The following is a 139,932-nucleotide window of genomic DNA, read 5'->3' on the forward strand; positions in this document are numbered from 1 at the left end:
GCTTCCTTCAAGAAATGCCACCTTCCACTGAAGCACTATGTCCATCTCTTGACAAAGGAAGGGAGACAGCTGCATCAGATGGGGCTGTTCCCCACTTGGGCGGTGGCATCAGAGGTAATATTTGTGAAATTTATGGAGCAGGAAAATGGCCAGGTTACAGTGGCATGATGAGAGCACTTCCACCTCCAAACAGCCACCCTTTTCCTAATCTGCAGGGCTGGATATAGTGGGGGATCTCAGGGTGTGTTACAGTTTGGGCATGGCCTGTCAGCTGATGCCAAATAACTTCCTACAGAGGCTGGGCAGAAGCTGCAGCCAGGCCAGGCTGGGAAACAGCCCTGCAGGGCGTGAAAGCAGCAGTGGGGCAGCGAGGCTGCCATGGATCCCTTCCCACTGTGCCGGGCACGACGTGTCCAGATGTGCTGCCAAAGCCCCCGGCTGCTGACTCCCAGGGGAAGCATGAGGGAAATGCACCCACCTTCTCTTGTCTGCAGGGGTTCCTTCAGCTCTTGCCTCATCTGTTTGGATGGTTCCAGGGATATCTTATCTGTTGTATCTTGGATTTTCCCTGTTGGAGTACCTTAGAGAAAAATATTTCCATTTCTCAGGAATGGATCCCAGAAAAGCAGGGTTCAGCCTGTGGGGTCAGCAGGGACACACTACTCACCCCTGAGATGGGAGCTGGGCTTGAGTGCAGCATCCAAGGTAGCAGCTGGAGAAGCTGGAGAAGTCTTCCCTGTAGACATCTCTGTAACACAACAGCCACAGAAGCTTCTGTCACCTGGTGCCTGCCCGCTTGTCTACAATTCTTCCTTGGTGGCACACTGAGAACATACCTGCAGGAGGCTCCAAGGGCTTCAAAACTTTCTTCATCCAAGCTGATGGAGAAGCCTTCCCAGCACCCTCATCTACAATGCAGCACAGATGAGAACATTTTCCAGTGTGTGCTGGGATCTCTTTCTGCCACAGGGAACTGGGCACTGCCAGGGAGTCGGCTAAGGCCATGGGAGCCAGATGTGAATAGACATGGCCAAAGCTGCCCAGGGGCCTGGGGAGCTCTGGGCTGGCTCCTGGTCACTCTCCACACTCTTTCCCTGCCCTCAGCAACATCCCTGGGAGGGGTGGCTGCAGCAGTGCAGGGATCTGGAACTCTCCCCCTCACACACAGAAGAAATCCTCCCTAAAGCATGGGGGAAAACTGCAGCAGGCAGTGCCACAGCTATCCATCCTGCCCTCCCTCTGTCCCTCCTGCCCTCCTTCTGTGGGGAAACCCCCCAGATCCCAAGGGCAAACAGCCAGGCCCTCTCAGGACACACTGGAGCCTTGCTCTCCCCCTCTGTCCTTTCCCCACAGTGGGCATCCCGTGCAGTGACTCCCAGGTTTCAGGACATGTCTCCCATGGAGGGACCCCAGCAGGACTGCTCAGTGCCCTGAGCCTGCTCGGGATAATTCCCCTGGGCTGTGCTGCTCTAGTCCAGGCTGTGCCCGCACTGCCAAACAGCAGAGAGGGCAGCTCAAGCCTCAGCAGGGCTCAGGCCCAGAGGCACAGCAATTACCTCCTGTGCCTGTGCCTGGACTGGCCTCCCTTCCTGGAGCTGAGGCTGGCATGCAACCACTGCTTCCTCCGGGAAATGCTTCTTTCTCCGCAGGCTCTCCTTTCATTTCTGGAGAATGGAAAAGAGACAGCTGCATCAGATGAAAACATTCCTGACTGGGAATGGGGAAGGGGACAATTTCAGGAGGCATCACTTGTGAAAGGAATGCATAAGGATCAGAAAACACCCAGGATTTTGGGACAACCCAAGGCTGCTTCCTTCCCCAAACAGCCCCAACATCTGCTCTGCCTGGACACCAGGAAATTGCAGGGCATCTGAGGGTGGGCATGGCCTGTGGTGCATTTGGGGCTGTCTGCTAGCTGATGCCAAATGCCTTCCTGCAGAGGCTGGGCAGAAGCTGCAGCCAGGCCAGGCTGGGAAACAGCCCTGCAGGGCGTGAAAGCAGCAGCGGGGCAGCAAGGCTGCCATGGATCCCTTCCTGCTGTGCCGGGCACGACGTGTCCAGATGTGCAGCCAAAGCCCCCGGCTGCTGAGTCCCAGGAGCAGCATGAGGGAAATGCACCCACCTTGTCTTCTCTGCAGACATTCCTTCAGCATTTGCCACATGATTTCTAATGGGTCCTGGAATTTCCTGCCTGCCATGTCTTTGGTCTCTCCTGTCAGAGGACCTTAAGAGAAAGTAGTTCCATTTCCCAGGAATGGACCCCACAAAAGCAGGGCTCAGCCTGAGGGGTCAGCAGGGACACACTACTCACCCCTGCCATGGGAGCTGGCCTTTTGTGCAGCATCCAAGGTAGGAGTTGGTGAGGTCGTCCCTGCAGACACGCCTGTAACACAACAGCCACAGAAGCTTCTGTCACCTGGTTCTTACCAGTCAGTCAAACATTACGCCTTGGTGGGACAGTGAGAACACACCGGCAGAATGCTCAGAGGGCTTCACAACTTCAGAGCGCCAGGCTAATGGAGAATCCTTCCTGAAATAAATGGGCAGGAGATCTTTCTCCTTTTTAATGCCTTTATTAAGAAGAATCAGCTCAGGTGGGAAGAAATCGACGGGTTGCGCCCTCGCCGCCGCTGCTCCCAGGCGTGGCACGAAGCAGGAGGACGATGCAGTTTTGTCCGCTGGCCTGCAGACAGAACTGGGGACTCTGTCCTCACGGGAGAGTCGTTGAGTCCTTAGTTTGTTGGTTTAGAAACCCGGGGGGTCTCTTTAATCAGTTTCTTTTCAGGTCAGGGCGAGAAACAAAAAGATTCAAGCAGGTACGGGACAATGCTCCCATCCTCAGACGTCACTCTAAGTCACTTATTGGCTCGTGATTTTAGGGGTTTTTCTTATAAAAACTGTAAAACTGTAACAATCCAGGGTGCACTGCGTTTCTCATTTGCATGTTGTCTCTGGTGTCACTGTTCATCTCTTTACCCTGGAGGGTTTCCCTTGGTATCTTCTTGGCATGCAGCCAGCATCAGGGAAACAATCAGTTAATCACCCACCATCAACGAGTGATTAAGGGCTTTTCTTCGCAGGGAACCTAAAGGAGTCTGACTCGGTCTGGCTTGGTTTTTTTTTTTAACTCTGAAACTTAAAAAAAATACAACTTTCTATTCATAACAGTTCCCCCCTATTTTTCTTTGATCAAGCTTAAGCTTGCATCAACTTATAATTTTTGGCTCATTAACATAGAATTTCCTATATTTTTTGTATTGATCATACATTTCCTTAGCACTTGGGTGATCATATTTACTAAGCTTCATTACCTTTTTTGGTTTTTTTCAGGTTAATTTCTTTAGAGATTCTTAGGTTATTCTGTACAGCAGATGTCACTATTTTTGTTAAACATGGAAATAAGAACAGACTAACAAGTGTACCCACAGTGAAGGTTATAGTTTTCCAACTTTTTTTGAAAATCCATAGATTATCCCACCAACTGGAATCAAGTGTAAGAGTTTTTTGATTTTGTAAATATGCTAGTCCTTTTATTTCGTTTAAAGTATTTCTAATGACTGCCACAATTAATTTGATTTGATAAACTACTGTTTTGGTTTGGTTGAGTTGGTCATTAATATGATTAAGAGCCAATGCGGTCTGATTAGATATTACTTCCAATTCTGATTGTAGTTTCAAAATTTTGTTTAACATATATTGTTCCTTCAGTTTTGTTTTTCTCAAATCCTCATATATAGGAACTCTTAAACTTGATCCAGATTCTTTGTGTATTATAAAGACAGTTTGTTTTATAATTCTAATGATGCCACCACTAGACCAGTTTCTTGGCAATTCAGTGGATGTTGTGGTACCATTGACCCAAAACAGGTGTTTAGGGGTTTCCTGAAAGAGATTAATTTTTGTCGTGCCCTCCCAATATTTAGAAATACTTTTTCCTTTTACCAGATTTACCAGGTTTGCTTCAGTAGCATCACGTTCAAAGCACCACCAGGTTTCTCCTACAGGGTGCTCTCCCAGGAGTGGCTGCCTAAAGGTGGCGGTGTTCCGGGTCATCCAATACATTTTCTTATTCTCTTGATAAAAGATCAATTGGGAGAGGTTAACACAATTGTTGTGGACTCTCAGCAAGGAGCTTACTTCTTTCTCATAGAAAGGTTGGTAGTACTCATTGCACAGCTCTCCTGGGCTCTCCAGAGCACCACCAGCAATCAGAGCCAGCACTACTACCCTTCCCAAGAGTCCGGTATGGGTCATCTTGCACAGCCTGCCCACCCGGCCTTGCCTCTTGAGGATTTTACTGAGAAGAAGTCTCTAAGTTCTTTAGAGTCTCTTGCTCCTCTGGTTAAACTTCTCTTGATCTGTCCCTGCTAATTTGGTCCCTCCTAGGGGAGCACTCTGGAGAAGATTAACCTGGGGTCTTTGGTACCAAGTTGGGACGACTTAACCAGAATTACTTATTAACAATTTTTAACTTTTACAAATTTCTTAAAACACTTCAAGACATGTTATGATTCTAAACTTTTTTCTTACACAGTTCATCAGTCTTTTTGAATGTCAATTTTAAGTCATTTGGTCCTTTTATAATAGTATACTCAGCTGAATTAACTCCTGATGCAGTTGAATCTTGTCCTGAGTTAGAGTGTGAGGGTGGTGTGGAATCTGGTCCAATACCAGAAGGAGACACTGACGAATCTTGTCCAATGCCTGGGGGTGAGAGTGGTGTGGAATCTGGTCCAATACCAGACACTGAAGAATTTTGTCCAATGCTCGGGGGTGGGACTGGTCCTTTAATTCTCGTAATATGAGTCCAACTTTTTTCTCTGGTTCGCACGGCCGAATTAGCGATGAGGAGTACCTGAAAGGGGCCTTCAAATTTCTCCTTCCAGGTAGTCTCCTGTGCTATAGAATTACATAGAATGACAGTCCAAAAATCATTTTATAAGGTGAAATCCTTATATCAGACCGGGGTCTTGTTTTGATGCGCAAGAGCGCTAGGGGTAAACACTTTAGCCAATTCATTTTTGAGAATTTTGTTCATTTGTTCCACCCTCCCAGAACTCTGGGGGTGCCACAGAGTATGCAATCTCTACTTTATTCCTGAAGCTTCAATTATAATTTGCAATGTTTGGGCCACAAATTTGGACCTCAGTCTGAGTCTAAGGTATTCACTATTTCATTCTGGTTCACCTTTTTGGCAAGTTAAACACTTTTTTATAATTGTTTTTGCTAGATTATATACACCTATGCACAGGTTATTTCTTAGGAAATAATCACATAGTCCTTGGACTCCCCAGTGGGTTAATTTCTGTAGTTCTGTTAGCACTATCCCAGCAAGTGCTTTTGTTTAGCAACACCCGTCCATCAGATATTAACCACTCCCCCATATCCCTTGATGTAACTTTAAATTTCACAAAATATGAGTTCTTTTTTTCTTTTTCCCTACTCGGGTGTGGTTTCTGCTTAAAAAAACCCACTTTTACCAGATCTTCTGGTCTTAAAGCTGCTTCCTTTGCTATCTTGATCAGCTAGCAAAGGTTTTACAACTTTAGGCTAAACAGTCTTGGGGGGGGGGGGTCCAGTTGCTCCACAGTAATAGCAGCAGATTTCACTCAAAGGGACTCGAGGCCTCTCTATGCCTCTTGTCCCTGACAGTACTGGCCTATCCTTGCCTGCTCCTGGTGGTGTACTCCCCCACTCTTTTGTGGCCTTGTGCTGTAGGAAAGGGTTGTTTGCTCCCACACTTTCTCTGGCTATAGCAAGCATGATCTTGGCTTTGGCTATTGCTTTTTCTTCTTCTCTATTTTCTCGGGCCGTCAGATAGTTACTCAGCTGCTGACACATCCACTTGTCTTTCATCCCACCCCATGGCCATCCTCCTTGCACCTCTAATTCTGGCCACACTTCTGAACAGTAATGTACCATCTTAACTTTATCTAATCCTTCTGTGCCTTCTATAAAGTCCCATTTCTCTAATAGTTCACCTAGGGGACTGTGGGGAGGTATATTCTTCAATCTTTGGCCACTTTTCTTACTACCGCACCCTCCCATTATTTTCTGCCAAATCACAAGATGTCTTTTTCTCTAAATGAAATATATCTTATTTAAGAAGTCTCGACCTCCTGCCAAAACTCCAATTTCACTGACCCTTTTCGTCAGGACTTTGTTAAGACCTTGGCTTTCTTGCCAAGACTCAACAAACAACCAAAATACAAAAAAACATCCTCGAGGTCTTGACCTCTGAGGTTCGCCTGACCTCCTTCGTCAGGACTTAGAGAGACCTTGGCCTTCCCTTGCCAAGGCTCAAACAGTCAAACCTCGAAACCCTGGCTTCTGAGGCGCCCTTTGTCTGGGCCAAACTGCCTGATACCCTAACTTCTTTCGTTAGGACCTGTATCAGGGCCTTTGGGGTGCGTGCCACTCACACAGCTATTTCCTCCGCACGCCCGGAGGGGTGCGTGCCACTCACACAGCTATTTCCTCCGCACGCCCGGAGGGGTGCGTGCCACTCACACAGCTATTTCCTCCGCACGCCCGGAGGGGGGTCCTGTGGGGTGCGTGCCACTCACACAGTTATTTCCTCCGCACGCCCGGAGGGGTGCGTGCCACTCACACAGCTATTTCCTCCGCACGCCCGGAGGGGGGTCCTCTTTACCCCTTTGGAGGCGCCTCAATCACCAGTTCCACTCGCTTCCCCCTGTTCCCGGCCGGCCCCCTCGCGGGGGTGCGGAACCGCGGTACTGAGGGGTCCTCACTCGCTTCGAGGGGCTGAGCTGCCGGCCCTCGTCTCACGCACACACACTCGCTCGCCTCCCTCTCCCGCCGCCGGATACTCTCACCTATCCGACGCTGCTCCGTGTCACTGTCCCAAGCCGATCTTCTCTGGTCCTGATAGCCAGCTGTCCTGCAGGTCCAGGGTGGGCGGCCGTCCCAGTCCTGGTGTCCTCTTCAGGCGTGGCTATCCCGGACGAGTCCCCAAGCTGAAATAAATGGGCAGGAGATCTTTCTCCTTTTTAATGCCTTTATTAAGAAGAATCAGCTCAGGTGGGAAGAAATCGACGGGTTGCGCCCTCGCCGCCGCTGCTCCCAGGCGTGGCACGAAGCAGGAGGACGATGCAGTTTTGTCCGCTGGTCTGCAGACAGAACTGGGGACTCTGTCCTCACGGGAGAGTCGTTGAGTCCTTAGTTTGTTGGTTTAGAAACCCGGGGGGTCTCTTTAATCAGTTTCTTTTCAGGTCAGGGCGAGAAACAAAAAGATTCAAGCAGGTACGGGACAATGCTCCCATCCTCAGACGTCACTCTAAGTCACTTATTGGCTCGTGATTTTAGGGGTTTTTCTTATAAAAACTGTAAAACTGTAACAATCCAGGGTGCACTGCGTTTCTCATTTGCATGTTGTCTCTGGTGTCACTGTTCATCTCTTTACCCTGGAGGGTTTCCCTTGGTATCTTCTTGGCATGCAGCCAGCATCAGGGAAACAATCAGTTAATCACCCACCATCAACGAGTGATTAAGGGCTTTTCTTCGCAGGGAACCTAAAGGAGTCTGACTCGGTCTGGCTTGGTTTTTTTTTTTAACTCTGAAACTTAAAAAAAATACAACTTTCTATTCATAACACTTCCCAGCATCCCAGTCTGGAAGCAAACCAAGATGAGAACTGTTTCCATTGTGTGCCAGGGCTGGCTCTGGCCCTGGGCTGGCGGCAGGGCTCCCGCTCGGGGCTGCTCCTGTGCCTTGGGCCTCTGGGCACTCAGGGCCAGCTCCGCAGCAGCTGCAGCGCCAGGGACGTTGCTGCACCAGTCCCGTTTCCCCGGGGCTCTGAACCAGCTCCAGAGGCCTGGAAGCCGAGGCGCCTCCAGCTTTGGCTGCTGCCGGGCCGGGCAAGGGCAGGCCCTGGGGGAAGAGCTGCTGCCACACAGCCCCGGCCAGGCCTGAGCCCGGCACAGCAATTACCTGCTGTGCCTGTGCCCGTGTCTGCCATCGCCTTCCTTCCTGCAGCAGGGGCTGGCACCGAAGATGGAGTGCTTCCTTCAGGAAATGCCACCTTCCACTGAAGTACTATGTCCATCTCTTGACAAAGGAAGGGAGACAGCTGCATCAGATGGGGCTGTTCCCCACTTGGGCGGTGGCATCAGAGGTAATATTTGTGAAATTTATGGAGCAGGAAAATGGCCAGGTTACAGTGGCATGATGAGAGCACTTCCACCTCCAAACAGCCACCCTTTTCCTAATCTGCAGGGCTGGATATAGTGGGGGATCTCAGGGTGTGTTACAGTTTGGGCATGGCCTGTCAGCTGATGCCAAATAACTTCCTACAGAGGCTGGGCAGAAGCTGCAGCCAGGCCAGGCTGGGAAACAGCCCTGCAGGGCGTGAAAGCAGCAGCGGGGCAGCGAGGCTGCCATGGATCCCTTCCCACTGTGCCGGGCATGGCGTGTCCAGATGTGCAGCCAAAGCCCCCGGCTGCTGACTCCCAGGGGAAGCATGAGGGAAATGCACCCACCTTCTCTTGTCTGCAGGGGTTCCTTCAGCTCTTGCCTCATCTGTTTGGATGGTTCCAGGGATATCTTATCTGTTGTATCTTGGATTTTCCCTGTTGGAGTACCTTAGAGAAAAATATTTCCATTTCTCAGGAATGGATCCCAGAAAAGCAGGGTTCAGCCTGTGGGGTCAGCAGGGACACACTACTCACCCCTGAGATGGGTGCTGGGCTTGAGTGCAGCATCCAAGGTAGCAGCTGGAGAAGTCTTCCCTGTAGACACATCTGTAACACAACAGCCACAGAAGCTTCTGTCACCTGGTGCCTGCCCGCTTGTCTACAATTCTTCCTTGGTGGCACACTGAGAACATACCTGCAGGAGGCTCCAAGGGCTTCAAAACTTTCTTCACCCAAGCTGATGGAGAAGCCTTCCCAGCACCCTCATCTACAATGCAGCACAGATGAGAACATTTTCCAGTGTGTGCTGGGATCTCTTTCTGCCACAGGGAACTGGGCACTGCCAGGGAGTCGGCTAAGGCCATGGGAGCCAGATGTGAATAGACATGGCCAAAGCTGCCCAGGGGCCTGGGGAGCTCTGGGCTGGCTCCTGGTCACTCTCCACACTCTTTCCCTGCCCTCAGCAACATCCCTGGGAGGGGTGGCTGCAGCAGTGCAGGGACCTGGGACTCTCCCCCTCACACACAGAAGAAATCCTCCCTAAAGCATGGGGGAAAACTGCAGCAGGCAGTGCCACAGCTATCCATCCTGCCCTCCCTCTGTCCCTCCTGCCCTCCTTCTGTGGGGAAACCCCCCAGATCCCAAGGGCAAACAGCCAGGCCCTCCCAGGACACACTGGAGCCTTGCTCCCCCCCTCTGTCCTTTCCCCACCGTGGGCACCCCGTGCAGTCACTCCCAGGTTTCAGGACATGTCTCCCATGGAGGGACCCCAGCAGGACTGCTCAGTGCCCTGAGCCTGCTCGGGATAATTCCCCTGGGCTGTGCTGCTCTAGTCCAGGCTGTGCCCGCACTGCCAAGCAGCAGAGAGGGCAGCTCAAGCCTCAGCAGGGCTCAGGCCCAGAGGCACAGCAATTACCTCCTGTGCCTGTGCCTGGCATGGCCTCCCTTCCTGGAGCTGAGGCTGGCATGCAACCACTGCTTCCTCGGGGAAATGCTTCCTTCTGCACAGGCTCTCCTTTGATTTCTGGAGAAACGAAGAGGCACAGCTGGATCAGATGGAGCTGTTCCCCAGTGGGGAGGTGTAGGAGAGTGCCCCCCTAATGACAGAGTGGCAAAGCTAGCCTTTGTCCCCCAAAAAAGGAAAGAAGTCCAGAAGTTTCTCCCAAAGATCAGGTGACAAGCCACCTCAAAGGACCCCAGAGGCTTCACTAAAAACTCTGGGTCACCTAATTGGATAGTAGCCAAAAAGTCCCGCCTTACCCATCAGGTAGAAAAGGGGAGGACAAAAGAACCAACGGGCTTTTGTGAAGGTGTTTCTACCAGTGGCAGACTGCTGTACCTGGATCGGATTTTCTGTTTGTCATTTTGCCTTTTATTAAACCTTTTTTTTGCTAACACTGCAGCAGAAGCCATCCTGCTCATTATTTGCCTCCAAAGGTAATAGCTGAGCTATCCTTGGGTGTGCTGGGTTCCCTTTTTGAAGGTTTATAACACCCGGCCCGAGAAAAAAGAACCCAGCACGTGGCGCCCGGACAGTATTTCTCCTATTGAGGAAGATGGTCTAGGGATTTTTTGATTACCTCCATCAAAATAGGACATTTTTACTTGGTATTTGTGTTTTTGAGGGAGCAGGCCTGCACCTGAGTTTTTTGTCCCTTTAAAATAGAAAACCCAGAAGAAGGGATTTGAGATTGAGAGGGAATCTCGAATCAAAGCCTCATACTGGTGAAGAGGAGGCTGTAATCGGAGACGGGACTGGAGCAGCACCGCAGCCTCAGAGGACTCTGTCGCTCAGCTCAGCTGATTTGTCACTGTTGTGACCCAGGACCGGGGAAGAATTTCATACCAAGAAGGACAACTGGAAAACTCTGGTGAGTGCCACCATGGGAAATCGGTTGTCTTTAGCTGAGCAGCATTTTTTTTCATATTTCAATTATAAGTTAGAAATTCAAGATATTCAGTTTGACAACAAACAGCTTAAAAAGCTTGTAAAATGGGTCTTAACAGAGTTCCCAAACTCAGACATATCTCAGAAACTCGATCCAGACTTCTGGGATTCGGTCGGACTGAAATTACATAAGATGGAAAAGAATAAGAAGTCCAACTTAAAGCTGCGTCCAATATTCAGGACAGTGTTAAAATTTGTAACAATGGAAAGTGCAAAGCAAGCAAAGAATGCACACAAGCAAGCAAAGATCAGGGACAGGGCAGAATGCAGGCAGCAAAAGCAGGACCGGGAGGAGAGGAGAAAGAGGAGTTCTGAGGGGACCCAGAAGCCTTCCTTTATCCCAGTCGAGAACCAGAAACCCCGGAGGAGCGGCTGGGAGGTGGCCAGGCCAGCTGCCCTCCCCCTTCCCCACCCCCGTCCTGGGAGAGAGGGGAGCAGACCAGCCCTGGCCAGGCTCCTCTGCAAACCACATCTTTCACAATCCCTGCCATACCTAAGTCCTCTGTATTCCCTCTGAAAAGCTGCCTTTGGCGCTCGAAATCGGTGAATTTTGGCAGTACAATGGAAAAAAGCCGAGCCGATTGTGCCCACTCTGAGAACAGTGGAGCTCATGGCAGACGCCATGATGGCCCCGGCCCAGCCCCGCCCTTCGTGGGCGTGGCTCACCCTCCTCCTCGGGCTCCCAGCAGTCCCTGCGTGGCTCCTCCCTGAGCTCCTGCCCATCAGAGCAGGGACACGCCCCTTTTGTGGGCGGAGCCTGGGTGGTGTCCCCGCCCCTGCTCCCCGCCCACAGCCCGGGAGGGCACGCCCCCTCCCCGCCGAGCGTGGGAACTGGATGTGATGCCCGGAAGTCACCCTGTCCAAGATGGCGGCGCCCATATCCGACACCTTGCCGGAACAAAAAACAAATTATTCCTATGCTCCACAATGTAATTCCAAATAATCTAAGGAAGAGTTTAACACACAAGGAGTCACAGATACCTGGCAGAGGATAAGAAAGGATGCAGTTCAGGAAGGAGAGTGGGGAATTGCATCAAAGTTAAAAGTTTTTCCTGTGAGGTGCACAGCAGGTCCTGCACCGAGAGGGAGCTGGCAGCAGATCAGTTTTGCTGAGTTAAAAGAGATTTGCAAAGCCTCTCGTTTGTATGGTAGCGATTCTGCATATTTCAGAAGTCTTTTACAAGCCACCTTTACAGCAAATGTATTTACTCCACACAATTTAAAGCAGCTTTGCACATCTCTGCTGTCCCCAAGAGAATTTTCTCTGTGGGAACTGGCATGGAAACGTTTGTTAAATGACCTTTTAGGAGGTTATGCAGGAACTCCAGCCACTGCAAATTTGACTATAGATCAGCTCTCAGGTGAAGGAGCTCATACAGATCCTCAAACACAAGCCCGGACTCTCAATTAACAAGTATTACAGGATATCAAAGAAGCAGCAAAAACAGCTTTGTTACAGGTTCCTGATGGCAACAAACCAGAATTAGATTTCACAGAAATAAAACACAGAATAGATGAGCCTTATATTAAGTTTTTGGACTGTTTGAAAATGGCATTAGAAAAGCAAATTCCAATAGACGGAGCCAGACAAGAGTTATTAAAATGGCTCGCAATTTCTAATGCAAACCCGAGCTGCAAAAAAGTATTAGGTGCATTGCCACAGGGTCCTGAGCCCAGCCTGACCCAGCTCGTGGATGCTTGAACCGCCTGGGCACCCCTGAGCCTGCAGCAGCCATGCAGGCAGAGGTGCTGGCCAGTGCCATCACAGCAGCTCAGGAAAACACCCCAAAGCAGCAGGAAAAAGCAGCAGAAATGCAAACACAAGCCCTAGCAGAGGCTCTAAGAGCATTCAGAGGTGCAATTGAAAACCAGCAGACTCCAAGGGACACGTGCCATTCGTGTGGCCAGAGAGGTCATTTCAAAGGGGATGTCCTGGGGCCCGCAGAAGGCCACTGCCCAGAAACAGTGGATGCAGAGGTTTCTGTCACGTGCTAACAGCTGTCACCCAGCACAGGGCTGTCCGTGCCATCTGCCGGGAAACGTGCAGCCCGGCACGGGGCAGTGGCTGCCATGACACAGGAACCCTGCACCAGGGGCAGAGAGCACCACAGGCCACCACGGTCAGAGCTGCAGCACGTCTGTGCAGGACTGCCGACCACAATGTCCCCAGGTGCCAGACTGGAGCTGTCCCCAGCCCAGCCAGTGGTGCTGACCAATGCCATTGCTCACACAGTGCCCACAGGACAGCTGGGGCCTGAACCACAACCACGTCAGTTCCTCATCGTGGGAGTGAGCAGATCCCATGCAGAAGGTTTTTATGTCATTCCAGCTGTGCTCTCTGTCACCTGTTCACAGGAAATTACAGTGTTGGCTTTGTGTCCAGACCCTCCATGCTTTTTACCCAAAGGACTGACCACAGCACAAGCTTTCCTCCTACCAGAGTCCCAGAACAGCACAGCTGCCATGGCCTGGACCAGGCTCATCAGCCGCGGGCGGCCTCAGCTCACCTGTGTGCTGCAGCCCCTCGGGCAGCCATCACCCTCAGTGGCCTGACAGATCCCGGAGCAGACGGCATCTGGCACCGGAATGGCCACAGGACTGGGCCACGGTGCCTGCGCTGGCTCAGCTGGCAGCTATTGGTGGTCACTGTGAGAGCTCTCGAAGCTCCCACTCAGGCACATTTGAGGGGCCTGAAGGTCGTGTTGCCACCACAAGACCATTCGTTGTAGGAGCTGATTTTGTCCTTTGGGGCCGGGGCATTTTGTCGCAATGGGGTGTGAGGTTAGAAACTGGATTTTAACAAAAGCTGTTGATGGACATAACACTTTAAAACTGACATGGATATCTAATACACCCGTCTGGGTCAGCCAGTGGCCCTTACCCAAAGAGAAACTTGCTGCTTTAGAGCAGTTGGTACAGGAACAGTTAACCAAAGGTCACTTAACTCCAACTACTAGTCCCTGGAACACCCCAGGTTTTGTAATCAAAAAGCCAAACAGTGGGAAGTGGAGGTTGTTGCAGGATCTCAGAAAAGTTAATGAAGTGATTCAAGAAATGGGTTCTTTACAACCAGGTTTACCCTCTCCTGTTATGATTCCAAAAGATTGGAAGTTAAGTGTTATTGATTTAAAAGACTGTTTTTTCAATATTCCCTTGCATCCAGATGATGCACCAAGATTTGCATTTTCCATCCCATCCATAAATCAGCAAGCACCCTTGAAAAGATATCATTGGCTTTCTCTACCAGAAGGAATGAGAAATTCCCCGAGTATATGCCAGTGGTATGTTGCAAAAATACTTTCTTCAGTTCGTGCACAATATCCAAATTCTCTCATATTACATTACATGGAAGATATTTTAGTAGCAGCCAAGGACCAAACATCAATGCAAGAGACAACAGATCAGGTCATCTCAGCAGTGGAGAAAGCAGGACTCACTGTAGCGAAAGAAAAAATACAGACACTTCCTCCCTGGAAATATTTAGGATACAGGATGACAGAACAAACGGTAACCCCGCAGCCACTCCAGCTAAGGACAAATCCAAAGACACTGAATGAAGTGCAGCAGCTCGTAGGGACTCTGAACTGGCTTCGTCCACTACTAGGCCTTTCAAATCAGGACTTGGCTCCTCTGGCAGACTTGTTGAGAGGAGACACAGCCTTAAACTCACCGCGAGAATTCAACAAAGAAGCTCAAAATGCTTTGGACAAAGTGATGAGAGCCATCCAGTCACGTCAGGCTCATCGGTATAATCCTAACCTGTCTTTTTTGTTTGCAGTTCTAGGAGAGAGTCCACAGCTTCATGGTTTGATATTCCAGTGGGATCTAGAGAAGAAGGACCATCTGATAATCTTAGAGTGGGTTTTCCTGTCTCGTCAATTGGGTAAAACTGTAACAACTTGCCCTGAAATTATTTCACAATTGATTATCAAGGCTAGATCTCGAATGCTTTCACTTGCAGGAAAAGATTTTGGAGAAATCTTTCTGCCTGTCACATCCATCTATTTAGAATGGTTAATTCAAAATTCAGAAGTCATGCAATTTGCTTTGGAAAATTTTGCAGGAAAAATTTCAGTCAATTGTCCCAAACATGAGCTATTAAGTTCATCTTTAAAATTAATTCATAAGCCTTTAAGAAATAATGCACCCCTCGAGGCAATCACATTTTTTACAGACGGTTCTGGGAAGTCTAAAAGGTCTGTGATTGCTTGGCAAAATTCAGAGACAAAAAAATGGGAATCAGATACCGAGGAAGTAGATGGTTCTGCACAGATTACAGAGTTAGCAGCAGTTGTACGGGTCTTTTCAAAATTCACATTTCCTTTTAATTTAGTAACGGATTCAATTTACAGGTGTGGTGGTGGTGGTTGCAGGTGTGGTGGAAAGAGCAGAAGGATCTCTGCTGAAAGAAGTTTCTGATGATCAGTTATACGGTTTGCTTAAAAAGTTAATCCTACTTCTTTCCATTCAACAAGAACTTTACTTTGTAATGCACATTCGCTCACATTCTTCTCTTCCAGATTTTTTAGCAGAAGGCAATGCCATGGCTGATTTGTTAGCCGTGCCAATCCAGCACACACTTTTTAATGTTATTGAACTCTTCCTCTGTTGTTGTTGATTTAAGCTTCCACTCACCTTCCCTTCTTTTGGGTACCACTGTGCTTTTTCTTGATGTAATCCATTTAAAAATGTCTAGGGGACCTAAACTGATACTGTCCCATGGCCAAATTTCACTTAAGTGTGTCCCCCTGCACACTCAACAATGAGTCAAATTAAATTCTTTTGTACCATATTGATAAAAAAGATTCTTTCTCTATATTTGTCCCTCTCTATCCCTTTGTCTTTTCAATTGCACTTCTTTCTCTTTGAATGTATCACTTTCCTTGTGGTTTCACTTCCTTGTTCAAAGCATACCCATCTTTCTTTCACAGGGCACTCTCCTGACATCCTCTGGCTTGGGTTTGCAATATTTTTAGCCAGCCCATATAGTTTATTTTCTTCTTTACAGGTTGTTAACTGGGAGTGATCGATGCATTTGGGATTCATGTCTGTGTGTACTCTGATGAGTACACGTACTGTATCTCCTCTATACAAGGGATAGTAACACTTCTCACAAGTGTTTCCTCCACTTCCTCCAAAGTGGGTGAGTAGTAGCATTGCTACCAGTGGGAGTCTGGTACGGGCTGGCCTCCTCACCTCTCGAACCACAGGGGTTTTCTCGGTGCCCAGAGAGTATTTCCTGGAGGTAGTTCCCAATCCAGTCTTGCCTCCCACTTCTGGTTTTCCCTTCTTCTGGAGACATTCTGCCATGACCTTTATTGTACTGACTCCCTTTCTTCAATTTGGTCCCAATTAGGGTTGCAAGGAGAGTGCTCTATGGAACAGTACCAGAAACTGAGATCTTATTTTGATTGTCATTCTTAGCTGAACAAAACTTGACCTTGTACTATAACAAACATTAACAAGCTTTAAGGATTTAAGGATAACAATGTAGATGCTTCCCGTGGGGGGTTGTGTTCAGGGTTGCGCTTCTTTTGCTGTTTTCCTCAGGACCAATTTCAAGTCTTTATTGTCTCTGCTGCCTATAGTCCATTTGCTTGCCTCATTTGGGGGTTGTACTGGACCCTTCACTGGACTTGCATGTGTCCACCCCCGCTCCTTTGCTCTTCCTGCGGTGTTTGTTGTAAGCAGCACCTGGAAGGGGCCCTCAAAGCGAGCAGTGAGTGGAGAGGTTTTCCATGATTTAATCAATACCCGGTCTCCTGGGTTAATACTACGTATTTTACAGTTCAGTGGGGAAGTTTGGGGAAGGTGTCCCTTTTCCCTTAGTTCTTCCAGGGTTGCTGTTACTGTTTCTAAGTATTTTTGCATTGTCATGCCCCCTTCTAGATGTTCCCTGGTACTGTACAGGGTAAGCAAGAAAGGCAGCCCAAGCAGCATTTCATAAGGAGAGACCCCTAGATCTGTTCTGGCTCTTGTTCTTATTTGTAATAGGGCTAGATGTAAACATTTGACCCAGTTCTATTGGGTTTCTAAGACCAATTTTGTTAAGATATGCTTTAAGGTTTGATTCACCCTCTCGCCCTTCCCAGAACTCCGAGAGTGCCAAGGGGTGTGTAACTCCCACTTTATTCCCAGGGCCCTGATGACTTGTTGCAGAACACTGGATGTAAAGTGGGGGCCACAGTCCAAATCAATAAGATTTACTAGCCCATATCTCAGAAGAATTTCTTCCAAGAGAACTTTTGTCACAGTTTGAGTTTCTTGTGGGGAACACTTCAACCCAGTGGGTTAGGTGGTTAAGTATGACCAATAGGTGTTTATACCCTCGGGCTGGAGTAAATTCAGTAAAATCAACCTGAATACTCTGGAAAGGTCTTATGGCTAATTTCCTCCCTCCTGGAGTTGTTTTTCACATTACCTTTTTGTTGACTTTTTGGCAGGTTAGACATTCTCCTGTGATGGATCTGGCCATTTCATATATTCCTGTCCCCATGCAATATTTCAGGAAATGATCATATATTCATTGTGTTCCCCAGTGAGTTAATTGGTATATCTCTTCCATCACTTTCCTGGTTATTATTCAGTTGAATATTTATCATCCATCTGGGGTCCAGCACTTTCCATCCCCTGTTTTTACTGCTCCCATTTGCTCTATTTCTTTTAGCTCCTTGTCCTTGAAAACTGGAACCCCCTCTTCCTTTATTTTCCCCTGGTCTTTTTTTACCCTTAGGACTATGACTGAGTCCAGCATTTCAAAGGCTGCTTTTTTGGCTGCCCGGTCTGCTAATTTGTTTCCTTGGATTTCAGGGGTATCCCCTTTTTAGTAGCCTTTAATATGGACTGTGGCAATTTCTTTTGGTCCTCTGAGGGATTCAAGTGCTTCCCTATCAGACTTTCATGTGCCAGATTTTTCCCCTTTGAGTTAAGGTATGCCCTCTCTGGCCAGATTTTTCCAAAGGTATGAGCTATCCCAAAGGCATATTGAGAATCCATGTAGATTGTCCCTATATCATCTAATAAATCAAAACCTCTCTTTAGGGCATATACCTCGCAGTTTGTGCAGAGCAATTTGAGGGTAATTTCCCTTTTTCTTTGTTTTCCTCTGCTTCAATAATGGCGTATCCTGATGCCCATTTTCCCATTACTGTTTGGGAGGATCCATCTATATACTGGATCCTTCCATATGGTAAGGAGTCTTCTTCTAGCTCTTCTCTTACATTTGTTTGCATCTCAATGAGCTCTATACAATTATGATCTAAATTTTCCATTTTTGGCTCCCCGGTTAAGAATTGAGCAGGGTTTCAAGCTTTTGAGGTGACAGTCTCTAGATTCTTGACATTCATTAGGGTTATTTCATACCTCAGGATTCAGCTGTGTGTTAGCCACTGAGGAGTTTTTGGCTTAACACTGTCCTCAAATAATGGGATGTGTGTACTGAAATCCTTCCATTTAATGTAGGATTTGGAGTGTCTTCTAATAAGGTAGCTGTGGCTGCCACAGCTTGAATAGAGGCTGGCCACCCTCTTGCAACCACATCCAATAATTTTGACAGATAAGCCACCAGCTTCCTGCTTCCCCCCCAGCCTTGGGTTATCACTCCATATGCTATCCATTCATTAACATTAACAAACAGATCAAATGGTTTTCTTCAATTAGGCAGACTCAAAACTGGGGTTTTCGTCAATCGAGCCTTTAAGTCTTGGAACCGTTCGGTATCCTCCAGAGTCCAGACTACAGGTTCTGTGCTTGTTAATTTTTCATACAAAAATTTTACAGCTTGAGTATACTGATCAATCCATAATATACAAGAGCCCATTAGACCTATTATCTTTCTTAGTAAAAGTTAGTAATTTCTCCACCTTCACTTTGTGGGAAATTGTGGGGGCAAAAAAGTTCCAAGCAAAACAGGGCTCAGCTCAACTACAGCCCTCAGGTTTTGCATAGAGGATCTATTTAAAAAGCAGTGAAACATCATCCCAGCTGTAACTTTCTGTTGTTAAGGGATGCTTCAAAAAAAACATGCAGAGTGTACTTCAAAGTGGTCCTTAGATGAAAAATTACCCCATTTTGGAGCAAGCTTTAGATACTACAACGATGAATTTAATAACCTATCCTTTACTAGTCAAAACAAGAATTTGTTATCAAGATTCCTGCACAATTACCTTGGTTTACAAAATTCAAGATCCTTTATGCTTCCGTGCACCATCACTGACAACATCCAGACAATAAAAACCATGTTCCCAACTCCCCAGTGGCTGGTTTTTCATGTGAACCATAAATAAAGATTATTAAAAGGGAAAAAATCATTGAAGAGGATATATATTTAGAGAAACCTGCAGGAAAATAGGGGCAATATCAATTGTTTTGACTACAAAATCCACTAAATTATACACATTGTATACAAACATGGAGAGAGATATTAAATAAAAAGAAATTTTAATAAAAAGCACAGCTTATTGTTGGTTCTCTTTTTCCAAAGAAAGGTTCACTTCTTGAAAGCTGTGAGAGACATGTGATTTCTTACCCATTTATAGGGCTAGCTTTGAATTTTTATGTGTTAGACAGTAACTCTTCTGTAACTTTCACACACACGGAAAAAAATATATTTAGTTCCCCAAAACAACGACTTCAAACAAGTTTGCAACCACTCAATACATTCCACACAAAGTGCACACATGGTCAGACTTCCATTTCTCTACAGTTCTGGCCCAGATCAAAAAAAAAAGCAAAACATGCACTGAAATCTGTCAAAGTTTCATCCGAGTTGAAGTACAATTGTGCCGAGTTGCTGTCCGAGGTTTTTTCTCTACTCCCCCGGGCGGGGGAGGAGGCTGCACCGGCCGAGCTGTGGCACAGCAACTGACAGCCGGGGGGCACTGCCCAGATGCGCCGGGGGCGTCCGGGCAGCGCCTCAGCAGGAGGCAGCAGTGATCAGCAAGAAGGCGAAGTAGAAAAGAGGGACCCGAATCAGGGCAAAGTTCAGAGTGCTTTAATGTCTCCAGGGAACGCCAGCCGAGTCGGGACCACGAGGCAGGGGTACAGCCGATTAGAAAGGGACGGAACATAGAACATTTCAACCAATGAGAGAGAACTTGGGAGGGAACAAACTCGTGACAAATATGCCGGCTCGCCAATAGGGAATGCGACAGGGAGGGACCCTTGTTCCCGATCCAGTCACCCACCGAGGAGGGGAGAACTTTCTGGAAATAGGGAAGGGGACAGTGGCTGATGGACAGGAACTCAGGGAGGGATTGACAGAGGGTAACCAGGGGAACAGGGGTGGAGACAAAAAACTGACACTCTCAAAAGGAGGGGCTGACAGGGGGGGTGGGGGGGGGGAACCCTAGGACCGAACCGTTATAACTTTAGGGGGAAACGGAAGAAACCAAATGAACCCTGCACCACAACACAATTGCAATAGTCATCAGATATTTAAAGATATTTAAAAGTCATATGCAGTACACAGTTACTTCTTAATTATTTTGTGGAAGATTGCTGATATATTCACTTGATCTTATTTAAGTTAATCCAAATTCCAGTGCACTGATTGTATGCTATAATGTGTATCATTGAAAATATTTCTGAAAAACCTCTGAATTAAAAACAATTTCATCTGGTTTTAAAATGCTTTCACAAAAATGTACACCATGTCCTTGGCTAACAACAACAGTTAAAAGGCATAAAGAAACTGATAACTTTTTTATTATCTATGTGCCCATGAAACAAAAGTGCAGGACATCTGGAACAAGCTGGATACTATCTGAACCTGGGGTTTGGATAAACCCCTCATAGCAAGTGAAGGCACATGAAAACCATGGACCTAAAGACATACCATACTCTGAAATTTTCCAAAATTTTGACGTTGAGAGCTGCATTACAGCCACATACACTGCTTAAAATTCAACAGTCTATGATAAAAAGATGACTTTACACTAAGAAAATTTACTCTTCATGGTAAAACCACAAGTGTTTAATTCCTTAAAATTTACTCTTCATGACAAAACCACAAGTGTTTCATTGACCATATTCTTTGGCTGTGGGTACTTGTCCTTTACCTCTCCTAAAGTTTGTCCCAGCTACCTTCCACAAACTACTACCCCATCATCCCCACCACACAGAGGCAGCCCAGTTGCCCACTGCTAAATAGATATTTATACATAGACAACACGAGGAGAAAGGCCAGTCCACATGCTGTGGTTCTTGTTTCCATGTGAAGTTTAATATGATGATGGTTTCCATTTTTAGAGGGCAATTTTCTGAACTGATAGGCAGATCTGAATCATCTGTAAATAACAGTGTCTTCAGCTTGGCATCAGCTCTCTTCTCTGCAGCACTAACCTTTGTTCTTGTCCTAATGACTTCTCAGCCATAGTTTTCCCCAGACTCTAATAATGCTAAATTTAGATCACGACAGATATTTTTTATTATATTCTCTGGCATCTTTGCACTACAACCATTGCCTTACATTAGCTGCACTTTTTTAGCTCCACTGCTTTTACTCCCATAGCTCTTTTTCCAAGAGTGCTCTAACAACTAATTATGTGAGCTAACAGATAAGAAAAAAGTACTTATTTTTTTCAGACCCTCATGTGAATATAATCATATTGTTAAGTAGATTTTACCTACTTTCATCCACATATTTATTTTGAAAAGTAACTGAAATGGGATAGTTTAGTCTTCATTATCATACAGGATCAAAAACTTAAATACAGCAGATTTTTATTTTAGACTGGAAAATAAAATTTAAAAAAAGGCAAAAAACCCAGCAACAACAACCCAACATGGGAATAAGAAAACACTGGAAATCAAAAATACTCCATAGGCAAATGTAGTGAACCTTAGGAGTTTTTGACACATATTAAATTGTTAAAAAAAATTAAAAAAAGCTTGACCAAAACATTGTTTCCAATTTGTGGAATTAAGTCAGATGCAAAGAGCACTGAAGTCAAAGCTTCTTTTTGACATACTTCAAGGGGCTCTGAATTAGACTGTAAGTAATAACCTGCTTCAACTTTAGTTTCATGTTATTTTGTACATTTAAGCTATTCAACATCCACAATTCTTTGATAATGACAGTTACGCTTTCTTAGGAATGACTGATTTTTAGTCGACATCTGTGTTCCTTCCTAAACCTACCACAGTAAAAGAACTACTTTTCAGCTTGGTCTAACTGGACAATTTTTTTGAGAAAATTATGTAACACAGGCCCAGCATGGAATTCTTTTAACATGAGAGGCCTAAAAATAAGCAAAGTCTTCAGATTTTACAAGGTCCCCTGGGTGCTGTTGTGGGGGGAACAATCATCACTGATGACCTGTAGTAAGACCTGAGCCTACTCAAGCCCATAAACCTGTTGATGGACCTGTTCCCATTTCTCCTCTTCCCACCACAGCCATGCCTGACATGGACAAAGTCCCAGCCAGCACCCACAAGGACACCGTCCCCAAGTGAGGGGAGTGGGGCACGCAGAACTCACCGATTGTGAGGTCACGGGCACATCTCCAGGGAGGCCTGAGGTATAACCGTTGCTGTACATCAACATTGCACTCAGAGCTGAGGACAGGATCCCGAGAGGGAGCTTGCCCAAGGCTGCTGAGCGAGTTTTGGTGTCTCTGAGACATCTCTCTTCACTCAAGGAAGGATTGGAAGGCTTTGTCAGGAGGAGAAAGGCCGGCAGTGCTGTGGCACAGACCGTCCAGGCATTCCTCCGTACCCACAATGGTGCAGCAGAACACTGCTAAGAGGCGTCCCCCTGGCAAGGAGCGAGGTGAGAGCCAAGTCTCCCTCCCCACAGATGGCAGAGGGGGAGCGGCCAAGAGCAGCAGAAAGGGGAATCAGGAGATCCACAGAATCACCCCAGAGTAGAGGCCCTCCTCTCATGGGCCAGAGGAGCCAGGCTGGGCTGTGGGCACCGGCACTTCCCCTGCCCTTTAGCCAGCCAGCAGGGCCTTGGGGACAATGCTGCAGGGACATTTCCTGAGCTCTACAAGGTGCTCACTCCCCCTGCCCTCTCTCTCTCTCCCCAATGCACACCGTGTCACCGGGCAGAGGCAGACGCAGAGAGCGGCAGCTGCCTCTCCGGACATGCCAGGCCGGACCAGGCTCGTCGCCGTTCATGGAGACAGCAAGCACAAGACTCGGGCAGCCAGAAAGGAAAACGCATCCGGCTCAACCGCGTGCCACTGCTGCGTGCTGAGACCAGCAGCCCCAGCACCGCCCCTCAGGCGGTGTCAGGGCAGTCCCAGGCCGTGGGGCTGGTCACCAGCAGCAGCAGCAGCTTGCCCTGCCGAAAGCAGGGCCTGAAGCGAGGCCACCCACGGGGAGACACGGATCCTCAGGCACCCAAGAGCCCACTGGCAAAGCGCCGCAGGTTGGAGGATGGTCCAGCCCCTCAGGAGGTGTCAGGGTGGTCCCAGGCCGTGGGGCTGGTCACCAGCAGCAGCTTGCCCTGCCGAAAGCAGGGCCTGAAGCGAGGCCACCCACGGGGAGACACGGATCCTCAGGCACCCAAGAGCCCACTGGCAAAGCGCCGCAGGTTGGAGGATGGTCCAGCCCAGAGTGCTGGTACCACCAGCCAGGTGGCATTGAGGCTGTCCCAGGAATCTCAGTCATCCAGGAAACAAACAGCCCCATACATACCCCCCTGGATCTTGCCCCGCTCCCAATCCGGGCCAATTCGTGTGAGGCACGTCTTGCGGCGGCAGCGGCGAGATAAAAAGCCCTACAGTCGGCCTGAAAACCAGGGCAGGACCAGACGAGCACCCACCCCTGTTGTTTGGCCCCCTCATCCCTCAAAATAAAGTTTTCTGGTTTGTTTGTTTGAACTGGGAGATGCCACATTCTTTTTTCCAGTCGTCTGCAGCTGATCTCCAAATAGGGGCCCCAAGCTCAGTGGGACAAGTGTGTGCCTTCAAGGACTCACCTGTCCCATGGCAACACCCAGCGTCACCACGTTCCATGGCAACACCCAGTCTCACCATGTCCCCTGGTCTGGAGATACCAGCCCTGCTTCTGCCAGGGAAAAAACAGAACTGTGCAAAAGGAGCACGGGGATTTTGCAAGCATTCCTGGCTGAGGCAGCCTCCGTGGGAGGGCACAGCTCTGCCTGCTGCAGGTGCCCAGGAGGGAAAATCATGGATGCAGTAGGATTATTCCCCTCCCAACCCAGCCCAGGCACAGTTCAATCTACCACTGCTGCCACTGGGGTTGCACGTACCAGCCTGGAGAGTAACTGGAATAAGAGAGAGTAACTTCCCAGCATCAGTGCAGCTGATGCTGGGAAGGTAAAACTAAACCCAGTCCCGCCCCCAGTAAAAATACACTGCACCTGAAAAAAAATAGCCAGCACCCTCCTGTTCTCTGCAAATGGGACCAAAAATTTCAAAAGCATTAAAAAAATTAACCAGGCTTTGGAGCAGTTACAGGTCAGACTACATGAGGCTGGAAAAGATTGTACAGGTGACAGTTCTCAGAGGAAAATTAGCAGGAAATCCCTTCTTTCTGCTATTAAAATCTCAGGCTGTTGCCATGAGACACTCAAGCCACAAGAAAAGTACTTCAGCACCAGCATCCAACTGAGCACCTGTTTGATCCACTTCAGTGGAAAGCCATCACTTTGCCAGCAGAATTCCTCCTCTGGGTTACACACAACATATTTTTTTCTATCTGGGAGTGCCACTGGATTTTTTTACCTAGCATTTAATATTAAATTGTGGAAGTATTTTAAATTAAAAGGGAATGAAAAGATGGACCCACGAGATGGGACAGGAGGAAGCCGGGCAGCCCTTTAAAGAGGGAGATGCTAAGCTGTACATCCAGGAGAGCTCCTCTGAGCACAGAGCAGCCACAGAGCACACCTGACCACAACATTTCTAGTTCACCTGTGTCCTTATAAATGGGAAAAGACCAAAACAGTGGCAGGAAAGGAGGCAGAAGTCAACTGTGAAAGTTTCATTCACAACACATGATTCTCTGCAAGAAGCACTGGAGAAGTGCATGGGGTAAGAGTTCTGCAAGTGCCAGGCTCTTCTGCAGCAGAAAAGGTCTAAAAAAATCAAAATTCTAGCAAGCAAAATAAATCCATCCTTTAGGGCTTGTAAATACTCCGATGAATCTCAGTTACTTTGGGACAAAAACAAACACAGGGCAAACTTTCCCAAGTATGGTTTAATGACAAAATTCCCATTTGTCTGCTCCTGTTTGTCGGAGAAGACAAGGTTACAAGCTGCCCAGCTCAAGAAGGAAAGGAGGATCTACACTTCCCTGTCATATTTTCCTACTGACAAAGGATTTAAGACAGAGAATTTGGGTAAATGGAAGGATAAGACTGGAGTACGGATGAAGTTTCACATCTAAGATACTTCATTTGCTAAAATAGAAGCACTTTTGTTGTACATGGATCTCCTTGCTAAACCTTTTTGTCTTCAAACTCCCTTCCTCCATGGCAGAACTGAGCAAGCTCCATGTGTCAGAGCTTCGAGTTAAAAGCTCTGTGATGAGTTAGTTTTAATGGATCCATTTCCAGTCCGTGGGGTTGCTGTCATGAGGAGCTCAGGTGGCTTTTTGTTGAGATCAAAATCAATGAGCCATTTGTCCCAGCTCCACCTGTCCTGAGGCAGCACTGGCTCCACTGTGCCATTTCTAATGAAAATTGAACCTCCTAAAGAAGCCAGGCCAAAATCACAAGAGAGTAGTCACAAAAATTAATTTCAGCAGTTTACTGGGTATTGATCTAACAGTTACCACCTTCCCAAAGTCCAGGCAACAGTTAACAAGGCTCTTTGCTCTGTAAACGGCCTTTCAATTGGTAGTGTTTCATACCCATGCAGAAAAACAAAAAGCCACTTCCACTGTAGAAACATGAGCTGCAGCTATGCAGTAAGTTGTGCTCAGTAGCTGACCTGCTGCTTTAGTTTTGGGGCAGGAGATACTGCCATAAAATTTCACAAGGAAACTATCAAGTATCTAAACTATGCAGCATTATGTTATTTTCTACCTCCAGTATTGCCAGCACATAGCTTAAGGAAGACAGGTATTTACCAGCCACCATAGATGAAAAAATTAGAATGAAAAATGGCTTTTAAGGAAATCAGAGTGATGGCCACCAGTCATTTTCCAGCTTTGCAGGATTTTGGTTCACAGTCAATCTAAACAAGCCTGCATATGTCTAGCAAGAAGGAAATCACAGAAACATTTCATAGATTGTAGCAGTTTGTTTGGGGGGGGGGGGGGGTTCCCCGGGGAGTCCCCGGAGGGCCCCCTGGGCTGTGAGTTCGCTGGCAGCAGCAGGCACGCAAGGAGACTCCACACGGCTTCTGAGGGTGCTGATTAGATGAGGGTTTATTGGGGGTCCCAGCCCCGGGAGTAACATGGTTTCAGAGGGAGAAGGGGGAAAGGCAAAAGGAAGGGGGAGAGAGGGCGAGCCTAGGGGAGAGATGGGCCATGAGAGAATCTGGTCTTCCTCGCACAGCTTAAGAGGGAAATTCAAAGTGGGCACGAAATAAGATTTGGGCCAATGGGATTGCAGATTCATGGGACTTCAGGGGAGGAACACAGGTTGGAATAAATCATACATTTTTGAGGGGTACATTTTCAAGATAGAGCATACCATTTGAATGAAATGCAACACCACAATAGATTAATATGATAGATGATAGATAGATAGATAGATAGATAGATAGATAGATAGATAGATAGATTGACAAGGAAAATAGAGATATATGGATGCACTTGCCTGTATAACTTTGTATAGAAAAGGATGGGGAAGTGAGAGGTTATTCTTTTCCACACATGGGAAACTGTCTTTTTCCCAGAAAAATCAGCTTCCTTCTTCAGTGACCACCAGGGTATCTGAAGACCCCACCAAGAAGGCCCTGTGATGCCATTGGCCTGTGCATCCAGCAAGTCAAGAAAGTAAGGCCTGCCTCTTAATACTACAGTGGTGTTAAAGAGGTTTATTCTCGGTTTTTGGTACCAAGAGGAACAAACTGAAGCCACTTGCCATAAAATGCCTGCACAAGCACCAGTGCAAATCACAGCCAAAGGAAGGATGAAGCCAAGGTGTCCCACAACCACAGCCCAAGCGGCCAGAGATCCTCCTTCAACCCTGGCTGCATTGAAGCCCCACTGACTGCCAAGAAGAAAAGCACCCTACTGAGAGCAAGCAAACTTAACCCTCTGGCAGGACACAAATTCAGAGGGAAAAAAATTTTAAAATCCCCACACCACCAGACACACTTCCCAGTGAGAAGGGTTGGAACACTCTGCCCCTCAGCACTTCCCCGGCAGGCAGGTTCCCAAAGGTGCTGGGAGCTAAGCTGTGCCCTGCGAGGGAACAGAGCCAGCCTCCCTTCAGTGGGAGAAGGCGCGGCCTCAGCTGTAGCCCCGGGTGCCTGCGGTGGCCCAGGGCACGGCCATAGCTGTCAATGTGTTGGGCTGCAGCACAGGGCAGGCCGGAGCTCAGCAGCCTCAGCAGAGCCCAGGGCCGCGGCCCTTCCCTGCCGGGGCCCGAGCCTGGCCCGGCCCGGCCCGGCCTGAGCAGCCCGGACTGGCCCAGGGGATGGGCTGCGCCCACCCGCTGTGCCCACAGGCTGGGCCCAAGCCTTTGCAAGAGGCTTTCTCCCAGCTTGGCAAAACCTTGGCCAAGTGTCCCTGTGCTGTGCTGAGAAGAGTAAAAACCCTCTCAAATTTAACCCTGCTGCCCACCGCATGAGGGATCCCTGCACACCTTAGGAGAGGCCATCAATACTCCTTTGTGCCTCATGAGGGATCCCTGCACCCCTCAGCAGGGACACCAAAATATCCCTTTGAGCCTCTTCAGGTCCAGGCCCAGATGATGCCACGGAAGGAAATGTGCCCTCAGCCCAGGGACGCTCAGCATGGGCTCCCCCATCCCCTCGGGGCCCCGCCGCTGGGCACAGCAGCCCCTGCCTGGCTCCTGCCTGCCCACACCGTGGGCATCCACGGCTGCTCCTGGGCATGGAGCTCAGTCAGTGCTGGTGCCGGGTGGGCTTTGTTGGTGCTACCAACCGGACATAGCTGTGAAAACTCTAATTCTTTATTTAAACATAAAATGTGGGACAAGCCCTGCCCTGCCAGGCAAGGGCAGCCCACCTTCAGTCCTGGCTGGGGAACAGGACCAGGGGGCTCAGGGGCAGAGGGTCTCGTTGAGGAGGGGTGGGTTTTGGGACGGCCGCATGGCGGGGATGCAGCCACGGCAGGGCAGATAGGGGCAGAAGGGAAGAGCTGGGATAAACTGCCAGGTTGTCATTGCCTCTGTTTTTAGGTTTGTCTTCTGAAGATACACGCGAGCACCTGTGAATAGAGGTGGTGGCTGAGGCCCCAGCTGCCAGTGGCGCACAGGGACCCTCGTGCACAGCAGGGCCCAGAGCTGGCAAGGCTCCCCAGCACGGCTGGAGCTGCTGGCACAGCTGGGCCCAGCTGGACAGCTGCCCCTCAAGGCCCCGGCCAGCAGGGCACGGCTCTGGGCAGGGTCCCTGGCCAGGAGCGGGCCCCAGAGCGCCACTGCCTTTCAAGGGCAACCTCGGCCCTGCTCTTTCTCCTCCCCACCTCCCTCTGCCTCTGCCCCATGCCCCTGGGGCTGCTCTTGGCCAGGCAGCCTCAGTGGGAGCCAGATCTGGCTGCAGCCCCAGCGGGGCCCCCAGGACAAGGCCCAGCAATTGAGAGGCCAATGGAAGCACTGGGCAGCAGCAGAACCCTCAGGAGAGTTATTTGGACTATCATGGACTGGCCACAACTCCACTGCAGCCTCAATGGGAATGTTCCCTGTCCACGTTAGACTTTCAAAAGAAGCTGTTGGAGGGGGAGAGCACAAAACACTCACTGTTTTCTGTTCCAAGAATACCAGATTCCAATGCAGCACAATATGAAGACAAGCTCCAAATAAAGCACGCCTGCCAGAAACCCTAGCCAGCAGCCTGTTCCCAGACAGAAACCACTTCCGAGGCCATCCTGGGCATTGGGAACAGGTCTTGTGGTGCCAGCTGCATCTGTAGGAGCAATGGGAAGCGTGAGCCCGTGCTGTGCTGCACTGCTGAGCTGGCAGCACGGTGGATACGGGCAGGACGTTCTCTGTTTCCCCCAGAGCTGGGGCCTGCAGGCACCTTGCCGGCCCTTGGCACAGGCTGTGCCAGCCAACAAAGCCCAGCAGGCCGGGAGGAGAGCCCGGGGGCAGCGCAGCTGCTTGGGCAGTGGCTGCTGCCAGGGACACGGGCCAAAGCCATCCCTGAGCAGCCACTGCCAGCCCTGGCCCTCCCTGCCCCGTGACAGCTCCCCCAGCCCCAGGGGACAGGCTCAGGCCCTGTCAGGACCCAGCGCAGCCCCTGCCCAGTCAAGAGCCAGGGCTGGCTCTGGCCCTGGGCTGGCGGCAGGGCTCCCGCTCGGGGCTGCTCCTGTGCCTTGGGCCTCTGGGCACTCAGGGCCAGTTCCGCAGCAGCTGCAGCGCCAGGGACGTTGCTGCACCAGTCCCGTTTCCCCGGGGCTCTGAACCAGCTCCAGAGGCCTGGAAGCCGAGGCGCCTCCAGCTTTGGCTGCTGCCGGGCCGGGCAAGGGCAGGCCCTGGGGGAAGAGCTGCTGCCACACAGCCCCGGCCAGGGCTGAGCCCGGCACAGCAATTACCTGCTGTGCCTGTGCCCGTGTCTGGCATCGCCTTCCTTCCTGCAGCTAGCGCTGCCAGTGAGCCACTGCTTCTCCCTGAGTGTTCCTCCTCCTGCAGAGCCTTTTGGTCCATCACTTGAAAAAGGAAAAAAGGGTCAACTGGATCAAATGGAAACATTCCCCACTGGGGAAGTGGCATCTTCATCAGGAAATGCTTGTCAAAGTCACAGATAAAGACCAGGAAAAATCCCAGGTAATTTGGGCTAGGCCAGTGCACTCCCATGAGCAAACAGCTACACCGCCTGATTTCTCAGAGACTGGGAAATGGCAGGGGATCTCAGGCCCACAGTACAGTTGGGGCACCCTATCAGCTAATGCCAAATTCCATCCTGCAGAGGCTGGGGAGGAATTGCAGCCAGGCCAGAATGGGAAACAGCCCTGCAGGGTGTGAAAGCAGCAGCGGGGCAGCGAGGCTGCCATGGATCCCTTCCCGCTGTGCCGGGCACGGCGTGTCCAGATGTGCAGCCAAAGCCCCCGGCTGCTGAGTCCCAGGGGAAGCATGAGGGAAATGCACCCACCTTGTCCTCCGGGTGCTTCCTTCTGTGTTTGTCTCAGGAATTCATCTGCCTCATGAGACATTTTGGCTGCAGTATCTCGGGTCTTCCCTTTTGGAGGACCTTAAGAGAAAGAGTTCCATTTCCCAGGAATGGACCCCACAAAAGCAGGGCTCAGCCTGTGGTGTCAGCAGGGACACACTACTCACCCCTGCCATGGGAGCTGGGTTGGGGCCAAGCATCCAGCCCTGGAGCTGGAGAAGTCCTCCCTGCAGACACACCTGTAACTCAACAGCCACAGAAGCTTCTGCCATCTCTGCTGATCTGCACGGGCACCACTGAGCCGCAGCAGCGGTGAGGGGATCGTGCAGGGCGCGGGCACACACGTGCATGGTTCTGTGCTGGCACCTGCAGCGCTGCCTCCCTGGCCCAGCTTTGGGCTCTGAGCTGGCAGCTCTCCCAGGGGAAAGGCCTTGACCTACCCTCAGCATCTCCCAGAGCCTCAGTCCTGGATGTGGGGCCTTCACCAGCAGGTTCAGCTGCAAAGAAAGGCAGGACAGAAGAGCTCCTGTGGCACTGCAGGAGATCCTCAGGCTGCCCACAAGGCTCAGCCCCGGGGCACAGCCCTGGGCCCGGCCCCTTCCCTCCCTGCTCTTCTCTTTGACTGCACAGAGCACACGGAAGGACACACTGGCACAGCACACGGGAGGAGGACTGAAAGATCAATGCTACTTCGTCCCACTGACAGCGATCCTGAGGGATCCCTCAGGGATCCAGAAGGGAGAAGGGAAAGATTCTCAGAATCCTTCAGCCCTTACATAATGTTAAGGGAAATGGTTTATAAATGAGCTTTTTTATCATTGATCCTGATTATTCACTCAGGAAGGGCAGAATGAAAACTTGCCTCCAGCATCCTCCAGGAACTTCAAACCATCCTTCATCAGGACTTCCTGAAAACCCATGTCACGATTCCAGTCTAAAAGGGAGCAGAGATCAGAACCGTATCTGCGGCATGCTGGGATGCCCGAATGCTACATGGAAAAGGGCACTGGAAGGGGGTCATGTAAGGCTATGGGACCCAGATGGGAATGGACATGGCCAAAGCTGCACAGGGGCCTGGGGAGCTCTGGCCTGGCTCCTGATCACTCTCCACACTCTTTCCCTGCCCTCAGCAACATCCCTGGGAGGGGTGGCTGGAGTAGCCCAGGGCCCTGGGGCTCTCTCCCTCAAACTCACAGAATACCCTCCCTAAAGCCCTGGGGAAAACTGCAGCAGGCAGTGCCACAGCTGTCCCTCCCTCCTACACTCCCTCCTGCCCTCCTTCTGCTGGGACAGCTCCCAGATCCCAAGGGCAAACAGCCAGGCCCTCTCAGGACACACTGGAGCCTTGCTCTCCCCCTCTGTCCTTTCCCCATCGTGGGCACCCCGTGCAGTCACTGCCAGGTTTCAGGACATGTCTCCCATGGAGGGACCCCAGCAGGACTGCTCAGGACCCGAGAGCCTTGAGCCTGCTCGGGATAATTCCCCTGGGCTGTGCCGCTCTAGTCCAGGCTGTGCCCGCACTGCCAAGCAGCAGAGAGGGCAGCTCAAGCCTCAGCAGGGCTCAGGCCCAGAGGCACAGCAATTACCTCCTGTGCCTGTGCCTGGCATGGCCTCCCTTCCTGTAGCAGAGGCTGGCACGGAACCACTGCTTCCTCCGGGAAATGCTTCCTTCTGCACAGGCTCTCCGTTCATTTCTGGAGAATGGAAAAGAGACAGCTGGATCAGATGAAAACATTCCTGACTGGGAATGGGGAAGGGGACAATTTCAGGAGGCATCACTTGTGAAAGGAATGCATAAGGATCAGAAAACACCCAGGATTTTGGGACAACCCAAGGCTGCTTCCTTCCCCAAACAGCCCCAACATCTGATCTGCCTGGACACCAGGAAATTGCAGGGCATCTGAGGGTGGGCATGGCCTGTGGTGCAATTGGGGCTGTCTGCCAGCTGATGCCAAATGCCTTCCTGCAGAGGCTGGGCAGAAGCTGCAGCCAGGCCAGGCTGGGAAACAGCCCTGCAGGGCGTGAAAGCAGCAGCGGGGCAGCGAGGCTGCCATGGATCCCTTCCCGCTGTGCCGGGCACGGCGTGTCCAGATGTGCAGCCAAAGCCCCCGGCTGCTGAGTCCCAGGAGCAGCATGAGGGAAATGCACCCACCTTGTCTTCTCTGCAGACGTTCCTTCAGTATTTGCCACATGATTTCTAATGGGTCCTGGAATTTCCTGCCTGCCATGTCTTTGGTCTCTCCTGTCAGAGGACCTTAAGAGAAAGTAGTTCCATTTCCCAGGAATGGACCCCACAAAAGCAGGGCTCAGCCTGAGGGGTCAGCAGGGACACACTACTCACCCCTGCCATGGGAGCTGGCCTTTTGTGCAGCATCCAAGGTAGGAGTTGGTGAGGTCGTCCCTGCAGACACGCCTGTAACACAACAGCCACAGAAGCTTCTGTCACCTGGTTCTTACCAGTCAGTCAAACATTACGCCTTGGTGGGACAGTGAGAACATACCTGCAGAATGCTCAGAGGGCTTCACAACTTCAGAGCGCCAGGCTAATGGAGAATCCTTCCCAGCATCCCAGTCTGGAAGCAAACCAAGATGAGAACTGTTTCCATTGTGTGCCAGGGCTGGCTCTGGCCCTGGGCTGGCGGCAGGGCTCCCGCTCGGGGCTGCTCCTGTGCCTTGGGCCTCTGGGCACTCAGGGCCAGCTCCGCAGCAGCTGCAGTGCCAGGGACGTTGCTGCACCAGTCCCGTTTCCCCGGGGCTCTGAACCAGCTCCAGAGGCCTGGAAGCCGAGGCGCCTCCAGCTTTGGCTGCTGCCGGGCCGGGCAAGGGCAGGCCCTGGGGGAAGAGCTGCTGCCACACAGCCCCAGCCAGGGCTGAGCCCGGCACAGCAATTACCTGCTGTGCCTGTGCCTGTGTCTGGCATCGCCTTCCTTCCTGCAGCTAGCGCTGCCAGTGAGCCACTGCTTCTCCCTGAGTGTTCCTCCTCCTGCAGAGCCTTTTGGTCCATCACTTGAAAAAGGAAAAAAGGGTCAACTGGATCAAATGGAAACATTCCCCACTGGGGAAGTGGCATCTTCATCAGGAAATGCTTGTCAAAGTCACAGATAAAGACCAGGAAAAATCCCAGGTAATTTGGGCTAGGCCAGTGCACTCCCATGAGCAAACAGCTACACCGCCTGATTTCTCAGAGACTGGGAAATGGCAGGGGATCTCAGGCCCACAGTACAGTTGGGGCACCCTATCAGCTAATGCCAAATTCCATCCTGCAGAGGCTGGGGAGGAATTGCAGCCAGGCCAGAATGGGAAACAGCCCTGCAGGGTGTGAAAGCAGCAGCGGGGCAGCGAGGCTGCCATGGATCCCTTCCCACTGTGCCGGGCACGGCGTGTCCAGATGTGCAGCCAAAGCCCCCGGCTGCTGAGTCCCAGGGGAAGCATGAGGGAAATGCACCCACCTTGTCCTCCGGGTGCTTCCTTCTGTGTTTGTCTCAGGAATTCATCTGCCTCATGAGACATTTTGGCTGCAGTATCTCGGGTCTTCCCTTTTGGAGGACCTTAAGAGAAAGAGTTCCATTTCCCAGGAATGGACCCCACAAAAGCAGGGCTCAGCCTGTGGTGTCAGCAGGGACACACTACTCACCCCTGCCATGGGAGCTGGGTTGGGGCCAAGCATCCAGCCCTGGAGCTGGAGAAGTCCTCCCTGCAGACACACCTGTAACTCAACAGCCACAGAAGCTTCTGCCATCTCTGCTGATCTGCACGGGCACCACTGAGCCGCAGCAGCGGTGAGGGGATCGTGCAGGGCGCGGGCACACACGTGCATGGTTCTGTGCTGGCACCTGCAGCGCTGCCTCCCTGGCCCAGCTTTGGGCTCTGAGCTGGCAGCTCTCCCAGGGGAAAGGCCTTGACCTACCCTCAGCATCTCCCAGAGCCTCAGTCCTGGATGTGGGGCCTTCACCAGCAGGTTCAGCTGCAAAGAAAGGCAGGACAGAAGAGCTCCTGTGGCACTGCAGGAGATCCTCAGGCTGCCCACAAGGCTCAGCCCCGGGGCACAGCCCTGGGCCCGGCCCCTTCCCTCCCTGCTCTTCTCTTTGACTGCACAGAGCACACGGAAGGACACACTGGCACAGCACACGGGAGGAGGACTGAAAGATCAATGCTACTTCGTCCCACTGACAGCGATCCTGAGGGATCCCTCAGGGATCCAGAAGGGAGAAGGGAAAGATTCTCAGAATCCTTCAGCCCTTACATAATGTTAAGGGAAATGGTTTATAAATGAGCTTTTTTATCATTGATCCTGATTATTCACTCAGGAAGGGCAGAATGAAAACTTGCCTCCAGCATCCTCCAGGAACTTCAAACCATCCTTCATCAGGACTTCCTGAAAACCCATGTCACGATTCCAGTCTAAAAGGGAGCAGAGATCAGAACCGTATCTGCGGCATGCTGGGATGCCCGAATGCTACATGGAAAAGGGCACTGGAAGGGGGTCATGTAAGGCTATGGGACCCAGATGGGAATGGACATGGCCAAAGCTGCACAGGGGCCTGGGGAGCTCTGGCCTGGCTCCTGATCACTCTCCACACTCTTTCCCTGCCCTCAGCAACATCCCTGGGAGGGGTGGCTGGAGTAGCCCAGGGCCCTGGGGCTCTCTCCCTCAAACTCACAGAATACCCTCCCTAAAGCCCTGGGGAAAACTGCAGCAGGCAGTGCCACAGCTGTCCCTCCCTCCTACACTCCCTCCTGCCCTCCTTCTGCTGGGACAGCTCCCAGATCCCAAGGGCAAACAGCCAGGCCCTCTCAGGACACACTGGAGCCTTGCTCTCCCCCTCTGTCCTTTCCCCATCGTGGGCACCCCGTGCAGTCACTGCCAGGTTTCAGGACATGTCTCCCATGGAGGGACCCCAGCAGGACTGCTCAGGACCCGAGAGCCTTGAGCCTGCTCGGGATAATTCCCCTGGGCTGTGCTGCTCTAGTCCAGGCTGTGCCCGCACTGCCAAGCAGCAGAGAGGGCAGCTCAAGCCTCAGCAGGGCTCAGGCCCAGAGGCACAGCAATTACCTCCTGTGCCTGTGCCTGGCATGGCCTCCCTTCCTGTAGCAGAGGCTGGCACGGAACCACTGCTTCCTCCGGGAAATGCTTCCTTCTGCACAGGCTCTCCGTTCATTTCTGGAGAATGGAAAAGAGACAGCTGGATCAGATGAAAACATTCCTGACTGGGAATGGGGAAGGGGACAATTTCAGGAGGCATCACTTGTGAAAGGAATGCATAAGGATCAGAAAACACCCAGGATTTTGGGACAACCCAAGGCTGCTTCCTTCCCCAAACAGCCCCAACATCTGATCTGCCTGGACACCAGGAAATTGCAGGGCATCTGAGGGTGGGCATGGCCTGTGGTGCAATTGGGGCTGTCTGCCAGCTGATGCCAAATGCCTTCCTGCAGAGGCTGGGCAGAAGCTGCAGCCAGGCCAGGCTGGGAAACAGCCCTGCAGGGCGTGAAAGCAGCAGCGGGGCAGCGAGGCTGCCATGGATCCCTTCCTGCTGTGCCGGGCACGGCGTGTCCAGATGTGCAGCCAAAGCCCCCGGCTGCTGAGTCCCAGGAGCAGCATGAGGGAAATGCACCCACCTTGTCTTCTCTGCAGACGTTCCTTCAGTATTTGCCACATGATTTCTAATGGGTCCTGGAATTTCCTGCCTGCCATGTCTTTGGTCTCTCCTGTCAGAGGACCTTAAGAGAAAGTAGTTCCATTTCCCAGGAATGGACCCCACAAAAGCAGGGCTCAGCCTGAGGGGTCAGCAGGGACACACTACTCACCCCTGCCATGGGAGCTGGCCTTTTGTGCAGCATCCAAGGTAGGAGTTGGTGAGGTCGTCCCTGCAGACACGCCTGTAACACAACAGCCACAGAAGCTTCTGTCACCTGGTTCTTACCAGTCAGTCAAACATTACGCCTTGGTGGGACAGTGAGAACATACCTGCAGAATGCTCAGAGGGCTTCACAACTTCAGAGCGCCAGGCTAATGGAGAATCCTTCCCAGCATCCCAGTCTGGAAGCAAACCAAGATGAGAACTGTTTCCATTGTGTGCCAGGGCTGGCTCTGGCCCTGGGCTGGCGGCAGGGCTCCCGCTCGGGGCTGCTCCTGTGCCTTGGGCCTCTGGGCACTCAGGGCCAGCTCCGCAGCAGCTGCAGCGCCAGGGACGTTGCTGCACCAGTCCCGTTTCCCCGGGGCTCTGAACCAGCTCCAGAGGCCTGGAAGCCGAGGCGCCTCCAGCTTTGGCTGCTGCCGGGCCGGGCAAGGGCAGGCCCTGGGGGAAGAGCTGCTGCCACACAGCCCCGGCCAGGGCTGAGCCCAGCACAGCAATTACCTGCTGTGCCTGTGCCCGTGTCTGGCTTTGCCTTCCTTCCTGCAGCAGGGGCTGGCACCGAAGATGGAGTGCTTCCTTCAAGAAATACCACCTTCCACTGAAGCACTATGTCCATCTCTTGACAAAGGAAGGGAGACAGCTGCATCAGATGGAGCTGTTTCCCACTTGGGTGGTGGCATCAGAGGTAATATTTGTGAAATTTATGGAGCAGGAAAATGGCCAGGTTACAGTGGCATGATGAGAGCACTTCCACCTCCAAACAGCCACCCTTTTCCTAATCTGCAGGGCTGGATATAGTGGGGGATCTCAGGGTGTGTTACAGTTTGGGCATGGCCTGTCAGCTGATGCCAAATAACTTCCTACAGAGGCTGGGCTGTAGCTGCAGCCAGGCCAGGCTGGGAAACAGCCCTGCAGGGCGTGAAAGCAGCAGCGGGGCAGCGAGGCTGCCATGGATCCCTTCCTGCTGTGCCGGGCACGGCGTGTCCAGATGTGCAGCCAAAGCCCCCGGCTGCTGACTCCCAGGGGAAGCATGAGGGAAATGCACCCACCTTCTCTTGTCTGCAGGGGTTCCTTCAGCTCTTGCCTCATCTGTTTGGATGGTTCCAGGGATATCTTATCTGTTGTATCTTGGATTTTCCCTGTTGGAGTACCTTAGAGAAAAATATTTCCATTTGCCAGGAATGGATCCCAGAAAAGCAGGGTTCAGCCTGTGGGGTCAGCAGGGACACACTACTCACCCCTGAGATGGGAGCTGGGCTTGAGTGCAGCATCCAAGGTAGCAGCTGGAGAAGCTGGAGAAGTCCTCCCTGTAGACACATCTGTAACACCACAGCCACAGAAGCTTCTGTCACCTGGTGCCTGCCCGCTTGTCTACAATTCTTCCTTGGTGGCACACTGAGAACATACCTGCAGGAGGCTCCAAGGGCTTCAAAACTTTATTCATCCAAGCTGATGGAGAAGCCTTCCCAGCACCCTCATCTACAATGCAGCACAGATGAGAACATTTTCCAGTGTGTGCTGGGATCTCTTTCTGCCACAGGGAACTGGGCACTGCCAGGGAGTCGGCTAAGGCCATGGGAGCCAGATGTGAATAGACATGGCCAAAGCTGCCCAGGGGCCTGGGGAGCTCTGGGCTGGCTCCTGGTCACTCTCCACACTCTTTCCCTGCCCTCAGCAACATCCCTGGGAGGGGTGGCTGCAGCAGTGCAGGGACCTGGGACTCTCCCCCTCACACACAGAAGAAATCCTCCCTAAAGCATGGGGGAAAACTGCAGCAGGCAGTGCCACAGCTATCCATCCTGCCCTCCCTCTGTCCCTCCTGCCCTCCTTCTGTGGGGAAACCCCCCAGATCCCAAGGGCAAACAGCCAGGCCCTCTCAGGACACACTGGAGCCTTGCTCTCCCCCTCTGTCCTTTCCCCACCGTGGGCACCCCGTGCAGTCGCTGCCAAGTTTCAGGACATGTCTCCCATGGAGGGACCCCAGCAGGACTGCTCAGTGCCCTGCGCCTGCTCGGGATAATTCCCCTGGGCTGTGCTGCTCTAGTCCAGGCTGTGCCCGCACTGCCAAACAGCAGAGAGGGCAGCTCAAGCCTCAGCAGGGCTCAGGCCCAGAGGCACAGCAATTACCTCCTGTGCCTGTGCCTGGCATGGCCTCCCTTCCTGGAGCTGAGGCTGGCATGCAACCACTGCTTCCTCTGGGAAATGCTTCTTTCTCCGCAGGCTCTCCTTTCATTTCTGGAGAATGGAAAAGAGACAGCTGGATTAGATGAAAACATTCCTGACTGGGAATGGGGAAGGGGACAATTTCAGGAGGCATCACTTGTGAAAGGAATGCACAAGGATCAGAAAAAACCCAGGATTTTGGGACAACCCAAGGCTGCTTCCTTCCCCAAAGAGCCCCAACATCTGATCTGCCTGGACACCAGGAAATTGCAGGGCATCTGAGGGTGGGCATGGCCTGTGGTGCAATTGGGGCTGTCTGCCAGCTGATGCCAAATGCCTTCCTGCAGAGGCTGGGCAGAAGCTGCAGCCAGGCCAGGCTGGGAAACAGCCCTGCAGGGCATGAAAGCAGCAGCGGGGCAGCAAGGCTGCCATGGATCCCTTCCCGCAGTGCCGGGCACGGCGTGTCCAGATGTGCAGCCAAAGCCCCCGGCTGCTGAGTCCCAGGAGCAGCATGAGGGAAATGCACCCACCTTGACTTCTCTGCAGACGTTCCTTCAGCATTTGCCACATGATTTCTAATGGGTCCTGGAATTTCCTGCCTGCCATGTCTTTGGTCATTCCTGTCAGAGGACCTTAAGAGAAAGTAGTTCCATTTCCCAGGAATGGACCCCACAAAAGCAGGGCTCAGCCTGAGGGGTCAGCAGGGACACACTACTCACCCCTGCCATGGGAGCTGGCCTTTTGTGCAGCATCCAAGGTAGGAGTTGGTGAGGTCGTCCCTGCAGACACGCCTGTAACACAACAGCCACAGAAGCTTCTGTCACCTGGTTCTTACCAGTCAGTCAAACATTACGCCTTGGTGGGACAGTGAGAACATACCTGCAGAATGCTCAGAGGGCTTCACAACTTCAGAGCGCCAGGCTAATGGAGAATCCTTCCCAGCATCCCAGTCTGGAAGCAAACCAAGATGAGAACTGTTTCCATTGTGTGCCAGGGCTGGCTCTGGCCCTGGGCTGGCGGCAGGGCTCCCGCTCGGGGCTGCTCCTGTGCCTTGGGCCTCTGGGCACTCAGGGCCAGCTCCGCAGCAGCTGCAGCGCCAGGGACGTTGCTGCACCAGTCCCGTTTCCCCGGGGCTCTGAACCAGCTCCAGAGGCCTGGAAGCCGAGGCGCCTCCAGCTTTGGCTGCTGCCGGGCCGGGCAAGGGCAGGCCCTGGGGGAAGAGCTGCTGCCACACAGCCCCGGCCAGGGCTGAGCCCAGCACAGCAATTACCTGCTGTGCCTGTGCCCGTGTCTGGCTTTGCCTTCCTTCCTGCAGCAGGGGCTGGCACCGAAGATGGAGTGCTTCCTTCAAGAAATACCACCTTCCACTGAAGCACTATGTCCATCTCTTGACAAAGGAAGGGAGACAGCTGCATCAGATGGAGCTGTTTCCCACTTGGGTGGTGGCATCAGAGGTAATATTTGTGAAATTTATGGAGCAGGAAAATGGCCAGGTTACAGTGGCATGATGAGAGCACTTCCACCACCAAACAGCCACCCTTTTCCTAATCTGCAGGGCGGACATAGTGGGGGATCTCAGGGTGTGTTACAGCTTGGCCATGGCCTGTCAGCTGATGCCAAATAACTTCCGGCAGAGGCTGGGCAGAAGCTGCAGCCAGGCCAGGCTGGGAAACAGCCGTGCAGGGCGTGAAAGCAGCAGCGGGGCAGCGAGGCTGCCATGGATCCCTTCCTGCTGTGCCGGGCATGGCGTGTCCAGATGTGCAGCCAAAGCCCCCGGCTGCTGAGTCCCAGGAGCAGCATGAGGGAAATGCACCCACCTTGTCTTCTCTGCAGACGTTCCTTCAGCATTTGCCACATGATTTCTAATGGGTCCTGGAATTTCCTGCCTGCCATGTCTTTGGTCTCTCCTGTCAGAGGACCTTAAGAGAAAGTAGTTCCATTTCCCAGGAATGGACCCCACAAAAGCAGGGTGAAGGAGTGTAGGGGGATGCCCCCAATGAGAGAGGGACAAACTAGCCTTTGTCCCCCAAAAAAGGAAGGAGGCCGAGAAGTTTCTCCCAACGATCAGGTGAAAAGACACCTTATAGGACCCCAGAGACTTCACTAAAACCTTGGGGTCACCTAATTGGATGAGAGCCAAAAGATCCCGCCTGGGCCATCAGGTAGAAAAAGACAAGACAAAAGAACGACGAGGCTTTTGTGAAGGTGTTTTACCAGGAGCAGACCTCTGTACCTGGATCGGATTTTCTGTTTATTGTTTTTCCTTTTATTAAACAGTTTTGTTTCCAACACTGCAGCAGAAGCCATCCTGCTCATTATTTGCCTCCAAAGGTAATAGCTGAGCTATCCTTTGTGTATTAAGTTCTCTTTTAAAGGCTCATAAAACCCTGGCCCGACGAAACAAAACTTAATAACACATCACACACCAAGCCCCTTTTGGGAGACTAAAATACATCCCCGTCTCAATCCACACCGACAACGCCGCGGTTTCTGCCCCTGCCCATGCTGGTGAGAAATCAAAAGATGCTATAAAACGTTCCTTTTTAGCCTTTTCCACCTTCCCTGTTCCACAGGAAATTGAAACTGATCACGGTCCTGCTTATACCTCCCACTGATTCCAACCATTTTCTGACCAGTGGGCTACAAAACATGTCACAGCCATACCACACTCTGCCACAGGACAGTCCATAGTCCAGAGGGCCCACTCTTCCATCCAAAGGATCCTTGATCAACAGAGACAGGGAGTCCACATATTATCTCCCATTGGAGGCCAAGGCCCTCGATGTGCTCAACTTTTTGAACAACTCCCCCAGTCATCAGGCATTTTATATTTAATTGGCAGCCCAATAAAAAGAAAAGCCACCTGTCTTGATCAAAGACCCTGAATCCAAACAAATTATGGGCCCTTTCCCATTCATTACTTGGGAGGGAGGATATGCTTGTGTCTCTACAGCAGCAGGCCCAAGATGGATCCCAGCAAAAAACATCAAACCCTTCTGCCAATAGCCAGGCAAACACCAGAGCCACCATCAGAAGAACAGAATGAAAGCCTAAGAGAGACAGCAGCAGCCTGGAAAAGAAGAAGAAGAAGGACAGAAGAAGATCTCCTAAGCAGCGTGGACCACACAGACCAACACCAAGAGAGCTCAGACACCACTAACTGCGATATCCCGCTTAACAATTGGAAAACCTGTATTCTAGCCTTGATATTTGATTCTTCTAATAAGCTGACTTCAAACCCTTGCCTTACAGAAGAGAAAGTTTAGTGGGACCAGAATTTCAGTTTCACATTGCAATCTCCCTATCTCTTTACTTTCAGGCCACCCAAGCCTCCACCCACTACTAAATTAGCTAAAGTCAAAGGATGCTGTCCTTTCTTGCCACTGCAGCAGGAAGCTGGATGCTCCTAACTATGCCGCATGCCTTCGCATGGGTGGTTCCACAGCCAAGCCACAATTTCTTGCCCATGGCCACGCATGTCAACCTCTTCTCACATAGGGACTCAGTATACCAGAGCGTCCAGCTGCTCACAGATCAAATCAACAAGATCCAGACGAAAGGCAACAACGACTGGCTCACTGGACTTTTGAAAGACTGGGGCATGAAAGGCTGGCTTTCATCTTTAGTCAAGACTGGTTTTGTGGGCTTTGTTTCTTGTATTCATCGTCTTGGTTATTCTATCCAGATTTGCTCAACGCTTGCAAAAGTCCATGGCAGAAGCCTTCATTCTTGAAAACAAAAAGGGGGCAGTTGTGGAGGCCCAGGGGCCTCTCATTGCAACTGTAATACCTTAGGGCAAAGGGGACCAAGGTGAAACAGAGAAACCCCTCTGAATGCAAGGCTCTCACCCATGGCCACTTGCAGCCTCTTGCAATCCACAGGTTTTGTTGCTATCACCCACTTCAACTGCCATTTTTTCCTTAGATCTACTCTCCAGAGAATGTTCTCTTCTCTCTTCTCCCCTGCTGGTCCTGGCTTCACCCCTTCTCCCCCCCGAATGAAACCCTCAGACCCCAGCCTCATTTTCTCTCTGGCCCTGGACCCTCTTCATGGCAATGCACAGCGTTTGGAGTTCCACACAAAGACCCATCTCTGGCCTCATTCGTCAGCACTTGAAGCAAGTGTGCTCCGGCCTCTGGGAGTGCAGCTCGCTCACACGGGCTCACTGTGGACACGCCGCAATCACACAGTCATTGAGTGCACCAGAGAACCTGGCCTCTAATAAAAGGCATGAATGCCACAAATCACCCAACCCAATGCCTTGCATGTCTCTACTTTTTCCTTCTTCTCTCATCTCTCTTGTCACTTTCCCCATTTCCTCTCTCTGGCAGCTTGGCTTTTCTCTCTCCTGGCTGCAGCTTCAGCCACATGTGTGACACTGCAGGAACAGCCTGACCCACAGGGAAGTGGGAGAGGACTCTTTGTCAGCAACTGAAGTGACAGAACAAGGGGGAATGGGATGAAACTGCAAGAGCTGGAATCCATTCCATGATGGCAAGAAGTTCTTTCCTGTCAGGGTGCTTGTCCCTGACACCGGGACCAGCGCAGAGAGCCTGTGCATGCCCCATGCCCACCAACATCCAAGGCCAGCTTGGACAGGGGCCGCAGCAACCTGCTGTGCTGGGAGGCTGCTCAGCTTGGAACCAGATGATCTTTAGGGTCCCTTCCAAGCCAAACCATTCAAGGATTTCATCATTCCACCATGCCCACCTCCCAGTGTGGAGCGGCCCTGAGACTTCTGTGACATCACAGCTCCCACAGTGTTCCAGGTGGAACGTCCAGCACCTGGAAACCACCACAGCAGACACTCTGCCTGCTGCCAGCGCTCAGTTGGCGCTCGCTCTGCGCTCTGCCCGGCAGCACTCAGCTGTTGCTGCTGCTGCCTGGGCTTTTCCTGCTGCCTGCTCTGGAGCACCAATCCCAGCAGGATGAGCACTGCTGCTCCAGTGGAGGTACAGTGCCATTCCAGGGAGGAGGCAGCCTGCTTGAGCAGGCTGCAGCCACGTGGCAATGGATGGTGTGGGACAGGAACCCCACTGTGAGATTGTGCTGTCTCTTGCAGACTGCCAGAGACATTGTGGAGGAAATGGAAGTGGACATGGTGCAGGCTGAGGAAGAGATGATGGAAGTGGACGTGGAAGAGCAGGTTGAGGACATGGAAGTAGATGTGGAGGATGACATCGAGGAGATGGAAGTGGATGAGGAAGATGAGGAGGAGCCCATGGTCCTTGGATGAAGTTGGAGCCCCACAAGTAAGAAAGGCAGATGCTCCCCATGCCCTGCCCACAGACACAGTGGCTGCCCTGACGCCAGGCTGGGGCTGGGCTGGATGGCCCCGCTCAGGGACACGCTGCCCGCAGGGGGCCTGGATTGTGCTGCCACAAGCACCAGCCCTGGCCTGCCCTGCACTTGCCTGGGGCCACACCAGCCCTGCCAGCCCTCTCCCAGCCCCTGAGGCCCTGCTGTTAGCACAGCTGGGTTTAGTGCCAGCAGCAGAGTCCAGCTTGCTGCTTCCTTTCTTCCAGGACTGATGCCGATGATGGCCACCGATGTGACGCCTCTGTAAATATGTTTGAAACAGTAGAAGAATTCTGTAAATATGTTTGAAACGGTAGAAGAATTCTGTAAATATGTTCTGCGGTTAGAAGTTCTCTGTAATTATGTTTCGAAGATTGTTAGTCCATAGGATCTCATGTAAATATGTTCTGTAGATTGTTATTGTTGTTGTTATAAGGATTGTTGTAATGAAAGATGTTCTGTAAATACTCGTGTTTGCCGATCTTTGGCAAATAAATACTGCTTCTTTTTAAAACCTCACTTCTCTTTGTCATTCCTTTGGGTACAGGCAGCATTTGCACAGTTGGGACTTCCACTTGTTCCGGGATCCCGGGCTGGAGCTCCCTGGGGCTGCTGCCACGGCCACCCCGCGGCTGGGGGTCCCTGTGCACAGGGGGTCCCACTGACACCACTGCTGCCGCTGGGCACTGCTGCTGCTCCTGGGCTGGGGCACAGCGGTGTCCCCAAGAGCTGAGCTGTCACCAGCACAGAGGGGGCTCTCACTGCACTGGCCCCTGCAGCCATGCCACCAAAGCAAGGCAGGAAACTTTCAGCCACCCTTCCTGCTGCAGCCACAGCCACTCCTGGCTCCAGAGCCGCCATCAGCCCACAGGGATGCAAAATCCACCTGCCCGCTCTCAAGGCCTTGACAGCCTTGGCAACTGTGGCACCTGCATCTGGGCTGCTGCAGGGGCTGATGTTTAAGCCTTGCAGCCTCCAAAGGCTCCGGGCTCTGCTTCCCGGCCTGCTCTGCACTGCCCTGGCTCCGCATTGCTCAAGAGACAAAAGCCAAGCCAGGGGATCCTCACCCTGCCCAAATTGCTGAATTGACTGCAGTACTTAGGACCTTCTCCACTTTCAAAGAACCTCTTCATTTGATCACTGATTCGGCAGATGTCTATGGCCTAGTGCAGCGGGCCGAAAATTCCATTTTCAAAGACATTTCTAACCCCAACGAGAGCATTTGCTTTACCCTTTCATTTCTCTTTTGTCCCACAGACAACACCCACACTATATCACGCACACAAGGTCTCATACCACCCTTCCTGCATTTATAGTAGGCAATGCTAGAGCAGATGCCTCAGCAATGCTTCTCCAAACCTGCCTACGGAATGTTTCTGACCAGGCTAGGATCCGCCACCACTTCTACCATCAAAACATTCCTGCACCGCTCAGCATCTTTAAAATTACCCAAGATCAGGCAAGATCCATGGCAAACACCTGCCCAAATTGTCAGCAACGTGCCTTTGCTTCTGTCAGAGCTGCACTCAATCCAAGAGGACTAAAGACTATCCAGATCGGGCAATCACACATCACACACCAAGCCCCTTTTGGGAGACTAAAATACATCCCCGTCTCAATCCACACCGACAACGCCGCGGTTTCTGCCCCTGCCCATGCTGGTGAGAAATCAAAAGATGCTATAAAACATTCCTTTTTAGCCTTTTCCACCTTCCCTGTTCCACAGGAAATTGAAACTGATCATGGTCCTGCTTATACCTCCCACTGATTCCAACCATTTTCTGACCAGTGGGCTACAAAACATGTCACAGCCATACCACACTCTGCCACAGGACAGTCCATAGTCCAGAGGGCCCACTCTTCCATCCAAAGGATCCTTGATCAACAGAGACAGGGAGTCCACATATTATCTCCCATTGGAGGCCAAGGCCCTCGATGTGCTCAACTTTTTGAACAACTCCCCCAGTCATCAGGCATTTTATATTTAATTGGCAGCCCAATAAAAAGAAAAGCCACCTGTCTTGATCAAAGACCCTGAATCCAAACAAATTATGGGCCCTTTCCCATTCATTACTTGGGAGGGAGGATATGCTTGTGTCTCTACAGCAGCAGGCCCAAGATGGATCCCAGCAAAAAACATCAAACCCTTCTGCCAATAGCCAGGCAAACACCAGAGCCACCATCAGAAAAACAGAACAAAAGCCTAAGAGAGACAGCAGCAGCCTGGAAAAGAAGAAGAAGGACAGAAGAAGATCTCCTAAGCAGCGTGGACCACACAGACCAACACCAAGATAGTTCAGACACCACTAACTGCGATATACCGCTTAACAATTGGAAAAACTGTATTCTAGCCTTGATATTTGATTCTTCTAATAAGCTGACTTCAAACCCTTGCCTTACAGAAGAGAAAGTTTAGTGGGACCAGAATTTAAGGTTCACATTGCAATCTCCCTATCTCTTTACTTTCAGGCCACCCAAGCCTCCACCCACTACTAAATTAGCTAAAGTCAAAGGATGCTGTCTTTTGTTGCCACTGCAGCAGGAAGCTGGATGCTCCTAACTATGCCGCATGCCTTCGCATGGGTGGTTCCACAGCCAAGCCACAATTTCTTGCCCATGGCCACGCATGTCAACCTCTTCTCACATAGGGACTCAGTATACCAGAGCGGCCAGCTGCTCAAAGATCAAACAAACAAGATCCAGACGAAAGGCAACAACGACTGGCTCACTGGACTTTTGAAAGACTGGGGCATGAAAGGCTGGCTTTCATCTTTAGTCAAGACTGGTTTTGTGGGCTTTGTTTCTTGTGTTCATTGTCTTGGTTATTCTATCCAGATTTGCTCAACGCTTGCAAAAGTCCATGGCAGAAGCCTTCATTCTTGAAAACAAAAAGGGGGCAGTTGTGGAGGCCCAGGGGCCTCTCATTGCAACTGTAATACCTTAGGGCAAAGGGGACCAAGGTGAAACAGAGAAACCCCTCTGAATGCAAGGCTCTCACCCATGGCCACTTGCAGCCTCTTGCAATCCGCAGGTTTTGTTGCTATCACCCACGTCAACTGCCATTTTTTCCTTAGATCTACTCTCCAGAGAATGTTCTCCTCTCTCTTCTCCCCTGCTGGTCCTGGCTTCACCCCTTCTTCCCCCCGAATGAAACCCTCACACCCCAGCCTCATTTTCTCTCTGGCCCTGGACCCTCTTCATGGCAATGCACAGCGTTTGGAGTTCCACACAAAGACCCATCTCTGGCCTCATTCATCAGCACTTGAAGCAAGTGTGCTCCGGCGTCTGGGAGTGCAGCTCGCTCACACGGGCTCACTGTGGACACACCGCAATCACACAGTCATTGAGTGCACCAGAGAACCTGGCCTCTAATAAAAGGCATGAATGCCACAAATCACCCAACCCAATGCCTTGCATGTCTCTACTTTTTCCTTCTTCTCTCATCTCTCTTGTCACTTTCCCCATTTCCTCTCTCTGGCAGCTTGGCTTCTCTCTCTCCTGCCTGCAGCTTCAGCCACATGTGTGACACTGCAGGAACAGCCTGACCCACAGGGAAGTGGGAGAGGACTCTTTGTCAGCAACTGAAGTGACAGAACAAGGGGGAATGGGATGAAACTGCAAGAGCTGGAATCCATTCCATGATGGCAAGAAGTTCCTTCCTGTCAGGGTGCTTGTCCCTGACACCGGGACCAGCGCAGAGAGCCTGTGCATACCCCATGCCCACCAACATCCAAGGCCAGCTTGGACAGGGGCCGCAGCAACCTGCTGTGCTGGGAGGCTGCTCAGCTTGGAACCAGATGATCTTTAGGGTCCCTTCCAAGCCAAACCATTCAAGGATTTCATCATTCCACCATGCCCACCTCCCAGTGTGGAGCGGCCCTGAGACTTCTGTGACATCACAGCTCCCACAGTGTTCCAGGTGGAACGTCCAGCACCTGGAAACCACCACAGCAGACACTCTGCCTGCTGCCAGCGCTCAGTTGGCGCTCGCTCTGCGCTCTGCCCGGCAGCACTCAGCTGTTGCTGCTGCTGCCTGGGCTTTTCCTGCTGCCTGCTCTGGAGCACCAATCCCAGCAGGATGAGCACTGCTGCTCCAGTGGAGGTACAGTGCCATTCCAGGGAGGAGGCAGCCTGCTTGAGCAGGCTGCAGCCACGTGGCAATGGATGGTGTGGGACAGGAACCCCACTGTGAGATTGTGCTGTCTCTTGCAGACTGCCAGAGACATTGTGGAGGAAATGGAAGTGGACATGGTGCAGGCTGAGGAAGAGATGATGGAAGTGGACGTGGAAGAGCAGGTTGAGGACATGGAAGTAGATGTGGAGGATGACATCGAGGAGATGGAAGTGGATGAGGAAGATGAGGAGGAGCCCATGGTCCTTGGATGAAGTTGGAGCCCCACAAGTAAGAAAGGCAGATGCTCCCCATGCCCTGCCCACAGACACAGTGGCTGCCCTGACGCCAGGCTGGGGCTGGGCTGGATGGCCCCGCTCAGGGACACGCTGCCCGCAGGGGGCCTGGATTGTGCTGCCACAAGCACCAGCCCTGGCCTGCCCTGCACTTGCCTGGGGCCACACCAGCCCTGCCAGCCCTCTCCCAGCCCCTGAGGCCCTGCTGTTAGCACAGCTGGGTTTAGTGCCAGCAGCAGAGTCCAGCTTGCTGCTTCCTTTCTTCCAGGACTGATGCCGATGATGGCCACCGATGTGACGCCTCTGTAAATATGTTTGAAACAGTAGAAGAATTCTGTAAATATGTTTGAAACGGTAGAAGAATTCTGTAAATATGTTCTGCGGTTAGAAGTTCTCTGTAATTATGTTTCGAAGATTGTTAGTCCATAGGATCTCATGTAAATATGTTCTGTAGATTGTTATTGTTGTTGTTATAAGGATTGTTGTAATGAAAGATGTTCTGTAAATACTCGTGTTTGCCGATCTTTGGCAAATAAATACTGCTTCTTTTTAAAACCTCACTTCTCTTTGTCATTCCTTTGGGTACAGGCAGCATTTGCACAGTTGGGACTTCCACTTGTTCCGGGATCCCGGGCTGGAGCTCCCTGGGGCTGCTGCCACGGCCACCCCGCGGCTGGGGGTCCCTGTGCACAGGGGGTCCCACTGACACCACTGCTGCCGCTGGGCACTGCTGCTGCTCCTGGGCTGGGGCACAGCGGTGTCCCCAAGAGCTGAGCTGTCACCAGCACAGAGGGGGCTCTCACTGCACTGGCCCCTGCAGCCATGCCACCAAAGCAAGGCAGGAAACTTTCAGCCACCCTTCCTGCTGCAGCCACAGCCACTCCTGGCTCCAGAGCCGCCATCAGCCCACAGGGATGCAAAATCCACCTGCCCGCTCTCAAGGCCTTGACAGCCTTGGCAACTGTGGCACCTGCATCTGGGCTGCTGCAGGGGCTGATGTTTAAGCCTTGCAGCCTCCAAAGGCTCCGGGCTCTGCTTCCCGGCCTGCTCTGCACTGCCCTGGCTCCGCATTGCTCAAGAGACAAAAGCCAAGCCAGGGGATCCTCACCCTGCCCAAATTGCTGAATTGACTGCAGTACTTAGGACCTTCTCCACTTTCAAAGAACCTCTTCATTTGATCACTGATTCGGCAGATGTCTATGGCCTAGTGCAGCGGGCCGAAAATTCCATTTTCAAAGACATTTCTAACCCCAACGAGAGCATTTGCTTTACCCTTTCATTTCTCTTTTGTCCCACAGACAACACCCACACTATATCACGCACACAAGGTCTCATACCACCCTTCCTGCATTTATAGTAGGCAATGCTAGAGCAGATGCCTCAGCAATGCTTCTCCAAACCTGCCTACGGAATGTTTCTGACCAGGCTAGGATCCGCCACCACTTCTACCATCAAAACATTCCTGCACCGCTCAGCATCTTTAAAATTACCCAAGATCAGGCAAGATCCATGGCAAACACCTGCCCAAATTGTCAGCAACGTGCCTTTGCTTCTGTCAGAGCTGCACTCAATCCAAGAGGACTAAAGACTATCCAGATCGGGCAATCACACATCACACACCAAGCCCCTTTTGGGAGACTAAAATACATCCCCGTCTCAATCCACACCGACAACGCCGCGGTTTCTGCCCCTGCCCATGCTGGTGAGAAATCAAAAGATGCTATAAAACGTTCCTTTTTAGCCTTTTCCACCTTCCCTGTTCCACAGGAAATTGAAACTGATCATGGTCCTGCTTATACCTCCCACTGATTCCAACCATTTTCTGACCAGTGGGCTACAAAACATGTCACAGCCATACCACACTCTGCCACAGGACAGTCCATAGTCCAGAGGGCCCACTCTTCCATCCAAAGGATCCTTGATCAACAGAGACAGGGAGTCCACATATTATCTCCCATTGGAGGCCAAGGCCCTCGATGTGCTCAACTTTTTGAACAACTCCCCCAGTCATCAGGCATTTTATATTTAATTGGCAGCCCAATAAAAAGAAAAGCCACCTGTCTTGATCAAAGACCCTGAATCCAAACAAATTATGGGCCCTTTCCCATTCATTACTTGGGAGGGAGGATATGCTTGTGTCTCTACAGCAGCAGGCCCAAGATGGATCCCAGCAAAAAACATCAAACCCTTCTGCCAATAGCCAGGCAAACACCAGAGCCACCATCAGAAAAACAGAACAAAAGCCTAAGAGAGACAGCAGCAGCCTGGAAAAGAAGAAGAAGGACAGAAGAAGATCTCCTAAGCAGCGTGGACCACACAGACCAACACCAAGATAGTTCAGACACCACTAACTGCGATATACCGCTTAACAATTGGAAAAACTGTATTCTAGCCTTGATATTTGATTCTTCTAATAAGCTGACTTCAAATCCTTGCCTTACAGAAGAGAAAGTTTAGTGGGACCAGAATTTAAGGTTCACATTGCAATCTCCCTATCTCTTTACTTTCAGGCCACCCAAGCCTCCACCCACTACTAAATTAGCTAAAGTCAAAGGATGCTGTCTTTTGTTGCCACTGCAGCAGGAAGCTGGATGCTCCTAACTATGCCGCATGCCTTCGCATGGGTGGTTCCACAGCCAAGCCACAATTTCTTGCCCATGGCCACGCATGTCAACCTCTTCTCACATAGGGACTCAGTATACCAGAGCGGCCAGCTGCTCAAAGATCAAACAAACAAGATCCAGACGAAAGGCAACAACGACTGGCTCACTGGACTTTTGAAAGACTGGGGCATGAAAGGCTGGCTTTCATCTTTAGTCAAGACTGGTTTTGTGGGCTTTGTTTCTTGTGTTCATTGTCTTGGTTATTCTATCCAGATTTGCTCAACGCTTGCAAAAGTCCATGGCAGAAGCCTTCATTCTTGAAAACAAAAAGGGGGCAGTTGTGGAGGCCCAGGGGCCTCTCATTGCAACTGTAATACCTTAGGGCAAAGGGGACCAAGGTGAAACAGAGAAACCCCTCTGAATGCAAGGCTCTCACCCATGGCCACTTGCAGCCTCTTGCAATCCGCAGGTTTTGTTGCTATCACCCACGTCAACTGCCATTTTTTCCTTAGATCTACTCTCCAGAGAATGTTCTCCTCTCTCTTCTCCCCTGCTGGTCCTGGCTTCACCCCTTCTTCCCCCCGAATGAAACCCTCACACCCCAGCCTCATTTTCTCTCTGGCCCTGGACCCTCTTCATGGCAATGCACAGCGTTTGGAGTTCCACACAAAGACCCATCTCTGGCCTCATTCATCAGCACTTGAAGCAAGTGTGCTCCGGCGTCTGGGAGTGCAGCTCGCTCACACGGGCTCACTGTGGACACACCGCAATCACACAGTCATTGAGTGCACCAGAGAACCTGGCCTCTAATAAAAGGCATGAATGCCACAAATCACCCAACCCAATGCCTTGCATGTCTCTACTTTTTCCTTCTTCTCTCATCTCTCTTGTCACTTTCCCCATTTCCTCTCTCTGGCAGCTTGGCTTCTCTCTCTCCTGCCTGCAGCTTCAGCCACATGTGTGACACTGCAGGAACAGCCTGACCCACAGGGAAGTGGGAGAGGACTCTTTGTCAGCAACTGAAGTGACAGAACAAGGGGGAATGGGATGAAACTGCAAGAGCTGGAATCCATTCCATGATGGCAAGAAGTTCCTTCCTGTCAGGGTGCTTGTCCCTGACACCGGGACCAGCGCAGAGAGCCTGTGCATACCCCATGCCCACCAACATCCAAGGCCAGCTTGGACAGGGGCCGCAGCAACCTGCTGTGCTGGGAGGCTGCTCAGCTTGGAACCAGATGATCTTTAGGGTCCCTTCCAAGCCAAACCATTCAAGGATTTCATCATTCCACCATGCCCACCTCCCAGTGTGGAGCGGCCCTGAGACTTCTGTGACATCACAGCTCCCACAGTGTTCCAGGTGGAACGTCCAGCACCTGGAAACCACCACAGCAGACACTCTGCCTGCTGCCAGCGCTCAGTTGGCGCTCGCTCTGCGCTCTGCCCGGCAGCACTCAGCTGTTGCTGCTGCTGCCTGGGCTTTTCCTGCTGCCTGCTCTGGAGCACCAATCCCAGCAGGATGAGCACTGCTGCTCCAGTGGAGGTACAGTGCCATTCCAGGGAGGAGGCAGCCTGCTTGAGCAGGCTGCAGCCACGTGGCAATGGATGGTGTGGGACAGGAACCCCACTGTGAGATTGTGCTGTCTCTTGCAGACTGCCAGAGACATTGTGGAGGAAATGGAAGTGGACATGGTGCAGGCTGAGGAAGAGATGATGGAAGTGGACGTGGAAGAGCAGGTTGAGGACATGGAAGTAGATGTGGAGGATGACATCGAGGAGATGGAAGTGGATGAGGAAGATGAGGAGGAGCCCATGGTCCTTGGATGAAGTTGGAGCCCCACAAGTAAGAAAGGCAGATGCTCCCCATGCCCTGCCCACAGACACAGTGGCTGCCCTGACGCCAGGCTGGGGCTGGGCTGGATGGCCCCGCTCAGGGACACGCTGCCCGCAGGGGGCCTGGATTGTGCTGCCACAAGCACCAGCCCTGGCCTGCCCTGCACTTGCCTGGGGCCACACCAGCCCTGCCAGCCCTCTCCCAGCCCCTGAGGCCCTGCTGTTAGCACAGCTGGGTTTAGTGCCAGCAGCAGAGTCCAGCTTGCTGCTTCCTTTCTTCCAGGACTGATGCCGATGATGGCCACCGATGTGACGCCTCTGTAAATATGTTTGAAACAGTAGAAGAATTCTGTAAATATGTTTGAAACGGTAGAAGAATTCTGTAAATATGTTCTGCGGTTAGAAGTTCTCTGTAATTATGTTTCGAAGATTGTTAGTCCATAGGATCTCATGTAAATATGTTCTGTAGATTGTTATTGTTGTTGTTATAAGGATTGTTGTAATGAAAGATGTTCTGTAAATACTCGTGTTTGCCGATCTTTGGCAAATAAATACTGCTTCTTTTTAAAACCTCACTTCTCTTTGTCATTCCTTTGGGTACAGGCAGCATTTGCACAGTTGGGACTTCCACTTGTTCCGGGATCCCGGGCTGGAGCTCCCTGGGGCTGCTGCCACGGCCACCCCGCGGCTGGGGGTCCCTGTGCACAGGGGGTCCCACTGACACCACTGCTGCCGCTGGGCACTGCTGCTGCTCCTGGGCTGGGGCACAGCGGTGTCCCCAAGAGCTGAGCTGTCACCAGCACAGAGGGGGCTCTCACTGCACTGGCCCCTGCAGCCATGCCACCAAAGCAAGGCAGGAAACTTTCAGCCACCCTTCCTGCTGCAGCCACAGCCACTCCTGGCTCCAGAGCCGCCATCAGCCCACAGGGATGCAAAATCCACCTGCCCGCTCTCAAGGCCTTGACAGCCTTGGCAACTGTGGCACCTGCATCTGGGCTGCTGCAGGGGCTGATGTTTAAGCCTTGCAGCCTCCAAAGGCTCCGGGCTCTGCTTCCCGGCCTGCTCTGCACTGCCCTGGCTCCGCATTGCTCAAGAGACAAAAGCCAAGCCAGGGGATCCTCACCCTGCCCAAATTGCTGAATTGACTGCAGTACTTAGGACCTTCTCCACTTTCAAAGAACCTCTTCATTTGATCACTGATTCGGCAGATGTCTATGGCCTAGTGCAGCGGGCCGAAAATTCCATTTTCAAAGACATTTCTAACCCCAACGAGAGCATTTGCTTTACCCTTTCATTTCTCTTTTGTCCCACAGACAACACCCACACTATATCACGCACACAAGGTCTCATACCACCCTTCCTGCATTTATAGTAGGCAATGCTAGAGCAGATGCCTCAGCAATGCTTCTCCAAACCTGCCTACGGAATGTTTCTGACCAGGCTAGGATCCGCCACCACTTCTACCATCAAAACATTCCTGCACCGCTCAGCATCTTTAAAATTACCCAAGATCAGGCAAGATCCATGGCAAACACCTGCCCAAATTGTCAGCAACGTGCCTTTGCTTCTGTCAGAGCTGCACTCAATCCAAGAGGACTAAAGACTATCCAGATCGGGCAATCACACATCACACACCAAGCCCCTTTTGGGAGACTAAAATACATCCCCGTCTCAATCCACACCGACAACGCCGCGGTTTCTGCCCCTGCCCATGCTGGTGAGAAATCAAAAGATGCTATAAAACGTTCCTTTTTAGCCTTTTCCACCTTCCCTGTTCCACAGGAAATTGAAACTGATCATGGTCCTGCTTATACCTCCCACTGATTCCAACCATTTTCTGACCAGTGGGCTACAAAACATGTCACAGCCATACCACACTCTGCCACAGGACAGTCCATAGTCCAGAGGGCCCACTCTTCCATCCAAAGGATCCTTGATCAACAGAGACAGGGAGTCCACATATTATCTCCCATTGGAGGCCAAGGCCCTCGATGTGCTCAACTTTTTGAACAACTCCCCCAGTCATCAGGCATTTTATATTTAATTGGCAGCCCAATAAAAAGAAAAGCCACCTGTCTTGATCAAAGACCCTGAATCCAAACAAATTATGGGCCCTTTCCCATTCATTACTTGGGAGGGAGGATATGCTTGTGTCTCTACAGCAGCAGGCCCAAGATGGATCCCAGCAAAAAACATCAAACCCTTCTGCCAATAGCCAGGCAAACACCAGAGCCACCATCAGAAAAACAGAACAAAAGCCTAAGAGAGACAGCAGCAGCCTGGAAAAGAAGAAGAAGGACAGAAGAAGATCTCCTAAGCAGCGTGGACCACACAGACCAACACCAAGATAGTTCAGACACCACTAACTGCGATATACCGCTTAACAATTGGAAAAACTGTATTCTAGCCTTGATATTTGATTCTTCTAATAAGCTGACTTCAAATCCTTGCCTTACAGAAGAGAAAGTTTAGTGGGACCAGAATTTAAGGTTCACATTGCAATCTCCCTATCTCTTTACTTTCAGGCCACCCAAGCCTCCACCCACTACTAAATTAGCTAAAGTCAAAGGATGCTGTCTTTTGTTGCCACTGCAGCAGGAAGCTGGATGCTCCTAACTATGCCGCATGCCTTCGCATGGGTGGTTCCACAGCCAAGCCACAATTTCTTGCCCATGGCCACGCATGTCAACCTCTTCTCACATAGGGACTCAGTATACCAGAGCGGCCAGCTGCTCAAAGATCAAACAAACAAGATCCAGACGAAAGGCAACAACGACTGGCTCACTGGACTTTTGAAAGACTGGGGCATGAAAGGCTGGCTTTCATCTTTAGTCAAGACTGGTTTTGTGGGCTTTGTTTCTTGTGTTCATTGTCTTGGTTATTCTATCCAGATTTGCTCAACGCTTGCAAAAGTCCATGGCAGAAGCCTTCATTCTTGAAAACAAAAAGGGGGCAGTTGTGGAGGCCCAGGGGCCTCTCATTGCAACTGTAATACCTTAGGGCAAAGGGGACCAAGGTGAAACAGAGAAACCCCTCTGAATGCAAGGCTCTCACCCATGGCCACTTGCAGCCTCTTGCAATCCGCAGGTTTTGTTGCTATCACCCACGTCAACTGCCATTTTTTCCTTAGATCTACTCTCCAGAGAATGTTCTCCTCTCTCTTCTCCCCTGCTGGTCCTGGCTTCACCCCTTCTTCCCCCCGAATGAAACCCTCACACCCCAGCCTCATTTTCTCTCTGGCCCTGGACCCTCTTCATGGCAATGCACAGCGTTTGGAGTTCCACACAAAGACCCATCTCTGGCCTCATTCATCAGCACTTGAAGCAAGTGTGCTCCGGCGTCTGGGAGTGCAGCTCGCTCACACGGGCTCACTGTGGACACACCGCAATCACACAGTCATTGAGTGCACCAGAGAACCTGGCCTCTAATAAAAGGCATGAATGCCACAAATCACCCAACCCAATGCCTTGCATGTCTCTACTTTTTCCTTCTTCTCTCATCTCTCTTGTCACTTTCCCCATTTCCTCTCTCTGGCAGCTTGGCTTCTCTCTCTCCTGCCTGCAGCTTCAGCCACATGTGTGACACTGCAGGAACAGCCTGACCCACAGGGAAGTGGGAGAGGACTCTTTGTCAGCAACTGAAGTGACAGAACAAGGGGGAATGGGATGAAACTGCAAGAGCTGGAATCCATTCCATGATGGCAAGAAGTTCCTTCCTGTCAGGGTGCTTGTCCCTGACACCGGGACCAGCGCAGAGAGCCTGTGCATACCCCATGCCCACCAACATCCAAGGCCAGCTTGGACAGGGGCCGCAGCAACCTGCTGTGCTGGGAGGCTGCTCAGCTTGGAACCAGATGATCTTTAGGGTCCCTTCCAAGCCAAACCATTCAAGGATTTCATCATTCCACCATGCCCACCTCCCAGTGTGGAGCGGCCCTGAGACTTCTGTGACATCACAGCTCCCACAGTGTTCCAGGTGGAACGTCCAGCACCTGGAAACCACCACAGCAGACACTCTGCCTGCTGCCAGCGCTCAGTTGGCGCTCGCTCTGCGCTCTGCCCGGCAGCACTCAGCTGTTGCTGCTGCTGCCTGGGCTTTTCCTGCTGCCTGCTCTGGAGCACCAATCCCAGCAGGATGAGCACTGCTGCTCCAGTGGAGGTACAGTGCCATTCCAGGGAGGAGGCAGCCTGCTTGAGCAGGCTGCAGCCACGTGGCAATGGATGGTGTGGGACAGGAACCCCACTGTGAGATTGTGCTGTCTCTTGCAGACTGCCAGAGACATTGTGGAGGAAATGGAAGTGGACATGGTGCAGGCTGAGGAAGAGATGATGGAAGTGGACGTGGAAGAGCAGGTTGAGGACATGGAAGTAGATGTGGAGGATGACATCGAGGAGATGGAAGTGGATGAGGAAGATGAGGAGGAGCCCATGGTCCTTGGATGAAGTTGGAGCCCCACAAGTAAGAAAGGCAGATGCTCCCCATGCCCTGCCCACAGACACAGTGGCTGCCCTGACGCCAGGCTGGGGCTGGGCTGGATGGCCCCGCTCAGGGACACGCTGCCCGCAGGGGGCCTGGATTGTGCTGCCACAAGCACCAGCCCTGGCCTGCCCTGCACTTGCCTGGGGCCACACCAGCCCTGCCAGCCCTCTCCCAGCCCCTGAGGCCCTGCTGTTAGCACAGCTGGGTTTAGTGCCAGCAGCAGAGTCCAGCTTGCTGCTTCCTTTCTTCCAGGACTGATGCCGATGATGGCCACCGATGTGACGCCTCTGTAAATATGTTTGAAACAGTAGAAGAATTCTGTAAATATGTTTGAAACGGTAGAAGAATTCTGTAAATATGTTCTGCGGTTAGAAGTTCTCTGTAATTATGTTTCGAAGATTGTTAGTCCATAGGATCTCATGTAAATATGTTCTGTAGATTGTTATTGTTGTTGTTATAAGGATTGTTGTAATGAAAGATGTTCTGTAAATACTCGTGTTTGCCGATCTTTGGCAAATAAATACTGCTTCTTTTTAAAACCTCACTTCTCTTTGTCATTCCTTTGGGTACAGGCAGCATTTGCACAGTTGGGACTTCCACTTGTTCCGGGATCCCGGGCTGGAGCTCCCTGGGGCTGCTGCCACGGCCACCCCGCGGCTGGGGGTCCCTGTGCACAGGGGGTCCCACTGACACCACTGCTGCCGCTGGGCACTGCTGCTGCTCCTGGGCTGGGGCACAGCGGTGTCCCCAAGAGCTGAGCTGTCACCAGCACAGAGGGGGCTCTCACTGCACTGGCCCCTGCAGCCATGCCACCAAAGCAAGGCAGGAAACTTTCAGCCACCCTTCCTGCTGCAGCCACAGCCACTCCTGGCTCCAGAGCCGCCATCAGCCCACAGGGATGCAAAATCCACCTGCCCGCTCTCAAGGCCTTGACAGCCTTGGCAACTGTGGCACCTGCATCTGGGCTGCTGCAGGGGCTGATGTTTAAGCCTTGCAGCCTCCAAAGGCTCCGGGCTCTGCTTCCCGGCCTGCTCTGCACTGCCCTGGCTCCGCATTGCTCAAGAGACAAAAGCCAAGCCAGGGGATCCTCACCCTGCCCAAATTGCTGAATTGACTGCAGTACTTAGGACCTTCTCCACTTTCAAAGAACCTCTTCATTTGATCACTGATTCGGCAGATGTCTATGGCCTAGTGCAGCGGGCCGAAAATTCCATTTTCAAAGACATTTCTAACCCCAACGAGAGCATTTGCTTTACCCTTTCATTTCTCTTTTGTCCCACAGACAACACCCACACTATATCACGCACACAAGGTCTCATACCACCCTTCCTGCATTTATAGTAGGCAATGCTAGAGCAGATGCCTCAGCAATGCTTCTCCAAACCTGCCTACGGAATGTTTCTGACCAGGCTAGGATCCGCCACCACTTCTACCATCAAAACATTCCTGCACCGCTCAGCATCTTTAAAATTACCCAAGATCAGGCAAGATCCATGGCAAACACCTGCCCAAATTGTCAGCAACGTGCCTTTGCTTCTGTCAGAGCTGCACTCAATCCAAGAGGACTAAAGACTATCCAGATCGGGCAATCACACATCACACACCAAGCCCCTTTTGGGAGACTAAAATACATCCCCGTCTCAATCCACACCGACAACGCCGCGGTTTCTGCCCCTGCCCATGCTGGTGAGAAATCAAAAGATGCTATAAAACGTTCCTTTTTAGCCTTTTCCACCTTCCCTGTTCCACAGGAAATTGAAACTGATCATGGTCCTGCTTATACCTCCCACTGATTCCAACCATTTTCTGACCAGTGGGCTACAAAACATGTCACAGCCATACCACACTCTGCCACAGGACAGTCCATAGTCCAGAGGGCCCACTCTTCCATCCAAAGGATCCTTGATCAACAGAGACAGGGAGTCCACATATTATCTCCCATTGGAGGCCAAGGCCCTCGATGTGCTCAACTTTTTGAACAACTCCCCCAGTCATCAGGCATTTTATATTTAATTGGCAGCCCAATAAAAAGAAAAGCCACCTGTCTTGATCAAAGACCCTGAATCCAAACAAATTATGGGCCCTTTCCCATTCATTACTTGGGAGGGAGGATATGCTTGTGTCTCTACAGCAGCAGGCCCAAGATGGATCCCAGCAAAAAACATCAAACCCTTCTGCCAATAGCCAGGCAAACACCAGAGCCACCATCAGAAAAACAGAACAAAAGCCTAAGAGAGACAGCAGCAGCCTGGAAAAGAAGAAGAAGGACAGAAGAAGATCTCCTAAGCAGCGTGGACCACACAGACCAACACCAAGATAGTTCAGACACCACTAACTGCGATATACCGCTTAACAATTGGAAAAACTGTATTCTAGCCTTGATATTTGATTCTTCTAATAAGCTGACTTCAAATCCTTGCCTTACAGAAGAGAAAGTTTAGTGGGACCAGAATTTAAGGTTCACATTGCAATCTCCCTATCTCTTTACTTTCAGGCCACCCAAGCCTCCACCCACTACTAAATTAGCTAAAGTCAAAGGATGCTGTCTTTTGTTGCCACTGCAGCAGGAAGCTGGATGCTCCTAACTATGCCGCATGCCTTCGCATGGGTGGTTCCACAGCCAAGCCACAATTTCTTGCCCATGGCCACGCATGTCAACCTCTTCTCACATAGGGACTCAGTATACCAGAGCGGCCAGCTGCTCAAAGATCAAACAAACAAGATCCAGACGAAAGGCAACAACGACTGGCTCACTGGACTTTTGAAAGACTGGGGCATGAAAGGCTGGCTTTCATCTTTAGTCAAGACTGGTTTTGTGGGCTTTGTTTCTTGTGTTCATTGTCTTGGTTATTCTATCCAGATTTGCTCAACGCTTGCAAAAGTCCATGGCAGAAGCCTTCATTCTTGAAAACAAAAAGGGGGCAGTTGTGGAGGCCCAGGGGCCTCTCATTGCAACTGTAATACCTTAGGGCAAAGGGGACCAAGGTGAAACAGAGAAACCCCTCTGAATGCAAGGCTCTCACCCATGGCCACTTGCAGCCTCTTGCAATCCGCAGGTTTTGTTGCTATCACCCACGTCAACTGCCATTTTTTCCTTAGATCTACTCTCCAGAGAATGTTCTCCTCTCTCTTCTCCCCTGCTGGTCCTGGCTTCACCCCTTCTTCCCCCCGAATGAAACCCTCACACCCCAGCCTCATTTTCTCTCTGGCCCTGGACCCTCTTCATGGCAATGCACAGCGTTTGGAGTTCCACACAAAGACCCATCTCTGGCCTCATTCATCAGCACTTGAAGCAAGTGTGCTCCGGCGTCTGGGAGTGCAGCTCGCTCACACGGGCTCACTGTGGACACACCGCAATCACACAGTCATTGAGTGCACCAGAGAACCTGGCCTCTAATAAAAGGCATGAATGCCACAAATCACCCAACCCAATGCCTTGCATGTCTCTACTTTTTCCTTCTTCTCTCATCTCTCTTGTCACTTTCCCCATTTCCTCTCTCTGGCAGCTTGGCTTCTCTCTCTCCTGCCTGCAGCTTCAGCCACATGTGTGACACTGCAGGAACAGCCTGACCCACAGGGAAGTGGGAGAGGACTCTTTGTCAGCAACTGAAGTGACAGAACAAGGGGGAATGGGATGAAACTGCAAGAGCTGGAATCCATTCCATGATGGCAAGAAGTTCCTTCCTGTCAGGGTGCTTGTCCCTGACACCGGGACCAGCGCAGAGAGCCTGTGCATACCCCATGCCCACCAACATCCAAGGCCAGCTTGGACAGGGGCCGCAGCAACCTGCTGTGCTGGGAGGCTGCTCAGCTTGGAACCAGATGATCTTTAGGGTCCCTTCCAAGCCAAACCATTCAAGGATTTCATCATTCCACCATGCCCACCTCCCAGTGTGGAGCGGCCCTGAGACTTCTGTGACATCACAGCTCCCACAGTGTTCCAGGTGGAACGTCCAGCACCTGGAAACCACCACAGCAGACACTCTGCCTGCTGCCAGCGCTCAGTTGGCGCTCGCTCTGCGCTCTGCCCGGCAGCACTCAGCTGTTGCTGCTGCTGCCTGGGCTTTTCCTGCTGCCTGCTCTGGAGCACCAATCCCAGCAGGATGAGCACTGCTGCTCCAGTGGAGGTACAGTGCCATTCCAGGGAGGAGGCAGCCTGCTTGAGCAGGCTGCAGCCACGTGGCAATGGATGGTGTGGGACAGGAACCCCACTGTGAGATTGTGCTGTCTCTTGCAGACTGCCAGAGACATTGTGGAGGAAATGGAAGTGGACATGGTGCAGGCTGAGGAAGAGATGATGGAAGTGGACGTGGAAGAGCAGGTTGAGGACATGGAAGTAGATGTGGAGGATGACATCGAGGAGATGGAAGTGGATGAGGAAGATGAGGAGGAGCCCATGGTCCTTGGATGAAGTTGGAGCCCCACAAGTAAGAAAGGCAGATGCTCCCCATGCCCTGCCCACAGACACAGTGGCTGCCCTGACGCCAGGCTGGGGCTGGGCTGGATGGCCCCGCTCAGGGACACGCTGCCCGCAGGGGGCCTGGATTGTGCTGCCACAAGCACCAGCCCTGGCCTGCCCTGCACTTGCCTGGGGCCACACCAGCCCTGCCAGCCCTCTCCCAGCCCCTGAGGCCCTGCTGTTAGCACAGCTGGGTTTAGTGCCAGCAGCAGAGTCCAGCTTGCTGCTTCCTTTCTTCCAGGACTGATGCCGATGATGGCCACCGATGTGACGCCTCTGTAAATATGTTTGAAACAGTAGAAGAATTCTGTAAATATGTTTGAAACGGTAGAAGAATTCTGTAAATATGTTCTGCGGTTAGAAGTTCTCTGTAATTATGTTTCGAAGATTGTTAGTCCATAGGATCTCATGTAAATATGTTCTGTAGATTGTTATTGTTGTTGTTATAAGGATTGTTGTAATGAAAGATGTTCTGTAAATACTCGTGTTTGCCGATCTTTGGCAAATAAATACTGCTTCTTTTTAAAACCTCACTTCTCTTTGTCATTCCTTTGGGTACAGGCAGCATTTGCACAGTTGGGACTTCCACTTGTTCCGGGATCCCGGGCTGGAGCTCCCTGGGGCTGCTGCCACGGCCACCCCGCGGCTGGGGGTCCCTGTGCACAGGGGGTCCCACTGACACCACTGCTGCCGCTGGGCACTGCTGCTGCTCCTGGGCTGGGGCACAGCGGTGTCCCCAAGAGCTGAGCTGTCACCAGCACAGAGGGGGCTCTCACTGCACTGGCCCCTGCAGCCATGCCACCAAAGCAAGGCAGGAAACTTTCAGCCACCCTTCCTGCTGCAGCCACAGCCACTCCTGGCTCCAGAGCCGCCATCAGCCCACAGGGATGCAAAATCCACCTGCCCGCTCTCAAGGCCTTGACAGCCTTGGCAACTGTGGCACCTGCATCTGGGCTGCTGCAGGGGCTGATGTTTAAGCCTTGCAGCCTCCAAAGGCTCCGGGCTCTGCTTCCCGGCCTGCTCTGCACTGCCCTGGCTCCGCATTGCTCAAGAGACAAAAGCCAAGCCAGGGGATCCTCACCCTGCCCAAATTGCTGAATTGACTGCAGTACTTAGGACCTTCTCCACTTTCAAAGAACCTCTTCATTTGATCACTGATTCGGCAGATGTCTATGGCCTAGTGCAGCGGGCCGAAAATTCCATTTTCAAAGACATTTCTAACCCCAACGAGAGCATTTGCTTTACCCTTTCATTTCTCTTTTGTCCCACAGACAACACCCACACTATATCACGCACACAAGGTCTCATACCACCCTTCCTGCATTTATAGTAGGCAATGCTAGAGCAGATGCCTCAGCAATGCTTCTCCAAACCTGCCTACGGAATGTTTCTGACCAGGCTAGGATCCGCCACCACTTCTACCATCAAAACATTCCTGCACCGCTCAGCATCTTTAAAATTACCCAAGATCAGGCAAGATCCATGGCAAACACCTGCCCAAATTGTCAGCAACGTGCCTTTGCTTCTGTCAGAGCTGCACTCAATCCAAGAGGACTAAAGACTATCCAGATCGGGCAATCACACATCACACACCAAGCCCCTTTTGGGAGACTAAAATACATCCCCGTCTCAATCCACACCGACAACGCCGCGGTTTCTGCCCCTGCCCATGCTGGTGAGAAATCAAAAGATGCTATAAAACGTTCCTTTTTAGCCTTTTCCACCTTCCCTGTTCCACAGGAAATTGAAACTGATCATGGTCCTGCTTATACCTCCCACTGATTCCAACCATTTTCTGACCAGTGGGCTACAAAACATGTCACAGCCATACCACACTCTGCCACAGGACAGTCCATAGTCCAGAGGGCCCACTCTTCCATCCAAAGGATCCTTGATCAACAGAGACAGGGAGTCCACATATTATCTCCCATTGGAGGCCAAGGCCCTCGATGTGCTCAACTTTTTGAACAACTCCCCCAGTCATCAGGCATTTTATATTTAATTGGCAGCCCAATAAAAAGAAAAGCCACCTGTCTTGATCAAAGACCCTGAATCCAAACAAATTATGGGCCCTTTCCCATTCATTACTTGGGAGGGAGGATATGCTTGTGTCTCTACAGCAGCAGGCCCAAGATGGATCCCAGCAAAAAACATCAAACCCTTCTGCCAATAGCCAGGCAAACACCAGAGCCACCATCAGAAAAACAGAACAAAAGCCTAAGAGAGACAGCAGCAGCCTGGAAAAGAAGAAGAAGGACAGAAGAAGATCTCCTAAGCAGCGTGGACCACACAGACCAACACCAAGATAGTTCAGACACCACTAACTGCGATATACCGCTTAACAATTGGAAAAACTGTATTCTAGCCTTGATATTTGATTCTTCTAATAAGCTGACTTCAAATCCTTGCCTTACAGAAGAGAAAGTTTAGTGGGACCAGAATTTAAGGTTCACATTGCAATCTCCCTATCTCTTTACTTTCAGGCCACCCAAGCCTCCACCCACTACTAAATTAGCTAAAGTCAAAGGATGCTGTCTTTTGTTGCCACTGCAGCAGGAAGCTGGATGCTCCTAACTATGCCGCATGCCTTCGCATGGGTGGTTCCACAGCCAAGCCACAATTTCTTGCCCATGGCCACGCATGTCAACCTCTTCTCACATAGGGACTCAGTATACCAGAGCGGCCAGCTGCTCAAAGATCAAACAAACAAGATCCAGACGAAAGGCAACAACGACTGGCTCACTGGACTTTTGAAAGACTGGGGCATGAAAGGCTGGCTTTCATCTTTAGTCAAGACTGGTTTTGTGGGCTTTGTTTCTTGTGTTCATTGTCTTGGTTATTCTATCCAGATTTGCTCAACGCTTGCAAAAGTCCATGGCAGAAGCCTTCATTCTTGAAAACAAAAAGGGGGCAGTTGTGGAGGCCCAGGGGCCTCTCATTGCAACTGTAATACCTTAGGGCAAAGGGGACCAAGGTGAAACAGAGAAACCCCTCTGAATGCAAGGCTCTCACCCATGGCCACTTGCAGCCTCTTGCAATCCGCAGGTTTTGTTGCTATCACCCACGTCAACTGCCATTTTTTCCTTAGATCTACTCTCCAGAGAATGTTCTCCTCTCTCTTCTCCCCTGCTGGTCCTGGCTTCACCCCTTCTTCCCCCCGAATGAAACCCTCACACCCCAGCCTCATTTTCTCTCTGGCCCTGGACCCTCTTCATGGCAATGCACAGCGTTTGGAGTTCCACACAAAGACCCATCTCTGGCCTCATTCATCAGCACTTGAAGCAAGTGTGCTCCGGCGTCTGGGAGTGCAGCTCGCTCACACGGGCTCACTGTGGACACACCGCAATCACACAGTCATTGAGTGCACCAGAGAACCTGGCCTCTAATAAAAGGCATGAATGCCACAAATCACCCAACCCAATGCCTTGCATGTCTCTACTTTTTCCTTCTTCTCTCATCTCTCTTGTCACTTTCCCCATTTCCTCTCTCTGCCAGCTTGGCTTCTCTCTCTCCTGCCTGCAGCTTCAGCCACATGTGTGACACTGCAGGAACAGCCTGACCCACAGGGAAGTGGGAGAGGACTCTTTGTCAGCAACTGAAGTGACAGAACAAGGGGGAATGGGATGAAACTGCAAGAGCTGGAATCCATTCCATGATGGCAAGAAGTTCCTTCCTGTCAGGGTGCTTGTCCCTGACACCGGGACCAGCGCAGAGAGCCTGTGCATACCCCATGCCCACCAACATCCAAGGCCAGCTTGGACAGGGGCCGCAGCAACCTGCTGTGCTGGGAGGCTGCTCAGCTTGGAACCAGATGATCTTTAGGGTCCCTTCCAAGCCAAACCATTCAAGGATTTCATCATTCCACCATGCCCACCTCCCAGTGTGGAGCGGCCCTGAGACTTCTGTGACATCACAGCTCCCACAGTGTTCCAGGTGGAACGTCCAGCACCTGGAAACCACCACAGCAGACACTCTGCCTGCTGCCAGCGCTCAGTTGGCGCTCGCTCTGCGCTCTGCCCGTCAGCACTCAGCTGTTGCTGCTGCTGCCTGGCCTTTTCCTGCTGCCTGCTCTGGAGCACCAATCTCAGCAGGATGAGCACTGCTGCTCCAGTGGAGGTACCGTGCCATTCCAGGGAGGAGGCAGCCTGCTTGAGCAGGCTGCAGCCACGTGGCAATGGATGGTGTGGGACAGGAACCCCACTGTGACATTGTGCTGTCTCTTGCAGACTAACAGAGACACTGTGGAGGAGATGCAAGTGGACCTGGTGCTGAATGAGGAAGAAATGATGGAGGTGGACGTGGAAGAGCAGGTTGAGGACATGGAAGTAGATGTGGAGGATGACATCGAGGAGATGGAAGTGACACTAGGAGGAATTTCCCCAGGGAAAGGCTGCTCAGGCCTTGGCAGGGGCTGCCCAGGGAGCTTTGCAGTGCCCATCCCTGCAGCTGTCCCAGGAAGGCCTGCAGGTGGCACTCAGGGCTCTGGGCTGGGGACAAGCTGGGCATCGAGCACTGCTGGGACTCCATGGTCTCACAGACCTTTCCCAACCTTAGTGATTCCATGAGTCTATGATTCTATGAAGACATGATTCAGAACAGAGTTAACTCAAATCTATCATACACAAATATTACAGAGGTCAAAATTCACGTGAATGAAATTTAAGATTATTCTTTAAGACTGAAAGAATCGTATGTCAATATTGCATATAGGTAAAGCCCTATAAAAGAAGAGCCTTGTTACCCTTGTAAGATGATGCCTCGGGCCTCCTGCTTCGGCTAAGTACAGCTAACAGGCAGGGGTGAGGGGCTCCCAGCAGGGCAGGGAGAGCCGAGCTCAGGATCCCAGGCACCCGAGCAGACGGGGATAGGTGTCTCCTTTATTGAGGTGGGTGTTAATAAGATCCCAGTTCAGTGACTGTTCTCACCAGCAGAGGCTCACCCCATGGCAGAGGAAGCAGCTCTGGGCTGGGCTCCTGCAGCAGCAGTGGAATTCCTTTCCCCAAGAGCAGTGGCTCCCACAGTGCTCCTCCAAAGCCAAGACAGGGCTAGGAGCTGCACCCAGCCCCTTCCCCCAGCCCAAATCCCACCGTAGCTCTGGCCCTCCTCCTGCTTCCCCAGGGAAAACTCCCAAAGAAACAGAGCTCTCCCTTTGTCTGAAGCACCCAGCAATCACCTGCCATTAGCAACTCACTGGAAAGAAATTCTACAGGTGAAAAGGAAGAACAGAAAAGAAAACCATTCCCCAAACAAGGAGGTGGCCACATGCTGAAGGAGCACACACACATCCCCAGCTGGTGAGAAACCCTCCCCCTGCCTCAAAGAGGAAGAGTCTGACGGTGCAGGAGTGAAACCCACAGACATTACAACCAGCCAGGTTCCAGCTGAACTGCAAGGGCAGCCACAGCCAGCAGCAGTCGCCCCTGTAGAACCAAGGAGATCTAAGATGAAATCAGAGCACCCAAATGCTGTGGAGTCTGGCAAATCTGGGGCCATCTCAATACACCACCTTCACTGCAACCATTAATGCCCATACCAACCCAGAGACAGTGGGCTCTGCCACCAACAAGCTTAGAAATTATGAGAGTGTGATCAATGGCCCCATGCAGGCCTGATGCAGTCTGTGCTGTGGTTAAGGACCTCAGAAAGGAATTTAAAGAGGAAATGAGGGAGATGAGGCAGGAGGTAAGATAAATGCAGCACTAGTGCAAGTCACAGGCCCCAAAGTCAGAGCCCAACGTCCCCCAGCTACTGTGAGAGTACATCCCACGAGCTGACCTGTGCTTCTTCCTGAGTGACCATGGGGAAGGCATGGGAACGTGGGATGGGAAACCCACTTCTGTCTTAGCAGCACAAGGAGGGAAAACTCAACTCAAGGAAGGAAACACTAATCGAGGGAGTTCCAGTAAGGTGAAGGGAGCCTCCTGCTATGACCAAGCTGCTGGGTATGATCTGTCAGATCCCCTTGAAGGTACCTCTAGTATGAATGCCCAGAAAAGAAAGAATAACCACGGCTAGAGGGGCCCTGCCTCTAGCCAGGGAGAGGCACGGGAAAACCAGGTCTTTTGGATGGTGTGGATCCAATGGCCTTTCCACATCTGCTGTGGAAAGGAAGGTGCCCACAGCACAGCTCGTACAGCAAGATACCCAGGGACCAGACGGTGGCTGGCTGGCCATGGGAGCAGCCAAAGAGGATCCACTCCGCTGGGCTGTACTCCGGCATTCCTATGGGACACGGGCGCAGCTCATCAGGCCCATGCTGCTCCCTCCCTCCCTCCCAGCCAGCTCCCGTTCCACAACAGCCAGCCCCTGCCCTGCCGAAAACCAACTGGGCTGCAGCTGGCTGAAGAAGGATTCTCCCTCTCTCCCTGTTCCCCCTCTGCCAGCAAAGGGGGAACCTCCGCTGCCCGGCTGGGCCCGGCTTTGGGTTCACCTGACATCGGGGTGTAGAACATGTCCTGGAGGATCGTGCCACACCCGAAGTCGATGAGCTTCGCCTGGCCCGTGCCCAGGTCCACGAGGATGTTCTCGGCCTTGATGTCGCGGTGCAGACGCCGCGGCTGCTGCGGTGCCGCACGGCCTCCAGCACCGGGCGGAGCAGCCCCCGCGCCACGGGCTCCGTCAGGAAGCCCCGCTCCTCCAGCAAGTGCCAGAGCTCCTGACTGCGCTCCGCACGCTCCATGACCAGCGCCAAGCCGTCGGGCACCTCGAACCAGCCCAGGAGCCGCACCACGCCGCGGAAGCCGGGCCGCCACACCTTCCACAGCAGCGCCAGCTCCAGGGCCACAAGGGCGCCCTTGTGCTGCGGGGGGACCGCGATGCCGACAGCGGGGCCGATGCTGCGCCGCGCCTTGGGCCCCCTGCCCGGCCCCGCTGCGGCTCGCCACTGCCCGGCCCGGCACGCTGCGCGGGCCCCGCTCTCTCCACGCTCGCTCCCCTCCGCCTGCCGCCCTGCCGGGCCTCGCCTCAGCCCCGCCCGGCTCGCCCCGCCGGCTCCTCCGCGGGCCCCGCTCCCTCACCGGCCGCGCCCACTCCCAGACGCGCTCCCGGCACGCTCGCTTGATGGCCGCCTGCGAGCCAAGGCCAGCGGCGGGCTCAGCTCGCCGCCCGCCGCCCCGCTCCGACCCGGCCCCGTCTCTTACCGGGTCCCGGAGTAAACGCTGCCGCAGCCGCCGCTGCCCAGCAGCGGCCCTCCCGGCAGAGCTGCTCTGGGCGAGGCTTCTCCGCCCGTGCGGGCGGCACCGCGCTCTCGCTCTTGTGCCCGGGGCAGCCGAGCACCCGGCGCGCTGCTGCTTGCCGAGCCGCCCCGGGTTGCGGCGGCTCGGGGCCGGCGGCCGAGCTGGCGAGCGGCGGAGCTCGGAGCGGGGAAGCTGCCGGCAGCACTGTCGGCGGCGGGCCGGGAGCCGGGCGGCAGCGGGGCGGCTGCGGGCGGAACCGCGGCAGGGGCTTCCTTCGGGGCCGGGGCCTCGGCCGGGGCCGGGCCAGAGCCCGCGCCGGGCGGAGCCGAAAGACCGTGCTGCTCCGCCAGCAGCAGAGCAAGCGGCACCTCCAGCGGCGCCACGGGCGGGACGGAGAGAGCCCGGCGGAGGCGGAAGCACGGCGGGCCGGGCAGCGGCGGGCACGGGGCGGCCCCGCCGAGGGGCGCCGTGCGGGACGCGGCGTGAGCCGGGCGGGAGAGGCGGGACACGGACGGGACGGGACGGGAGTAGAGCGAGTGTGAGAGCGAGAAGGGGATGGGGAGCCAGTGGAAAGTCGAACGGAAAACCCATCGAGAGAAGCGCTGCTGCTGCTGCTGCTGCTGCTGCTGCTGCTGCTGCTGCTGCTGCCCCTGCAGCTGCTGCTGCTGCTGCTGTGCCCCGCGGAACGAAAGAGAGAAAGAAACAAATCACACCCCAAAGTCATTCCTGTTAGAGAAATAACCAAAGAAAACAATGGAGCAATAAAGAAGAGTGCTGTCTTGTGGCTTCTTTCTTCTTTGGGTGAGACGAAGCATTTCATGGGGAAGAATTGCCTCTTCTGACAGTTTTGCCTGAGTGGACAGGAGTGCAGCATTGAATTTTCAAGTCGAAAAGGGAAATCGTGTCAGTAATGTCATCTCTTTTCATCCTCTCTTGAGACAGTTGCAGGCTGCCAAAAGACACGGTCTGCAGTCTGGAACTTGGGGCCAAGTTTCTTTTTCTGCCAGAGGATGAGGAGGGGAAGCATCCCAGAATCATGGAGTCGTGCCATGGTTGAGCTTGGAAGGGATCTGAAGAATCCCATGGCTGCAACCCCGCTGCTGTGGCTGGGGAGCCCTTGCACTAGACCGGCTTGTCTGGAGCTCCGTGCAGCCCGGCCTTGACCACTGTCAGGGACGGGACATGCACGCCTTCTCTGGGCAACCTGTTCCAGCAGAGTCTTTTTTTCTGAATCCCTTAGCTAAACCTAATCTGTCTCCATTTGGATCCAGTCTCCCTTGTCCTGTCCTTGCCTGCCCTTGTACAAAGTGGCGGGGGGGGGGATTGGTTGTGGAAGAGATTAAGAAAAGTGCCCAATGAACAGACAATCAGTGCCCCACCTCTAACAGATAGGAATAGAATTCCCCTATTTGTAACCTAAGATAACTGGGATCCTGGATCCATTTTTCCTGTGGCTGCGGGTCCCAGCCCCGGCGGAGCAGAACTGGGAGCTGGGACTGCGATCCCTGATTGTCGATCCCCTTGTCTCTCTCTCTCCTGTTCCCTCCCTTTCCTCTGGGGGATCACAAATCCCAGAGCAGCTGCAGAGCCCCGTGCCCAGCCCGGGTTTCCCAGCAAAGGGAGGCCTGGGGGTGAGGTGCCTGGGCTAGCCAGGAATGGGGGTCCGGGGGTCCCTGGGCTCATGGAAACAGGGAATCCAGGGGCTGGCAGAGGGGGATACCCGGGAAAGGGGGTGCAGGGGGTGTTGGTGCAGGATAAGGAAGTGCAGGGGGTCCTGGAACTGGGGAAGGAGATGCAGGGGGGTCCCAGTGCCCCAAAATGGGGATTCAAGGGGGTCCCTGGGGGAGTCCCCAAAGCCCCTCCCAGGGGGGAGCAGGAGCTGGGTCGAGAGCTCTGGGCAGAGAAAAGGGGGTGACCCCGGCATGGGGGGACGTGGGGGAGTCAGACGCGCTCTGAGGGGGGACACGACCCCCGGGGACCCCCCTCACCTTCTCCCGCAGGGGAGGCCGAGCCCCAGCCCAGCAGATGAAGCCCAACACGAAGCCCCCGAGCCCCGGCAGCACCTTGGGGGCGTCCGGCGGCAGCTCCGGGGGCGGGAGGGGCAGGATCCGGGAAACGGCGGCTGGGAAGGGACCGGCACGGACTGGGACAGGCTGGGATGGACTGGGACAGGCTGGGATGGACTGGGACAGGCACGGACTGGAACAGGCTGGAATGGATGGGGACAGGCACGGACTGGGACAGGCATGGACTGGGACAGGCTGGGATGGACTGGAACAGGCTGGGATGGACTGGGACAGGCACGGACTGGGACAGGGATGGACTGGGACAGGGATGGACTGGGACAGGCTGGGATAGACTGGGACAGGCACGGACTGGGACAGGGATGGACTGGGACAGGGATGGACTGGGACAGGCACGGACTGAGACAGGGATGGACTGGGACAGGCATGGACTGGGACAGGCTGGGATGGACTGGGACACTGGGACACAGCAGGGTACACCGAGATACCCCAGGACACACCAGAATACACTGGGACACACCACACCCAGGACTGGGACCCACTGGGAGCAGGATCAGAGCACACTGGGACCTAGCAGGACCAGAAGTGGGGCAGCAGGGATCATAGTGGCAGCAACTGGGATATACTGGGAGTGACTGGGATCATACTGGTGGAAACTGGAACTGTATTGGTTTAGCTGGATGTGACTGGGAAGGACCATGAGTATGCTGAGGGCAACTGGGATATACTGGGAGTGTCTGTAACCATACTGGGTGTGACTGGTTTGACTGGGACCATGCTGAGGGAGAATGGGATCACACTTGGAATGACTGGGCCAGTGCTAGGGGCAACTGAGAGCAACTGGGATCATACTGGAGCAACTGGGACCACACTGAGGGTGACTGGGGTCATACTGGGATCATATTGGAAGTCACTAGGAGCAAGCTGAGAACAGCTGGGACTATGTTGGGGCAACTGGGATATACAGGGAGTAACTGGAATCATGCTGGAGGTGACTGGGAGTCGCTATGAGCAACTGGAATTGTGGAAGCTACTGGGAGCAACTGGGAGTGCGTGGAAGCACGCTGCGGGCAATTGGGATATACTGGGAGAGGCCAGGAGTGACTGGAATCACAGAGCAATCACAAAGGAAGCTACTGGAATAATATACTGGGACTATATGGGAGAGACTGGGATGGTACTGGGAGTAACTGGAACCATACTGGGTGACTGGGACCATACTGGGACAATAGTGGGGGCAAAGGGCATTGTACTGAGAGTACTGGGAGTGACTGAGATGATACTGGGGGTGACTGGAACCATACTGGGAGAGGCTGGAACCATCCTAGGGGTGAATGGTAACACCTGGGACCATTCTGGGATCATTCTGGGAGTGACTGGGATCATACTGGGATTGTAATGAATTCAACTGAAAGTTACTGGGATCATACTGGGTGTGACTGGGAGCCGCAGAGCCCATGCTGGGAGTGACCTGGGCACCCCTGGGGGAACTGGGGCAACTGGCCCAGCTGGGGCTCAGGGTTGTTCTCCCCCAGGGCTGCCCCGGGTCCTGCTGCCACCTCCGACCCCACAGAGCCAAGGGACAGGGGACAGGGACAGGGGAGAGCTGAGGGACAAGGACAGGAGACAGGGACAGGGACAGGAGAGGAACAGGGGACAGGGCAGAGCCAGGGAACACGGCCTGGCCGAGGGACACTGAGCTCCAGCACTTGGGGCTGTTGCCCTTGGGCTCCCAGCACAGCCCAGGGGCACAATCCCCTCCAGAAACTGTTGTTTGCTTTCAGCTTTGCTCTGGAACATTCCCCAGGAGCCCCTGCAGCGGCTGCAGCCCGGCCGGGTGCCCGGGGCCACCAAAGCTGCTCTGGCAGTGCCCTCCTGCCCCGGGCAGGGCACACAACAGCCAAGGAAAGGCTCCTGCTGGGCTCAGGGCAGGCACAGGGCACTCCCCTGGCGCTGCCACGGGCACAGCAGAGCCGGCCTGGGCACAGCATTGGCACCCATGTCCCATGCCATCCCAGCAGGGATTATGGCTCATTGTGTTATAAATGAGAAGCTTGACTAGGCCAATATTCAAGCAGCAATCAATTTATTAATTAATATGGTAAAGTATGAGCAATACAGCACTTGGTACAGTGGGGGAAATTTTCCCTCCAACTGCACACTGATAGTTGAGGCTTACAGGCATTGATAGGGGTACTCATAAGTTTTCTCAGCAGTTTCCATTCCCAATTTTTATGTCACAATTCTATACACTATTATGATTTAGTTTTTCTCAGGATGTATCCCAGAAAGGAGTATCCCCAGATGGTGGTGTCTGTCTTCTGAAAGAAGGAAGAAGTCTCTCAGCTGGTAAGGTCCAGATTCCAGATGTGGGTTCACCTTTTAATTGCAAATCTCATAACAGTGATATCCAGCTTCCCTTGGTGGAAACTATCAATCCTTGAGTAGATGTTCATCTTCCTTTGTTAAGCTGCTTTTCACTGTTTTGTTAATGCGTTGAGATAAGCATGTTTCCTTTTGATATATTCTAAAGCTATAGTTTCAAAGATCCTTACTATAAGCAATGTTCTATAATTATACTTCAAAAGGTTATTATTGCAAAACTCTTTTTAGCTAGAAGCAGAAAGTTCCTGTCAACCAGCAACATCCCTAAAGCTTTACTTCGAATGCTCCTAAATCAAGATTTATAAAGATTAATTGTGAACAAAGGAGAGGTTCAAAGGCCTTCTTCCATGCTTTCCTTCCTCAGTTATTTATTAGAATTGTCTTTATAACTGTCCCACAGTCAGTTTCCACACATATCACAATCACAGATATACACGTTGCCTGTATGTACCTGACATGAAACACAGCTTTGTATTTCACATTACTACCTATTTTCTTTTTGTTACTTTTAATAACATTTTCTTTATAACCTTTTAAAATTTTAAGCCTGCTTTACTTTTCTCCTAATCCTATCTCACAACAAAATAAATACATAAATATTCAAGTGACAATAAAACCCACCACACTCATGAATAAATTAATTAAGAAATCTCAAAATTAGAAAAATCTTAAATTAACAAACTATAACCACTACAATGTAATAATAAACCTTTTGCCAAAGTTTCTCTAATTTTCTAAAGTTCCCAGTAAAGGCTGTTTTGAGCCTCTGAGAATCTCTTGTTGGTATTTCTCGAGGGAGGTCAACTCAAAGGACAAAATAATAGTAAGTCCTTTTAAAGGTCTTCTTGAGAGAGTTGTTTGGAGGAAACAGCTGCAAGAGGAAATCTGGGAGCAAGGGGAAGGGCATAGATCCAGCTGCTCCAATTGAAGAGATGTCCTTAGACATGGCCATTTAAACAGGAGAGCTGGAAACACCTGAAGGAGGGGGTCATGAAATATTAGACTGAATGTTGGTGGCTCAAATAGAGGGGAAGATCAGTATTTCTTCTCCTGACACCAGTAGAAGAATCTAGTAGATCCAGAAAATTCCTGTTCCTGGTGGGAAAACTTTGCCATTTTTTCAAAGTACTCAAGTGACCCAGATGACAAAGGTTTGCGTGTATATTATGAAAGTAACAGGTATTAAAAGCTGTGCCCCTTTCCAGGCAGCCATCAGCTGTGTGCCCATGAACAGGCAGTGCCACTTGTGCCCTGAGGTGCCCAGCTGGGATTGGATCTCTCCGAGAGCACCTGAGGGAGAGCAGAGCACCTTGCAAGCTGCAGGTCCCTGCCAGCCCCGCAGGGCTCCTGTCCCATCAACATCTGCTCTGCTCCAGTCTGAAACAGGGCCCAGGATGGTGCCGGGATCATCAGAGAGCTGAGGTGTGTGCTGGAATTCAATGCCCTCCCCATCCTGCAGCAGCCCTGCATTTCCCTGCTCCAGCCTTGGTCTCCAGCACAGCCATGGAGGCTCTTTGGGCTCCTGACTGTTCCTGCAGCCCCCAAGGACAGCTGAGCTCTGCCTGTGGCAGTGGGGTTTTTTGAGGTTGTTTGGTCTCCTCTTGCACTGGGTTTGAGTATGTTTGGTCTTTCCCCGTCTGGTTGGGATAGCAATTTGAAGATGTTTGGTCTATGTTTGCCTCCTGTCTAGCCAGGGCACTTGCAGTGGTTTTTTCCCCTAGCCTGGTAAGTTCCCTGTCAGTTCCGGGTTTCTCTCTTTGCTATGGGTTTATGCCTTTCCCATCTTAGCTTCTGACCTAACCCCACCCCGATTTCCCGCTCTCTCTTACGCAAAAGCCGCTGTTTTCTCTGCCTCCCCGCTCTGTGCCACTGTCTGCCCTTCCAGCTGCACGGCTCCCGCGCTCTGCCGGATCCCGTGCCCCACCGGCTCCCCCTCCGCAGCCGGCACCCCTCTCCGCCCGGGAAAGGAGGTCACCCCGCGGGGCATCGGCTGCCTGGCTCCTGCCCGCGCCGCCGGCACCGCTGAGCCTCCCGTGAGCCACGGCTCCTGGCGAGAGGGGGATCGCCCACACGAGCACCGCTGCTGCCAGCGCCGTGAGGAGAGAGACTGTCCCTGCCGTGAGGAGAGAGACTGTCCCCGCCGTGAGGAGAGAGACTGTCCCCGCCGTGAGGACAGAGACTGTCCCTGCTGTGAGGACAGAGACTGTCCCCGCCTCGCTGCCGCTGCCTGCGAGTGCTGTGCCATCTTCTCACGCCGGCGCTGCTGCCACCGCGGCAAAGAACAGCTCCTGTGCCACGCTGCCGATTCCAAGCAGCAGCATCCTCGCACCGGAGAGAAATAAAGCGGCTCGGAGAAGCCAGCACTGGCTCGTTCCTTATTTCCTTTATAATGAATCTTAGAGGCTGAGCCCACGTTTCGAGCATCCGAACCGTGACTCTGCCTGCCGGCGGCAGAGGTCGGGCACGGCCGCTCCTGGCGCCTGCCCCGATCGCCTCCAGCCACTGGGGCACACTGGTGCAGGTGTCAGCTTGGCGCCCAGCCGTGGGGGCACATGTTATGAATAGAAAATTGTATTTTTTTTAAGTTTCAGAGTTAAAAAAACCAAGCCAGACCGATTCAGACTGCTTTGGTTTCGCTGCCGAAGAAAAGCCCTTAATCACCCGTTAATGGCCGGTGATTAACTGATTGTTTCCCTGATGCTGGCCACTTACCAGGACAGACCCCTCCGAGGTAAAGAAAATAGGAGTGACATCGGAGCCAGTATGCAAATAAGAAATGCAGTGCACCTTGGGTTTTTAGTTTTACAGTTTTTACAAGAAAAAAACCCCTAAAATCACGAGCCAACAAGTGACTTAAAGTGACGTCTAAGGATGGGAGCATAGTCCCGAACCTGCTTGGACCTTTTTATTTCTCACCCTAACCTGAAAAGAAACTGATTAAAGAGACCCCCCGGGTTTGTAAACAAACAAACCAAGGACTCCACGACTCTCCCGTGAGGACAGAGTCCCCAGTTCTGTCTGCAGACCAGCGGACAAAACTGCATCATCCTCCTCCTTCGTGCCACACCTGGGAGCAACGGCGGCAAGGGCGCAACCCGTCGATTTCTCCCCACCTGAGCTGATTCTTCTTAATAAAGGCATTAAAAAGTAGAAAGATCTCCTGCCCATTTATTTCAGCACAGACCCCACGGAAAGGTGCACGGACGCCTCTGCCAGGTGAAGTTCATGGTCTGTCAAGAGCCGGTGAATTCGCACACTTTCTGTTTGCTGCAGCTCCCAGCAGGCGGGAAAGTCAACCCCCTCAGTTCCAGACGTGAAAGGAGTTTTCCCCTGGATCCATGGCTACCTCCGAGATTTTTGCTTCCAAGAATCTTCAGTTTAGTGAGTATTCCAGTGTCTGGGACGGACCTGACTGGGGCATCACGAAGTTGGGTGGGGGTGACTCCTGGGGATTAGGGCAGGTGTAGTGCACAGCGTTCAAACACACCCCGTCCCACCCAGCCCCCAATGGGTGAATCTTGGTTGTTTTTCCTTTAGTTTTTGTTTTATCTCAGAGGTGGGTGGAAAGGAACCTAGCAAACAGTCTCGATCTGAGTATTCTAGTGGCCAGGACGGACCCGACTGAGGTACAATGAGGTACAGCGAGACTGTCTGCTAGGGAGGAGGAAGTTTATAACCAAGTAGTGGATTTCTTGATGAGGGAGGGTTTTGTTTATCAATGGTGTTATAAATGAGAAGCCAGACTAGGCCAATATTCAAGTAGCAATCAATTTATTAATTAATATGGTAAAGTATGAGCAATGCAGTGCTGGGTACAGTGGGGGAAATTTTTCCTACAACTGCACATCAATAGTTGGGGCTTACAGGTATTTATAGGGGTACTTACAAGATTTCTCAGCAATTTCTATTTCCAATTTTTACTCATCAGCAATTTCTATTCCAAATTTTTATGTCACAATTCTATACACTATTGTAATGTAGTTTTTCTCAGGATGTATCCCAGAAAGTAGTATCCCCAGATGGTGAGGGTCTTGCTTCCAAAAGAAGAAAGCAGTCTCCCAGCTGGTGAGGACCAGGTTCCAGATGTGGGTCCACCTTTTAATTGCGAGGACTATAAATCTCATAACAGTGATGTCCAGCTTCCCTTGGTCAAAACTATCAGTCCTTGAGTTGATGTTCATCTTCCTTTCTCAAGCTGCTTTTCACTGTTTTGTTAAGGCGTCGAGTTAATCATGTTTCCTTTTCATATATTCTAAAGCTATAGTTTCAAAGATCCTTACTACAAGCAATTATACTTCAAAATTATACTTCAAAAGGTTATTATTGCAAAACTTTTGAAGTCTTAGCTAGAAGCAGAACATTCTTGTGAAACAGCAACATCCTTAAAGCTTTAATTCCAATGCTCCTAAATCAACTGAAGATTTATAAAGGTTAATTGTGAAAAAAGGCCTTCTTCCATGCTTTACTTCCTCAGTTATTTATTAGAATTCATCTCTATAACTGTATCACAATCACAAATACACACATTGCCTGAATGTACCTGACACAAAACACTTTGTATTTCACAGTCCCTCCTCTGCTTGTATAAATTTTCATTTATCTTATTCATTAGTGTCTGGGCTTCAAAACTGGCCAAAACTTTAGAAACTTTTTCTTTTTTTGTCTTCTTTCTTTAATTTCATTATTTTGGATATCTTAGCTGTTTTCTTAAATCGGCCAACTTCTGCCAGGTGTACAGGCAGTGCAGCAACCTGCATGCTTTGAATAACTGAGTGGATTAGTCAGATAAAATACAGAATAAAGCAAGGTAGAAACAATAACCCAGCTAATGAACACAATATTATGAACCCTATTTTCTTTCACCAAGTTCCCCCTCCTATTCTTTGTAAATCCTTTGGCTTGAGCAATATTTCTTGTTTACTTGCATTTGTCGACTATGCTGGCAAAATAAAACAAGGAGATTACACAAGGAAGAAATATCAAAACAGTTGTAACACATAAAAGGAAAAATCTTAATTTCTTTTATCATCTCGTCTCTGATACATTACTCTACCAGTTAGTTTTTAACATTGTTTTTCTGATATCTTTTCCTAGAATTACTTTTCTGTGGTCATCAATCTTCAGCAATCTGATATATTAAACTTTCTACAAACACCCCCTTCTTTAGCCAATAAATAGTCCAAAGCCAATCTGTTCTGATACACTACAGTTATTGTTTGGCTTTGCTGACTTGATATTAATTCTAATGCCTGAGCAGCTTTATTTGTTATCATTTCTATAACTGCTTGGAGTCTTGTAATACAACTCAACATATAATTTGGGTTCAATACAGAGTTAGATTGCTTTGCTGGTTTTACTCTTTTGTTTACAAGTAGTTTTTTGGTTTTTGTTGTTTTTTTTTTACTAAATCCTGAACTGTTTCTTTTAGAATAAATATAAAACAAATCCATCTCTCTCCTTTTGGACATTCAATTCCCTGTCTATTACCACTTTTTCCTAAGTTTCTTGCAATCCAATAATTTTCTTCCGTTTTGCCTACAGGTTCTTGATTTGGATGGGTTATTACAGTGACTGCTGGCATAGGAGTGTGTAATAAAAGAGGAACTTTGGTTTCTTTCTATGTGATGCTTTCTGTAGCATTTGTGACATGTTCTTGCTGGTATCTCAAAAGTAAAAATATAACAAATGAGTGACAGAAACAAGAATAACAGAGGTCCAGTATAGCTTATACTCCCACTTCCCATGCCTGTGGAGTTGCAATCCACAGCAGGTGTATTTGGTCTTCTTGGTGGCAATATTTTGCCAATCTGGTCTTGCCCTCTATTTCCTTGTCACTTTCTCGTAGATAATTTCCAGGCAAATCATTTTGCCACTCCTTAACTGTGGCTTCCTACCCTTGCTCAGGTACTTCTCATTCAACAGGCACTAATAATTCCCATCCACAAAACAATGTTCTTACTTTTTAACACTTCTTGCAACAATAGCATAAATTTTGTGAACCAAAATACTAATTATTCCCACAATTCAAACATTTATTTATAACCCAGCTATCATGTCCTATGGTATTGGAATGAATCAAATAAAGTTTACAGTATGGTACTGATGGAAATGGTAATTCTCCTTCTCCCTTTTTGAATTCACAGGCTAAGGTCAGAATATAACAGCTCTTTGACCAAAACAGTTCTGCTCCTTCTGTTTGAAGTATCCCTCCCCAAGGAGATGTTTTATTTAGGCAGTGCTTGAAACCAGTGATGTAAGCTTTGCCTTATTTCTTAATTAAGTGTTATTCTTTGTACATTTCTTGGATCATGTGAGTTTTCCCAAATCATTACCACCCAGTCTCCATTTGAAAGTCAATTTGGTATCACCCGGTTTAAATGTGATAGTCCATTCTTCAGGTTCCTTCACAAGTCCTTTGATTCTACTGGCATGAATTCACCCTCTCCCTATGGTTTGGATTGCTGTTTCAGTAGTACCTGGAAAGGACTTCTTAACAGTACAGTGATAAAAGAAAGACAGTACTGCATTAACTTTTACTATTAGCTTTTTTTTCCCCCCAGACTTCCTGGATTTAGCTAAAAGCTTTTTCCACAGCCGCCTCTTCTTCTTGTATCCAGCTGTGCTAATAGCTGCAGAGGCAAATTCTTCTTTCTGTGAGCTACAGTTAGTTAAATAAGAAAGGCCAGACCAATTTTAAGGCGAGATGGATCACATCTATTGCTTTTTACCTTTTGGGCACCATTTAACTGTTTTAGTCTTACATATTCCTTCCTCAGAACAAAAGCCTCCTCTTTTTAACAGCTAACAAAATAAAAACCCTCTACTTTAGAAAATAAACCACTTTGTGAGGTTTGGAGAGTCAGCAATCTCTGCCTTGATTTTATCTTTTAGTTTCAAAGATCCTTACTACAAGCAATATTATAAAATGATACTTCAAAAGGTTATTATTGCAAAACTCTTTTTAGCTAGAAGCAGAAAGTTCCTGTCAAACAGCAACATCCTTAAAGCTTTAATTCAAATGCTCCTAAATCAACTGAAGACTTATAAAGGTTAATTGTGAAGAAAGGAGAGGTTCAAAGGCCTTCTTCCAAGCTTTACTTCCTCCAGTTATTTATTAGAATTTTGTTTATAATTGTCCCATCGTGGGTTTCCACACGTATCACAATCACAAATACACACGTTGCCTGTATGTACCTGACACAAAACACAGCTTTATATTTTACAGTCTGCAGCTGCCTGAATGCAAAAACTGGAATAGGAGCCTCTCTCCAGGGGTTAACCTCCCCCTCCTGTGCCAGCCCCTGGCAATGCTGCCATTCTCTGCTGCTGCTGCTGTTGCTGCTGAGGCACTTGGGGCTCTGGCTGAGCAGCAAAGGTGACCCTGAGCCAGGAGCTTTCCTTGGCTGCAGCAAAGCCTCAGCACCCAAAGCCCTTCCCGGCGCTGTGCCCTGCGCCAGGAGGGATTGTGCCAGCAGAGCTGACCTGAAATTTCTTCTCCCAGGCAGCTTTAGGACACGCACCATGGAGAAGCCAGAGCCCACTCTCAGCTTTGTGCAGCCCTCCAGAAGAATCCTGTGTGTGAAGCAGCCTGGGAACAGGGTTTGGTGTCAGGGGAGGGGAGCTCAGAGCCCTTTTCTGCCCTGTGGGCTGAGGCTTTGCATTTCCAATGGCCCTGCAGCTGCCAAAGGGGCCTTTTTGCCTCAGCTGAGAGCAGTTCTGCTGAGAGTCTGTCTTAAACCTGCTTTTCCTGCAAATGTGCCCAGTGAATTCTCATTTTTTGCAGCCCCAGGTGTGTGAGTGCAGGCAGGACAACTGAAGGATGGAACAGCTCTGCTGGGGAGGGGAGTTGCCTGTTTCTTCTTTTGTTTTGTCTTTTGTTTTTTGTTTGTTTTGTTTTGTTTTGTTGTTTGTTTGGTTTGTGTTTTTGTTTTTTGTTTTGTTTTGTTTGTTTGTTTTTGTTGGGTTTTTGTGGGTTTTTTGGGGATTTTCTGTGGTTTTGGTGTTTGGTTTTTTTAGTTGTTCTTGTAGTTTTGTTATAGTTTTGTTTGGTTTTTGGTTATTTTTCTTGATTTTTTTATGGCTCTTTTTAAGGAGCTGTCCCTATCATCTCTGGGCAGAGCTCTGTAACTGTGTCTGACACTTGTCTGTGGCACTGTGCAGGTGGCCAGGGGGACCTTCCCCGAGCTGTGTGCAGAGGAATCCACATCAGCCCAGGCCGGGCTGCGCAGTGGCCGCTCAGTTCCATGGACTGGACGCGGCTCTGGACGCTTCCCTTGGAGCATCTGCAGGGAGGGAACGCTGGGGCTGTCACCGCTGGGGTGTCACAGACAGGGGAACGCTGGGGCTGTCACCGCTGGGGTGTCACAGACAGGGGAACGCTGGGGCTGTCACCGCTGGGGTGTCACAGACAGGGGAACGCTGGGGCTGTCACTGCTGGGGTGTCACACACAGGGGAACGCTGGGGCTGTCACCGCTGGGGTGTCACAGACAGGGGAACGCTGGGGCTGTCACCGCTGGGGTGTCACAGACAGGGGAACGCTGGGGCTGTCACTGCTGAGGTGTCACAGACAGGGGAACGCTGGGGCTGTCACTGCTGGGGTGTCACAGACAGGGGAACGCTGGGGCTGTCACCGCTGGGGTGTCACACACAGGGGAACGCTGGGGCTGTCACCGCTGGGGTGTCACAGACAGGGGAACGCTGGGGCTGTCACCGCTGGGGTGTCACAGACAGGGGAACGCTGGGGCTGCCCTGCTCCTGCCCTGTCCCCAACAGCTCTGCCAGCGCCTGCAGGGGACACAAAGGCTGAGCCAAAGGGGACAATTGCAGAAGGAGCTGAGTTGGCAGGCGCCCATTGGGATCATTGAGTCACAGAATCACAGAATGACAGAATAAGAGAATTACTGGGTTGGAAGAGACCTTCAAGATCATGAGTCCAACCCAGCCCTAACACCTCAACTAAACCAAGTGCCACATCCAATCTTTCTTTAAACGTATCCAGGGATGGTGACTCTACCAATCCAATACTTTACCACCCTTTCTGTAAAAAACTTTTTCCTAATATCCAACATGTGTTTCCCTTGGCACAGCTTAAGACTGTGTCCTCTGGTTCATTCAGTTGTTGCCTGGAGAAAGAAACCAACCCCCACCTGACTACAACCACCTTTCAGGAAGTTGTAGAGAGTGATAAGGTCAACTCTGAGTCTTTTTTTCTCCAGACTAAACAAGCCCAGTTCCCTTAGTCATTCGTCACAGGATTTGGGTTCCAAGCCCCTCACCAGCCTTGTTGCCCTTCTCTGGACACACTCCATGTCCTCCATGTCCCTCCTGAATTGGGGGGCCCAGAACTGGACACAGCACTCGAGGTATGGTATCATTACAGGGGAAGAGTGCCAAGTGCAGGGGAAGAATGACCTCCCTGCTCCTGCTGGCTACACCATTCCTGATCCAGGCCAGGAGCCATTGGCCTTCTTGGCCACCAGGGCACACTGCTGGCTTATGTCCAGCCGGCTGTCGAGCAGTACCCCCAGGTCCCTTTCTGCCTGGGCACTGTCCACCCACACCATCCCCAGCCTATAGAATTGCAGGAGGTTATTGTGGCCAAAGTGCAGGACTGGGCACTTGGACTTATTAAACTTCATCTTATTGGACTCTGCCCATCCATCCAACCATTCCAGATCTCCCTGCAGAGCCCTCCTGCCTTCCCACAGATCAACACATGCCGCCAACTTGGTGACATCTGCAGATTTACTAATGAAAGACTCAATCCCCTTATCCATGGCATCAATAAAAATATTGAACAGAGCTGGCCCCAGCGCAGAGCCCTGAGGGACAGCACTGGTGCCTGGCTGCCAGCTGGATGCAGCAGCGCTCACCAGCACTCTCTGGGCCGGCCATGCAGCCAGTTCTGAACCCAGAACAGAGTGCTCCTGCCCCAGCCCTGGGCTGCAGCTTTTCCAGGAGTGTGCTGTGGGAGACAGTGCCAAAGGCCTTGCTGGAGTCCAAATAGACACATCCACAGCCTGTCCTGCATCCACCAGGAGGGTCACCTGGTCATAAAAGGAGACCAGGTTGGTCAAACACAACCTACCCCTCCTGAACCCCTACTGGCTGGGTCTGATACCCTGGCCATGCTGTAAGTGCTGGCTGATGACACTCAGTATAAACTGTTCCATGACCTTACTGGGTACTGAGGTCAGGCTGACTGGCCTATAATTTACCAGGATCCTCCTTCCCACCCTTGCTGTGAATGGGGGTCACATTGGGCAGCTCCCAGCCATCTGGAACCTCAGCAGTGCGCCAGGACTGCTGGTAAATCATGGAGAGCAGCTTGGCAAGCTCATCTGCCAGCTCTGTCATCACCCTGGGGTGGATCCCATCTGGGCCCATGGATTTAGGAATATCCAAGCATCTTAGAAGTTCTCTGACTGCCTTCTCTTGGACAATGGGGGGACCATTCTGTTCCCTGGCACCATCTACCAACCCAGGACCACTGTTCTGAGGACAAGCCATCTTCCCACTAAAGACTGAGGCAAAGAAGGCATAAAGCACCTCTGCCTTCTCCTCATCTGCAGTTACTGAGTTCCCTCCCTCATCTAATAGAGAGCAAAGGTTGGTCTTACCCTTCCTTTTACCATTGATATATTTGGGAAAAAACATTTTTTATTATCCCTTAAAAAAGTTGCCAAAATGTGTATGTACTGAGCTTTGGTCTCCCTAATTTTTTTTCTACATGCACCAGCAACCCCCTTAAATACTTCCTGAGAGACCTGACCCTCCTTCCAAAGATGATGCATCCTCCTTTTATTCTTAAGTTCCTTCAAAACCTCCTTGCGCATCCAGGCTGGATGTTTGCCTCATCGACTCATCTTTCAGCACACAGGAACAGTCTGTTGCTGTGCCCTCCAGATTTCTGTTTGGAAGCATGTCCAACTTTCCTGAACTCCTTTGTTTTTAAGGGCTGCTTCCCAAGGAACTCTCTGGATAAGTCTCCTAAGAAGCCAACGTCTCCAGAAGTCCAGTGTAAGAGACTTATTGATGTTCCTCCTCATTTCACCAAATATCAAGAGCTCTATAATTTTGTGATCACTCTGCCCCAAGTGGCCTCCAACCACCACATCTCCCACCAGCCCATCTCTATTTCCAAACAAAAAGATCTAACACAGTACCTCCCCTGGTGGGCCCACTCGCCACTTGTGACAAAAGGTTGCTTTCCACACACTCTAAAAGTTTCTTGGACTGCCTCTTTTCTGCTGTATTAAGTTCCCAGCAGATGTCTGGCAGGTTGAAATCACCTACAAGAACATGGGCTGATGATCCAGAAACATTCTCTAGCTGCTTATAGAATGACTTGTCCACCACTTCTGCTTGGCTGGATGGACGATAAGAGACTCCCAGTAGGATGGCAGCCTTGTTGGCCTTCCCCCTAATTCTCACCCACAGGCATTCAACTCCATCTTCATTAGTTTCAATACCTGTGGTGTCCAAAGCCTCCCTAACATAAAGGGACACCCCTCCACCTCTTCTCCCTTCCCTGTCTCTCCTGATGAGCTCGTAGCCATCCAGTGCAGCACTCCAGCCATGTGAGTCATCCCACCACATTTCCATTATGGCAATTATATCACAGCTCTGCTGCTGGACCATGGCCTCCAGCTCTTCCTGTTTGTTACCCATGCTGCGTGCACTGGTATCCATGCACCTCAGCTGGGCTGCTGATTTCACCCCTAACTCAGGCTTCCCACCCTTGGGCCTGCTTCCAGACAGCCCAGCTGCATCCCCTTCCCCCTTTCAATCCTAGTTTAAAGCCTTCTCAACAAGTTCTGCCAGTTGACAAGCTAAAATTCTTCTGCCCTTAACAGAAAGATGGAGCCTCGTCCAAGCAGACCAGGTGCTGTAAAAGTTGCCCTATGATTAAAGAATCCAAAATTCTGTTGTTAACACCAACCCTTGAGCCACTTGTTAATAATTTGAGCTCTCCTATTGCTTTCACTGTTCTTCTTAGCCACCAGAGGGACTGAGGAAAAGACTACCTGTGCCCCTGTCCTATTAACCATCTGATCCAATGCCCTAAATTCCCTTTTAATTGTCCTGACACTCCTCTTTTCAATCTCATCACTGCCAGCCTGGAGTATCAGCAGTGGGTAGTAATCAGAGGGCTGAATCAGCCCAGGCAGTCTCTCAGTGATATCCCATACGCGGGCCCCAGGGAGGCAGCAGACTTCTCTGTGGGGTGGGTCTGGGCGACACATGGGGCTCACTGTTCCCATCAGGAGGCAGTCACCCACCATGATTACCCTTTGCTCCTTTTTGATGTTAGAGCTGGTAATCCTCACAGATGAATCATAATTGGGACACTCACCAGACAGATAATTTTCTTCTAAATCATGTGGCTGGCTCTCAAGATCCAGAGGCTCATACCTGTTCTGAAGTGGCGCCTGGCTTGGGAGTGGGGGTCAGGAGCAATTTTTATTATTATGTCCTTGAGCAGGTATCGACTCCAACTCCCCTTCATCTACCAGGTGTCCTTCTATTGTCTGACAGTGGGAGGCATAAAAGAGAGTAGGAACCAAGGAGAGCATTGCTGTCCTGTGAGACCTCAGGGATCCTCAAGGATCCACTGTGACACTGAAGGGCCCAAGGATCCAAGGGACTTTGTGACACCAAGGGGTTCCATGGAACCAAAGGGACATTGTGACCCAGGGAAGCCTCATGGAAACATGGAGGTCATTGGAACACTCTGGGGCCTCAAGGAACTGTGGTGACACCAAGCTGGGTGTGAGTGTGGATCTGCTGGAGGGTCAGAGGGCTCTGCACAGGAACCTGGACAGGCTGGATCCAAGGCCCAAATCCAACAAGGTGAGGTTTAACAATTCCAAGTGCCAGGTCCTGCACTTTGGCCACAACAACCCCTGCAGCACTACAGGCTGGGGACAGAGTGGCTGGACAGCAGGCAGGCAGAAAGGGACCTGCAGGGACTGATGGACAGCAGGCTGGACATGAGCCAGCAGTGTGCCCAGGTGGGCAAGAAGGCCAATGACTCCTGGCCTGGATCAGGAATGGTGTGGCCAGCAGGAGCAGGGCAGTGATTCTTCCCCTGTGCTGGGCACTGGTTGGGCAGCACCTCGAGTGCTGTATCCAGTTCTGGGCCCCCCAATTTAAAAAGGACATGGAGGGGTTGGAGCGTGTCCAGAGAAGGGCAACAAGGCGGGTGAGGGGACTGGAGCACAAATCCTGTGAGGAGCAGCTGAGGGAGCTGGGGTTATTTATCGTGAAGGAAAGGAGGCTCAGAGGAGACAAGGCAGTGTCAGGGCACAGATTGGACTTGATGATCTCCAAGGACTTTTCCAACCTTGCTGATTCTGTGGTTCTCTAAAACCACCCTTGGAGCAATTGCAGGATGAGCCCTGGGCCTCCTCTTCAGAAGCTCCAGCAGCCCAGGTACCTCAGCTTCTCCTGCCAGCCCCAAAGCCCATCCTGTCAGTCCTGCAGAGCCTCTGCAGCTCCTCCTCATTGCCCAGAACAGGGAGCCCCACAGGCAGACACTGCAGCCCAGATGTGCCCCCCTGGCCTGGGGTGCCTCTGGCAAGGGAGCAGCACCAGGCACTGCAGGAGCCTGCAGACAATTCCTGCAGCACTTGGAGGATGATCCTGCTCCCCAAGGGACATTCCCATGGTGCCAAGTCAGGAACTGGAATGGGGAGTAGGGGCAAGAGAGGAAAGGGAAAACAAGGATGGTCTGTCTGCAGGGGAGAGAACAGCAGTGGGCAAGAGGAAGAAATTTGTATCAGGAAGAGGAAAAAAAGCAAATGTCAAGCCAAGGACGTGCTCAGGGCAGTTCAGGGGTGGCTGCCAGGCAGCCTTGGCTCTGAGCAACAGCGTCTGCAGTGGCACAGGAAACTCCCAGCTGATGGGAACAAACTTTCTGGCTGACTGCAGAGGCCAGGACAAAGCTGAGTGCTTTCCCTGGTGTCCCCCAGCCCTTGCTGGCCCCAGGAGCTGATGGCATTTGTGCTGCCTCAGGTTCATGTCCCCACAGCACCAGCATGGGGGTGCTCCCGCCTGCTCTGTGCAATGCAAACAGGGGCTCCTGAGCCAGTGCTGCCGTGGCTGTGCCTGCAAGGATGCGGCACCTGTGTGAGCTGGGGGAGAGGCCAGGGCTGCAGAGGGTGGATGTTGTTGGCAGCTCCATAAGGACGCTCTGGGACGCTGCCCTGGGCTGTGCAGCGCACTGGGGACGGATCAGCCCCTGCTCTGCTGCTCCTTCCCGTCTCCCCCAGGGCCCTTGCAGAGCCCCAGCCATGCTGTTTGCCCCCAGCCTGCCCACAGCCAGCCTGGGGCTGCTCACCCTGGGGCTTTTTTGTGCTGAGCATTAGCCTGGCCGTGTTCTTGAGAGAGCCTGGGCAAGGAGCCTGCAGCCCCCAGGGCCTGGCCTGAGGCGTCAGCGCTGCTCCAGCAGTGCCCATGGCCTGTCCCTGCTGCAGCCCCGGCACTGCCACCCCCAGGACTGTGCCCGGCCCCGAGAGCACTCAGGCCCTGCAGCAACACCAGGGCCACCAGGGCAGCGGGGCAGGGCCACGGCAGCAGCACTGGCAACACCAAGTGCTGCTGCTGCTGGGCACAGCTGCTGTGCCAGCACTGATCTGCCCCAGCTCTGCACACAGACATTGCTGCTGCAGCTCCAGAGAAGGCAACAAAAGGGCATCTCTGCAGAAAACTCTGCTGGGAGATCCTTTAGTTCCTTTAAAGCCACCAAGAGTGCAGTCCTTCATTGACTCAATGTGTGGACACAGGGATGGTGGAGAGAAAAAAAAATGAGAATTGGCAAAAGGTATGACATTTCTTTGTGGACAATCTGAAAACCATAAAACAAAGAAAATGAACCTCCAAAACAAAGCGAAAAAGAAGTATTGAAAATGCCTTTTATTAAATGTGATTTTCAGAAATTGTCCAGCAGTTCAATGTTTCTGAACGGATCCATTCATCAGTTTCCACACTGCAGCCTTGAGCTCCTGGTTCCTCAGATTGTAGATGAGGGGGCTCAGGGCTGGAGGCACCACCGAGTACAGAAATGACACTGCCAGATCCAGGGATGGGGAGGAGGTGGAGGGGCGCTTTAGGTGGGCAAATGTTCCAGTGCTGATGAACAGAGACATTACAGCCAGGTGAGGAAGGCAGGTGGAAAAGGCTTTGTGCCGTCCATGCTCAGAGGGGATCCTCAGCACAGCCCTGAAAATCTGCACATAGGAGAAAACAATGAACACAAAACAGTCAAGTCCTAAACAGCCACTAACACCAAGAAGCCCCAGTTCCCTGAGATAGGATTTGGATCAGGAAAGCTTCAGGATCTGGGGAATTTCACAGAAGAACTGGCCCAGGGAATTGCCCTGACACAGGGGCAGAGAAAATGTATTGGCTGTGTGCAGCACTGAATAGAGAAAGGCACTGGCCCAGGCAGCTGCTGCCATGTGGGCACAAGCTCTGCTGCCCAGGAGGGTCCCGTAGTGCAGGGGTTTGCAGATGGACACGTAGCAGTCGTAGCACATGATGGTCAGGAGATAAAACTCTGCTGAGATGAAGAAGTGCTGTGCAGCACATCCTGTGTAGGAGATGGTCGTGGTGTGCCAGAGGGAATTGTGCATTGGGGACAGCGGTGCAGATGGAGCCCAGGTCGCTGAGGGCCAGGTTGAGCAGGAAGAAGAACATGGGCGTGTGCAGGTGCTGGCCGCAGGCTACGGCACTGATGATGAGGCCGTTGCCCAGGAGGGCAGCCAGGGAGATGCCCAGCAAGAGGCAGAAGTGCAGGAGCTGCAGCTGCCGCGTGTCTGCCAATGCCAGCAGGAGGAAGTGCCTGATGGAGCTGCTCTTGGACATTTCCTCTGGCTGCACATGGGGACCTGTTAATGGAGAAAGGACAGTGACAAGTCAGGAGAGGCTGCTTGAAGCCAAACCTGGGTCATTCCCTGCAGACTGTCCCACTGGGACTCACCCAGCCTTGTTCCTGCTCTGAGAAATCCTTCCCCAGGTCCCTGCCTGAGCTCCAGTTGTCCTGGCTGAGTGTGCCAGGAGCAGCCAGGCGTCTGCGTGGGGACACCCAGGAGGGCAGCTCAGAGCTTGGAAGGGCACAGCAAGGAGATCCCTGGCTGTGCCCATGATGGGATCTCAGGGAGGGGGCTCAGCTCATTTCCCTTTCCCATGGACTGCTTTGCCCACAGCCCCACAGGTCCCAGGGAAGCTTGGACACACCATTCCCATGGACACCCCTGCCTGGCAGGAATGCCAAGGGCAGTGCCTGACTCAGCTGCTGCAGTTGCCAGAGCCTCCCTGAGAGCAGCAGATAACAGTGACAATATCAGGGCAGGGCAGAAACAAGAGAAGATGCTGTGGTGCTGTGCCTGAGAGGGCAGGGCAGAGACAGCCGGGCACTCAGGACAGTGTTCCCGTGCCCAGCTGTGCCCGGCACCTCCCACACACCAACAGTGCCCTCCTGCCCCAGCACTGCTCTCTTCAGCCCCCTCTCCTTGCCTGAGCATCTCCCTGGGCCTGGACATTCCCTCCTGAGAGGAGCCTTGTCCCTGCCAGTGCTCACAGAGCCCATCCCACCCTGTGTGCCCTGGCCCCGGCCCTACAGAAACCTGCCTGTGTGCAGGGCCCTGCCTGGAGCAGGCTGTGTGTGCAGGTGGGCAAGGGCAGCTCAGGAGAGCCCTGCTGGGCCCTGCAGAGGTGATGCTGCTGCTGTCCAGGACTGAGGAGTGGCTGAGGGCCCTCTGGGAGGCTCCCAGCAGAGAGACTGACCACCCAAAGTTACAGTTCTGGAGTCTCTGTAAATGTTCAAACATTCCTTTGATGATCCTGCATGTCTCATTCACCTCAGAATGTTCCGTGATTCTGGGATTACAATTCCTGTTCTGCCTCTCTCATCCCCCTGTTGTCCCTAATCAAAAGAGTAAAAACCCCTTGCAACGTTGTTAGAACAGTAAAGTAAAAAACAGACCTTTATTGGAAACTTCCATGTGTCCCAGTGGGGATGGGGCACACCCAGCCCCTGATTTCAACAATTTGTTAAGGTTGAATAATTGGGGCATTTAATAGGAACATCCAAAAGCAGATTGAGTTGCCCCAGTTACACACCCTTGGGTCAACCCATTGCAGTAGGTGCAAGGGCTTCTTTGCATTCACTTTTTATTATGATTGCTCATATTCTGGGGAAAAAAAATGTTCTTTTTGTAGGTCCTTTTCCTGATAATAATACTACACAGGATATCAGGAATGGATTTAGACAGTCAGCTTATTGCTCTAAAATCTGAGAGAAAGTTAGGAAACGTATTAAGGTTAATGAAGGATTATAGTTATAGGACTATATATTAGCAATTTAATAGAGTTAATTAGGAGATTAATAGAGTATTTAATATAGTAAAGTAAGGATTATAGTTATATAACTATATAATAGTAATTTACAGGGCTACGAATACATGAAAAAATTCATTAAAAACAAAATTCTTTTTGTCATCACCCCAACTGGCCCATCCGTCTCCAAGCAGGAAATTGAAAACATTCTCAGGAAAGCTCCTGATCTTTCCAGCAATGCCAGGTTTACCTTCTTTGGGAAGTGTCCTCCGGAGCTGTGCCCAGGCTGGTGTGGAGCTGGGAGCAGCCCTGCCCCACCCAGCCCCTCTCAGCAGCAGCACCTGCCCTGCTCAGGGTGGCTCCTTCCCCCGACAGCTTCTCCCCAGTGCTGGGAGCAGCTCCTGGGCCGGCTGAGAGCTGTCCCTGGCAGGCAGCAGAGTCCCTGCCCCAGCACAGCGCCCTGGGCTGCAGGAGCCTGCTCTGCAGGACAGCCCTGGGCACCCCTGGCTGCTCTGCACAAGAGAGAATCAGAGAATGTACTCACAGGGTCTGCAGGCATTGGGACGTTCCAGCTTTAGGAAATCACTCCAGGAGCTGCAGCTGCATTGTCCTGCAGCCAGAGGTTCCTGTGCCAAGGACTGGCAGCGATTCTGCCCCAGGCACTTCTCAGCACCTTCCCAGACCTGACTGATTGAAGCTCTCTGTGCCTCTGGGCTGTGCCCGGGCTGGCTGCAGGAAGTGCCCCAGCCCTGCTGGGCTGGCAGAAGAGCTGCTCATCAAGGGAAATGTGCTTTTGAAGCTCTTCTTGCTTACCAGGAGCTGCCTCTGTGCCAGGAGCCCAGCCCAGCTCAGCAGCAGAGACACAGCAGCAGGACTTTAATGACCCTCTGGGGCTTTGTGCTCGGGCCCTGAACATCAGTCCCTGAGAGGCAGCTGAAGAAACCTCTCCAGAACTCCAAGTCAGAATCCAACTCCAAAGTTTCTTGGACTTTTAATGGGTCCCACTGAGGCACATGACTGAGAAAGTGTCCCCAGGCCCCAGGCAGAGCAGAGAACTGGAGGCAGTGATGACAGGTGGGGACAAAGAGGAGCCAGGTCTTGTGCCCTGGGGCACAGCAGCAGGGTCTGTGCCACTAAGGACTGGGAGGAGACACCTTGTCCTGAGGCTCTGGGGCCTCCTGGCACAGCCCCAGCCAGGCTGGGCACTGTCAGCCCCTTGTCCTGCCCTCAGCATCCCCCCCTAGCCCACATCCCAGTGGCCTCAAGGATCTGCTGGAAGGAGTCCCTGTGGAGCCTTGCTCAGCAATGGCCCTGGGGGCTCCTTCAGGCTCCCAGGGACTGCAGGTTTTTCAGAGGACTTTGGGTTTGGCTTTTGCCTTGGAGTCTCTGAAAGGTTTGGCGATCATGGCCTCCAATTATCTGCTGTAATTAGTCCCTGGAGAGGCTTTGTCAGTAACAGCACTCAGTGGGGCTCATTAATGCTTCAAGGTACTTCAGTTATTTTAAGGTACTTGGCACCCTTTTGATATAGACTCTATGAGAAAGATTGTGCAGTCACAGCCTCCAATTATCTGCTTTAATGAGTCCCTTGAGAGCTTTGTACTGACACTCAGTGGGGCTCATTAATACGTTGAGATACTCAAGTTTTTTAAGGTACTTTGGAATTTCCTTTCCCCACTGACTCCCTGAGAGGTTTTTGTGCCATCCTGGCTTCCAATTCTCTCCTCCAAGGAGTCCATGAGGAGCCTGTGTTGGGAATGGACCTCAGTGGGACCCATTCATACCTTGAGACACTTTGGGGTTTTCCTCTAACTTTGACTCCTTGAAAGGTTTTTGCAATCTACTTTCAAGCCCTGATGTTCCAAGGCTCAGCTCCAAATGCACCACGGGGCTCATTAGGATCAAGCAGGTCCTGACAAACCATCGTTCTGCCTTGATTTCCCTCTGCTCTCATGAAAGTTCTTCAGGAAGGCTTCTGTAGAGGTTTTGGTTTGCCAATTTGACAATTCTTGGCCAATTCATCAATTAGTGTGGTGGGTTCAGTGTTGGTAAAATACCGGTGCATGCACTAGAATATACTTACTCATTTCCTGCTTTGAGATAGAAATAGGAGAAAGGTAAAGTAGGCTCAAAACTTTAAAAGGATATAAAGGAAAGTTTATTAATAGTAACTAAAAGAAAGAGTTATAAGAATCAGAACAAAACTTTCTGAACACCTCTCCTCTTCCTGTGTTTTCTTTTTTACTCTCAATATAAAGAGACAAAACCTAAAATTTTCGGTCAGTTTACCACCTCTAAAATTGTCTTTCTTCAGTTCACTTTGGGAGAGAAGTTCCTGTGGCTAATGGAGACTTCTCCATAAGAAAACAGTTGTTGTGTGGCTTTGAATTTCAACCAATAGCAGCTGTCTGGAAAAATCTGCAATCATGAAGTCCCTCCCATTTCTTCAGAGCTTTTCCCACTGTTCTGTTTATGAGCCGCGTCATACGCCAACTTATGGGGTATTAGTTTATAGATGAGCTGTTAAAGAGCAAAGGTTCTCTTAATCTATTTGTGAAATCATCTTCATCTCTGGGAACAGAGATCTTTTTCTTCTCTCCCTGAGGCCACAGGGTCTCATCACTCTTCTCTCTTTCTCTGTTCAAACTTCTCATGGGATCATAGCTACTTCAATATTTGCTAATTTTAGCATGGAGGCCTTTGCTGAACAAGTAATCTCCCCATATTTTAAATGTGTTTTAAGGAAAAAGAGAGTCTGATGTATCATTTCTCCATAGCTTTACATGAGGATTTCAGCCCCAAGATCAAGGCACTTTCTCATCCCCCCAGTCTGGGACTCAACTTCCCCTTCACTGACCTCGGTGTCTTCATGTTGCTCCTCTATTTGCCTGCACTTTGTCCTTTCTTCTCCCTCAAGCAAGGATGGAAGCACTGAAAGAGTTAATATCTCTCCCGGGCCCTGCAGATGGTTCCGTGACCCCGGCCGGGCTGGGTCCTTGCAGCCGGAGCTGTTTTACCATGGAGGTTTCTGCAGCGGCTGCGCTGGGGCTGTGTCAGGATGGGCTGTGCTGGGGCAGGGCCAGGATCTCAGCAGCCAGGCCAGAGCACAGCAGCAGCACGGCCAGGGCCCATGGCTTCTCCTCCCCTGCCCAGGGCTTGCGGGTGAACCCCAAGGGTGGCAGAATCTTGGCCGAGCCGGCCCGGCCCGGGGCTGCTCCTGGGGCCCGGCGGATCCTGGCTGGGCCCGGGCTGGCGGCGGGGCAGGGCTCGGCAGCGCCCAGGTGTTGGCAACCGCAGCCATGGCCCGGCCCGGCCACGGCCCCGCGGCCTCCCCTGCCCTGCCCGGCAGCCGATGGGGCCTGGGGGCTCCCTGGGAAGGGGCCCGGCCCCACGGCAGGAGCCGCCCGGCCCGGCCTGGCTGAGACGGGGACTGGGCCAGCCTTGTTACCTCTTTGCTAGGCAGAAGGGAAAGAGACCATCCCAGGCTTTCTCGTCTTTAACATGTGTCTTCACAGAGTCATGTACAGCTTCCTTAGTGGTTTAACAGATTGTCAATTCTCAAAGCTAATTACTGATTGTTTTCTTTGTCAGACACGGGGGAAACTGCTAACAGCTTCTTTTAGAACATCACTTCCGTGATGCAAAACCATCACAACAGCACAGAGCACAGAGCTCCTTTGTCCATATGTAGTGTTCCCAAGGCCTCAAAACCCCTCCTTGGGAGATCTCTGGGCCCACTCCAAGGTGTTTTCAATTGAAAACATGCAGCTCATAGTCTGAGAAAATCCCCAGAGGACAGGGCTAGGCCGACCTTTCTGTCCTGGCTACTTTTGTCCGGGAGCAATCCTTGGATATACCGAATTTGGGAGTCCAAATTCTAATTTTGACCATGGCCCCTGGATATGAAAGATGTTTCTTTTCCAAAGGAATGAAGGAACAGAACACCATTGTTTCCTAGGTAGATGAGAGGTGACCACTAGCGGCCAAGGCCAGCCAGAGCTGGCAGGTTTTGTTCTGGGATATACTCTTGCATAGAGGAAATTTTTTCAGGAGAGTACCTATTTTGGCAATGGGCATCTGAAAAGGGGGACGCTTCTTTTCCATAGCATGGAAAGCATGGAGCCCCAGTGCTCCAGGAACTGCTGAAAGGCAGCCCTTGACTTCCCAAGATCAGCCAGACCTGTCAGGTGGTCCCTGGGACGCCAAGCCAGCCAGACCTGTTCCACATTCCCTCGGTTCCATGGGGCCCCACAGTGTCCCAATGGTCCCTTGCTTCCATGAGGCCCTGAGGTGTCCCAATGCCCCCTTGGTGACACGAGGCCCTGAAGGGTCACAATGGTCTCCATGGTCACAATAGTCTCTGGGTTCCATGAAGCCCTGATGTGTCACCACGGCCCCTTGGTTCCATGGGCTCCAGTGGTGCCACAAGGATCCCCTTGGCTTCATGAGGTCCCCACAGTGTCCCAGGGGTCTCCATGGGAAGGAAAGAACCCAGCCCCAGTGTTGCAGGGCAGTCATCAGAGGCCAAGACCAGCCAGACTTGACAGTACTGGTAGATTTTTCCTGAGAGCAACCCTTGGATATACAAAATTTTAGAGGTGGAATCCCAATTTCAGACATGGACTCCCAGAAGAGGACGGTTCTTTTCCATGGGAAGGAAAGCACAGAACACCGGTGTTTGCGGGGCAGATGAAAGGCGGCCATCAGAGGTCTAGGCCAGCCAGACCTCTGTCCTGGTAGCTTTTGTCTGACAGCAACCCTAGGATATAAGGAATTTGGGAGGTGGAATCCCAATTTTGGCCATTTCTATATAGACAAGAAGGGTGGTTCTTTTCCCTAGGAAGAAAAGCCCAGAGACCAAGGGTTTCAAAGACAGAAAAAGAGAGAGGTGGCTCCTGGGAGGCCAAGCCAGCCAGACCTATTTGTCCTGGCAGTTTTTATTATGGAGGAATCCTTGTATATGTGGAATTTGGGAGAAGGAATCTCAATTTTGACTATGGACACTTTGAGAAGAAGGACAGTTCTTTTCCATTGGAAGAAAAGCACAGAGCCCCAGTGTTTGAAAAACAGGTGAGAGGCAGCCCCCAAGAGGCCAAGGGCAGCCAGACCTGTCTGTCCTGGCAGCTTTCATTTGGGAGCAATCCTTGGATGTATGGAGTTTTGGAGGTGCAATCCCAGTTTTGGCCATGGGCACCTTGTCAGGATGGATGGTTTTTACCTACAGGAAAGAAAAATGCCAAGTCCAAGCGTTTCGGAATATTAAACTTTTAGGCCAACACAGCCTGTCTCTATGGGCTGTTCTTGGACATAGGGTATTTTGGAGGTGGAATCTCAGTTTTGGCTGTGGGTGCCTGGACAACCAGACGAGTTCTTTTCATTAGGAAGGAAAGCACAGAGCCCAAGGGTTTCAGAGGAAGATGAGTGCCAGCCCTCAGGAAGCCAAGGCCTGCCAGACTTTTCAGTGGGGACAGCTTTTGTCTGGGAGTTATCCTTGGTTATAGAGAATTCTGGAAGCAGATTCCCAATTTTGGCTATGAGTGCCTGGTCGAGATGGATGTTTTTTTTCCCATAAGAAAGAGAAGCACATGGTCCCAGTGTTTCAAAGGCAGATGGGAGATGGCCCTTGGGGGGCCAAGACAGACAGATTTGTTAGTCCTGGCAGATTTCATCTGGGAACAATCTTTGCATGTAAGGAAATTTGGAGGAAGAATCCCAATTTTGGCCATCGCCCCTGGAGGAGAAGGACAGCTCTCTCCACTATGAAGGAAAGCCCTGAGCCCCAGTGCTTCAGGGACAGATGAGAAGCAGCCCTCAACATGCCAAGGTCAGCTGGACCTGTCAGGTGGTCCCCATGAGGCCCAGCCAGCCAGACTTGTTCCATGGTCCATTGGTTTCTTGGGACCCCACAGTGTCACAATGGTCTCCTTAGTTCCATGAGGCCCTGGAGTGTCACAATGTTCCCCCTGCTTCTGCAGTGTCACAATGGCCCTGTGCTCCCATGAGGCCTTGCAATGTCACCATGCTTCATGATTCCACAAAGCCCTGATGTGTCACCATGGCCCCTGGGCTCCCTGTGCCCTTGCTGTTTCACAATGCCTCTTCTGTGACACTGCGGGCTCCACAAGGTTACCATGGACCCTTGCCTCCTTGGGCACCCCAGGTTTCACAATGGTCTCCTTGATTCCATGAGGCACCAGAGTGTCACAACTGACCCATGGTTCCATGAGGTTCTGTAGCGTCACTGTGGTTGCTGTCAGAGGCTGGATGAGATCGGTGTCCCGAGACACCTTGGGATGCTCGGAATGCTCGTGTGGGGCCAGGGCTGGGTCAAGCCTTGGTTTGTGGTGGGACAGAGCCTCGCCCCCTGCCCTGGCAGAGCTGTCAATCACACACAAGAGGCGCAATCACACACTAGCAGCTGGTGACTACCCTGACTCTGATTGGACAAGCCACTGGCAGTCCCACCCCAGGGGCGGGCCCATGAAGGCCCAGGGGGTTAAAAGCCGGAGCGCGAGGCCAGCCCATGGTCTGCATCCTGCCTTCTGCTGGGGTTCCTCCGTCGTCAATGCTGGAACCCAAGCGGTTGGTCCCTATGTGCCTGTCTCTTTATAGATCTTCTGTTTTTCTGTTGTTCTCTATTTCTTCTCCTCCTAATGCTACTGACCTGGAACATTTTTGGGTAACTTAACATATTAAGGGTTAAAGGTTTTTAGGTTAAATGTGTGAGAATCCAGGGCACAGGGAATATTTCTCTTTCTGCTCTGAGGGGTCTTGACACCCAGAGAAACACTGCCTTTAACCTTCATCCATGGACAGGACTTCCATGACTTTGAGAGAGATTAGAATTCACCAAAGTGTGAAATAGATAATAGAGAGTAGTATAGTATGTTGCTTGGGTGAGAAATTTAGGTTTTGGGATTTTTAGTATGGTGTAGATAGGAAGCAAGATGCATGAATTTGGGTATAGTCCCTGTCTTCTTCTTCCTCATCTACCTCATTTTCTGCAGCGTTGGTGACACAGCGTGATTGGTCAAGGAAAGCACAGTGCAGAGGTTATATGGACAGCCAAAGCATGACTTATTGGTAGATAAGTAGAAATAATGTACATTTTAAGAGTTAATTGGATGAGACAACTTTAAAAGACCTTGAAACTGTACATTTCGGGGCCATTTTGCAGTGTTTTTCCAGCACGCTGAGCCTGGTCTGCACAGCATGCAAAACTTTAGATAAGATAAAAATAAACAAGAAGTTGAAGACCAAACAAGTCCAGTGCGTCTCCTTTTCCCTAGCACCGAACAGCTGCAGGAGGGTTTCCCCCATCCCAGGAGGCCCCAGAAGGGCCCAACATAAAACAAACATCAATAACTGGTGCCCCGACAATGTTTGTAATAAGTTGTTTTTTCCATTAAGTTGTTTAATGAAGGGTGTTGTCTTAATTAGTCAAGGATGTGAAATGTGTTGATTAAATGACCACTGAGGTCCACCTGTAGCAAACCAAAGTATAAAAGAAGAGAATTGAATAAACTGGTGGATTTTAGCCCTTAGCCCTCTGATCTGAGTCTGTATCATCTCTGACTCCATGGTGACATTTGGGGATCTGTGGGGGCTACTGGGGACCCTTTCTGCACCTCAAGACCCAACAAAAGCCTCTCCAATAAACTTTGCCTGAAGCTCCCACTCTGCCCATGACAGGAACCCCTGGGAGTGTCTGGGACATCCCGGCTCTTTGGCAGCCTGGGGACTCCTGGGATGTCACCGTGAAGCCCCCATGAGTGCCTGTGACAGATCGGTGCCTTTGCAGCCCAAGGTGCCCTGGGATGTCACCGTGGAATGGCTGTGACTGCCTCTGACCACAGGGCTCTTTACCATCCCCAGAAACCCCTGGGAGGTGTCCATGGAGCCCCTGTCTCTACCTGTGACATTCCAGCTCTTGAACAGCCTGGAGACTCTTGGAAAGTCCCCATGGAACCCCTCTGAGGGCCTGTGACAAAACTGATCCTTAGCAGGCAACCATCCCCAGCCCCCTGTTGCTATGGGTCATGGGATCCCAGATCCACAGAATTGGCTGAGCTGGGAGGGACCCATCAGGATCCTGGAGTCCAACTGCTGGCCCTGCACAGGACACCCCAACAATGCCAGCCTGGGCCTGGCAACGCTGGCCAAACGCTGCTGGAGCTCAGAGAGCCCTGGAGCTGGGAGCCTTCCCTGGGGAGCCTGGGCACTGCCCCAGCAGCCTCTGGGCAAAAACCTTTTCCTGAGATCCAGCCTGAGCTTGTCCGGACTCAGCTGCAGCCGTTCCCTCCAGTCCTATCCCTGGGCACCAGAGGGAAGAGGTTCCCACAGCCCCAGCCAGGGACCCGCTCCCAAGGCTGCTGCCATGGCCACCAGGCTGGGACCAGCTGGGATGCTTGGTTTCCATGGACCAGGGTTTAGGAATGGGATTCTCCCCTACTCCCAAGCATGTTACCATGTCCACCAGGGGTGGGACCAGCTGGGATGCTCGGTCTCCACAGGCTGAGGTTTAGGAATGGGATTCATTCACCCCAACGTGAGGAACACAAGGCTGCTAGAAGTCCCACAGGAAGCCCAGCTCAAGTAGCTAGATTCCTAAATTAGTCCTGAATTCACAGGCTTGGAGACTTTGCCACATGTGAAAATCATAAGTGTCTTTGTCCCTGTCACCTTTGTCACAGCTATACAGAGTTTTTCCTTCCTTTTAATAATCTTGGGCCAAATTTCCATAATTTTTTTTTTTTTTTGGAACCTGCCAGCAGCTGAGCTGGAGCTGTGCAGGAACCGATGAAACTTGGAATTGGCACAGAATTGCTTCTATTGTTGGTTTATTAATGTTTGGGATTTGTTTACATTTCCATCACAAGTGACTTGTGGCAAGAGGAAATGCTCCTCAAGGCATTTAATGTGGTGTTAAGTTTGATTTCTGCCAAGTTGATTTTGTCCAGTGCCCAGGGGATGCTTGAGGGATGCTTGGGAGGGGCTTGGGGGGATTTTGTCCCTGTCCCTGTCACCCCAGGCCATTCCTGGGGTGGTGTCAATCATTCTCACCCCAGGGAATGCCTGGGGGGTCTCCCTCCCTCTCACCCCCATGCCAGGGGGATGCTCGGGGCAGTCTCTGTCCCTCTCAGCCCAGGGGATCCTCGGGGGTCTCTGTCCCCTTGCCCTGGTGGTTGCTCGGTGGTCTCTCCATCCCTCTGGCCTCAGGGAATGCCTGTGCAGGGCTGGGGACCAGGGGCTCTGTGTCCCTCTCACTGCTGAGCGTGCTCGGGGCTGGGGGGGCTCTCCAACCTTCTCATCCCTGGGGAGGCCGGGGTGGTCTCTGTCCCTCTCAGCCCTGGTGTGACCCCTGCCCAAACATCATCGGGGTCAGAGGGACAGAGACACCCCAAACCCCCAGAAGGGCTGGACCTGGGATCATGCTCCTACCCACATTTGTCTGTTTAGCCCAGAAATGAGTTCTGCACATTTAAGGCTGGTTCTGAGAGCGAAGGGAGGGAGGAAGAAGTGAGCAGTTTGTTTTACAAACTGCACTCACTCCTCCACATTCCAGCTCCTGGAGGGACAGATGGTGGGACAGGGCTCTCCTTGGCTTTTAGGGTTTTTTTAGCTCTCTGAGGCAGAGAAGTTCCCTGGACTGTGATTGTTCTTTTTCTTTGGAGCTGTTTTAACCTGCTCTGGACTGAACACCCAGAAGGGCACTGGCAGGTCACACCTGTGATACATTGGGCAGAGTCTGGGCTGTGGCTTTTCCAGTGATGGAGGAACTGATAAGAGACAGATAAGAGACTGATAAGAGAATGAGTGTGCTGAGCTACAGCCCAGGGAGGGACTTGCTGAGCTTGTCATCTCTTTTGGAGTGGCAAAAGGTTTAGTTGTTTAATATTGGTCATTTGCTCTGCTCGTGAATCCCTTGCCTGTTAAATAACCAGGTGTTTTCTACTTTTCTCCAAGGAAATCTTTTCCCAAACTGGTTGGTGGAGAGGCTGCTTGAATTTGCTTTCTAGTGGAATCTCCTTTTCGAGGTTTTCTCCCAAATTTGCCCTAAACCAGGACAGGGCAGTGGGGAGAGGAGAGAGCCCCAAGTAACTGGATTGGCTGGAGGCTGGAGATGGGGACCCTGGGACCCCAAAGTGTGACATTGTCTCCTGTGTGTGTGGCCTTCTCAGGGAGAGGGTCTTACACCTGAGCCAGTTTGGGTAAGGGGGGTGGTGTTCACCCCCCGAGCAGGGATTACCCCACTGTTTCAGGTTGCAGTGCAAGATGTAACCAAATGCATGTTTTCCATCACCACCTTTAGAAACTGTTATATACAGGCGGGGCAGTGTTCTTTATCTCTTCCATGACTCAGCCCTGATAATTCCCTCCAGGGGCTCTCTTCTGTGAATGGGCCATTGAGTGTCCCTGCAGGACTGGTAAAATGACATCATCCCATTGTGGGATGCTCCGCCCAGGGGGAGGAGCCACGCATTCCTACCTGGATATAAACTGAGACTTGTAGCACCAGGAGCATCTTGCCTACTGGATTTCCAGAGGACAAGAGCTCCATAAGCACCACTGGACCTTCAGAGGAAGACCAGACCCTTCTACAGGATCACCGCTTCGACAGAATCATGTTCATCACTGCAACAGGACTGAGGCCACCATCTAATGGGACTGCTACCACCACCCTGACACACAGGGTGCCAGGTTATATCCTGACTCTGTCAGTTTAAGGCAGTGTTTCTGTATCATTGCCTTGATCTTAATTTTCTTCTTAAATTGTAATTCTGGCTTAGACTGTCCCCCTGGTTTGCCCTCAAACCTGTACAAAACTCAATGCATTCATCTCTTGTTTTCCTCCCAAAACAGAATTTCCCATCTCAAAACCACTGCCAGATGGAGGAGAAGGCTGTAAGGAAGAGGAAGATGTCCCGGGACCATCAGGTAGGTGAGGAGGAAGTCACAGCCCCTTTCCCTCTCTCTCCTGCTCCATCTCCCTGCAGAGCACAGCCCAAGGCTGCAGGACAACCCTGCTTCCAACGCTGTCATGCCATGGATGCACTGGGAAAATCTCCTTCCCCTTCCCTCTGGCATGGTGGGAAATCCCATCCTCTCCTTGCCCTGCCTTCCTCAGACAAGGAGCTGAGGATGGAGACCAGTGAGGACAAATCTCCGCAGCAGAACCTTCTGGAAGAGGCCGTTTTCAGTGGCTCCATGGCACAGGAATCTAATGGGGAAGAAAATTCCCTGAGATCCTGCAGGAGGAGGGGCTCCAAACACAGCCCAGGGTGCTCTGAGGAAGAAAGACCCAGCCTGTTCCAGGAAGGTGGACAGAGCTTCAGCCAGAGCTCAGAGCTGATAGTCCATGAGCAGCTTCATGATGGGGAGAAACCCTACAAGTGCTTGGAGTGTGGGAAGAGCTTCAGGCAGAGCTGCCACCTGATCTGCCACCAGAGGATCCACACTGGGGAATGGCCCTACGAGTGTGGGGAGTGTGGGAAGGGCTTCAGCTACAGATCCACCCTTGTGACCCACCAACGCATCCACACCGGGGACAGGCCCTATGAATGCCTTGAGTGTCAGCAGAGATTTCAGACCCACTCCACTCTCCTCAGGCACCAGAGGATTCACAGCGAGGAGAGGCCCTTCCTCTGCCCCGACTGCGGGAAGGGCTTCAAGCAAAACTCCCACCTTGTCACCCACCAGCGCATCCACACTGGGGAGAGGCCCTACGGGTGCCACACCTGTCAGAAGAGGTTTCACAGCAGCTTCAATCTCCTCCTGCATGAGCGGATTCACAGCGAGGAGAGGCCCTTCCGCTGCCCCGACTGTGGCCAGGTCTTCAAGCACAACTCCACTCTCGTCACCCACTGGCGCATTCACACTGGGGAAAGGCCCTACCAGTGTCCCCAGTGTGGGAAGAGCTTCATCAACAGCTCTAACTTGACCCAACACCAATGGAGTCACCTGTAAGGGAAGCCCTGCAAATGCCCCTTGTCCTGGATTGACTATATGATGCTTTTATCCCCAGTCGTCTTGTTCTATTTATACTGAATAATACATTTTACACCTTTAAGACTCTCTTCCAGACAGTGAGGAGGGGAGGGAAGAAGCGCGCAGTTTGTTTTCAGACTGCTCTCACTCCTCCACATTCCTGCTCCTGGACTGTGTTGTCTGCGGATGGACAGACAGCCGGACAGAGCTCCTTTTTCCCTTTCTCTTGCTTTTAGTTAGTTTTAGCTAGCTGAGGCAAAGACGTTCCCTGGACTGTGATTTTTTCCTTTTTGCTTGGACCTGTTCAAGCCTGCTCTGCACTGAACACCCAGAAGAGCACCGGCAGCTCCACCTGTGACCCCTGGCCGGGCCTGGGCTGTGGCGTTTCCAGCACCAGAGAGACTGATCAGAGACTGAGTGAGCCGAGCTGCAACCCGGGGAGGGGACTGTTCTGAGTTTGCTTTTTCTTTGGAGCAGTGAGAAGTTTTATTGTTTAATATTGTTTGGTTTCTATTGTTTAATAAACAGGTTTCTTTCCACTTTTTCTCCAAGGAGATATTTTCTCCCAAACCAGTTGGAGGGGGGAGGGGCAATTGAATCTGCTTTTGTAGAGAAGCCCCTTTGAGGGTTGTCTCCCAAACTTTCCCTAAACCAGGACAAATACAGGTAGTGGTGCCCAACGCGTGGCTTGAGAAAGTGGGAAAAAACCCTTTATTGATTGTAGGTTTGTTGTGCTTGGTGTGTAGTAGGTTAAAGTACCCAGTAGCCATGTTGTTTGAATTTGTAATGTCTCTTGAGGAGGCCTTTATGTGGCTCTGGTCTCTAGACCTTTTTGAGGTTTCAATACCTTTCTGGTCACTAGGATTATTGTCCCTATCACGTAGTTTTTGCAGTAAAGGGGCACAGATTGGATTAGCTATTGTGCTGGCCTTGGTGATAATGATTTATAGGGCGTTTACAAAGATACTGGCGTCTGTTTACGGTATGTATGGTTTATGGTTTCGTTGTCCTACCCTGCATCCCAGTTCTAGCAGTATGTTTTGAGAATTTATTAGTAATTGCACCCAGCTGGTTAGAGGAGGAGCAGGGAATGAGGCTTTCCAGCCTTTCCTTTCCTTCTTCTCATTTGAATCTGTTATGTCACTTTTGGAGAATGTTCAGTTTCCCCTGAATGTTAAAGAGACCATCTTTCTGGTATTTAATCTGGTAAGCTTCCTCTATATGGTCTGCAGCTTCTCTAGAATCAGGGCTGAGATGTCTAGAAGGGCTGATGAGACCCCTGACCCAGATGTAGACCCACATGTGGAGAATCCTGAGTGGGGTGGAGAATGGGAAAATATGGGCCAAATCCTGAAAGAATTCTCTGACCCTATAGTCTGGGACTTTCTCCATGAACAAATTCAGAACCCAGCTGAGGTGGGGAAATATCTGAAAGAGAAGTACCTCAATGATGACCCTAAGCAGAAAAGGATCATTGCAGTGAGCTGGACCTTGGCATATGCTTATGGCACACTGCTAGATACTCTAGGGCAGCAGACAGAAGAAAGAGGGCAGAGAGATACATCAAGAGCTATCCCAGTCACTCAGGCTCCAGCCAACACCCCAGGCTCAAAGCCAGCAGCTAAACCACATAGTGAGCCTAAGCCAGCAGTTAAACCAGACAATAAGCCTCAACCAATGGCTGTTGCTACTAGCACTAGAAGTGGGAAGTGCACAGACAAGACCGATTGACCAGTGGATGATGATGATGATGATGCAGGAGAAGGACCCTCAACGTTTCCTGACATAAAATCAGGAGTCAAAGCAACTGGCACAAGATCAGAAGCCAATATTGAGTCCTTCTCCCTGAAGGACCTGCGTGGCCTAAGGAAGGATTACACCCGACCATCTGATGAATCCATAATTAGCTGGTTAGTCCGTCTTTGGGATGCTGCAGGCGAGGCTACAATTCTGGATGGCACTGAAGCGAGGCATTTGGGATCCCTGTCACATGATCCTGTCATCGACCAAGGCATGATGAGGGGGGCTAACCCTCACAGCCTCTGGGCACAGGTCTTGGACAGCGTAGCGCAAAGATACCTGTGTGCCGATGATCTCTACATGCAGCAAACACAGTAGAAAACCATAGAACAAGGGATTCAACGCCTGAAAGAAATGGCAGTAGCGAAGATTATCTTCTCAGATGACATAACAACTAGGAATCCAGACTTGGTACCATGCACATCTGTGATGTGGCGAAAACTAGTACGACTTGGGCCACATGAATATGCTTCTGCTCTAGCTATCATGAAGCGAGATGACACAGAACAGACAGTGTTTGACATGGCAAAGAAGCTCCGAGCTTATGCAGATGCTGTACATAGCCTAACACATGCCAGAATCGCAGCAGTGGAAACACGTCTGCAGAGATTAGAGGATAAGATAGAGGAGAATCATAAGAAGCTCAGAGAGGAGATTAAAGAAGACCTTCTCCAAATCTCGGCAGTACAGATCAGAGGTTCTGGTACCCAACGCAGACGTTCCCCAGATGGAGAGAGAAGGTACACCCCACGAGCTGAGCTGTGGTTCTTTCTGCGTGATTGTGGAGAAAACATGAGGCTATGGGATGGAAAATCCACCGCTGCTCTGGCCCGAAGGGTGCGTGAATTGAAGGAAGACAGGGCTCAGAGAGGAAGTTCCACCACAAGGAAAGCAGCTCAAGTTGCCCATAGCCAAACTGCCAGGTGTGATGATGATGATGACATGTCCGATGCCCTTGAAGGAACCTCTAAGACATATGCCCAAGGAAAGAAGGATAACCAGGCTTAGAGGGGCCCTGCCTCTAGCCAGGTAGAGGCTAGGGAAAATCGTGTTTTCTGGATGGTGTGGATTCGTTGGCCTGGCACATCAGAACCACAAGAGTATAAAGCTTTGTTCAACACTGGTGCGCAGTGCACGTTAATCCCATCAAGACACGTGGGGACAGAATCCGTTTCTATTGCTGGTGTGACAGGGGGATCACAAGACTTCACTTTGGTGGAAGCTGATGTGAGCTTGACTGGGAATGAGTGGAAGAAACATCCTATTGTGACTGGCCCAGAGGCCCCATGTATCCTGGGCATAGATTATCTGCGAAGTGGGTATTTCAAAGACCCAAAAGGACTGAGGTGGGCATTTGGGGTAGCAGCTGTAGTGACAGAGGGCGTCCAGCAATTGAATACCTTGCCTGGACTGTCTGAGAATCCATCTACAGTAGGGCTTCTGAAGGGAGAAGAGCAACAGGTACCAATTGCCACTTCCACAGTGCATCGTCGACAGTATAGAACCACTTGAGATGCTGTGATTCCTATCCATAAGATGATCCGAGAGCTAGAGAGCCAAGGGGTGGTCAGCAAGATCCACTCACCCTTCAACAGCCCCATCTGGCCTGTGCGTAAATCTGAAGGAGAATGGAGACTGACGGTGGACTACCGTGCGTTGAATGAAGTGACTCCACCACTGAGCGCTGCTGTGCCAGACATATTAGAGCTCCAGTACGAGCCTGAGTCCAAGGCAGCGAAGTGGTATGCCACTATCGATATTGCCAGTGCATTTTTCTCCATTCCGCTGGCAGCAGAATGCAGGCCTCAGTTTGCCTTCACCTGGAAAGCTGTGCAGTACACTTGGAACCGGCTGCCCCAGGGGTGGAAGCACAGTCCTACCATCTGCCATGGACTGATCCAGAGTACACTAGAAAAGGGTGAAGCTCCAGAACATCTGCAATATATTGATGACATCATTGTATGGGGGAAGACAGCAGCAGAAGTGTTTGAGAAAGGAGAGAAAATCATCCAGATTCTCCTGAAAGCCGGTTTTGCCATCAAGAAGAGCAAAGTCAAGGGACCTGCTCAAGAGATCCAGTTTCTGGGAGTGAAGTGGCAAGACGGACGACGTCAGATTCCCACTGATGTCATCAACAAGATAACAGCAATGTCTCCACCATCCAACAAGAAGGAAACACAAGCTTTCCTAGGCACCATTGGTTTTTGGAGAATGCACATTCCTGAGTACAGTCAGATTGTGAGCCCTCTCTATCTAGTCACCTGTAAGAAGAACACTTTCCACTGGGGCCCTGAACAGCAACAAGCCTTCGTCCAGATTAAGCAGGAGATCGCTCATGCAGTAGCCCTTGGCCCAGTCAGGACAGGACCAGATGTGAAGAATGTGCTCTACTCTGTAGCCAGGAAGCATGGTTTGTCCTGGAGCCTGTGGCAGAAGGTGCCTGGGGAGACTCGAGGCCGACCACTGGGATTTTGGAGTCAAAGCTAAAGAGGGTCTGAAGCCAACTATACTCCAACAGAGAAGGAAATTTTAGCAGCCTATGAAGGAGTCCAAGCTGCCTCAGAGGTAATAGGCACTGAAGCACAACTCCTCCTGGCACCCCGACTACCAGTACTGGGGTGGATGTTCAAAGCAAAGGTTCCCTCTACCCACCATGCCACCAGTGCTACATGGAGTAAGTGGATTGCTCTCATAACACAGCGCACCCGTATTGGAAAGCTGAATCGCCCTGGGATTCTGGAAATAATTACAAACTGGCCAGAAGGTGAAAACTTCAGTCTCACTGATGAAGAGGAACAAGAAGTGACACGTGCTGAAGAAGCTCCTCCATATAACCAACTGCTAGCGGAAGAAACACAATATGCTCTTTTTACTGATGGTTCCTGTCGCATGGTAGGAATGAATTGGAAGTGGAAAGCAGCCGTATGGAGCCCCACACGACAGGTCGCAGAGGCCACTGAAGGAGAAGGTGGATCAAGACAACTTGCTGAACTCAAAGCTGTTCAACTGGCCTTGGACATTGCTGAAAGAGAGAGGTGGCCAAAGCTCTACCTCTATACTGATTCATGGATGGTAGCCAACGCTCTGTGGGGATGGCTGGAGAGGTGGAAAGAGGTTAATTGGCAGCGTAGAGGAAAACCAGTTTTGGCTGTTGAAGAGTGGAAAGACATTGCTACCAGGGTAGGGAGGCTACCTGTGAAGGTCCACCATGTAGATGCCCATGTCCCCAAGAGTAGAGCTAATGAGGAGCACAAAAACAATGAGCAGGTAGACCAGGCTGCAAAGATAGGGGTATCCAAGATAGACCTAGATTGGGAGCACAAGGGAGAGTTATTCCTAGCTCGATGGGCCCATGATGCCTCAGGTCATCAGGGTAGAGATGCCACCTATAAGTGGGCACGAGACCGAGGGGTGGATTTAACCATGGACAGTATTTCTCAGGTTATCCACGACTGTGAGACGTTGCTGCCATCAAACAGGCCAAGAGGGTGAAGCCCCTATGGTATGGTGGGCGGTGGTCCAAGTACAAGTATGGCGAGGCCTGGCAGATTGACTACATCACACTGCCCCAGACACGCCAAGGCAAGCGCTACGTGCTCACAATGGTAGAGGCCACCGCGGGATGGTTGGAGACCTATCCTGTGCCTCATGCTACTGCCCGTAACACCATCCTGGGCCTTGAAAAGCAAGTCCTGTGGAGACATGGTACCCCTGAGAGGACTGAGTCAGACAACGGGACTCATTTCAAGAACAGCCTTATCAGCACCTGGGCCAGAGAACATGGCATTGAGTGGGTGTACCATATCCCCTACCATGCACCAGCTGCAGGAAAAGTGGAAAGGTACAATGGGCTGCTAAAAACCACCTTAAAAGCCTTAGGTGGGGGATCTTTCAAAAATTGGGAGCAGCATCTGGCAAAGGCCACCTGGTTAGTTCATACCCGAGGCTCTACTAACCGAGTGGGCCCTGCCCAATCTGAGCCTTTGCATAGAGTAGATGGAGACAAAGTCCCAGTGGTACATGTCAGGGGTTTGTTAGGGAAGACAGTTTGGATCAATCCTGCCTCGAGTACAGACAAACCCATTTGCGGGGTTGTTTTTGCTCAGGGACCAGGTTGCACATGGTGGATAATGCAAGAAGATGGAAGAACAGGATGTGTACCTCAGGGAGATCTGATTGTTGGGTGAGAACCATGTATAAATATCACTGTTTGCTGAATGTTGCCACCATTGTCTGTGTATAGCTGTATATTAGATGTATAATGTATGTGTTTGTAGAGTTAGAATATATATATTAGTTTTAGTAGTAAGGTGACGTAATGGGGATAAGGGGTGGAATGTCCTGGGTTGACTATATGATGCTTTTATCCCCAATCGTCTTGTTCTGTTTATACTGAATAATAAGTTTTACACCTTTAAGACTCTCTTCCAGAGAGTGAGGAGGGGAGGGAAGAAGCGCGCAGTTTGTTTTCAGACTGCTCTCACTCCTCCACATTCCTGCTCCTGGACTGTGTTGTCTGTGGATGGACAGACAGCCGGACAGAGCTCCTTTTTTCCCTTTTTCTTGCTTTTAGTTAGTTTTAGCTAGCTGAGGCAAAGAAGTTCTCCGGATTGTGATTTTTTCCTTTTTTCTTGGACCTGTTCAAGCCTGCTCTGCACTGAACACCCAGAAGAGCACCGGCAGCTCCACCTGTGACCCCTGGCCAGGTCTGGGCCACGGCGTTTCCAGCACCAGAGACTGATCAGAGACTGAGTGAGCTGAGCTGCAACCAGGGGAGGGGACTGTTCTGAGTTTGCTTTCCTTGGATCAGTGAGAAGTTTTATTGTTTAATATTGTTTGGTTTCTATTGTTTAATAAACAGGTTTCTTTCCACTTTTCTCCAAGGAGATATTTTCTCCCGAACCGGTTGGAGGGGTGAGGGGCAATTGAATCTGCTATTGTAGAGAAGCCCCTTTGGGGGTTATCTCCCAAACTTGCCCTAAACCAGGACACTGCATCAAATAAATCAACACATTCTGAGTAGAGGAGCAAGAGGATGCTCCTCTCCACAAATCCAGCCTGGGGACGAGGTATATGTCAAATCCTCTGGGGGAAATCCTCTTATCCCAAAATGGAAAGGACTCTATTTGGTACTTTTAATCACTTATACAGCCTTTAAAGCTTGAAGCGATCACCTCTTGGCTACACTGTTCCAGAATTAAAATACTTCTGCAAAAGGCAAGAGGAGTCCACAAGTGGACCTCAGAAAGAACAGAAGAAAGCAAGATGCGCTTCACACCATCATTGTCTTCCCGATATTTCTGATCAGAATCCAAGCCACAGTAGGTGACTGTCACTACCATCATGATCTCCTTGGCCTGCGAGATCCTGCTAGATGGAACATTCAAAAATATTTGGGACCTAATTGGCTAAAAGGGAATAATAAGGTAAAAACACTTTATGCTATTATAAGGATTAATGACCAAGCAGTTGAAGATTGAGGAAAACCTGACTCCATGCTGGCCTTTCTTGTCCCACCTGAAAGCAGGACCTCTATGGCGTGTAAATTTGAAACTCACAAACCTCTTTTAGACGAGATTACTACAGCGACCATGCGCATCCGTGACCTTTCTAACAAGCAGCGTGTGAATCCATTTTCATGTGATTCCTATCAGGATTTTTGTGCTATGCAAATTAAAATGGGAGACTATAACCTAGCACAAGATAGTTCCCTTCTTCTGCAGTGCACAGGTGGGGTGGGAGGACCATCATCACACAGAGATACAGGAATTGAGCCTGCCAGGGATGCGACCCAACAAATATTGTTTCCAGCAGGCAGCTCTTGTGCCACTAGAATAACAAATTGTCCTGCTGGTATGCTTAGTACATGGAACAGGTCTCACAGAGCATCTGCTTCTGAGAATTGAATTTCATTCTTGGCTTATTCCAGGCCATCAGAAATAATAACCAATCAAGTTGGAGGGGAAGCCAGAAGCACAATCATCCTGTTAGGGTATATCATGCCCAATGTCATGACCGTGTGATGGCAACCCAGATATGAATGGACTCCTGACAGCACAACTACATCCTCTTGTGGGCTGAGGTACTCAGAATACTCAGCCATTTGTACTGGGAAATTTAGTAAAGTAAGTGTCCTTTGTAATACTACCAGGGGCCAGTGTAAGGTTTCTGAAGGTTTCTGAAACGCTTGCCTAAAGGCAGGCAATGCATCTGAAGAAACCAGTTACCATGCCTTGGGACTCGACAAGGAGCGAAACAGAACAGGTCACACAATAGGCATTTAAAATTAAAACAAACAACTTTACATGAGCAAACAATGGCATAGCACGGGACCCATGTGTGAAATAATATAGTCTTTCACTCTGTGGTAAGAAAAATAAATGAACAATTGTTGCTTCTAAATCCAAGGTACTCTCTGAAAATGCTGGAGGTAACGATACAGGCTAATAGATCCAAAAGTAAACAGCAATACTACCCGTTCATACAGCAAAGCCTAAAAGGCTGGGAGTCATGGATGCATTCCCAGACACCAAATCATAGGTCTAAAAAAGGCTTAAGGGGATGGTTTGGGTCTGAACTGGGAATATGAAATTCTATTGATCAAGAAGTCTTAATAAATGAAGCACTGTGAGTTTTTATATTGGACAGACACAAACTCCTCTCAGATCAGCCCTGCTAACACTTGCCCAAACCCAAAGCCTGGCAGCTAATCTATTAACCACCCTGGCCAACAATACACAGCAGGATTGTTTCCAGCAGTCGTTGGCTTTATGGGGAAACTACAGGGTAACATTTCTTTAGCATTTCAATGTAGACCAGCTCAGCTGTGGCTACAGTCTGTAATCTCAGGAAAACTTAAAAAAAGGAGAGCTGGGGAAATTGCCAAGAGAATTAACTAAATCATGCCTAAAAATGAAACCACAAAGGAGTTTGAAAAAGACTTCCACACTTGGTGGGAATTGGTCAGTTTCACATAGAATGAACAGAATACTGCAGTCTTTTACATTAACCATTAAGAATGCAACAAGATACTGTGTAATTCCAATTTTGGCCTGTGTGAGATCTGCTTGCACAACTATGACAACAGATTCATTTAATGAAACTGCTAATGGTACTACCTTCTCTATTTGTAATTCACAACCAAAAGTGGATGCGACTTCAGCTGCACCACACAATAACTTCTCTTCAGATTATGCAGAATGCGTACGATGTGTATCATGAAGCACCCAAATTCCAAACTGGAAGGAACATTGATCTACTAAAACAAATGCTGAACCAGCCTAATATAGAATGGCAAGTGGCAGAAGTCAAAAATGCATCTCACAGAGCCTTATGGACACTCAAATTGCTATCAAAGAAATTATCTAAATCATAACCAAAATAGAGAAAGACAGAGAACATCATGAGTCAGATGTCTTCTTGTGATGGACAAATCTGCAATCACCAACAGCTCCTCAGATTTTTAGCTTCCTCAGCAAAACAGTTCTAATTTTTAAAAAAATGAACCCTCCTCTAAACCAATCATGAAGCTATGGATGTGGTAGAAAATTAAAAGAGCAGCATAACAGTACATATGTCCTGTGGACTGTGGAGGGAATCTTCCAAAACAATTTGCATCAGGATAAAGAGAAAGGGAGGATGAAACAAGGCCTTTGTTTGACACAAGCACAAGCAATTCACATAAGCAAACAAGTACTTAGCACAGACACAGGGAAGTACTTAGCACCAGTTAGCATAAGAAAAACCTGGGGGGCCTAACTTGACAGGAGAGGGACTTGAAGAAAGCTTTAGACACATTCTAGCAGAAGAAGGAAGGGCAAGTAGGGAATGAGCCCTGTGCAGGGAAGCCATGAGGAAGAAGTGCTGCTTTAGGGTATGGAGACCGCTCTGGCCAGTGCCTGGATATCAGCTTCAAGTACAGGAATCTGACAGAATGTATTTCTAACCCCCTGCCTATGCAATCACCTCAGCAGAGTAAAGATGGATGGTATTTTTCACACAATTCCTACATCAACCCACTGAAATTTATACATGGTAGAGAAGCATTTTGGTGGGGTGCAGACCCCTGCCCTCCTGTCAGCTCAATAAAAGGGCTTTTGGTGGACAGTGCATTTGTCTGCAGATTTCTTTGAATTAGGGAGACCCCTCGGGACTGCTGTATCCTGAGGGAACACCATGGGCCCTGACCTGTGCCTCAGCTTCCAGGGCCTCTCTTGGCCAGCATCCTGATGTGGATGCAGGACAGCTGCCAGGCACTGCTGGGACCCAGCGGGACAGGACCGGCTGTCTCGTGCCCACGTAGCCCCCCTCACACAGCCAGGGCCACCCCAAAACCAGACAAAGGCTCACGTGTCAGCAGAGAGGAGCAAGGAGCACTGGGCTCCTCTCGGGGGATCTCAGCATGGTGCTGCAGTGGGAGAGGCAGGCAGGCCACCCACTTTCAGGCATCCCCTGCATCAACAGGGCGTGCATTTTGTCCTTTTCATCCCTCCACACCAGAACCAGGCCTGACATCTCCTCCTCTGCAGTTTTTCCACTTAGGACGTCATCTCACGCTTGGCCAGTGCATCAGATGAGGCCGCAATGGCTTCTGATACCACCTCCATGCCAACCACAGCTCCACTGTGTGCTGTTCCTCTTTCACAGGTTAACTTCCCATCAATTGACCAATCCATTGTTTCTCTCAAGGGTCACATTCCCACCAGTTCATCCATAAGGTTTCCTTCACTGTCTGTTCTTCATTATCTTGCTGACGTGCACAGCAGCGGATCAAATGTGGCAGGGCCTTAGACACGACTTCACTCCTGACACACAGACTCCTTGTGCCACTGCTGGCCTTCCGTGTGCTCAGCAGGATCTGTACCTGCACAGTGTTGTGGAACTGCACCTTCAGCACAGGGACCGTGCCAGCCTGACCTGCCCTCGTTCCTCTGGGTCTGTGCACAAAACACGGCGTGGCAGAGAACGGCAGCAGGGGCCTGTGTGTCCCAGGGCCCCGGATTTGTTCTGCTTCAGCTCCACAGGGATGCAGGCAAAGTGAAGAAGCCAAACTGTTTATTAATAGAAGGCGAAGCAAAGGAATGAGCTGGGTGGGGAAAAGGGGAAGGGCAGGATCTGAGGACTAGAGGGAAAGAGCCGTGAAAAGGGAGGGAGAGTGGAGGGAAAAAGAAGGGATGGGCAGAGTCTGAGGGCTGGAGGGAGGGAGCTATCTATAAGCAGGGAGAGGGCTGAAGCCATGCAAGTTTCCCACAGGCTTAGCTGTGCCAATCATCAGCAGTGCCTGGAGCTCCAGCTGGTCTCTTCTGGTCTCAAGGCACTCTCATCTTCCATGGCATTTGCAGGTCTTCAACAAACTCTGGTTCTTCTGAGCCAGTTCTGCAGCTCTCCCACTGACTATCTGTTGAACTAACATGTATGCCTGGGAAGGGCTGTCATCTCTCCTCTGGACACCTCAGGGACTGAAACGTGGGCACAGGATCTTCCCACATCAGGGACTGAGGATGCAGTCATAACAAACACTGACAATGAAGAGACTGAGGCCTTGAAAAATACTGGAGCCATGCCCACTCCCCCTGAGATTTGTGCTTCCACTGTGGATTTTTTCCTGGAGAGTGCTGTTTGCACTCAGCAGCAGGTAAGCAGCCTGGGGCTAGGACTGGAGGCCTCCCAGGAACGTGTGTCCCCTCAAGCCTCGGTCACTGGGCCCCCTCAGCCTTTGAGGCGAGTAGATTGTGACGGGAAGGGAGGCACTTCTTGGGGGGAACCTGGGGAAGTTGCTCCCATAGACAGTGCTCCATGTCCTCCCCATGCCTCCTCCAGGTGCCAGCCATGGTGAAGAACATCCACCAGAGTCTCATGTCCCACGTCACTGTGGATGCCAGGCTGCACAGCGACATTGTGAGGCTGGCTGAGGAACACCCTGCAGACGTGGCGCTGACCCTCCTGCACTGTGCCCCAACGTGTGACAGGTACGGGGCCCACGTGCCTTGAGAGCTCAGGGCTCACCAGCCTTTAGGGCCCGTGGCCCATCACAGCCTGTCCAATGGGCTCTGCCAGACAGGCAGAGAGCTCCAGGACCCTGGGGCCCCTCTCTTTGCCCAGCCTGCTGCCAATGCTCCCTCCCTGCCCCTCAGGGCACCAGGGCTCTGTCACCTGTGCCCCCACAGCTGCACAGGGCATGGTACTGTGACTGAGATGCCTCTGACACAGAGCTCTGATCCTACAGAGGTGCTGCAATGATGTGGAGAGCCATAGGCACATCAGGACCAGCAATGGAGAAGGTGCTGGCAACACTGCTCTGTGTGATGGAGCATTGGCCTGTGCACAGCACATGCACCTCCGATGGGGACAACAAGGACGTTTTTGCCCTGGCTGTGAGTTTCTGGAACTGGCCTTTGCTTGCCACCCGGTTGCCTCTCCAGCAGCTCTCCATCCTCTCCCTGCCTCAGTCGCTGGGATGAAACCTGAGCTAGGGCTCAGGGGACACCAGGCCCACTGCTCCCCCTGCATCTGCCCTTGGGCCCTGCCCCATGGACACCAGGGCACTGAGCGCTGTCTTGGGCTGCTTCTTCTGCAGGCAACTCTGGTGATCTGGGTCATTGTGCCTAAATGCCAGGAGGCCATGATCCTTCATTCCTCCCGCCTGTTTGTGGCTCTGCTCTTCCACGTTGTCAGCACCACCCAGCAGATGCCACCAGAGGAAGTTGAAAACTTCTGGAGAGCGTGCCAGGAGGAACACCACCTTCCCAGCAAGCCCAACAGGTCCCAGTCCTCCTGTCCTTCCCATGCCCTTGTGGCCAGTACCAGTGCTCCCAGTGTGACCTGGGCTTTGCTCTGCACACAGGTTTGCAGTGCAGGCCATGAAGGCTCTGCCCTGCCGACTGGAGTGTGACCAGGAGGTGATGGATATGGAGCGTAAGTGTAGCTGGGACACGCTGCTGTGTGCTCACACCCAGCACTATGCCGTGGGTCTGCTGGCCAGGTGAGACCCCCTTCTCCTCCACACTGCCCCCAGCATTTGTGCCCTGTGCCCGGGTGCCCCACACAGTCCCTGTGGTCATGGGCCAGAGGGCCTTGTCACCGAGGGACGGCCAAGGAGACTGGAAAAGGCTGGGAGAGGAGGGTGCCCCGAAGGGGCCACCTCCCACAGCGCTCACATCCTCTCCAGGGATGCTGGGCAAAGACCAGACCTCCGTGAGTCAGTCCTGGCAGAGGTTTGGTCCCCCCACCTCAGGCTCTTGGTGTCTTTTTTCCCCTTCCAGAGAGATGCGCCGTGGCTCCCTCTCCTTGTGTTCTGGGATTGCTCTTCGCCTGCTTGGGCTGCTCAGCAGGGAGGAGCCACGCTGGGATCTGCCCGGCCTAGCGTTCCTTGTGGAGGTGAGCCTGAAGGCCAGCGCTGCCTGGCTGAGCTGCCTCCCAGCTCTCTGCCCTCTCGTAGCCGCAGCTGCCTGGGACGGTGCCCGTGCCCTGTGCTGCTGCCTGGCCCAGCCCTGTGCGGTTCTGGGCTGCTGCTGGCTGGGTGCCCTGTCACTGCCCTGTGCCTTTCAGGTCCTCGAGTGCCTGGACTTGAGGGAATGTGCTGACAGCATCCTGGAGATCATGTCAAGGCACCTGAGGAATGAGTGCAGGGAGAGGCGTCGCCTGGCACTCAGAGGCCTCGTGGTGCTCAGCAAGGATCCCTCGATGGTGAGAAGGGGCAGCGGCTGAAGCTGCGCTGGGGAAAGCAGCCCCATGGGCTGGCAGGGCTTCAGCAGCTGAGGCAGCTGCTCCCAGCTCTCCTGCCTCACGGGCCCCACTGCTTTGGGGCAGGCCTTTGGCCTGTGGGCCCTGCAGCAGCAGGGTGGGGTCGCAGTGCCCGGGCGCTGTTGGCGGTGCAGCCGTCCATGGCTTCCCAGCACAGCCTTGTGTTCCACACAGGCCAGGAGAATGGGCACTCTGTCTCCAAGCCTTCTGGAGCTGCTGGGTGATGCAGACGGAGAGCTGGTCGGCATGACGCTCTCTGTGTTCACTAATTTGCTCAAGAGCAGAGACATGCTGGTATCCAGCACCACTGCCCCGAAGCTGGCTGAGGCTCTCCTGCTGCTCTTCGACCACGTAAGGCTTTGTATCCCCAGCCTGGGGCACTGGGTGCTGCCCAGAAACTTTGTGCACTGTGGTTTTTTGTACTCTTCAGGTGGGCCTGGAGTAGATGGCGCTGAGGTTTTTTCTTTCATTCAGGACAACAGCCACGTGCAGTTGCTTTCCCTTGACCTCTTCTTCAAGGTGATGGATTTGGTAGCAGAGGAGGGAAAAAAGCCTCTTAAGTCAGTGGTGTGCCAGAGCCTTCCTGCACTCTTCTTCCACTGCCATGATGAGAATCAGCGTGTGGCAGAGGTCAGGACTCGTGGGCTGCTAGTGTCCCCCTGGCAGGGGGCTGGGCTGCTGGCTGCCCTGCTCACATCCCGAGCTGCAGCCTCCTCCAGGCTGTGGCACAGGGATGTGAGTCCTGTGTCCTGGGCTGTGGGGCTATCTCTGGGTCTCTGCTGCTCTCCAGGCCTCTCAGGAAACGCTGCATTGTGCGGCGGGTTCCTGCAGAGGTGGGATCTCAAAGAGCTGGTGGAGACAGAGAAGCTGTTGGCCTTTGCCGAGGTCTTGGTAAGGACGACCGAGAATCCCCATCCTCAGTCTGGAGAAATCCCCTGAGCTTGGTGCTCAATGTGCGGGGCTGGCAGCTGTGCCCCCGCCCGCTGCTGCACCCAGAGGCAGCGCGGGCTCTTCTCCAGGCTGCTGTGGGCCCGAGCCGGGTGCCCATGGAGCCCCGGCGCGGCGGGGCTGCGGGGCGGCCCCGCGGCTCCCCGGGCAGCAGCCGGCCCTCTGCCCCCTGCGGAGCCCGGCGCCAGCGGCTGTTGGCCGCGCCTCAGGGCTGTGCGGGCAGGGGAGGCCGGGGCTGGGCGCAGGGAGTGCCCGCCACAGGGGCTGAGCCCGCGCCGAGCCTTCCCTGCTGCCGCTCTCTGCAGCTGGCAGAGGACACGAGCCGAGCGGCCGAGCAGCTGCGCCGGGCCCTGCGCTACCTGGAGAGCCCCCAGGAGCCCCTGCGAGAGGCGGCCATCAGGTTCATGGGTGAGCCCCGAGGCCGGGCTCCCTCCCCGGCCCGCCGCAGCTCGGCCCCAGCCCCGCTCGCTGCCCCGGCAGCGCCATCCGGGCCCGGCGCCGTGGAGCCCCGCCTGGCCCGGGCGCTGCTGCCGCCCTCTGGCAGCCGTGCCCTTGGGCGGCAGCGTGCGGCAAGGGCCCGGGCTGAGCCCTGCCGGGCCAGCAGGGCGTGTGGCCGCAGCGCTGGCAGCGCCGCTGGCAGGGAGCTGTGGCGCTGCCGCCGTGACAGGCTCTGTGTTCACAGGGATGGCCGGGCGGCTCCTGAGGGGGCAGCCAGGAGAGCTCCTGATGATCTGCAGTGGTGAGTGAGGGCAGCGGGCTGACAGCGGGGCTGGCAGGGAGAGCTGCAGTGCCTGGGCAGGGAGCTGCCATCCCTGTCCCGGCTGTGGCGGCCTCGCTCCCTGTGTGGATGAGGGGTGGCGTGGGCAGAGCACAGAGAGATTTCAGGGATGGGGGGGGGGGGGGGGGGGGCAGATTCATGGCCAGCTGATCCAGTTGACACCCCCTCTCTTGTGGCCATGGCCAGAGCTGGGTGGGATGGCCCTGGCAGGATGGTCTCCTAGGATTCCCACAGATCCAGGCTCTGACTGTGGCTCTGTTCCTCTCCCTTCCAGCCCTTCAAGCCCTGAGGAGAGATGACAGCCCTTCCCAGAAAAACATAGTTGTTAAACAGATATTCAGTTGGAGAGTTACAGAACTGGCTCAGAAGAACCAGTGTTTGTTGAAGACCTGCAAATGCCATGGAAGATGAGAGTGCCTTGAGACCAGAAGAGACCAGCTGGAGCTCCAGGCACTGCTGATGATTGGCACAGCTAAGCCTGTGGGAAACTTGCATGGCTTCAGCCCTCTCCCTGCTTATAGATAGCTCCCTCCCTCCAGCCCTCAGACTCTGCCCATCCCTTCTTTTTCCCTCCACTCTCCCTCCCTTTTCACGGCTCTTTCCCTCTAGTCCTCAGATCCTGCCCTTCCCCTTTTCCCCACCCAGCTCATTCCTTTGCTTCGCCTTCTATTACTAAACAGTTTGGCTTCTTCACTTTGCCTGCATCCCTGTGGAGCTGCAGCAGAACAAATCCGGGGCCCTGGGACACACAGGCCCCTGCTGCCGTTCTCTGCCACGCCGTGTTTTGTGCACAGACCCAGAGGAACGAGGGCAGCTCAGGCTGGCACGGTCCCTGTGCTGAAGGTGCAGTTCCACAACCCTGTGCAGTTACAGATCTTGCTGAGCATCCTGGAGCCCCTGGATTTTGGAAGAGCCAGCCTGAGGATGCTCTGAACCCAGCTGTGAGGGATTCCATGGCAAGCATCCATGGAGGGCAAAGGAGCTTGGAATGCTGGCAGTTTTCAAGAACAGCTTCCTGAAAGCACAGCAGTGCTCCATGCCTGCACAGGATGAGGAGGAGGGCAGAACCAGAGACCATCCAGGCTCAACAGGGAGCTTTGGGTGTGCCTGAGAGCAAATGAAGCAGCAGCATGGTGCCCGAGACTCGGACACGCGACCGTGCCGGTGCCTGGAGCGCTGCCAGGTAGTGCCGGGATCCCGGCTGTGGTTCTGGTCCCCACAAGTGAGGAATGGCAGCCCCAGGCTCAGCCCCAGGCAGAAAGCCAACCAGGTGAGAGCAGAGGGAGGGCACCCTCCCAGTCTCTCTTGGCCATGGTCACAAAACAGCCCCTGCTGCTTCTTCCTCCGCCCGTGTTTGGGGTGTGCTGGTGGCAGAGCCAGCCAGCTTGTGCTCTGCGTTCCAAAGCCTGTTGGGCGCGGGCAAGAAAAGCGCAGTGTGCACAGCAGAGAGTCCTGGAAGGTGCTGGCAAGAACTTCTAAATATAGGCTCTTTCAGTCTAAACATGTGGTTTTCTTTACTAAGAAAGAGCTCCTCTGGCTCTGTCAGTGCTTCTTTTGCTCTCTTTGGACTGTCTAATGCTTAGCCAGGAACTTCCACCAATTCCAGGGTCTGCAGTGACAATAGGGATTGAGCAGTTCGAATGGTGGCAATGGAAGGACAAATTAGAGTCCAATGCCTCCTTTGATGCTGTCACGTTTGCTCAGCAATTGACAACATGAGGAAAATTCGAGTTTTCTTCTCAGCTTGGAGAATGCCAGAGCAGTTTGTGTTGCAAAGTATCGTAAGGATCATCCAGTTCCCACCACCCTGCCATGGGCACAGGTGCTATGCAGGCACAGCTGTCACTAGAACTGGAAGAACACTTTTCCATGTTTGCCTTTTCCTCTCCTGGATTTCAAGCTGACATGAAAAACTCAGCTGGTTACAGCTGAATTGTGTAGCTCACAGGACTTGGAATGGGAGTCTCCAGTGGGCCATGCTCTGTCCATTCAGCCTTTGTTGGAGCATCCAGATGGAGCTCAGCCCTGTGCAGCCCAGGCACAGGCCCCAGGCCGGTCCATTTCAGCATCCCAAAGTTTTTGTGCCTTCCTGAGCACCCTGAGGCTCCTGAATGCAATCTTGAATTCCCAGTCAGTGCTGTGCAGGACATGAGAACACAGGAATGAGCCTGTTTGCCTCATTCTTGGGTTTGCTGCTCCTGCCTAAAATAATCATCAGGAGTATGTACCAATGTAAAAGTTATAGCTGAGCACCAGGGACTTTTTCTGTAGTGTTTAAAACTAAAAACCTTGTGCAACTGTTCAGAGACTCTAAAATGCAGGGTGAAAATGACAGCTTTAGTATTTAACATGGGATTTTTCTGGTCAAGGATTTGAATGCTAAGGCAGAAATTACAAAACTGTTAAAAGGTTGTTTTCATTGGCAACCCCTTTTAAATGGCATCAGCACAATTACAGGGAACAGGGTATGACACCAGGGACCGTACTTGGCACTTCATGGCTTAAATGTTTTGCCTGGCTTCACACAGGAGTTCAAGTTTTCCCAGGGCTTTGATCGACTGGTCATTGCGGGTCACTTTCAGGAAATGCAAAAGAATGTAACAGCAGAACTTCTGCAGCATGTGCCCTAGGGCATAGGGAGAGAACTGTCCCTGTGTGCTGAAAGATGAGTCGACGAGGCAAATGTCCAGTCTGGATGAGCAACAAGGTTTTGAAGGAACTTAGAAATAAAAAAAAAGATGTATCGTCTTTTAAAGGAGGGGCTGATTTCTCAGGAAGTATTTAAGGGAGCTGCTAGTGCATGTAGGAAAAAAAATAGGGTGGCCAGAGCTCAGTTTGAACTTAACTTGGCAACTTCTGTTAAAGAGAATAAAAAAAGTTTTTGCAAATATATTAATGGTAAAAGGAAGGGTATATCCGACCTCTGTTCCTTATTGAATGAGGCAGGCAACCTAGTGACTAAAGATGAGGAAAAGGCAGAAATGCTTAATGCCTTCTTCGCCTCAGTCTGTGGTGGTAAGACAGCTTGTCCTCAGGGGTTGGTAGGTGGTGCCAGGGAGCAGAATGGTCCTCTTGTTATCCAAGAAGAGGCAGCCAGAGAACTGATGGGACACTTGGATATTCATTAATCAATGGGGCCAGATGGGATCCATGCCAGGGTGATGAGGGAGCTGGAAGATGAGCTTGCGAAGCCGCTCTCCATCATTTATCCAGAGTCGTGGCTCACTGGCGAGGTTCCAGATGATTGGAAGCTGGCCAATGGGACACCTGCTTACAAAAAAGGTAGGAAGGAGGATCCTGGCAATTACAGGCCAGTTAGCCTGACCTCAGTAACAGGTAAGATGATGGAACAGTTCACGCTGAGTGCTATCACACAGCACTTACAGCATGGCCAGGGTATCAGAGCCAGTCAGCAGGGGTTACAAAGGGTAGGCCACGTGTGACCAGCCTGGTCTCCTTCTGTGACCAGGTGACCTGCCTGGTGGACGCAGGAAAGGCTGTGCATGTTGTCTATTTAGACTTCAGCAAGGCCTTTGATACTGTCTCCCACAGCACACTCCTGGAGAAGCTGGCAGCCCACGGCTTGGGCGGGAGCACTCTTGGCTGGGTTAGGAACTGGCTGGATGGCTGGGCCCAGAGAGTGATGGTGAACGGTGCTGCATCCAGCTGGCGGCCAGTCACCAGTGCTGTCCCTCAGGGCTCTGTGCTGGGACCAGTTCTATTTCATATTTTTATAGACAACATGGATGAGGGCATCGAGTCCTTCATTAGTAAATTTGCAGCTGACACTAAGCTGGGAGCTTGTGTTGATCTCCTGGAAGGAAGGAGGGCTCTGCAGAGAGACTTGGATCCGTTGGATGGATGGGCAGAGTCCAGCAGCATGAAGTTTAATAAGTCCAAGTGCCGAGTTCTACGTTTTGGCCACAAAAATCCCCTACAATGTAACAAGCTGGGGACGGTGTGGCTGGACAGTGTTCAGGTGGAAAGGGACCTGGGGGTGCTGGTTGACAGCCGGTTGAATATGAGCCAGCAATGTGCCTTGGTGGCCAAGAAGGCCAATGGCATCCCGGCCTGCAGTAGGAATTGTGTGGCCAGCAGGAGCAGGGAGGTCATTGTTGCCCTGTACTCGGCGCTGGTGAGACCGCACCTTGAGTACTGTGTCCAGTTCTGGGCCCCTCAGTTTAGGAAGGATGTTGAGATGCTTGAGCACGTTCAGAGGAGAGCAACGAGGCTGGTGAGGGGCTTGGAACACAAGCCCTATGAGGAATGTTTGAAGGAACTGGGGTTGTTTAGCCTGGAGAAACGGAGGCTTAGAGGTGACCCTATTGCTCTCTACAACTTCCTGAAGGGAGGTTGTAGACAGGTGGGGGTCGGTCTCTTCCACCGGGCAGTGACTGACAGAACAAGAGGACACAGTCTCAAGATACGTCAGGGAAGGTATAGGTTGGATATTAGGAAAAAAATTTTCACCAAAAGAATAATAAAGTACTGGAATGTTCTTCCCAGGGAGGTGGTGGAATCAGAATCTTTGAATGTGTTTTAAAAAAGGTGGAATATGGCATTTGGTGCTATAGTCTAATTGAAGTGTTGGGGCATAGGTTGGACTTGATGATCCTAGACATGTCTTAAAACCTCATTATTCTGTGGTTCTCTGAAAACCTTGAAAATGATCAGCGGGCTCTGGAAAACTTTTTAAAAAAATCAGAAATGGATGTAGCTCTGTGAATTTTCAGGCACAGCTCTTTGGGTCTGGAGGAAATATTTGCTTTGCATCAGCTAAGACATAGACAGACACACAGCAAATGGAGCACTGAACATCACAGACTGGGCTAGTGTTTTTCCCAGAAGAACTGACAGAAGATCACAATGAAACACGACAGTGTCCCTGAACAATCCAATTGTCCAGGGAAACTCAGCAGCTGATGGTGTTGTGGTGCTACTGCCAATCCCTTCCATGAGCAAATCATTTCAGGACTGACTAACAGCCTCTGCCTTCTCACAGACACCAGGTGTTGCAGCAGTGCTCCGGGTGCTGCTGCCAACAGCCCCTGCAGGGAGGAGCACAGCCCCCAGTACACGTGGGCTTTGGCTCCCTGTGGCACAGAAGCCCCCCGGGGCACAGGTCTCTGGGGCAGGAGAGGGGCAGCAGCGCTGCCAGGGCTCGGGGGGTGGCAGCTCTGCTTGGGCGGGGACTCTGCCACAGCTGCTGATGGCAGCGCTGCCCAGGCCCCAAGGCTCAGAGCAGCATTGGTGCCCTGGCCCACACGTTCCCTGTGCCTGTCACAGCCGCGGCTTTAGGATGGCCAGCAGCCGGGACGTGTCCCAAGGAGGCCGTGCCAGCTTCCGTGGAAGGCCTCATGCCCTTGCCAGCGCGGCTGCCTCGGCAGCCCTGGGGGCTCCTTCTGCTGCCCTGAGCCCGCAGAGCAGGGCAACGTTTGCTGATGGGCTGAGCCCTTCCTAAAGATCCTGTCGGGCTGCCTTAGACACTTGGGGCCAGGGATTCCTGCCAACCAGGGCTACTTTGGGTGGGCTGGGGGCGGCCCCAGGGCAGGTGTCAGTGTGTGCAAGGGCCCTTTGTGACACGCTGCAGCATGGTCACTGTGGCATGGAATGGAGGAGTGTGTCCTTTGTGACACGTGGTGACATAGGAGCTGGCAGTGACAAGAACACTCCACAGCGCTCAGAGCAGGCGACGGGACAGGACGGGGCAGAGCGGTGCTGTGAGGAGCCCCCGCACAGCGCACTCGTTCCTGCCTGACCCGGAGCTTTTCTGAGGTGTTGTTCCTGAAGCTGACCTCGAAGCCAGACTGTGGGACTTGCTGACCTGAGTCATTTACCAGGAATCTCCTGTCATTGTGGCAGGAGCTCCCAAGACTAGAGTGCAGGACTTGCTGTCCTGCAGCTATCCTGAGACCTCTCTGTCTCAGAAATCTTCAAGGCACAACTGAAATTGCTGACTTGGCAATATCCTGAGGCATCTCTCTAGAAGGTGCCTTCAAGGCTGGAAGGTGGAATGGCAGGCAGATTTTTCAGCCTGTTCAAATGCTTCCGGGGGAAAAATAAGAAAGGCCCTGGAGCTGCTGCAGGAGAGCAACTTGAAGAGCCAGAGCAGATCCAGACACTGCAGGAGGGTGAGTGGCAGAGCTGGGCCATAGGACTGGAGCCTGCAGCCAGCCTGGCCCCATTCCGTCCCATCCCATCCCGTCCCGTCCCGTCCCGTCCCGTCCCGTCCCGTCCCGTCCCGTCCCGTCCCGTCCCCATCCCCTGGGGCCATGCCCATGGAGAGGACGGAAGAGGGCCCAGGCAGACACCCCGCAGTGGCCGTGCTCCATCCCCCTGGGGCATCCCGGGGCTGTCCCTGCCTGGGGAGCACAGGGCTGGGCTGTGTTCTCCGGCCTCTCCCGCAGCCCCTCAGCTCTGGCTGCGCTCGCTCTTTGCCAGATGCAGCCGTGGAGCGCACACAAGAGCAGCAATCCAGCCATGGCCGCTTCCGCAGAACAGCGCAGGTACCTGCAGCTATGCCCACCTGGGCTGGGCCTGCTGTACCTGCTCAGCTGAGCACTACGCTTGGAGCATCCCTGGCTTCCCTGTCCTTTATTCTTTGGCAGATGTTCCGAAAATTCCCGCGCATTCGGCGTAGAGAGACCAACACCACAGCAGCTGAGGGCCCAGCTGAGCCTGACTCGGGGCTGACCCAGCTCCAGGCAGAGCCTGATGTCAGCCCAGACTTGGCTGGGCTCTCACAAGACTTGGACACCTCAGGGACTGAAACGTGAGCACAGGATCTTCCCACATCAGGGACTGAGGATGCAGTCATAACAAACACTGACAATGAAGAGACTGAGGCCTTGAAAAATACTGGAGCCATGCCCACTCCCCCTGAGATTTGTGCTTCCACTGTGGATTTTTTCCTGGAGAGTGCTGTTCCTTATCAGCAGCAGGTAAGCAGCCTGGGGCTAGGACTGGAGGCCTCCCAGGGCCGTGTGTCCCCTCAAGCCTCGGTCACTGGGCCCCCTCAGCCTTTGAGGCCAGTAGATTGTGACGGGAAGGGAGGCACTTCTTGGGGGGAACCTGGGGAAGTTGCTCCCATACACAGCGCTCCAGGTCTTCCCCATGCCTCCTCCAGGTGCCAGCCATGGTGAAGAACATCCACCAGAGTCTCATGTCCCACGTCACTGTGGATGCCAGGCTGCACAGCGACATTGTGAGGCTGGCTGAGGAACACCCTGCAGACGTGGCGCTGACCCTCCTGCACTGTGCCCCAACGTGTGACAGGTACGGGGCCCACGTGCCTTGAGAGCTCAGGGCTCACCAGCCTTTAGGGCCCGTGGCCCATCACAGCCTGTCCAATGGGCTCTGCCAGACAGGCAGAGAGCTCCAGGACCCTCGGGCCCCTCTGTTTGCCCAGCCTGCTGCCAATGCTCCCTCCCTGCCCCTCAGGGCACCGGGGCTCAGTCACCTGTGCCCCCACAGCTGCACAGGGCATGGTACTGTGACTGAGATGCCTCTGACACAGAGCTCTGATCCTACAGAGCTGCTGCAATGATGTGGAGAGCCATAGGCACATCAGGACCAGCAATGGAGAAGGTGCTGGCAACACTGCTCTGTGTGATGGAGCATTGGCCTGTGCACAGCACATGCACCTCCGATGGGGACAACAAGGACGTTTTTGCCCTGGCTGTGAGTTTCTGGAACTGGCCTTTGCTTGCCACCCGGTTGCCTCTCCAGCAGCTCTCCATCCTCTCCCTGCCTCAGTCGCTGGGATGAAACTTGGGCTAGGGGCAGACTCAGGGGACACCAGGCCCACTGCTCCCCCTGCATCTGCCCTTGGGCCCTGCCCCATGGACACCAGGGCACTGAGCGCTGTCTTGGGCTGCTTCTTCTGCAGGCAACTCTGGTGATCTGGGTCATTGTGCCTAAATGCCAGGAGGCCATGATCCTTCATTCCTCCCGCCTGTTTGTGGCTCTGCTCTTCCATGTTGTCATCACCACCCAGCAGATGCCACCAGAGGAAGTTGAAAACTTCTGGAGAGCGTGCCAGGAGGAACACCGCCTTCCCAGCAAGCCCAACAGGTCCCAGTCCTCCTGTCCTTCCCATGCCCTTGTGGCCAGTACCAGTGCTCCCAGTGTGACCTGGGCTTTGCTCTGCACACAGGTTTGCAGTGCAGGCCATGAAGGCTCTGCTCTGCCGACTGGAGTGTGACCAGGAGGTGATGGATATGGAGCGTAAGTGTGGCTGGGACACGCTGCTGTGTGCTCACACCCAGCACTATGCTGTGGGTCTGCTGGCCAGGTGAGACCCCCTTCTCCTCCACACTGCCCCCAGCATTTGTGCCCTGTGCCCGGGTGCCCCACACAGTCCCTGTGGTCATGGGCCAGAGGGCCTTGTCACCGAGGGATGGCCAAGGAGACTGGAAAAGGCTGGGAGAGGAGGGTGCCCCGAAGGGGCCACCTCCCACAGCGCTCATATCCTCTCCAGGGATGCTGGGCAAAGACCAGACCTCTGTGAGTCAGTCCTGGCAGAGGTTTGGTCCCCCCACCTCAGGCTCTTGGTGTCTTTTTTCCCCTTCCAGAGAGATGCGCCGTGTCTCCCTCTCCTTGTGTTCTGGGATTGCTCTCCGTCTGCTTGGGCTGCTCAGCAGGGAGGAGCCACGCTGGGATCTGCCCGGCCTAGCGTTCCTTGTGGAGGTGAGCCTGAAGGCCAGCGCTGCCTGGCTGAGCTGCCTCCCAGCTCTCTGCCCTCTCGTAGCCGCAGCTGCCTGGGACGGTGCCCGTGCCCTGTGCTGCTGCCTGGCCCAGCCCTGTGCGGTTCTGGGCTGCTGCTGGCTGGGTGCCCTGTCACTGCCCTGTGCCTTTCAGGTCCTCGAGTGCCTGGACTTGAGGGAATGTGCTGACAGCATCCTGGAGATCATGTCAAGGCACCTGAGGAATGAGTGCAGGGAGAGGCGTCGCCTGGCACTCAGAGGCCTCGTGGTGCTCAGCAAGGATCCCTCGATGGTGAGAAGGGGCAGCGGCTGAAGCTGCGCTGGGGAAAGCAGCCCCATGGGCTGGCAGGGCTTCAGCAGCTGAGGCAGCTGCTCCCAGCTCTCCTGCCTCACCGGCCCCACTGCTTTGGGGCAGGCCTTTGGCCTGTGGGCCCTGCAGCAGCAGGGTGGGGTCGCAGTGCCCGGGCGCTGTTGGCGGTGCAGCCATCCATGGCTTCCCAGCACAGCCTTGTGTTCCACACAGGCCAGGAGAATGGGCACTCTGTCTCCAAGCCTTCTGGAGCTGCTGGGTGATGCAGACGGAGAGCTGGTCGGCATGACGCTCTCTGTGTTCACTAATTTGCTCAAGAGCAGAGACATGCTGGTATCCAGCACCACTGCCCCGAAGCTGGCTGAGGCTCTCCTGCTGCTCTTCGACCACGTAAGGCTTTGTATCCCCAGCCTGGGGCACTGGGTGCTGCCCAGAAACTTTGTGCACTGTGGTTTTTTGTACTCTTCAGGTGGGCCTGGAGTAGATGGCGCTGAGGTTTTTTCTTTCATTCAGGACAACAGCCACGTGCAGTTGCTTTCCCTTGACCTCTTCTTCAAGGTGATGGATTTGGTAGCAGAGGAGGGAAAAAAGCCTCTTAAGTCAGTGGTGTGCCAGAGCCTTCCTGCACTCTTCTTCCACTGCCATGATGAGAATCAGCGTGTGGCAGAGGTCAGGACTCGTGGGCTGCTAGTGTCCCCCTGGCAGGGGGCTGGGCTGCCGGCTGCCCTGCTCACATCCCGAGCTGCAGCCTCCTCCAGGCTGTGGCACAGGGATGTGAGTCCTGTGTCCTGGGCTGTGGGGCTATCTCTGGGTCTCTGCTGCTCTCCAGGCCTCTCAGGAAACGCTGCATTGTGCGGCCGGGTTCCTGCAGAGGAGGGATCTCAAAGAGCTGGTGGAGGCAGAGAAGCTGTTGGCCTTTGCCGAGGTCTTGGTAAGAACAGCTTTAAGAACCGGCGGGGCTGCGGGGCGGCCCTGCGGCTCCCCGGGCAGCAGCCGGCCCTCTGCCCCCTGCGGAGCCCGGCGCCAGCGGCTGCTGGCCGCGCCTCAGGGCTGTGCGGGCAGGGGAGGCCGGGGCTGGGCGCAGGGAGTGCCCGCCACAGGGGCTGAGCCCGCGCCGAGCCTTCCCTGCTGCCGCTCTCTGCAGCTGGCAGAGGACACGAGCCGAGCGGCCGAGCAGCTGCGCCGGGCCCTGCGCTACCTGGAGAGCCCCCAGGAGCCCCTGCGAGAGGCGGCCATCAGGTTCATGGGTGAGCCCCGAGGCCGGGCTCCCTCCCCGGCCCGCCGCAGCTCGGCCCCAGCCCCGCCCGCTGCCCCGGCAGCGCCATCCGGGCCCGGCGCCGTGGAGCCCCGCCTGGCCCGGGCGCTGCTGCCGCCCTCTGGCAGCTGTGCCCTTGGGCGGCAGCGTGCGGCAAGGGCCCGGGCTGAGCCCTGCCGGGCCAGCAGGGCGTGTGGCCGCAGCGCTGGCAGCGCCGCTGGCAGGGAGCTGTGGCGCTGCCGCCGTGACAGGCTCTGTGTTCACAGGGATGGCCGGGCGGCACCTGAGGGGGCAGCCAAGAGAGCTCCTGATGATCTGCAGTGGTGAGTGAGGGCAGCGGGCTGACACCAGGGACTGGCAGGGAGAGTTACAAGCCCTGCCCCGGCTGTGCAGGGCTCTGCTCCCGTGGCTGAACGCACAGAGGTTTCAGGGCCATGTGGGGCATTCCTGGCCTGCCGCTTTGGGCTGATCCCCTTGGTCCCTGCTCCCTCCTGGCCATGGCAAGAGCCGGCTGGGATGGCCCTGGCAGGGGGCTCTCCTCGTCTCTGTGCAGATCCAGGACCTGACCGTGGCTCTGTTCCTCTCTCATGCAGCCCTTGAACACCTGACCGAGGATATGAGCAGTGCCGTGTCAGAGGTGGCACTTCAAACACTGCATGTCCTCCGGGCAATTCAGCGTGGGCACTATTCCATCTTCCAGAGGCTGCAAGATCAGCTGCGCAGGGCATGGAAGAGTCGGCCTCGTCTGTCAGGGCTCGGCTGGCTGCATTGCCGGAGCTCTGAGGAGAACTGATGGGCAAGGCACACTTGGTGGGGGCAATCCTAGCCAGTGGGAATTTTCCTTTATCTTTTAAGATTTTTCTTTTTTTTTTTTCCTCTTTTGAATTTCTGTAAATATAGAATGTGTTATAATACACAGACTCCCAGGAGCTTTTCTTTGCTGCCCAGGATCTGCAGGGCAAGAGAGAGGAAACGGTGAAAAAGATGCTTGTGCTCAGCAGCAGAGCAAGCTGAGGGGTCCCTGAAGGGGGAAAATGGTGCTTGCACTCAGCCAGCTGCCCAGGCGTGCAGTGCTGCAGGGACAATGGCCAGAAGCCCCTTGGCCTGTGGTGGTTCTGCTGAAGCCTTTGTGCTGCCGACAGAGCGGGTGGGCAGGGCCGGAGCTGCGGGGATCCCTGCTGGAGCGGTGCCTGGAGATGGCCACAAGGCCTGTGGCAGGCAGGAAGCGCCATCCGTGTCCTCCTGGCCGTGTGCTGCTGGCTGCATTGCTGAGGGCTCCCAGGTGCCTCTGGCTGGGGCTCCTCTGGAGCTCCTGTGGGGCTGCGGCGCTGCTGCCGGGCAGCTTGGCCGGGCTGGGGGAGAGCCTGAGGGGCTGGGGCACTGGGAAGCCCTGAGCAATTGGGTGTCAGAGGCCATGAGCAGCCCCCTGGCATCCGCCTTGTTCCTGACGGAGTTGACTTACAAGACAGGTCCTGGGCACTCTGTAACTCACTGCATCAGTGCTGTTGGAACCCGAAATGTAGGGAATTCTCAGACCTTTGGTCTTGTAAGCAAAGCTTAAAATTTAAGACAGGATTTGATCTGAGACCTTGGAAAAGGTTTCCAAATTTAGTAGCTGGAAGCGAGAATGTGGATTTAGAGTTCATAGCAGTGACACATGAAGCTAAGTGGAGGAAAGTTTAAAGTTTTAGACTTTAAGATGTAGAAAAAATAAAAGTAGTTACAAAAGTAAACAAGAAGTGGAGAATGCAGTGCTGTAGGTTTGTTTGCCATAACATGATTGGCTAAGGAAGCTTACAGTGTAGCATGAGTCCCTAAAGCGAAATGTTGAAGGATTGGGTCCAAAACAAAATATCCTTGTTGGCAGTGTTTTATTGGCCAATAAATCCTTAAAAGGTCTTGTAATTAGAAGTCTTGTGATCTTGTGAGCCATGCGGTAGAGATGTGAGCCAAACTCACCCTTCCTGTCTGTGTCAAAAATAAAAAAAAGAAATGGCATCATCTAAAAAACTCAGAGATCCGGTCTCTAACTCGTTCCAAACTTCTTCAAATCCCCCTAAGTGTGATGTAGCTACAAATAGATGACAAGGACTCTTGATGCTGGCTGTTTGACTCCAAACCAGCTGCTTAAGAAACTGTCACATAACCCTGTGTAATTATGTGGCAGAAATGTGTCATTTTAAGAAACTTTCCCAACTGACTTGAATAGAGGTTTGTTTGTAGGGTATTTTAAGGGAAGCCCTCGCAGCAGAGGTCTGGCCTTTGGCCGAGCTGTGTCCCCTGCTGGTTGTGAAGTGTGCCATCACCTCCAGGTGTTTCTGGGCTAAAAATATAATCAAGTCACTTGGACTTGCACTTTTTGGCCTATGAAAGGTGGACTGACTTTTGGGGCAAATTTGGAGACCTCATCTATGGGTGGATGGACCACCTAGGATTTTCCCAATTGCTGGGAATGGTTCTCCAGGTCCTTGGTGCAAAACAGGGCCCCCCAGGAACTGAGGATCTACAAGATGATAAACAATTCAGGCAATTGTGATGCATCTTTCTAAATCACTCTCCTTTCTCTCTTACAGTACTGATTGAGGTGCACTGCCTTGCTTGTTTTTGCTTCTCACTAAAACCAAGCACACATTTTTATTGAATGTATCATCTTTCACTGTGGTTCCTTAATATTCACAGTAAAATAAGAACATGATTTCCAGTGAGGTGTCCTTTAAATGGCCTCTGTCAATTGGCAGAACAACAGGAGGCTCCTGAGGGGATGGAGCACTGGGAAGCCCTGAGGAATTGGGTGTCGGAGGCCACAAGCAGCCCCCAGGCAGCTGCCTTGTTCCTGACACCTGGTTGCTCTGGCGCTTCCCCACAGCGTCTGCCAGGCCTGCGGCAGAAGCCCTCGAGGCCAGGCCTCATCAGGAGGCTGGGGACAGCCCTGAGGTGCCCAGGCTGGGCTGGCTGGGGACAGGGAGGGCAAAGCTCCCCTGCTGGGGCAAGGGACGAGGTGCTGGGAAGTCAGATAACCTGAGATTTTACCCCCCAAGTGTTCTTTCTTTCTTTCCCCTAACATTTATCTCAGGTTTGGTCCCATAATGATCTCTATGTGCCCTCTAGAAATTACTCAGACTTTTCCTCAAAAGTAATTTTGTCCCCTAGAGATCACCTCATTCCCAGCCTCGCTGGGAATTTTTTTCCAGCAATAGGATGATATCTTTTGGATGCTCGGAGCACCTTAAGCGCTCAGACAATTTTCTAGTTTGTGGGAAAGCCCCTAAGAACCCTTTTGTGTTATATGAAAGAGTGTGAATGTGTGGAACTGCATTTCCATTGTCACCTGGAGGGGCTTGGCAGGTGAAGGACAAGGAAGAAGTAGATGGTGAGAAAGGCCAGAGTGACTCTGACACGAATGAGATTTACAACCTGACAGGAACCAAGCACAGTAGCTCTACCTGCATTTCCACTTTCCGATGACAGGAGTGGCAGGGAAAGCAAAGTGGCTGATGCCCTATGCTCCTTGTAACCCTCTGATCCCTTGTTTGTTGTGTAGGGGGCGTAGAGATTGTAGTCCTTGTAGTGGCCCAAACAATTGGCCCATAGAAGAGAGCAATAGCGTACTTCTCAAAACAACTGGATGAAGTGAGTAGGGGACAGCCTGACTGTGAGCAGTTGCTGCTCTTGTTTCAAACATCCAAAAAGCCTGAGAATTCACTCTAGGCCAACAAATAATTGTATTTATCTCACATTCAGTAGCAGCACTTCTTGAGCAAAAGGGTGGGCGAGCGTTGGCTTTCACCCTCCAGATTGCTTAAACATCAGGCAGTTTTGGTGGAACAATGTGGTATTACCAAACTAATCTCTTCTCTAGTTAATCCAGCAGCATTCCTGGCCACTCACCAGACAGACAAGGAACCTTTGTAGCATGACTTATCAAAACCATGAAGTCCACTTTATTCCAGCTGCCCAGATCTTAAAGAAAGCCTAAATCCAGGAGCAGAATCTCAGTACAAAGATGGGAGTGGCTTTGTAAGAGCAGATCAGTGAAAATGGGGATATACAATTAGCATGGAGCAATAGGGGATAGAAGCCCTAGACAAGTCAGCTCAGAAGGCAGAGAAAATCACTTTAAGCTGTACCTTCTGACCAGCCTTAGGAAAAAGGATCAATATATGAACAGATTCCAAGTATGCCTTCAGAGTAATCGGTGCCATGAAGCAGTTTGGAAAGAAAAGGATTATTGACAGCTCAAGGAAAGCAAATTAAGCATCAAGAAGAAATCTTAAAATTGCTGGAGGCAGTACTAGTACCTCAAGAGGTTGCAGATATGCACTGCAAAGGACATCAGAAAGAAGAAACAGACCCCAAAAGGGGTAACAAGTTGCAAAAAGAGCAGCAGAAGAAAGCCATGCTGAGGTTCAGGCACTAATTCCCAAAGGTAAGGAACAATATGACAATGATGTATGTCGTATAATAAGAAAGATCTAGAATTAGCAAGGAATTTACGAGCAGAACAGAAACATATTGTTTTTGCAACTCCTCAGGGATAGACAGTTATACCTGAAAAAGCATTGTGAAAATTAATTAAGGATGAACATAATTGTATACAGTGGGAAGGGGATGCCTTACATAATTATTTGATAAGGACAAGAGTAAGATGCAACCTGTACTCTAGTGGAAAGCTGGTAACCCAAGGGTGTGAAATAATGTCTTAGAACCAATCCACAAACTAGGACTAGAGTTGAGCTTGGCACAGTAGACAAAGGAGAAGATCCTAGACAGCACTGGCAAGTTGATGTTTCTGAATTGCCAAGAAAAGGGGGCTATAAATACCTTTTACATTTCACTGATACCTTCTCAGCGTGACCTAAGGCATTCCCAACCCAAAGAAATAAAGCCAAAGGAGTTGTCAAGATTTTGATGAACAACATAATGCCCTGGTTCAGAGTGCCTTTAGACATCTCCTCTGATCGAGGGCCACGTTTCCTAGCAAATATTGCACAGCAACTTTGCAGTAAGCTCCAAATCAACGGGCACCTACACATGCTGTATTGGCCCCAGGCCAGCAGCCAAGTGGAAAAGAGGAATTATCTGCTAAAACAACAAATAGTCAAAATTGGACAAGGGGCCAACATACCTTGACCCAGGCCCTACCTTTGGCTTTATTATGGATTCCAGGAGACCAAGAACAAAAGAAAATCTGAATCCCTTTGAAATACTGTACAGAAGACCATATAAGCATTACTATCAAGGGGAAGATACTGTACAAGTTGGGGAGGGGTATCTTCAGAACCATGCTGTGCAACTGACACAACAGCTGCAGCAAATAAATCAACACATTTTGAGCAGAGGAGCAAGAGGATGCTCCTCTCCACAAATCCAGCCTGGGGACCAGGTATACATCAAATCCCCTGGGGGAAAGCCTCTTATCCCAAAATGGAAAGGACTCTAATTGGTACTTTTAATCACTTATACAGCCTTTAAAGCTTGAAGCGTTAACCTCTTGGCTACACTATTCCAGAATTAAAAGACTTCTGCAAAAGGCAAGTGGAGTCCACAGCTGGACCTCAGAAAGAACAGAAGAAAGCAAGATGCGCTTCACACCATCATTGTCTTCCCGATATTTCTGATCAGAATCCAAGCCACAGTAGGTGACTGTCACTACCATCATGATCTCCTTGGCCTGCGAGATCCTGCTAGATGGAACACTCAAAAATATTCAGGACCTAATTGGCTAAAAGGGATTAATAAGGTAAAAACACTTTACACCATTTTAAGGATTAATGACCAAGAAGTTGAAGATTGATGAAAACCTGACTCCATGCCGGCCTTTCTTGACCCACCTGAAAGCAGGACCTCTATGGCGTGTAAATTTGAAACTCACAAAACCTCTTTTAGATGAGATTACTACAGTGACCATGCACATCCGTGACCTTTCTAACAAGCAGCGTGTGAATCCATTTTCATGTGGTTCCTATCAGGATTTTTGTGCTATGCAAATTAAAATGGGAGACTATAACCTAGCACAAGATAGTTCCCTTCTTCTGCAGTGCACAGGTGGGGTGGGAGGACCATCATCACACAGAGATACAGGAATTGAGCCTGCCAGGGATGCGACCCAACAAATATTGTTTCCAGCAGGCAGCTCTTGTGCCACTAGAATAATAAATTGTCCTGCTGGTATGCTTAGTACATGGAACAGGTCTCACAGAGCATCTGCTTCTGAGAATTGAATTTCATTCTTGGCATATTCCAGGCCATCAGAAATAGTCACCAATCAAGTTGGAGGGGAAGCCTGGAGCACAATCATCCTGTTAGGGTATATCATGCCCAATGTCATGACTGTGTGATGGCAACCCAGATATGCATGGAATCCTGACAGCACAACTACATCCTCTTGTGGGCTGAGGTACTCAGAATACTCAGCCATTTGTACTGGGAAATTTAGTAAAGTAAGTGTCCTTTGTAATACTACCAGGGGCCAGTGTAAGGTTTCTGAAGGTTTCTGAAACGCTTGCCTAAAGGCAGGCAATGTATCTGAAGAAACCAGTTACCATGCCTTGGGTACTCGACAAGGAGCAAAACAGAATGGGTCACACAATAGGCATTTAAAATTAAAACAAACAACTTTACATGAGCAAACAATGGCATAGCACGGGACCCATATGTGAAATAATAAAGTCTTTCACTCTGTGGTAAGAAAAGTAAATGAACAATCGTTGCTTCTAAATCCACAGTTCTCTCTGAAAACCTGGAGGTAAAAATACAGGCTAATAGATCCAAAATTAAACAGCAATACTACCCGTTCATACAGCAAAGCCTAAAAGGCTGGGAGTCATGGATACATTCCCAGACACCAAATCATAGGTCTAAAAAAGGCTTAAGGGGACGGTTTGGGTCTGAACTGGGAATATGAAATTCTATTGATCAAGAAGTCTTAGCCAATAAATGAAGCACTGTGAGTTTTTATATTGGACAGACACAAACTCCTCTCAGATCAGCCCTGCTAACACTTGCCCAGACCTACAGCCTGGCAGCTAACCTATTAACCACCCTGGCCAACAATACACAGCAGGATTGTTTCCAGCAGTTGTTGGCTTTATGGAAAAACTACAGGGCAACATTTCTTTAGCATTTCAATGTAGACAAGCTCAGCTGTGGCTATGGTCTGTAATCTCAGGAAAACTTAGAAAAAGGAGAGCTGGGGAAATTGCCAAGAGAATTAACTAAATCATGCCTAAAAATGAAACCACAAAGGAATTTGAAAAAGACTTCCACACTTGGTGGCAATTGGTCAGTTTCACACAGAATGAACAGAACCCTGCAGTCTTTTACATTAACTATTAAGAATGCAACAAAATACTGTGTAATTCCAATTTTGGCCCTTTGAGCTATAAGAACTCATGTAACTGTCACACCCATTCAGGATAATGTGTGGGCCATTTTCAACAAGAAAACTGGAAACTGGCAAACTCTTAGTATCAAAGCATGTGTGCCAAGGGATGCACTGAATTTTGTGTGCAAAAATGTAGGGCTTGACAGAGAGGATCAGTGTCTGCACACTGAGGGCAGCCCTTGTATTTGTGAAATGAGCCCAGTAACCCATGCACAGTCACAGGTATGTTATGTGGGAAGGGGATGTGCCTGGGTGAGATCTGCTTGCACAACTATTACAACAGATTCATTAAATGAAACTGCTAATGATAACGTCTCTATTTGTAACTCACAACCAAAAGTAGATGTTATTTGAGCTGCACCACACAATAACTTCTCTTGAGCTTATGCCGAATGCGTACGATGTGTATCACAAAGCACCCAAATTCCAAACTGGAAGGATCATTGATGTTCTAAAAGAAATGCTGCACCAGCCTAATATAGAATGGCTAGTGGCAGAAGTCAAAAATGCATCTCACAGAGCCTTATGGACACTCAAATTGCTATCAAAGAAATTATCTAAATCATCACCAAAATAGAGAAAGACAGAGAACATCATGAGTCAGATGTCTTCTTGTGATGGACAAATCTGCAATCACCAACAGCTCCTCAGATTTTTAGCTTCCTCAGCAAACCAGTTCTAATTAAAAAAAAAAAAAATAACCCTCCTCTAAACCAATCATGAAGCTATGGATGTGGTAGAAAATTAAAAGAGCAGCATAACAGTACATATGTCCTGTGGACTGTGGAGGGAATCTTGGAAAAGAATTTGCATCAGAATAAAGAGAAAGGGAGGATGAAACAAGGCCTTTGTTTGACATAAGCACAAGCAATTCACATAAGCAAACAAGTACTTAGCACAGACACAGGGAAGTACTTAGCACCAGTTAGCATAAGAAAAACCTGGGGGCCTAACTTGACAGGAGAGGGACTTGAAAAAAGCTTTAGACACATTCCACACATTCTAGCAGAAGAAAGAAGGGCAAGTAGGGAATGAGCCCTGTGCAGGGAAGCCATGAGGAAGAAGTGCTGCTTTAGGGTATGGAGACCGCTCTGGCCAGCGCCTGGACATCAGCTTCAAGTACAGGAATCTGACAGAATGTATTTCTAACCCCCTGCCTATGCAATCACCTCAGCAGGGTAAAGATGGATGGTATTTTTCACACAATTCCTACATCAACCCACTGAAATTTATACATGGCAGAGAAGCATTTTGGTGGGTGCAGACTCCTGCCCTCCCGTCAGCTCAATAAAAGGGCTTTTGGTGGACAATGCATTTGTCTGCAGATTTCTTTGAATTAGGGAGACCCCTCGGGACTGCTGTATCCTGAGGGAACACCATGGGCCCTGACCTGTGCCTCAGCTTCCTGGACCGCTCTTGGCCAGCATCCTGACGTGGATGCAGGACAGCTGCCAGGCACTGCTGGGACCCAGCGGGACAGGACCGGCTGGCTCGTGCCCACGTAGCCCCCCTCACACAGCCAGGGCCACCCCGAAACCAGACAAAGGCTCACATGTCAGCAGAGAGGAGCAAGGAGCACTGGGCTCCTCTCAGGGGATCTCAGCATGGTGCTGCAGTGGGAGAGGCAGGCAGGCCACCCACTTTCAGGGCATCCCCTGCATCAACAGGGCGTGCATTTTGTCCTTTTCATCCCTCCACACCAGAACCAGGCCTGACATCTCCTCCTCTGCAGTTTTTCCACTTAGGACGTCATCTCACGCTTGGCCAGTGCATCAGATGAGGCCGCAATGGCTTCTGATACCACCTCCATGCCAACCACAGCTCCACTGTGTGCTGTTCCTCTTTCACAGGTTAACTTCGCATCAATTGACCAATCCATTGTTTCTCTCAAGGGTCACATTCCCACCAGTTCAACCATAAGGTTTCCTTCACTGTCTGTTCTTCATTATCTTGCTGACGTGCACAGCAGCGGATCAAATGTGGCAGGGCCTTAGACACGACTTCACTCCTGACACACAGACTCCTTGTGCCACTGCTGGCCTTCCGTGTGCTCAGCAGGATCTGTACCTGCACAGGGTTGTGGAACTGCACCTTCAGCACAGGGACCGTGCCAGCCTGACCTGCCCTCGTTCCTCTGGGTCTGTGCACAAAACACGGCGTGGCAGAGAATGGCAGCAGGGGCCTGTGTGTCCCAGGGCCCCGGATTTGTTCTGCTTCAGCTCCACAGGGATGCAGGCAAAGTGAAGAAGCCAAACTGTTTATTAATAGAAGGCGAAGCAAAGGAATGAGCTGGGTGGGGAAAAGGGGAAGGGCAGGATCTGAGGACTAGAGGGAAAGAGCCGTGAAAAGGGAGGGAGAGTGGAGGGAAAAAGAAGGGATGGGCAGAGTCTGAGGGCTGGAGGGAGGGAGCTATCTATAAGCAGGGAGAGGGCTGAAGCCATGCAAGTTTCCCACAGGCTTAGCTGTGCCAATCATCAGCAGTGCCTGGAGCTCCAGCTGGTCTCTTCTGGTCTCAAGGCACTCTCATCTTCCATGGCATTTGCAGGTCTTCAACAAACACTGGTTCTTCTGAGCCAGTTCTGTAACTCTCCAACTGAATATCTGTTTAACAACTATGTTTTTCTGGGAAGGGCTGTCATCTCTCCTCAGGGCTTGAAGGGCTGGAAGGGAGAGGAACAGAGCCACAGTCAGAGCCTGGATCTGTGGGAATCCTAGGAGACCGTCCTGCCAGGGCCATCCCACCCAGCTCTGGCCATGGCCAGAAGAGAGGGGGTGTCAACTGGATCAGCTGGCCATGAATCCACCCCCACCCCGCCCCCCTTTCAAGCCATTCCCACTGACTGAGAAGATGTCTTATTCTTTTCCATCTCTTCTTTGCCTCTCTCTTGGCATTAAAATACTTTAGTGTCAGCTCTGCCCCAGACTATCAGTGTCAAGTATTTCTCTGGGTGCTTGGGGGTAGGTTCTCCCCCTGTAGCTCTCTGCAGGTTGGTGCTAATTCAAGATGTTCCCTCAGGTTCAGGAGTTTTGCTGCCTGAGCAGAGTGTGCAGAACAGGGATTACAAGCACTGACATTTGCTGTGCTAGAAAGTGCAAAGGACACATTTGTGCCAATGAATGTCACACCTTGAACTAGGAGGATCAATTCTTGTGCTCACCAGAGTCTGTGGACAGAGGGGGTTTTCCAAAGGAAATCTTGGTCCATGTAGGGCTGAGGCTCCCTCCAGGCTGGCTCCAGCCCCTCAGGGTGCCCAGGAGCAGGGCTTGCCCACAGCACAGTGCACCCTCCTGAGCCCTGGGGCTGCCCAGGGAAGAGCCATGGCTGAGGCTCTGCAGGAGCACACAGGCTCAGCCCTGCTCCAACATGGGATCCGTGGGCCAGGGCACACTGGGCTTTGCCCCTACAGCTCCCAAGTGTGTCCAGAGAAACTGCAAGAGAGGCTCACCTCTGTCAGTGGGATCCCTCTGTGCACAGGGACCCCCACTCCTGGGGTGGCTATGCCAGGGACCTCCAGCCCTGGGAACCTGGAGCAAGTGGAAACTACAACTTTGCAAAATGCTGCCTGTGCCTGAAGCAAATGCAAGGAGAACTGGGGTGTGAAAAATAAAATTTGTTTATTACAGAATAACAGCAGCAAAAATACAGAACACATTTACTTTGTAAGAATATTTGTAACAACAACAATTGATAGAACATATATACATAAGAACCTATCTAGCAAAAATAGATGCAACATATTTACAGAAGACAAAAAGCCCTAAAACATATAAGACAACAACAAAATGTAAAAGGTATGTACAAAAGGGTGACATCTCTGTCCATGATGTCCATCGCACCTGGAAGAAAAGCAAATGCCACGGTCACTCCAGTCAGGCACAGAGGGCTCTTGCATGTGCCCCTAGGCTGGCACAGCTGGCCCAGCAGCAGGACTCTGCTAGCAGAACTGAGCCTGGCTGGGTCTGGCATGGAGCTTGTGTGGAGCAAAGCAGGCACAGGACAGGCTGTGGATGGCCACCAGAATCCAGTGCCCTGGTACAATGTCCCTGAGCAGGGAGCACCCAGCCCAGCCCCAGCCTGGCAGCAGGAGACCCACTCTGCCTGTCCTGCTGCTGGCATTACTCTTCATGCCAAGATCATGGCCTCTTCCTCACCTTCTTAATCAATGTCCATGTCCTCAATGGACTCTTCCACATCCACTTCCATCTCTTCTTCCACCTCCACATCCACCTCCATCTCCTCCTCCATATCAATCTTTGCATCTACCTCCATCTCCTCCTCTCTGTCTGGGACAGCCTGCAGAGGTAGCAAAACCTCAGAGTGGGGTCCCTGTCCCACTCCATGCCCACAGAGCTCCAGCCCACCCAGGCAGGTGGGGAGTGTCCACCTCCATGGAATGGCACCATACCTTCCTCAGGACAAATGGGAGCATCCTGCAGGGCTGGATGACAAAATCCAGGCACTCAGGATCTTTCAGGAGTGATGGGGTTATCAGGGGGCAGGTGACAAGCAGAGTGGGCAGGAGCAGGGTGAAGAGTGTGCAAACACAGCAGCCAAGGGTTGTGTTGTGCTCTTTGCTGGGCGCTGGACGTTCCAGCTGGAGCGTGGGCTGTGACATCACAGTTCCCAGGCTCCATCTGAAGTGGACAGTGGAGACCATGGAATGATGGAGTCCCTGAACGGTTGGGCTTGCAAGGGAGCCTGAAGAACAACATCTTGTTCCCAGCTGAGCAGTCTTCCCCCAGAGCGTGCTGCTCAGAGCCCTGTTGCCAAGGATGGGGCATGCACAGCCTCTGTGCACAGCCTGGGCCAGTGCCCCACCACCCCCAGTGGAAAAGAGCAGCTTCCCTAGATGCAGCTTCAATCAACCTGCTGCAGTTGAAAGCCATCCCCCCTTGTCCTGTCAGCACAGGCCCTGCTGAACACTCTGTCCCCTTCTTTCCTGCGGGACCCTTCCAGTCCTGCACAGCCACAGTGAGGCCTCCCAGTGTCTCCTCTCTCCAGGCTGAGCATCCCCAGTCCCACTTGCCCAGCAGTCAGTCACATCAGGGCCAGTCAAGGCTGCAGGGTAGCAAATAGCATCAGGAACTGAGAGATGCAAGCTTTAGACCCACGTTTGCCTCTAAATGTACAAAATTAATAACAGTGGAGAGGAAGATGGTGGGACACTGGTTCTCTTCTAACTGGTG

At 51.8% G+C, this 139,932-nt stretch overlaps 2 protein-coding genes and 10 long non-coding RNA genes across 13 annotated transcripts; 8 read left to right on the forward strand and 4 right to left on the reverse strand.

The window, feature by feature from the left end:
- Positions 1 to 16,201: 16,201 nt before the first annotated feature.
- LOC135292941 (uncharacterized) lies at positions 16,202 to 33,356 on the reverse strand. Its single transcript, XM_064406984.1, has 12 exons — positions 33,263 to 33,356; positions 32,706 to 32,819; positions 32,315 to 32,386; positions 32,155 to 32,226; positions 31,966 to 32,055; positions 31,400 to 31,507; positions 30,676 to 30,747; positions 30,254 to 30,310; positions 29,981 to 30,052; positions 29,796 to 29,894; positions 29,239 to 29,352; positions 16,202 to 16,293 (listed from the first exon to the last, which is right to left on the reverse strand). Exons 1-12 carry the CDS (start codon positions 33,321 to 33,323, stop codon positions 16,202 to 16,204), a joined length of 1,023 nt encoding a protein of 340 aa, XP_064263054.1. The 5' UTR covers positions 33,324 to 33,356.
- Positions 33,357 to 42,659: 9,303 nt separating this feature from the next.
- Positions 42,660 to 43,646, forward strand: LOC135292946 (uncharacterized). The gene is made up of 3 exons (XR_010355093.1): positions 42,660 to 42,786; positions 42,897 to 43,086; positions 43,360 to 43,646. It is a non-coding gene; the product is annotated as an uncharacterized LOC135292946 (long non-coding RNA).
- Positions 43,647 to 47,107: 3,461 nt separating this feature from the next.
- LOC135292944 (uncharacterized) lies at positions 47,108 to 48,094 on the forward strand. The gene is made up of 3 exons (XR_010355091.1): positions 47,108 to 47,234; positions 47,345 to 47,534; positions 47,808 to 48,094. It is a non-coding gene; the product is annotated as an uncharacterized LOC135292944 (long non-coding RNA).
- A 3,461-nt stretch (positions 48,095 to 51,555) lies between these two features.
- On the forward strand, positions 51,556 to 52,542 carry LOC135292943 (uncharacterized). Its single transcript, XR_010355090.1, has 3 exons — positions 51,556 to 51,682; positions 51,793 to 51,982; positions 52,256 to 52,542. It is a non-coding gene; the product is annotated as an uncharacterized LOC135292943 (long non-coding RNA).
- A 3,461-nt stretch (positions 52,543 to 56,003) lies between these two features.
- On the forward strand, positions 56,004 to 56,990 carry LOC135292942 (uncharacterized). The gene is made up of 3 exons (XR_010355089.1): positions 56,004 to 56,130; positions 56,241 to 56,430; positions 56,704 to 56,990. It is a non-coding gene; the product is annotated as an uncharacterized LOC135292942 (long non-coding RNA).
- A 3,461-nt stretch (positions 56,991 to 60,451) lies between these two features.
- Positions 60,452 to 61,438, forward strand: LOC135292945 (uncharacterized). Its single transcript, XR_010355092.1, has 3 exons — positions 60,452 to 60,578; positions 60,689 to 60,878; positions 61,152 to 61,438. It is a non-coding gene; the product is annotated as an uncharacterized LOC135292945 (long non-coding RNA).
- Positions 61,439 to 64,893: 3,455 nt separating this feature from the next.
- LOC135292932 (uncharacterized) lies at positions 64,894 to 65,581 on the forward strand. The gene is made up of 2 exons (XR_010355080.1): positions 64,894 to 65,026; positions 65,137 to 65,581. It is a non-coding gene; the product is annotated as an uncharacterized LOC135292932 (long non-coding RNA).
- Positions 65,582 to 84,888: 19,307 nt separating this feature from the next.
- On the forward strand, positions 84,889 to 100,773 carry LOC135292924 (uncharacterized). Its single transcript, XR_010355072.1, has 3 exons — positions 84,889 to 85,347; positions 100,218 to 100,536; positions 100,699 to 100,773. It is a non-coding gene; the product is annotated as an uncharacterized LOC135292924 (long non-coding RNA).
- Positions 94,408 to 96,235, reverse strand: LOC135292938 (uncharacterized). The gene is made up of 2 exons (XR_010355086.1): positions 95,671 to 96,235; positions 94,408 to 95,053 (listed from the first exon to the last, which is right to left on the reverse strand). It is a non-coding gene; the product is annotated as an uncharacterized LOC135292938 (long non-coding RNA).
- Positions 100,774 to 119,983: 19,210 nt separating the features above from the next.
- LOC135292939 (uncharacterized) lies at positions 119,984 to 120,839 on the reverse strand. Its single transcript, XR_010355087.1, has 2 exons — positions 120,476 to 120,839; positions 119,984 to 120,358 (listed from the first exon to the last, which is right to left on the reverse strand). It is a non-coding gene; the product is annotated as an uncharacterized LOC135292939 (long non-coding RNA).
- A 1,687-nt stretch (positions 120,840 to 122,526) lies between these two features.
- LOC135292906 (maestro heat-like repeat-containing protein family member 6) lies at positions 122,527 to 128,185 on the forward strand. Its single transcript, XM_064406964.1, has 14 exons — positions 122,527 to 123,222; positions 123,700 to 124,032; positions 124,218 to 124,366; positions 124,624 to 124,771; positions 124,980 to 125,164; positions 125,247 to 125,384; positions 125,665 to 125,779; positions 125,951 to 126,088; positions 126,320 to 126,496; positions 126,620 to 126,775; positions 126,936 to 127,037; positions 127,251 to 127,353; positions 127,628 to 127,684; positions 127,955 to 128,185. Exons 2-14 carry the CDS (start codon positions 123,958 to 123,960, stop codon positions 128,152 to 128,154), a joined length of 1,743 nt encoding a protein of 580 aa, XP_064263034.1. The 5' UTR covers positions 122,527 to 123,222; positions 123,700 to 123,957; the 3' UTR covers positions 128,155 to 128,185.
- Positions 128,186 to 136,986: 8,801 nt separating this feature from the next.
- LOC135292926 (uncharacterized) lies at positions 136,987 to 139,327 on the reverse strand. Of its 2 annotated transcripts, none has more exons than XR_010355075.1 (4): positions 139,152 to 139,327; positions 138,898 to 139,039; positions 138,192 to 138,335; positions 136,987 to 137,405 (listed from the first exon to the last, which is right to left on the reverse strand). It is a non-coding gene; the product is annotated as an uncharacterized LOC135292926 (long non-coding RNA). The 2 variants fall into 2 exon arrangements; XR_010355074.1 differs by having other exon boundaries at positions 138,192 to 138,582.
- Between the last annotated feature and the right edge of the window lie 605 nt (positions 139,328 to 139,932).

This window comes from Passer domesticus, unplaced genomic scaffold, assembly GCF_036417665.1.
Source record: "Passer domesticus isolate bPasDom1 unplaced genomic scaffold, bPasDom1.hap1 HAP1_SCAFFOLD_58, whole genome shotgun sequence".
In the NCBI taxonomy this organism is placed as follows: domain Eukaryota; kingdom Metazoa; phylum Chordata; class Aves; order Passeriformes; family Passeridae; genus Passer; species Passer domesticus.

Bases quoted from the DNA above. Each gene is read 5' to 3' on its own strand.
- LOC135292941 (XM_064406984.1), bottom strand. From the start codon at position 33,323: ATGTCTCATGAGGCAGATGAATTCCTGAGACAAACACAGAAGGAAGCA. The intron at 30,748-31,399 runs GTAATTGCTGTG...GCTCCCTTTTAG, and splicing joins GCCAGGCACAGGCACAGGAG to ACTGGAATCGTGACATGGGT. The intron at 30,311-30,675 runs GCAAGTTTTCAT...CTTTCTTTGCAG, and splicing joins GTTCCTGGAGGATGCTGGAG to CTGAACCTGCTGGTGAAGGC.
- LOC135292906 (XM_064406964.1), top strand. From the start codon at position 123,958: ATGCCCACTCCCCCTGAGATTTGTGCTTCCACTGTGGATTTTTTCCTG. The intron at 124,033-124,217 runs GTAAGCAGCCTG...TGCCTCCTCCAG, and splicing joins CTGTTCCTTATCAGCAGCAG to GTGCCAGCCATGGTGAAGAA. The intron at 125,385-125,664 runs GTGAGACCCCCT...TTCCCCTTCCAG, and splicing joins GCTGTGGGTCTGCTGGCCAG to AGAGATGCGCCGTGTCTCCC.